At 47.7% G+C, this 141,621-nt stretch overlaps 6 protein-coding genes across 22 annotated transcripts in view; all 6 read right to left on the bottom strand.

The window, feature by feature from the left end:
* KMT2D (lysine methyltransferase 2D) overlaps positions 1-8,793 on the bottom strand; it is a 94,395-nt gene extending 85,602 nt beyond the window's left edge. For 8 of the 15 annotated variants that reach the window (XM_044449470.1, XM_044449478.1, XM_044449481.1 and 5 more), the window contains exons 1-3: positions 8,433-8,793; positions 7,976-8,040; positions 7,378-7,500 (exon numbers count right to left, since the gene is read on the bottom strand). The gene's annotated coding sequence lies outside the window, so the exon portion shown is untranslated. Of the gene's footprint in view, positions 1-7,377; positions 7,501-7,975; positions 8,041-8,343 lie in introns of all 15 variants that reach the window. The other 7 variants (XM_044449479.1, XM_044449473.1, XM_044449474.1 and 4 more) reach the window with 4 other exon arrangements.
* Positions 8,794-21,202: 12,409 nt separating this feature from the next.
* RHEBL1 (RHEB like 1) lies at positions 21,203-36,851 on the bottom strand. 2 transcript variants are annotated; one of them, XM_044449585.1, is made up of 8 exons: positions 36,800-36,851; positions 32,215-32,286; positions 28,687-28,754; positions 28,190-28,272; positions 27,642-27,698; positions 26,517-26,564; positions 25,468-25,552; positions 21,203-24,521 (listed from the first exon to the last, which is right to left on the bottom strand). In XM_044449585.1, exons 1-8 carry the CDS (start codon positions 36,849-36,851, stop codon positions 24,432-24,434), a joined length of 555 nt encoding a protein of 184 aa, XP_044305520.1. In that variant the 3' UTR covers positions 21,203-24,431. The 2 variants fall into 2 exon arrangements, with proteins under 2 accessions (XP_044305520.1, XP_044305519.1); XM_044449584.1 differs by lacking the exon at positions 36,800-36,851 and having other exon boundaries at positions 32,215-32,387.
* Positions 36,852-46,601: 9,750 nt separating this feature from the next.
* On the bottom strand, positions 46,602-67,391 carry DHH (desert hedgehog signaling molecule). 2 transcript variants are annotated; one of them, XM_044449542.1, is made up of 5 exons: positions 67,352-67,391; positions 65,915-65,928; positions 62,991-63,230; positions 48,336-48,597; positions 46,602-47,269 (listed from the first exon to the last, which is right to left on the bottom strand). In XM_044449542.1, the coding sequence occupies exons 1-5, from the start codon at positions 67,389-67,391 to the stop codon at positions 46,602-46,604; spliced, it is 1,224 nt and encodes a 407-aa protein (XP_044305477.1). The 2 variants fall into 2 exon arrangements, with proteins under 2 accessions (XP_044305477.1, XP_044305476.1); XM_044449541.1 differs by lacking the exons at positions 65,915-65,928; positions 67,352-67,391 and having other exon boundaries at positions 62,991-63,305.
* LMBR1L (limb development membrane protein 1 like) lies at positions 67,320-105,271 on the bottom strand. The gene is made up of 17 exons (XM_044449540.1): positions 104,897-105,271; positions 90,222-90,306; positions 85,981-86,011; positions 85,048-85,187; positions 83,905-84,008; positions 83,677-83,803; positions 82,076-82,144; positions 79,749-79,813; positions 78,733-78,808; positions 78,465-78,548; positions 77,642-77,718; positions 76,044-76,121; positions 72,716-72,789; positions 72,203-72,293; positions 71,168-71,234; positions 70,112-70,273; positions 67,320-69,638 (listed from the first exon to the last, which is right to left on the bottom strand). The coding sequence occupies exons 1-17, from the start codon at positions 104,966-104,968 to the stop codon at positions 69,580-69,582; spliced, it is 1,461 nt and encodes a 486-aa protein (XP_044305475.1). The 5' UTR covers positions 104,969-105,271; the 3' UTR covers positions 67,320-69,579.
* Positions 105,272-112,892: 7,621 nt separating this feature from the next.
* On the bottom strand, positions 112,893-119,232 carry LOC123033156 (tubulin alpha-1A chain). Its single transcript, XM_044449588.1, has 4 exons — positions 119,086-119,232; positions 115,219-115,441; positions 114,492-114,640; positions 112,893-114,070 (listed from the first exon to the last, which is right to left on the bottom strand). The coding sequence occupies exons 1-4, from the start codon at positions 119,086-119,088 to the stop codon at positions 113,090-113,092; spliced, it is 1,356 nt and encodes a 451-aa protein (XP_044305523.1). The 5' UTR covers positions 119,089-119,232; the 3' UTR covers positions 112,893-113,089.
* Positions 119,233-132,018: 12,786 nt separating this feature from the next.
* On the bottom strand, positions 132,019-139,885 carry LOC123033154 (tubulin alpha-1B chain). The gene is made up of 4 exons (XM_044449587.1): positions 139,775-139,885; positions 136,777-136,999; positions 136,538-136,686; positions 132,019-133,222 (listed from the first exon to the last, which is right to left on the bottom strand). Exons 1-4 carry the CDS (start codon positions 139,775-139,777, stop codon positions 132,242-132,244), a joined length of 1,356 nt encoding a protein of 451 aa, XP_044305522.1. The 5' UTR covers positions 139,778-139,885; the 3' UTR covers positions 132,019-132,241.
* Positions 139,886-141,621: the final 1,736 nt, after the last annotated feature.

Raw genomic sequence — 141,621 nt, forward strand, 5'->3', positions numbered from 1 at the left:
CTACTTCTCACCAGTTTCCTTAAACCTCACCCCAAATAATCCCTCACAAATAGGGACAGATGCCATATATTCATCTTCCACCACACCTTCAGCTCTTTCTGCTTCTCATGGCTTCTAGGATTACCCATCTGCTTCAGGGACTACTTCTTCAAGTTTTCCTTGATCAGAAATAAAACAGAAACCTAAAGTATATTCTATATTCATTTGCTCATAAAATTATCGTGTTCAGTATGACAAATTTCACAGTTTATTCAGACAATTATTATGAATTTACTGAGTTTTCAAATGTTTTCCATTTTAATAATTTAATGAGCAAACTAATTTACATATAATACATTTATATTTCTAAAGTAACCAAGTATGCCTTAAAAAGCAATATTCTATCATTTTCAATTTTCCCCCAAATATTCATTTTCCCCAGGGTAAAAAAAGGTTGGGGGAATCTTTTCCTCATACTGTGAAATTTCCAGAAATTTTACATCTCTCTGTGTTAATAAATGAACAGAACTGCACAGCAGGGTCACAGAGTGCAAATCTATATACGTTTAGACAGACAGCAATCCTATGCACTGGCTGACTGGAGAATACTGGTGAAGATTACTCTTGCTCCTAATATACAGGTTCAGCCATGCCTTTAAAGAAGGTAGACCCCACCATCTACAAAAGAAAAAAACTGTCAGTCATGAGAAGAAGATGCTCATGAAGGTTGCCTTTGGATTCGCCCACCATAGAGGAGGTCCATACCCACATGGAGGAGACCAGCTCCCTAACGCCAGGTGTTCTCCCTGTTCAGCTGCAACAACAATAGGCAGACTTCAGACCTGTAGCTCTGTTTTGGCTTTCACTGGAACCCCAAGGTCCACTAACCAGAGTCCAGGCACAAAGGACATATACTCCGAATTAAAGAACTGAACTCAGCACAAAAATCCATTCTTGGTTATCCCAACCTGTATTCACTCCAACAGTCCAATTTGGTCTGCTGAGGGACAGCGATTTTATTGTGAAACAACAGAACCACTTACCAATCTACTGCAAATCACCCAAAGATCTACCAGAGGATTCAGACAGACCTTCTGTACACTCTTGAGCTATATACCCACTTCCACAAGCACCCTATTTCCTTTCAGATCTCAAAGCTAAGGTTTGTGGCATTTGTTTGTCCAAAATTCAAAAGTTATTTCAAGAAGCCTGTACCTGTCACTTTTTTCACACTCCTTCAGCCTTTCACGGGTCCACAAAAACTGCTGAACTGATCTTTTTGGTTTTTGTGATGTCTTTTGGCCCTCAGCTTCTTCCATTCTTTCCAGCTAGACTGTCATCCAGTTCAAGGAAGTTTCGCCTGCTAATCATATGAGTTTAACCAAATATACCTGCCTAAACTGTCATAGCTGTACTGAAGAAAAATAATCATTCTTTTGCTATTTTAGGTCTCTCTCTCACCCACATATCTGTATACAGCTAACATGAGTTCGAATAATGTGATAATCGATTTAGCGAGAACTGTACAATGATGCCAGGTTACATTTAATGCAAAATTCAGTTAATGTAAAGATGGCACATGCACTGTTGAGGTAACTGGGTTATCATTAGGTTATTAGATGCTGTTACTTCACTCTGCACTTGTTTATCTTTGCATGTGCTGCTGCTTGCCATAATATACGTCATTTTTTGTCATTTGCTTTAATTGTTTTAAGAAGTGCCCTTAATAAAATGGAAAAAAGGAAGATTCCTTCCGATAACAATGCTATGAGCACAAAAAAGAGAGGCTTGTTAGTACATTAGAGCAAAAATTTGATGTGACTGAATGACATGAACGTGGTCATAGCAACTCTAAAATAGGACGAGATGTCAGAATGCCTGAATTTACAGTACAGAATATTACAAAACACACAGAGGAATTTTTTTTAAAAAGGTAAAGTTGTATCAGCTTTTGCTGGCTTGCAAACTTCTACAAGGAACAGAAGTGTTACAATGACAGAAATAAAGAGTCTTTTTTGTTAATAAACACGTAAAACTTAGCTTTTAAAATTTTCATTGCCTATTTCTGTTGAGCTGGAACCAATTACCATATTTTACGTATAATTATAACTTCAACTAGTGCAAATTTGAATAATACAACCACATCGTGGGATTCATTATCCACACTAATCAAGACCTAGCTGTGTATGCGTGTAGCAGGAGATGCCATCTGCAAAGAGCCATCCTCCCCTTTGAGAGAGAGAAATGTGCTTCCTTCCAAGGCAGCCTACCAAACCTTGGTGCCCTCTAGATATTTTGGGATTATTTTATATTTTATTAAGTTTTTCTATGCAATCCATTACTAAAAAAAAGTCTCTGGATAGCTTACAAGGAAGAAAAAAAACTGAAGAACGAAAACCAAAACCGCAACAACACACAGCACACTGCATCTAAAAATAGTGATATAAACAAGGATAAAGCCAATTAATAGTTTAAATACCAGGAAAATAAAAAGGTTTTCACCTGATGCCGAAAATAGAGCGACAGCGCCAGGTGAACCTCCCTGGGGAATGTATTCCACATTTGGGGCGCTACCACTGAAAAGGCCCTTCTCCGAGTAACTACCCTCCTGATTTCCTTCAAAGAGGGTTCCTGGAGAAGGGCCTCTGCCTCCAAATCTCAAGGGGTTGGCCAACAAAAGGGGTGGGCAGGGATTAATAGCTAGAGTGTTGGCCTGGGAGTCAGGAAATCAGTGTTCTAGTCCCCACGCAGACACGAAGCTCAGTGGGTAACTTTAAGCCAGTCACTGATTCTCTGCCTAGCCTACCTCATAGGTTTGCTGTTGTGAGGACAAAATGATGAAATTTGTAAGCTGCCTTTGGTTCTTTGCAAAGGGAAGAAAGACATGGTATAATTGTGCTGATGATGCCCAGCCAGTTTGGCAAAAGCTGTAGTCTAATATATAATGCTTGGAAAGGCTGTTCTAAGATAATGCCTGCCACAGTTTAAAAAAACGTTTTATTAAAATTAATTAAACTATTCTGAATGTTCTGCTTCCTAGATGAAGGCCTTTTTACAGATCAAAAGCATCAAATTAGATGAACCTAGCCAATTAATTAACTAAATGTTATAACAATCTTATTTATTAACTTGGGGCTATAGCTGGCTTTTAAGTATATCAAGGGTATACAGGCAGAAAAAGTCTGATTAATTAACATTCAGAATTGTAGGATGTATTTCTGTCTAAAAGTACATAGGGTTGTGACTTAAAGTTGGAGCTAGTTCACATATTTTGGTTATGGATCTACTACAAAAAACCAATTTCCTCCAAATGTGAAACAACCCTTGTAGATCATGACTTGAATGTTTTATTGGTTAAATGTGTTTTACAAATGTACAGTTTTTTCACACAATCCATAGGTGTTGTATCAATGGTAGTCGTGCTTTCTTAACACATGGCAGAATAATGTGCATATTTTACTAGATATCTACATTTCAACTGTGACAACTGCCACATATGAGACATTTTAAGTCTTGTATGGCAATATGGTTGTTTCCTCAGCTACCCCCATTCAATGCCCCTCGTTCTGGTGATCCCTGCATGTCCATTACCAATGTGTATACTGAGGCATTAGAGCTCTCTTCAGGCAACAAATGTTCATGGAGACACTAGGCATCAAGTTCTGCCATTGGCAGACAGTCTGAAACCTCTAGATTGGTTAGGTTTAGCATATGTAGAAGCAGAGCTAGCCCAAGATACTTTGCTGACTGAGGCAAAAATCAAAATGGTGCCCACCCCCTTCCACGTACAAAAGCTGACAAGAAGGCAATTGAATCCTTTTGCAACATTGGTGATGGGAGAAATCTAACAGCTGAAGGAAGCAGGCTGGTTCAGAGGGCACAGGACAGACTGTGTAGCATACAGCTCCCTCCTCCAAGCTTTTGCAGCCCTTGACCTTCAGCATCTGCTGCCTGAGACAACTGCCTCACTCTGCTTAACAGTAGGGCTGGCCTTGAATAGGATTCTGGCCATCTGTTCTTGCTTGAGCAGGGCCCTTTTTGCCTACAGCACTTTAGGCTGCAGTTCAAGTCAGAGGCTCAGAAATGGAACTCAGGGGCCTTAGGTTGGAACACGGATGTTTACACACAGAATCTGAAGTCAAGAACAGCATCTTCCACCAAACCGGTGCTCTCCAAATATTTGGGAATTCAACTCCCACAAGCCCCAACCAACATTATCAATGATCAGGAATTCCAGGAAGTGTAATCTGAAGTATCTGGATGGCATCAGATTGAGGAAGGCTGAGCTACAGCCAATGGTCCTCTAAATAAAGACAACTGTTCAAAAAGTTATACTGTAGGGCAAACAATATTCTTGGCCACTTTACTAAGGCCATTTTTTAATTTTTATTTTCTTCAAGAATCAGTGGAAAGTTGGAAACATGGCAATAAAATGGAATCTAGATCTAAGCTCTTCCCTATATTATTTCAGTCTAAGAGTTACATCTTGGGCAATAAGGGTTAAAAGGAGCACAGAATCCCTTTCACAAGTGTCTCTGTTTATCTAACAGAAAGGTGAAAAATACCTCTGTAGCATGACTAGTGCCAGCAGAGCAGCTGTCTCAGTGCAAAAAAAGTGCTGGTTCTATCATTACCAAGTCTCATTTTGAAGCAACCACACACTGTAGATATACTGTAATTATCTGAGTAGCAAAATGAGTAACAGTCAAAATTTGCCCATGACTCTCTCTATATATATATGGTAAAGCACATGCTTTGCATTTACAAAATCTCAGGTTCAATACTCAGCACATCTCCAGGTAGAACAGAAAAACTCTTGCCTGAAATGCTGGAGCCACTACAAAGCTAGTTACATCAATGGTCTGACACCATGACAATGTCATAGTTTATGGGGGATTATTTCATCCACAACAAGCCATAATGCCCATGCGTACCAGGTTGCATATTCAAACCCCACTCAGGGTTGTCATGCTGTGCAAACCCTGCAAGTATGTGTGTGTTACTCAATGGTTAAACAGGCTATGAGTTATGTAAACATTGCCTAACCCTCATAGAACTCATGTTTGCTGGGTTCCCACAATACAACAACCTCCCAACAAGGATTGCATGTTTAAAACAGTGGCCACACACATTACAACCTCTCCTTCATATTACACAAACAGTCCCATTGCCCTCAGTTTGCACGATTAAACAATTCATAGCTTGTTAATCATGGTTTGCTCAGAAGAGCATAGTTTGTTTGAAAGCAAACTGGAGTAATTGTGCAGGATCCTGCTCCTTTCTATTTTGCTAAGCAACCTGGATGTCTGGGTTGTTCATGATACCTGAACCCAGAACTCTGAGTTGTTGAGGGAGAAAGAAGTGACCTGCAGTTTTAATCCAAGCTTTGCTCCAGATCTAGACATCACAGTTTGTTTAGCAAAGCAAGAATGTACATGTTTACTCTTGTATATTTATCAACAACCCAATGGTTATCAAACCATAGGTTGTTTAATCATGCAAACTTGGCCAGCATAAAGTACCTTCCTGTGTTCCTCTGAGTCTCCTGTAATAAAAAGGCTCTCTCTTTCTGGGGGTGAGGGACAAGTGGTAAACAACATGACAACCTTTCTCTATATGCACATATCTACATGCACAAACATCAAAGACCCAGCAATCCCTGGTTATATTTATGTGAGGAATGGGATTTTAAAACAGCATTTGGATCATCCAACACAGTCCCAGGTGAGCACTGTTCTCTGATGTGGACAACCTCACAAAAAAGAACATAGCTACACATACCATTGCCTTTGACAAAACCAGTTGCTGTTCAGCTGTTCTCCTTCCACTGTCAAGAAAAGTAAAAGGTCCCCTTTCTTCCAGGCACTTAACAGACCGAGGGCAACAGGTGTTGCCCTAAGTCCCCCTTGATAGCTAAAGGGGGTGAGAAAAGATGCATATTTCACTGACCCACCAAACTCACTGACACTACCATCCATAGAAATGGAAAAGGAAATTCTGCTTACTTTGGAAGAGGTCAATTCTTCCTTCCAGTACCCAGCTATGGAACTCCTTTTAAGCGTAATCTACACCAAAATCTGGATCCAGCAACTCAAAGAAGGTAATGAAAATCCCTTCTCCAAGCAGAGAACTACCTAAGCCGCTTTGCTCCACCCTGGTGCCTTCCAGACATTATGGGCAAAATAAGTCCAATTCAACACGGCTAATGGTCCGGAATGTCAGGATTTGTGGGAGGCTGACCTGGGAGAACACTGGCTCAGAGAAAAAGCAAAAATGCCTATGCAATTTCATTCGTCTCCTCTGGCCACCCATTTCAGGGAGCAAATTGCTTTGGAGCTCCTCCATAAGCCCAGGCAGGCTGCACAGCACTCAAGAGAACTTCAGGGCAAAGCAGGCTTTGCCACAGGATGGCTTTGCTTGGGAAAAGGTGCACTCAAAGAGGAGAAAGGCAATCAGCTAACTCTAAGTCAGGCTTGCCCAACCTGTTGCCATACCAGTGGGATGGACTGCAGCTCCCAGCATCTCCTAACCAAGGGGGATGCTGGGACTTGTTGTCCAGAACACAGAGAAAACCAGAATGAAGAGGACTAATGTCAGCTAATTCTAGAAACAGGATGCAAAAAGAGAGCCTTTTTTTTAAGGGGGTCTATGTTCGGTATATGCTCTCAAAACATCTGGCCACTTTAAGTCTTCCATTTATCTTACATTCATGGAAGCAGCTGTGTAGAGAAATTTGTAATAACGCCTTGTCCTTCTTTTCAAATTAAAGTCACTGTTTCAAATCCAAGCTCCAAATTAAAGCGAACAGAAATGTAATGGAGGGGAAACACTTGGGACAGAAATCTGGCTGTGGGAAGGAGTGGGGGGAATAACTTCAAACCTCTAATGAGTTGTTAAGGCTTCCTCTCCAACCCCATCCACCTTTATGAGAGGGAGATGGGAGAGGGAGAGGAAGAGAGAAACCTTGGCCCAAAACAAACAGTTCCCTAAAGATTCTATCAGTGTGCAAAACATACCAATAGATTTTGCATTTGTTAGGGCAAAGGGAAGAAATTAATTGGCCCTTCTCCTCCATAAGAAATTGCACAGCTGTAGTCTTTCAACAGGAAGAACACAAGGGAAGCCACCTCCATTAGTGATTTATAAAGGCATTAGCAACAGGGACCTAAAGTGTATTTTCAGTTCACTTACTATGATCAGTTATTTATCCCCCCACCCTCCGAATATCCTTTACACAACAGATTTCCCATGCACCAGTATTCTACATAAATGGACAAGGTTTAAACAACATAAATGCATCTTCAAGAAACAGTGAATAGTTACATCCAAACAAGTCTAGTAGATTAAGATAGGGTCTTGCTTGCTCTTGATCTAGAAAAAATGGGGAATCCTACCTACCTCTCTTCTACAAGATGTTCCAGAAATCCTCACCCGGCAAAATCCATCGGCAAGATACAGCAGAAATCATTATCCAAAAAATTGAGAAAGGATAAAAAAGAAAGGCTTTGCATTTGTTCCCTCCTTTAAAAAAAAAGAGCAATAATAATAAAAGGCAAAAATATGCTGGACTTTTATTTATAGCCACCCGAAGAAGGAGAGAAAAAAACCACAAGCAGCAAAAAAATAGGGTTGGAAAGGATGCTAAATGCAATATCCGAGGATCTCTCCACCCAGGAAAAAAATAGACCGCCCAACCCCCTTGCGAGAATAGGGGGAGGGGAGAGCTTTGCTTCCTTGCACCACGGTAGTTTAGGGTTCCAAAATAAGGCCAAAGAAAAAGCGAAGCAGCAAGGATCCCTAGGACGACACACAAAGGGAGCTCCGGGTTTGCCTTTGATCTTCAAGCAGCCGCATCCGACGAAGAAGGCCTCACTTTCTGCTTCCGTGCCCGTTCCCTTGCTACTTCTACCTCCGGACCCCCCCCCCCCCACTTTATACCTCCCGCTGCCCCTGTTCTAGCAGGGAGTACCCCAAACAGAAGGTTTTAAACACTCACTTTGAGGCCAGATAGAACGTTGCAGGTTCTTGGAGAATGGAACCCCTTCGGATGGAACGCAGAGGCTGGGGGGGGGGGAATGGGGGAGGGAAATAGAACGTTCAGAGTTTCTCTTCTGATGGAACGTCCATACTTTCCCTCCTCCTCCTCCCTTGTAAATTTCCTTGCCCAACGTTATACGCACAACTGAAACTAAACCGGAGCCTCAGCTCATCCTCATCTGCTACACTGAATCTTCCCGAAGACAGCTAAATGCACACATATACTGTGCCTCTCATAAAAGTGGCTGCACCAACCCTCTCTTTTTACTCCTTGTTCCAGCTTGGAAGGGGGTCCCCCTCTTATTCCCCTTTTAGCCTCCTCCCTACCTTCTGTTCCAGGCCTCCTCTCTTTCTTTTCCTGTTTCGGTCTCTCCTTCCCGTTTATTTATTTTTTGTTGTTGTTGTTAACTTCTCACCTTCTCCCCTCGCACCCTAATCCTCAGCTCCAGGAGAGGACAGGATTCAAAGAAGCATCGCTGGCTGGGTCTTTGCCCCCCTCCGCTTTTCCCCCCACAACGAAGGGCTTTAAGGAATTGAACAGAAAGTGTTCACCGAGGCAGCCATTTTCAGAGAGGAAAGTAGGTCCTGCTGGGCCAGCTCCGGGTTTGCTTAACCTCCCCCTCCCTCCTCCTCCCTCTATGCAAAGGGAGGGTGGGATCCCGGAGTTAGGGACTTGTCCCTCCTCTCTTTTTCCCTCTCTCGGCGCCTCTGCTCCCCGCGGGGCAGAAAGAGGGTCCCTTGGGCGTGATCCACGTTCAACCCCCGCCCGCTCGCCTTTTCCTCGAGATGGTTGGATGTATAGGGGAAACGAAGGGATCGAGTACTTATTTTATGTTGGAACCCGACAGCGGAAGGACACGCAGAAAGAGCGTTTGGGGAAGTGAGCGCGTTGTCCTTACGGAGCCTCAGTGCACGCTCGACTGCGGATCACTTCGCCAATATTAACCCTGCTGTGTCCGGGCCGGGTGGTTGCAAAGCACGTGGGATGGGTTCAGAGGGCTCTTCCTTCCTTCTCCACCCTTTCTACGACTGAGTAAGGGAACGTGGGACAGGTGCATTTCCCGCAAGAGGCGGGGGCGCAGCGTCTTCGCTCAGTACACAGACTAGGACCGCGCAGGTACCAAAAATAATAGAGGAGCAAGCGAATCCTTTTCCACCAGCGCATGCAGGGCATCGGCCGAGGGCTCTTGCTAAGCTCCAAGGGGGCGCTCGCGCACTCACCCGGGCACATGCCTCCGGGACTTTGTAACCTTAGCTAAAGGAGGTCCCACTACGCCCCCCAGCGGTGGTAGCTTTTAAGCTCTTTCGGGGAATATTTTCCCAGCGCAGGTTTTCTCCAGGCAGAACTGAATCTTCTTCAGCTTTGGTTAAAACACACTTTCGGAGTTTGGAATCACTGTGGCCCAAATGGTTTTCCCCGCTGAAGTTCATCCGTCGTGTTATGCAGATCAGGAATAGCGCATCTTCTGGGATGGGGCATTTGATGCCTTCTCCGTTTCTGATGGCAAGGTGCTTTGCAACCCTTTCCAGCTCTCTCCCCCCACGGGCCCCCATGCATGACCCCCAAGGATGACAAACTAGCACAGCTGGTTTAAGTAATCTCTTGAACCTTGCATAGAAAAGTGCTGTTTGTCTTCTCATTTCCATGTCAAGTTTTTCATCTCACTAGCTGAGTTTGTCAACATTTTGTGCCTTTCATAATGGTGAAGTAGCAGGAGGGAGTAAGTTAAGTGGGCAAAGGGGATTCATTTACCTGGCTTTTCCTAGAAATGCTCTGACCTGACTTTTGGTTATTAACCTTAACAAACAGAGCATTTTCCTATTTAAACCACAGAGCTGGGCAACTTACAGCCCCACAGATGTTTTGGCCTACAACTCCCACCATCCTTCACTGGTTATGCTGGCAAAAGCATCTGGAAGGGGTCAGGTGCCTGCCCTTGATTTAAGTAAATGCTGCAAGATGTTTAGGATATTCTTTATTTCAACTTTTGGCTGGCAACCCCAGCCAAAACAACCATCTAGAATAGCCCAAAAGAGATTAACAAATTTATGATGGTTTGTGCTCTTGTGAAGCTTGAGAAGCTGTATGTTGTCCTTACCAGATGTTTTCTCTGGGAGCAAGTGAGCACTCCTAGTAAGCCCAACAGAGTTCAGTGGGGCATACTCCATGTAAGTGGATAATGGGTTGCAGCCTTAAATCCCTCCTTCATCAAACATTTTTAGTGTTGCTATTAAGTATGTGCCTAAGAAAAGCCAGTGCCTCTCAGCATAGAGAAAGAGTACTTCCTTTGGAAGGAACTGGTAAGCAGGATTGACAGAATATTCAGAAAAGGATATTGACAGCTACTGATTTTGAGTGTGTGTTTCTGGCACACTCATGAGGCACATGTGAGTGTGCCCCAGCTCCAGCCCAACTGAGCTGTGTTGTGCCAGATATTGGAGACTCAAAGACTAACATTGCCAGGAGACTTGGGCATCCCTCTGGAGCACACCTCTTGTTCAGCTCAGAACCTCATGGTTCTCATGGCAAAATTGGGACTGATCCAGTGTTTGGAGGCCCCATGTTCAAGGGAATTTATTGGACCAGCTTTTCTGCCCAGGACAGGAATTCAGCAATTGGTGGTAGGATCCGTAAGTTAAGCCAAGGCTGGGAAGAAGGTAGACCTCCAAATGTTTTAGACATCAGTTCTCAGACGTCCCTGCCAACATAGCCGATGGTAAAGAATGCAGGGAGTGAAAGTGTATAATATCTGGAGATCTACTTTCTGCCCATTCCTGCTCTCTAAGACCACTGAGGAACTCTAAAACCTGATGTATTGGGTAAATGGTTTGAGTGCCTGGGCAAAAAAAGAGTTGTGCCATTTTTTATTTTTATTTTTTACCCTCATTGCTGCATGAAGGGCTTTTGGAGGAGGTTGCTGCTGGAGTGGAAAAAGCTAATCTTCCCCTCCCAAACACTGTGATACTTTACAGAAAATCAACGTCTTCCTACTGTATCATGACTGGTGGAGGCAAATTACAAGCCTGCTTGCAGTAGAAGAGGAGGAAGGGTGTGTGAGTGACTGGGGTCTGGGCATCACATTGGGGCCACATGTCCACAGCAAGTATGTTCCCAACCAGTGTAGGCATGTGGTTCTGACGTGCTTGCTCAAATCCAGTTCTTGGACCAAAAAGGGTTTCTACACCCTTGGTTCTGAAAACTATGAATTCAAGGCTGGATCTGTGCCTACCTTGGTTGGTTAAAGCTTGGGAACCTTTGGCCAAGATGGTGAATGTTTTATTAGAGCAGGGTGAACTTCCTTCAAGTTTACCCCCCACCCCCCACCATAAGTAAGAAAAAGAAAAAGAAACCATGATGAAGTGAAGCTGATTTGGTTAACTTTCAACCTGTGTGGTGTCCATATTCCATTTCTGGCTAAAGTTCTACAGTTTGTCACGGCTGAACAACTCAGTTTTCCTCTTTCCTTGACCCTATCCAGTTTGGTTTCTCTACTGGCCAAACTAAAGATGGAAATGGCTTTGGTTTGCCCTGACAGATAACATTTTGTTTGAGAATTTCCACCTTGTTGATTTTGCTGGACTTGTGGGTGGTTTGTGGTACTGTGAACCATGATATCTTGTTACATCAAACTAACAAAAGTGAGGAAGTGTATTCCAGTGGATTTGATCCTTTCTGTCCAGGGGAACACAGAGGACGATTGTTCCTGGATTGATGCCTTGTAATTGATGCCAATTGGTTTCCTTGGAAGGTGCTGTGTGGGATTCTGCTAGGCTCTCAGATGGTTTTCATGAGGGAAGTCTGCCACCTGTACAAAGTAACTAGCCGTTTCTGTTCTGAACCTATGTTGTGATGGTGTGGATGAGAGAAAGTAAAGCTGCATCTAGAGAAGCTGGGATGGTGGGTCGCTGACAGGCTATGCCATGGCTGTAAAGGGTACTGTTAGCCTGTTTGTGACGAATGTGGTTATGGAAACCTTTCTGGTTAGCCTGAGACTAGTCCTGGGTCCAGCTTTGTGATTTGAGAAGGTGGTGAGGAGGAGTGTCAGGAGTTCTTTCTCCCATTGTTGGATCCTTGAGAGGCTTCTCCTTTTCCGGACAGGTCAGAACTTACTCTGATCCATTCTTTCACCACTTCCAGGCTTGCTTACTGCAATGCACTGTTCAGGGGGCTGCCCTTGAAGACAGCTTCAGCTGCTGTGTACCTTCTGAAAGGTCTTGAAAGACAGGATCCTATTTTGCACTCAAGCCTAATTCGTGGTGCTCGTTGTTAACCTTTAAAGACTTACACAGCCTGGCTTGCCCATACCTCATGGACCATTTCTAACCATACTGATGCACTCTCCTGTAGTGTTCCAGTCTTCAGGATTACCGTATTTGTGGCAGGTAAGAATGTTGTCTGCTTGGATCAGGGCATTCACAGGGGATAATTCAAAGCTGCAGAAACTTCTCCCAATAGATCTGACTTCCACTGCCCTGGTGACCACCATATGTTTTGGACTTCAACTCCCATCAGCCCTAGCTAGCCCGGCTAATGGTCAGGGATGCTAGGACTGTCTTTAGGACACCAGGTTGGCAAAAACTGTGGCAGATATTTGGAAAGCTGCCTTTTTGCTTTCTTTTTGTAAGGGCTGCAAGGCCTGTTTCTTTAGGATGGCTTTCTGTAGCTGTTTCATTAGATTATTGGATTTTGTTAATGCTGTGTTTGCCTGGGTTTTTTTAGAATTAGCATTGGCTGCTATTAATTTTGAACATCCAGAAAACTAGTATATAATTATTTATATGAAATAAGAGGGGAAATACAAAACACAGAAACACCACATCTTTTCCATCAGGTTCCCCTTTTTACCCGGATCCTTGCTTAGAAGTAAGTCCAGGCCTTGAAGCCAGGTTCTTCCACAGCCATCCCACTGTAGACTGAGGTCTTAAGGAAGGTTCTGCTCCCCACCCCTCTGTTTTGAGATTAGATTGGCGAGGATGAGAAGCAAGGTCCTTCTGCGGCAGTCCCTTTCCAAGGATAGGCTGCCAGGTTAATACTCTTCTCAGCCTTCCAGCTGAAAATGAAAATATCTCTGTTCAGCAAGCACTGAGGGATGTGTGTTCTTGTATGTGGTTCTGGCTTATTTCTGCTACTGCTAGTGCTTTGTGGTTTTAATTTGTCTTTGAAGTTGTATTTGTGTTGTGTTATTTTTAGATTGGTTTTATATATTTTCAAGCTTTTTTTTTGCCTTGCTGAGGTTGGGTCTACATTAAAAGAAGAATACATAAAACTTTGATGGGGTTTAGTGTTTGCAATTCCAACCTGACCCCCCACTACAGTAAAGAATGCTGCCTTTAAAGCGAAGGAGCATTGCCAGAACTGTGTGTGCAAGGGTTAAAATGGATAAATTGGAGAGGAGGAAGATTACATGTAAACTGCCTTGGGTTCCTCACAGGAAACAAGCCAATAATTCATATAATTGAATGTATTTATGGCACAGTTCTTTGAGCTGCACCCTCGAAGACCCTGAATGCAGAGGGCTGTGGTAATCCTATGCAGAATGGGATGAACCACGGAGCCGATCTTTGCCTTCACATCCACACTCTGCACTTCTAGCCAGACTGGCTTCTGGGAGCCCAGAATTGAATATATAGCAAGAACTGTTTGGTAAACAGTCTGGTGGCAGTATTCAGGATCCAGTGGCATTTCCACATACTTTTAAACCATGGTCATATGTAGATTGCTAGACTAATCCAGCCTGGATTAGTCACAACAAGAGCAATCCTATGGCCACTAAACAGTGCCTCCCCGCACAACTGGGGCAAACCGAATTGTGACAGTTCTCCTCTAAGGCTGGGAAAATGACCTTAGAGATAAAAGGGGGCACTTTGGTGAGTGGGAAGGGGAGGGCACTGGAGAGGCCAAGATACCAGCTATAAAGAGAGCATTCCAGCCATCTTCTCCCCCTCCCCCCTGCAACAAGATTAGGGTCCCCTCCTACGAATCAGCAAAACTGAACTTTAAACCACTTTAGTCCCTTTCACTGTGGTGGGAGTGATCACCTGATGGCCGAGGATTGGCTTAAACAGCAGCAACCGGAACAGTATATGTACTGCCCCAACCTGGGCAGCAAACCTGTGTTCATCAGGGAATTATGTGGGTTACATTTGATGATTGATGCTGCAGCACGTATCCTCATTGCAATGACCTCTTTACCAGGAGAGCTGCAACTGCTTTGTGGGGAAACCTGAGGGGGAAATGATCGGATGAGGGCTTGCTAGTCCATAAGAAGGAACAGCCATGAAAGCAGGTGTTATCTGCTTATAGACAGGAAGTACAGTTCAGAACAGGAAGGCAGCCACGTACTACAGAGGCCATTGCGTTGCCTGAAGGGGGTATGTGCGGAGATGGCATCCATTCAGCCATGCCGCTGAACAGTCCAACAGACGGACAGCAGGATTAACAAATGGGATGAGTTTTCTCTCTTGCTCCTCTGCTTTCAGAGGAAAGGGATTAGCAAGACCTACATCTGCTATTCTTGCAGTGCTTTGGCTGAAAAATGTTTGAATAGCATTGGTTGGGGTCTGGCTGCTAAAACGAGCTGACCTGGAAAAAAAATTGTGGCCAAAAAAATCACTCCTAATTTTACAGGGAAGAAAGCATTTGGTGATTTTTAACATGTAAAGCACAATCCTGTGCACTTTCAGACCAAAAAAATCCTCTAGCTTCCAAAATGCTGGCAGCCAGCCCAGGATGGCTTGCTGCAGTGATTTTGGGAGCTGTGGGACATTTTCCTGTCTAAACGTGCATAGGATGGCACAATTAGAGTCATTTCATAAATATGGGATTTAGGACAAATTTTGTCACAATTCAGTCTGGCTTTTGTCATTCGCATTGCAGAAACTGGAGGACCCGTTGTAGAACAATGTTTAAAGCAAGTAAAGAACAACAGCAAAAACACACAGAAAGTGAAATTTGGATTCTTAAACAGCAATTACCATTTTGTGTCCAGCTATCTGATTCACTGCAGTTCAACTTTCATTTGCAAATCAGACTTTAACATGTATCTTGAAAATAGCCATCTGGCTATTCCTGTCATGCCCCATGAAGGTTAGAATTTGCCTAGGAAACGAAAAATCCCACAGTATGTTGTAGCTACACAAACACTCTCTGTCAAATTTTCCCTCTTTCATTTTGTAGGGAGGTCATCTGTGTGGGTGTTTTAGGTGCAATTCTACATTTCTTGTGTATTTTTATATAACTCTGGGTGTGATTTAATACTGTACTCAGTCCATTATGGCAACAATGATAAAAATGGTGGTCAATCCTTATGGCCTGATGCTTTTGTGTGACTTTTACCTAAGTCACACAGAGTCCTATGGGACTTACTCCCAACACACATTCAGTGGAACAGGCTGTTACTGGAATGGACAGAAAGGTTAGGATCTACTGGTACCAGGTGACTTGCAATAATCAAGGATTCTTGCTCCCATAGTGTAAAAAATGCAAGTAAAAAAAAGGAAAAATCCAGATCTCTGCCATTTATGATCTTGTTCTAATCACTTCCCTGTATCAGCTACTGCCTAGTTTAGGAAGATGGTGTTAGAATTCTTCATCTGTAGATGCACATTTGTTCTTGTCTATTCAGGGTCATGGAGGTAGTTGTGGTGGTGAGTTGTCCTTGCCTCCTACATCACTGGTTTGTAGCTGATCAACCCACCCCCACCCCCACCCCACACACCCCCTTGGCACTATTTTCCCCTTAGCTCTAGTTGGTGGTCCTCTGGAGTCTAATAAAAAGCAAAATAGATCCCAAAGCATGGAGTCTTTCCTCCAGCGTATTAAAACCTCCAAAGCGGATTTTGAAGGTGCAGAGCTCAGTACAGTTTAGCCACTAGAGGGCACCACTTTTATTTTCAGACTTGTGTTTCTCCCCTAAGACTGTCATTTGAAAGAAAGGCCTGTGGCAAGTGAACAGATGTCCTTTCTTGGCTCCCCTGCAACAGGAACTTTTCCCACCTAAGGTTGGCGGCATCCAGAGCCGTGCCCAAAGTCTTGTTCCTACCTTGTGAGTTGGATCAAAGCATTAGCTCTGGAATTCTCAAAGCCTTGTAAGGTATTGCAGCAGGAGTCTCACCCCTATTTAAGAGAGGAGAGAGCAGGAGCTGTTCCCTAAGGTCATCAAGTGAGTGTGTGGGTGAGATGGCGCTTAAACCTGGGGGATCTCACAGGTGTTGGTTGGCTATGTGGAAGTTGGGGACCAAGGCATCTGGAAGGCACCAGGTTGGGGAAGGCTTCTCAAAGCCAGCGAAGGTCTCAACAACCAGCACTTCCTCAATACCTTTCAGAGAAACATCCTGCAAAATTGTAGGAGTCAGTCAAACTCTTGAACGCTATCTTGGGCACTCTGCTTTCTTAAGTACAGGAAAGATCATTATGGAAAAGAGCATTCCCCATATAGCTCCTTTGCCTGCCCCCTAAAAAAAATAAAATAAAGAGGGACAATCATTCGTGCTTCAACCCGTTTTACTGATTTTTGCATGCTACAAAAACAGCTTACATGTATGAGGATGCATGGAGGCCTCAATTTAAAGTTCAAAAATTATGTAGGCCCTAACTATGTGTTTTGAAATCATGAGGGCTCTTGTGGTGGACCTTACTCCTAAAACTTGCTTAGATGTGAACCATGCAGTGTATGCTTTGTGGGAAATGGTCTGAATTTGTAGGAATTAGAGCAGACTTAGCCCACTGCTGGAATACTCCCCCCACTGACCCTTCCTAAATTAAAACTTGGTCTCTGGGCAAAAAAAGGGGGGTGGCATGGGATCAGCACTCCTAATTTAAAGTGATGGGTCAGGGTCAGGTCAACTGCTTTTTCACTTGTGTTGTATTCCTAGGGCTTTGTTTTGGTTCTCTGATCAATACTTTGTCCTAACTGTGAACTGAAACATTACAAGCAGTTTAGAATTTACTTCTGATAGACTCTCCCAGAAATGGACAGAGGTGGGCAGTAGAGAAGAGCAGTTTCATGTGACTCTCTGGATATCACATTTTGTAATGCAAATATCAATGGATTTAATCCCATAAATCTTAAGGGAATAGATGCTTGTTCAGGCCTGCACCACCTTAATAAATTGAAGTGCAGATTTTAAAGGTCTAGAGAAATCCAAAACTCACTGTTGTCTCCGTATTTGTGCTTTCTAAAAGCATCCCATCTTTCTTAGACATTCACGGATTGACAGCTGGCCCTTTTCACAAGGCATATTTAATGCTGAAATGTCAAAGTAGAACAGTATTTGCCTATTTCTGATGCCTCTTCAGCAGGGATAGGAAATGTGTGGTCTTCCAGATCCTGTTGGACTGAAACTCCCATCATCCATCAACCTGGCTGAGGTTGATGGAAAATGCAATCCACCAGCATCTAGAGGGCAACATGTTCCACACAACTGCTCTATAGGATAAAAATTGTAATTATTTCTCATACTTTAAATTTTTAACAAGCAGAAATTTATTTTGAACCCAGTGAGGTGTTTGTCCAAAGCTGTTGCCTGCCCACCCAAGATAAACTTGCTCCTGGCAGTCAGATTTGCAATTGCTGTTCAAAAGTTGAGGGAAATAGTTGCTGAGGTTAATCTGGAGTGAAATGTAAAGATGTTATGATACAGCATTTATCGATTATAGTCCACTCCTATAAATCCAAGAGAAAAGCATATTGATTTTACTCCTGTGAATTCCAGAGGTGCTACAGTATAGCGGTTTAAAAATCAACACCACACTGCTGACAGCACGTTTCTCTTGCTTTATTTACAGCATATGACTGTTCTAATGACAGCAGTTGAGACGAGAAATACAGAAGAGAAACACAATTCGAGTAGATCATTCCAGTGGGTGGGTCAAGAGATGCATGCCTTCATGGCAGAATCTTGTGGAAGATCATGCCTGGTTTCTACAACAACCAGTTCTTGGATACTTGGCTCCAGCTTCCCATCAGCAAGTCTGCTCAGCACTACTTTTTTAACAGCGGGAAGCACCATGATTTTTGTGCTGATCTTTCATCATCATCATCAAAGAGCATTTGTGCAGAGCTGAATTGGGGAGCTGAGAAAGGGATGCAGAGGGGCTATTTAACCATTCGCCCCCACCCATTGTTTACCTGCAAGCAGGATGGAGAGTTACAGGGACTCTTGCCCAGGGGTAATATGTTTTTACCACTAAAGCAAAGGCTGGCAACTTGGTGTCCTTCTGATCTCAGAGTGACCCTCCCCATCAGGCCCAGCCAGCATGGCCAACAGCAAGGGATTCTGCAAATTACAGTTCAGCACACCTGGAGGGTGCCAGGGTGGCTACCTCTGCATGAAAAGCACAGCCAGTCCTGGAGTTGCAACAGGTGTGTGGGTAACATGCTTCTCGAGGACAAAAAATTGTCTCCACTTTACATCTTGTAGAGTTGTTCACCCTGCATTTTTCAAATGTACATGAATATATACCAGATGAGCATATACACGAGTGTGAATTTATAATCAGCCCAGAGACTGTGCTTTACTGTATTATCCCCAGCTAGTCTCTATCTGCAGGTTTACAGTCTGCGGTCAAACACAACAAGGTGTGCTTTCTTACAGATATTTCCAGCCATGGTTTGAATGCTTATACTAAAGAGCACCCAAGCTTCCCCACCCACCCCTAAAGCACACACTTCTGTTTATACTTATTTACAAAGCACTCCTAAATAGAGGAAGAAGGAATAAATGTAAGTGGAGAGCACCTGGACATGTGATGGAGGAGGAGCTTGAATGCTAGAGTGGAGGTATGCTGGACACTTTCGGAAGCACCGGCTGTGCTTTTTTGATACCCTTCACATCTTGTTCGACTGCAGCTCCTGTAATCCTCAGCAGTGACTATGCCAGCTGGAGCTGATGGGAGCTGCAATCCAGCAAGATTTCAGAAGTGCTGTGCCTGCAGCCCGTGTTAGAATGACGCAGCCGGGGCTGCTGCTACGAGAGCAAGCCAGAGGCGGCTCCTAAGTGGTCAGCAGCTGTGTGGGCCAGTAGGGCGGCAGCAGAAAGCTGCTGAGGAGGAGGTCCGGCACGGCACTTCCATCCTTACCTAGATGAGGTTTTAAGCTGGCACTGCCGGAGCTGCGCCACAGCCCAGTTCACACATAATACACATCCACCGAGAGGGCATTTCCCCCCGAATCCTCGTGGCAGCAGTCGCCAGGGGAAATCCTCCGGGCTCACCCCAGCCAGCCAGTTCATGCCGGTCTGGTGAGGGCAGTTGCCGGGGTGGCTGGCAAGCCACCTGCAGCTTTACAACTCCCCACGGGCACTGGGTTCCCTGACCCGCACATTATGCTGGAGAGAATTGGGGTGGAGTCCCTAGCAGTGGCAAGTGCCCCCGGCTCTGAAGAGGTGCTGGTGGCTCCCACCTGCTCCCCCAAGGACTGCAAGAGCATCAGTGCTTTATTCTTCTGCAGTCCAGATGCACGAGTGGCAGCCAGATACTGGTGGAAGAGAAGGCAAGGGGGCCCAGCAGGGAGACATCGCCCGAGTTGGGCTGTGGACTTCTTTGTGAAGGCCACTTTTGTCCCCTTCGTATCCTAGATTATGGCAGCTCACTGCCAGGTGCTTCCTGGCTCTTTACTGCCTAATGTCTAGATAATGCCCTCTGCGCATACAGGAACCAACTAGACTGGCAGCGGACTCTTGCATCAGCTCTAGGACTGGAAAGGCATCACTGCACCTGGAGGAAGAAGGGCGGGGAGGGAGTGCAGGGCAGGCTGCCTGGTGCAGACACCAGGCTGGCCCTCCAGTGCCTTGCTGTTCCTCTCTGCTGTTCAAGGCCGCTGGTTCACGGTCTCTAATATCAGGACCATTCTGGTAGTTGTTGGCTAACATGTTGGCTAAAGGGTCTAACACTTTCTACATATCCCCCACATGAAAGTACAACCTAGTATTTCCACACAATTGGTTACATACACACACACACTCACTCACACCCATCCATCGGAAAGACACCCAAGTCCACTGGCAACAGGGTCTGGGTCTCCCCCCTTGTTCCCCAAAAGTAGGAAACCATTCTCAGGATCACAGAGAGTGTAGCGGGCTACCTGACCAAGATCTCGCCCTTATCTCATCAGAACTGGAGGAACCAGAACCATGAGATGCCTCCTGGTTTGCTGGCTGGGGAGGAAGGTCCCAGTCACAGGTATTGTCAATGTAGTTCAGCAGGGAGGGTGCTGGTTGAAGATCCTGCAGGAGCTCATGGCTGCAGGTTCTGAGGGCAGCGGATGAAGGAGATGCCCTGAGGCTCCCTTAGTTCCTCGTGAGCCTGAGCACCAGGAGGAGGGGCTGAGCAAGGTTCCATGGGGATTTCTGCACAGCTGTTTGTGCTTTCTGTCAGCCAGGACCACAACTCGGGATGGCAGTATCTCAATATTGCTGCTGTGTTGATAACAACATAATTGATGCAATTAGTAGCAAATTATCTCTATACTTGGCAGCAGCAGAAAGTGTGCCAAACACTGAAATACATCGAGCCCAAAGGCACCTCTGTAGTTCGTGCGTGGGAAGGCAGGCCGTGGAGCCACATCCCAGTAAGACAAACAGAGTTTCCATGCACGTGTCTCTTCCAGTGGGTGCTGGCCCGGCCCGCATGGGCAGAAGCAAGCAAAGGTCCAGCTAGCTGCTTGGTCACACACCATTAAGTTACAGACCCTGGCTGCAAAAACACGAGAGATGCTAGCTAGGATGGAACCCCTGAAATTTTGGTTCCAGCAGCCACTGTGGTGAAGGAAACTGCTCGAGCAACTCTGCAAAGATAACCAAAGGACAAGCTACACTTAAGTTGGAAGCCATCTGTAAGCCCCATGCTCAGCAGTCTCTCCCTCCTGTTCCTCTCCTTCAAAACAAAAAAGCCGAAGCTGCAGAGCAGTCCTGATCAGGAAAGAGGTGCTGAAACAGTTAAGAGGAGCTGTAAACCACCTCCTCCTGCCCCTTTCTCCAGCAAAGCCACACTGCCCCAAGGCTGCTTTGAGAAATGGACACCAGTGAGAGTGAGCCTCATTCTCCCATGCTGTGTTCCCAAACTGGATTGCCTGCAAAAAGGAGCGTGCGCATTGGCCACTGAGTGTCAAAGGCTGCAGGTCAAGCTTTGTTTCCACCTGTGTTCAGAGGCAGAATATCACTGGGCCCCAGGCAGTGGGGCAACAGTGGGACCCTTGCCTGTAAGCCAGTGGGAAGCTTGCCCATTTCTGCGCAGGGTCCTTCTTTAGCAGAAGTGACAGCTTGCATAGCCAAAGAGGGAGCCTTCCTTGCATACTTCTGAGAATTTGTGAGCTAGGCACTACGAAGGCCAGGTTTATCATGGAGGCCCTTCATCCTGTTTCTCCACCCTCTGCAGGAGAAATTGCATGATCAAGGTTTCCACGAGAAAAAATGGCACTGCTGTGCAGCCATCTCCCAGCTCACATATTCCGGTAGGAGAAACTGAAAAAAGAGCAGCCACACACCCAACAATGAAACCAAGACCCGTCCTTTGCATTCTCCATTCCCTCACTTGGAGGATCACTTGATCCTGATACATGTACCATGTGGGGCAAGGCGTCATCTTGACCTTTCTCCCTGCTCTCCATCAAGCAACGCTTTGAGCAAAAACGCAATGTTTGGCAAGCTGCCTCCCACTTCCAGCCTTCTCCTAGGCGAGAATTTGTAGCAAACTCATTTTTGAAATGTATTGCAACAAAAAGATCTGAGATGTTTCACCACAGGGAGCGCAAGTGCTGAATTTTGCATGCAGACACAGAGCAATGCACAATTCAGATGGTTTGCCAAGATGTTGCTTGGCTGCTGCACTGAATAGGGTGGGAATGCAGCAACAGTCTCTTTCGCATAAGGAGCACAAGTGGTTCTGTGGCTCACCTGCAACCAGGTGAGACAGAGGAGATGTGGGCAAATTTCTCATATCACTGCCTCCTGGCTAGGAATGACAGACATAACATCCCAGGGATGGTGGGGAAGGTTATGGGGAAGGGAGAACTTCCAGGGTCATATTTAAACTGGAGCTATAAGGTTCTCATAGCAAAATCTGGAAGGAAGAATCGAACTCTGCAGAGCAACTGTATGCAGGAACAACCCAGCTGTGCTGCTAAGCAAATGAAGTCCCTGGAGCTGGGGGAAATATGCCCTTTGGGGGAAATAACATGGGGACCTGGCTGGATTGCCAGGTGGACAGGTTAATCCATTTTGTGAAACAAACTTGTTAGCTTAACACGGTACCGTACCCAGCAGCCATGCTTAGCATGCACGCTTCCACTAGCCAAAACTGTTTAACCTCATTCTCCTAAGCCACAGTAACAACATTCCAAGCGATGCTCTGTAGCCTTCGGAGTCCAGTGCTACAAAGCCAAACTCTGCTTGGACTGCCACTATCAAGGTGGAGAAACAAATCTAGCAGTTTCAGGAAACAGAACTGCTTTTACGGCAGTCTTGAGCACCACAAATACCATCTCAGTATCATGTCCACCACCACAAAAGCCCTCTAAGCTTGTGAGACTTGGAAGCAGGCTCAGGATGTTAAGTTGGTGACGGCAATGCCAATCCCATCAACACCGTCTTGGGAACGGCAGTTCCCCAAGAGGCTGATCTATCACAGACATGATAACCAAAGACTGTGCACGTGAGCCACACCAGGATGTCTATCAAAGTAGCTTTAGATGCCTGTAAGTGATACTCCCTTTCCAGTGTGCAGCTTCAGTAGAAGCCGCTCCTGAAGTTTGTGTTGCCCAGCAGTGCCTTACGTTCTAGGGGTCCTGTGTCTCAGAGTGCGTTCCTTTCTTGCCCTTAGGTTGGTTGGTTGTTTGTGGATATATTCCCTCCGGCGCACAGAACTCCCTTGGATCCCAAACAACATCAAGTTAGGTGCCAAGTAGATGGTGCTTTTGTCCACCAGCCGTGCAAACAGGAGCAAAAGGAGCAGCGGTGCATTCACAGCTGTGCTGTTTCTGCCCAGACTAGGAAAATAATCCAGTGGGGAGGTGGCCTTGCCAGAGAAAAAGAAGTACTTCCCGTTCACCATGTCAAGAGCAGCCGCATGCACCTGATGCTGGCTGGAAGGCGGCTTGATCCTGCAGGGGAAGCCAGGCGTGGACAGCTTTGCAGAAAGCAAGGCGGTCAGCGCCCAGCCCTCCAAAGATGCCACTGCATTCCACACTGTAGCACAACAGGCACTTAAGCTGAACTACCTTCTCTCCACTTTGCTTCTCGCAACTTCAGCAGACCTACAGAGCACAGCAGGATATTTATGGAAGCACATCAGCAAATCCTCCTTTTTCAGCAGGCCCAGACTGTGTGCACATGTGTCCCCACTCCTCAAATGCAAGAGGGTCGACAACGAAGAGGGGAAAGAGCTTTCCCGACCGGTAAGAGAATACAAGAGCAGCAGGAATATTCCCACCCCACTTACAGTGTTGCATAGCAGTCAGTGCTATCGCTAGGTTTGTCCAGAAAAGACCTGTGTTGAAGAGCCTCCAAAAGGCACAACAGATATAAGCAAGCCCCAGGAACACTTAAGGGTTCAGATAACACCCCTCCGCAGTGTGCTTTTTTATTCCATTATGCTACTAAGCTAGACAGATTCTGTTATTTTATACAGAGACTTAGAAATGACATCATCCAATGAGTGGCTGACATACCTAAGACTATTGGGTAACATTTTCTCCATCTGGCTCATGAGAAGTTAGCTTTTCTTTGCATAACAAGGGGATGAAGGGGGAGTTTACCAGGCTACACTGAGCCATTAGACACTTCATCCCTTCCAGCATTAGAGTGGAAGCAAAAGAAAAACATCCATCTAGAACTCTCATCCCTCCAAAAATAAGGCAGTACATTGTAAGAGGCACAACTGAAAATACCTACTTCTCCAAGACAACTGTTCAGCTGCCACTGAAAAAAAACTATCGACCAAAGAACTGGCCCTCAATGGCTTCCACAAAGAACACACGACGCTGAGCTCCTCTGTTACGCCCAGTACTGGACAGCAGTCTGTATAAACACGTGCATATATGAATCATACTTTGTTATAAATATACAGAAGAGTCCATCCATACAAAAAAGACATAAATAGTTGCTGTTGTGCTCCCGCCCTCCCAGTTCTGTAAACATTTGGCAATACATGTATACACACACATACATATTTACACACACGCACACAGAGATGCACACACGCACACACAGAAAGATTGCTTTCAGCAAACTAATGTGCAAAACATAGCCGCCTCGTATAGGGAACGAGCCATGAGGTATAGTTGTGTTTGTGTGTGGATTACCCGTAAGCTACTTCGGACCTGCTGTTCGGGGCTCCAGCTAAGCTGCGATAGCTGTCCTGAGTTGGCTGGATTCTCCTGACACCCCCCTCCCACCCGCGGAGTGGTTCCAGGTGGGCATCACATCAGGATGCAGCTGCGCTGTTCTCCATATGAGTTGTCCACACGATCGATTTCCTCAATGACCTTGGTGAAGATACCGTGAGTCATCTGTGAGACAGAGGGAGGGAGACCATGAGAGCTCTGTGCAAACGAACGGTCGCCATTGCCTTCACGGCCAGGGTGGGGGGCCTGCAACCTCCAGAGGCTGCACCTCATCTCGGACGGCTGGCTGTGCTGGAAGAGCTGATGCCCAGCATGCGGACAGCCAGTTTCCCTACCCGTCTTTTACGGGCTTGGGGACTTCCTTCCCCAAACTGGTGCCCTCCTGACATTTTGGATCTCACTTCCCATCAGCCCCAGCCAGGCTGGCCAATGGGCATGAAGAACAGGAGTTGTAATCTGAGGCATCTAAGCACTGGTGCAGAACCTCAAGCCTGGGGGCCAGATCCAGGCACCTGGGCCCCTGGTTCAAGATGATGGTGCTTACTTCCCCTAGCCCTGGCCATTTCCACTGGCCATCAACTCTGGGTGGTCTCCCAGTTCCTGTGCAATTCCATGAGGAAGAGATGCCTCTCCTAAGGCTTAGTTATGGGCAGTAAGAGTTCTAAGCCACAACATACTGGTGTCCTGGTCCTGCCAATTTTTGTATCCACCTTGCCTTCCACTTCACCCATCACTGTAATGTAGCTCCCAAGGATGCCTCTGACATGGAATTTGGCCCCTGGAAGGAGCTCTGTACCCCAGGTGGGAGGATGCCAGGTGGGAAAGCTTTCCCTAGGAGGCAGCACATGAGTTTGTCAACACCTGCCATTGCACTGGCTTATGAAGGGCAGGAAAATGTATAGGAAAACCAAGAGTTAACAGAAAACACTCCTTAAGTTCTCTGGGATTCTGGGCAGTGACACCTAAGCAACACCCTTGTACCCATCAAGATTAAACCCACGGCAAATCTTCACGCCACCGTGGAAAGGATTTCCGTGGCATCCGCAAGTGTTGTTTAATGCCTTTTAGAGCACTCCTTTGCCCCAACCCAGGAGGAGATTCAGCACCAGACCTGGTTTTCTTTTGCTGAGGATTCCAAGAACACGGCGCCCCAGGAATCAGCAAGCTTTCTGCCCTCATCAGTCTTCACTTGACGGCTACAGACACAGAAAACAGGAAAGGGGTATAAAAGGAAAGTGGGGAGATGTCATGTCCCCACAATGCTTGACTTGGGCCCTGGCTAAAGAGCAGAGATGAAAAAGTAATACAGATAAATCAGATAGCACTTGGCATACTCTGCATGCCAATGCCTACAATAAAAAGAAGGCAACAATTTGGTGTAGGACAGGTCGCATTTTGGACAAAGACACCTTTCATTTCATAGCATAGCCACTACTTAGGCTGCAATATTTTGATCTTGACAGAGGACAAGGATAAACAGCAATGTGGCCTTGAAATACTGCTGGGCTCCCTGCAGAATATAGGATTCTCCTCTTATTATCTCTGGCAAAAGCATCCTTCATTTCTAATCTTCCAGCTAATGTAGATCACTTGTTTTCCACTTGCCACCTTGAGAACTGGAAGTCTACTTTAAAAAGAGAAACTACATTGAATTTTTCAGGAAGCTGTTCTCAAGAGTCCAAATTTGACATAGAAGTGCATTCCAGAAAAACACTATCCTGATCCTAGGAAAGGCGCCGACAGAATCTATTGTCACATACAACAGGGGCCTGTTCATTCTGTGGAATGTGAGGAATGTGGCAAGATCGGGACTGAACTAGGAGGTAGAGATTGGTACTCACAATGCACTATTAATGTGCACTGGAAAGACTCAAAACTTCTGCACCTGATGCAAGAAAATGCGCAAAAGTAGCTCCCTGTATATTACCAAGAGCTGCACAGAACTGTTCTTTATCAGAAGCTATGTGCGATCCTGGCAAAGCATAATGAAACAATGCTTGGTCAAATATCATTCTACAAGATCAAACAGTTGATCGGCAGTTTCCCACTGCTCCTGGTATAACTCGGATTATACCTAAAGGTTTAAGGAGAGACTGCAGCAATCTGTTCCTGTCCCTGCTCTTGGGCCATATTTCCAGGCCACATATAGTAAGTTCTTACCTTTCTAGTGACAGATCAGCTTTATTTCCAACAAGCACTACAGGCATCCTGCCAAAAAGGAAAGGAACAGTTGTGAAAGTGGCATCCTGCCAACTAAGTGTGGACTCATCCCACAATACATATCATGAGAACTCTGTGATCGGATGCAATGAGTTACCAGCTCCAGACCCAGAGGCGGCTTGGGCACAAGAGTTGGCACTTCGCTTCTCCTGGAAGGACCCACATTTCTGATGGGAGCTGCTCCTTCCCTTGTGTGACTGCAATATTGAAGTTATTTTGGATTATATCATTGCCTGTATCTATGAGATTCCAGGCTGTGAGGTTTTATTGTTATATTAATATCCTACATCTGCTCTCAGGCCTTCCTGGAATTCACACAGGACCTGAAAGCCCTGCTCATTAGTCCCCTTAGCGGTTCTGAAGCTACTCCCTAGGGAAGGAAGTGCACTCTGCACATGTTCAGTGTTGTAACTGTGACCCACCCAGAGTTTTGGCTGTTGGGAGACAGAAAAATGTAATGCCCAAATAAATGCCAGTCCTGCATAGGTTTTGGAAAGGAAAATGGTTCCTATCCTGCTTGACAGGGCAAAGCTCACCTTGTCTGAGGCCAACCCAGAGGAGAGAATGTGGGCCCCATTCCCCAGGCGTTTCCTTTGCAACTATAGGTTTAGGTGCAAAACTGTCCCCACATGAAGTATGTTCATGTACTTCCAACCATAAAGTGCTGTTTCAATTAAAATAATAGATTTACTTTGATAATGGAAAGCATGAGTTTTAAGGATCTGTGCCAGTTGATACAGAACTAGCAAGCTACTGACTGTTTCAGCAATTAAGTACTTAAAAATAATTGTTACCACAATGCAGATGATAGCTTTGTTTCACATATCCTCAAAAGGACTTGCCATCAACCATTAACTGTTTGGAGAAAATCATCAACCTTGTGTGAGTGGCTATTCTACAAGCAATGTTATCCATTCCAAAATCCTTTACTGGAAAAGCGCTGTTACTACACCCTGGGATAACACATACACCTCCCCGTTTTTGATAAGAGCTTTCTCATGCTCGCCTTCTCTAATACCTTCCCTTGGAATGTTCTTGTCCCCATCCCAGTAAATTAACATTTACCTTGTTTTCCCTCTGCTTTCATACAACTTGCTGTGTAGAGACTTTACCACCTGAAAACTGCAAAAGACAAGAGGAAGAATAACAGGGCAACAACTTGGATATGCACACACACCCAGAACAGATACTGCGCAGTGTCTGATCATGTTGACTTTGCACTGGGAGGGAAAGAACATAAAATGATCATTCAGTCTCTCTGAAAGCATTTATCCATTATAGCTGAATGTAAAATGCAACCGGCCAGAAAGGCTTGCACTAATTTGAATGGCTTCATTTAGAAAAGGAAACCGCTCCCCCTCTAAACTGGAAGGTTATGGGGCATTTTGGAAGTGACTGAAGGAACATAGTTCTACAAGCAGGGCTGAAATCAAGCCAAGCAGGACCAGGACCAGATGAACTGTCCCAGGTTCCTTTGCAAGTATTTGCAGTATGATTTTGTTCCCTTGGTCGCCTCCTGGGCCAGGGCAATCACCACTGTGTTTCCAAGGAACCTCACTGCGCAAGCGCTTCTGAGCTGCACTCTTAACCCGCCAGCCTCTGGGCTGCCTTACCTCTTGAGAGATGTGACGGAATACACCAGTACGTAGCCATGGATGCCAATGATAAAAGAGTGAGGCAAGATAGTGTATTCATCCTGGACGAAAACAAGAGGACAGGGAAGGACCTCCAGTCAAACACATGTCATGCCAGGGCATCTACGGGCCATTCTCAGGACACTCTGATGCAGGACGGGGCCCTTTCAAGGCCACAGGCAGGCAGGCATATGACCACGGTGTCCTTCGTCCACCGGGATGGAAGCAAACCGCAGCACCACACACACATATCCCATGCTCCACAAAGTGACTGCTGCCCAGGCCAGGTAACATTCAACTGGACCAGTGCATCCTAGAACGAGGTCCCTCTTTCATCACCTTTTACAGCTGTGCCTTACCCCCCAAAGCAGCAGCATAGAGGTGCAAGCTATTCATTTCCCAGGCCATGCTGAGTGGGGGGAGCACTTGCATCCCAAGGTGGACTATTGTAAGTAAAGAACAGTTCCTTCTCTTACCTGCCCTGCTGTGTCCACCAGCTGCAGGTGGAATTCATCTTTCCCCAGCATCAACATTTTGTTGTAAGCTAAAGAGGGGAGGCAAGGGGCAACAAGGTTACTGAGGTACCGCTGCACCCACTCCAAGTTATATCTTGGGCTCCACCACAAAGACCTGCCCTTGAAATACTCCCAGCCTTCTGGTTTCTCTTCCTTTCTTCCTGCCATTTCAGGCCTTCACCTGCCAATAGACCAGAACCCTTCCCTTCTTCCTTGCCCAATGTTTGTGCGTATTGGTCACCACTGCCACCCCCAGACAAGCAAGTGTTTCACTCCAACCTGGGACAAAACGGTAGGGAGTTATGGCAGTAGCCTGTCCTTCCAAATAAAGCCAGAAGTGAATTTCTCACCCAGCAGAGGAACTCAAGAGAACATGCATGTGCAGACAGGACTTGGTTTGTTGGGGCTTTATGAAGCACAAGCGCCACTGCCATGTGCATGATCTATATGCTTTGAAAACAGGGATGGACAGTCACAGGAGGGAAAGAATTAAAAAGCATGCTGCAATTATTGTGGGCAGGGGGTGGGGGTAGAGCACAGGCAAAGTTGCCCTGAACAAAACAATTCCACAACTGTACGCATGTTTTGAGAGAATTTGCTCCAAGAGAATGGGCTTCTCACAAAGCAGTTGAACAACAAGCTACCTGCAAGAAGCCCCAGAAAACTTCATGGAATAGTAGAGTTGGAATGGGACAAGAAGACCATCAAGTCCAACCCCCAGCTATTAGTTCTAGCATCCCTTAGGAAGCAGGCGACACATTAGCTATAAACCTAGTTTACATGTAACAACGACCCAGACTACAGGTTGCATATGGGTTGTCACTGAATCCCCAGGTTTTCATTAACCAAAAATAACCCAGAGTTGACAATCCAACAGCAAGCCATAGGTTCTCTTCCTGGGTAAAACCCATAGTTAAATCAAAGCTCAGCATTCACATGTAATGAGAATGCACAATTCAACAATAACTCATGATTTAACTGCAATCCATAGTCTGGATTATTATTACATGCGGGTTGTACATAGTTTTCCTCAAAACCACTTGTCAACACACCAATGGCAAGCACATTTTTGTCATGGTAAGACTGGCTGGTGGGGGTGGGGCAATGCAGAGGATTACGTGCAATCATGAATTACGCTTAATTATAGCAAGTTAGGCAACCCTAATTATTCTTACAATGCCTGAGCAGCAGATTTAGGAAGAGATGCACTGCTCAGCGGAAAGGCACATTTACTAGATTCCTACTGGCTGGCTGGTGGAAGTAATTACTGGTTCCCAAACTTGACCCAATATATTGACCCCTGGCTATTGTGACCTCTTGGTATAGAAGCCAAAGGAACAAAATCTAGCATGGATCATCAACAGACAGCTGCTGCCACCTCGGCCGCTCCTAGGCAAATGCGCAGGTAAATCTGCAAGGATTTCTTTCTGCACGAGTCTTAACCATTCTGGGCAAACAGGAGGCAAGCGCTCTGTTCTCACCCAGAAAGTGGGACAGATTTATAGGTGAACCTGCTCTCAAAATACAACCCCACACGCTCCTCGGTATGAAGTGTGTGTGAAGGGCACCCCCCCTTTGAAAACAGGAAGGGACTGCTGTGGTGGGGGAGGGTCTGTGGCAAGGCAGGAAATGAGTGCAGAGGTGCTGTCGAATCTGTTTCAGTCAAAAATGCTCCAACAAGCTGAGAGGAGATGCCTCACCCCGGCCAAACCGCTCTGGAGGACTGTTTGATTTTGACATCACCTGAAGCGCAAGGAACTGCTCCAGGAGAGGGTTGCTGCAGCTGGCCCCAGGGCTTGGGGGCACACAGTTGTGGCCAGCTTCTCCCTTTCCTGGCTTTTCAGTCACAACAGGCAGCAAGCAAGGTACTTCCTAATCTCATTCAAACGTGCTTTCCCGCTGTCAGATCACCAAGCAAACATACCTTTAAGTAAGGCTGAAAACACCTCCAGCATTGCTGGGCACGTGGCCATGAGGGTCAGGGTGGAGCAATGGCTCGAATAACGGACTGCGAACTCCCTGAAACTCACCACATGGCCTTAATTAAGCCCATCTTGGACTCTCAGCCTAAACTACTCCACAGAGTTGTTGTTAGGATACAGAGAAGGGTCATGGATGTAATGCTGGGCTCTTGGAAAAGGCAGGATAGACAGATGATCCAAGGCAACAATGGAAGCTGCGTGTCTGTAGCCCAGCAGCCCACACTGGAGATCCCCCGGACCAAATCTAGTCTACAAAGGGCTCTCAGCTGGTCCAGAGCCCTGCGCTGCTTCCACCCACCCAGCTGCCTGTGCCCCGTATCCATTTCTGTTCCTCTTGCTTGCATCCCACTCTGCACCCCCAACATGTCCTTTTTTGGAAAGGGCAGAAAGGAATGCACAGGCAGGCGTGCCCTTCTTTCACTGCCGATGCGACCATCGCATATGTTTTTCCACTTTGCTTTGCCCTTGGGTTGCTATGATGTAATGGTGATTGTGAGGAGGAGAGAGGGGACCTCCTTCCTGCATAGGGCAAGGACCCCAGGAGTGGGAGTGCAGATGGCGAGAGGGCATGCCGTGGTGGCAGCAGAGCGACAGGACAGGACGTGTCCCATTTCCTGCAGCAGCCAGTGCTGGCCTGAGCCCCTGGCCCGTCCTCATGAAGGTGGACCTGCATTTATCCCTTCGCAAAAGACTAGCTAGACTGGAGCTTCTCAGTCTCTCTGTCTCCAGCCACATCGTGAAGATGACATTGTCCAGCACACAAGGACCGCAATCTGATGCAGAGTTACTTCGGAGTAAGCCTGCTGAAGTAACCACAATGTACCTCAAGGAAATGGGCAGCAGCAAGGGCTTCCGGGCACAACAGCTTCTGAGCTGTGGAAACAAGGGGCGGCAGCCTGGAGCGTTCCAGTGGTTTTGGCATGCAGCCCCCATAATCCGTGATCACTGGCCATGATGGCTGTCACCGGGGCTGGGGGAGCTGTAGTCCAAGAATTCCAGAAGGTACCAGGTCACCTGTCCCTTCACTGGGGGATAGCTCACCATATACACATATACAAGCCACGTAACTATTCTCCCTTGTAGAGATAATTGCACAGTATTACTTTGTATATTGGCTTCTATACCAAGAGGTCACAATAGCCAGGGGTCAATATATTGGGTCAAGTTTGGGAACCATTATTGTTTAATTACTATAAGTTATCATGAACTTCTTGGGCAGAAGGGAAAAGATTAAAGAAATGCGCTAAAGAAGTAAATGCAGAATTCGCTCACAATATGTGCTCTCCAGATTAACTTCCCTAAAAAAAGACACACAGGAGTGACATGGCTGGAAATGCTTTTGGTAAAGGCAGGATCGAGCATTCTTGCAACGGCAACCAGATATTCACAGATATCTTCAGTTGTTTCCTTTGGCAAATACTTTAGGTTATTTTGTCCTGCCTATGGGCTTCTTTTTCTCTTGTTTTCACAATCCAGGGTCCAGTAAACACTTAAGTACAACACTTACTGCTTTCCACCGTGGGGTCATAGCACTCCAGAAATTCTCCGTCAATGAACTGATGAGCAAGTGAAGTTTTACCTGAAGAAGAAAGATGTGAAAGGAGCTGCAAATGTGCTCTTCTGATCTTAGCAGCCAACAAACACAGCATTTAAGGAAAACAGAAAAACCATCTTGCCATTTTTCCATTGAAAACTGCACAGGCAGTTTAGGGCCGTTCCACTTGGCAAGGGGATACTAAAGTATGAGCTCTGAGGTGAGAGGAAGAGAATGACAGTGACACTATTTTATTTTTAAACCACTAGTGTTCTTGGCACTTAATGTGGGAATGAGACAAAACTCCAGCATCAGGGGCTGGAGATAATCTTGAAATGGTTCTTCAAACTACTGCAAAATAAAATAGATTAATGCAATATTTTAGGAAAAATTAAATAATAAAACTACCTACATGTCATTGGCATGACAGAAGACATGGAAACAGTCAGTTGAGCTGAAACTCTATTATGAAAAGTAGTGGGAGTTAGGGTTTTGATTTCTGGAGGTTTCTAAAGGATTTCTTTTTAATCTTTGTGCAGAAATGTCAAAGACTGTAATGCTTTCATTTCATGACTTTTTGGGTCCAGGAGATGTCTTGTAAGTGGCTGCATATGAGGGGGATGTGTGTGCTTATATCAGCCAACTTTCATGCATATGATAAAGTGAGGTCTATTACACAAAAGTTTCTGCCACAATTATTCATCTAGTGTTTAAGACAAGTGAGTCAATCTGGTCCCTTCAGATGTTTTGAACTACAAATCCCATAAGTGTCAGCCATGTTCAATGGTCAGGAATTACAGGAACCGCAAACTAAATCATCTGGAACCTACCCCCAGTTTAAGATGTTACAAAACTCTTCATTGTTGCTAGCACAAGTAGAAAGTTAGTCTTAGCAACATCATTTGCTTCCTCTAATTTTTAATTTTAGCAGACCAATAACAAATGTGTCATTCATTTTATCAGTCCGAAAACCAGTAAGATCCAATTTGTCCTCTATTACCTTGAGGTTTTCTTTCTTTTCAAGAAATTAATCTTGTAAATTTACAGGATTTGTAATTTTGTAAGATTTGTACAAATGTACAAAACTTACAAATATAGAAAGCTTACAAATATACAAAACAAATCTACTCAGATACGCTGGGCGAAATAGGGTTTTCTCCCAGGCAATGGAGTGCAAGATTGCAGTGCTGCCATGTCTCAGCTCTCACAGCATCAATCCAATGAAAGTGGGCAAGCCCTCTTTGTTCAGAGAAAGACAATCAATATTTCAACAACTTATAGAATGGCTAGTACTATTTAGAAGTCCTCACCATTCACTTGTTGACTGAGAAAATCCAAGGCTGTTACAGAATCCTGGATTATGTTTCCTGTTTCTACCTATTCTGTGTACATATCAAAATGAATCCACAATATATGCTAAACACCTTACATTTCTATCACTGATTGTTCAGTCAATGTTATTTTATTTAACACCATGTGCTGTACTGTTCTTCCATACTATTTCTGGATATACATATGCAGTCTGTAGGATTCTCCTCTAAAATCTAGTGTGGGATCACTCTGTTCTTGGAAACACATAGAGCTGCTCATGGGATGCATCTAATTAGGCTTCAGCAGCTGGCTCCTAGGGGGTTCCTACCTTAGCAAGAATTGGGAAAAACAGAAATTTTAAGAACTTGGATTTTTGCTTTTTCTGGAACTTGCCAAGTGGAACACCTGCATATGGCTTCCCTGTGCCCAGTGGGTCATCCAGAGTGGAGAAAGAAACAAGCAAGCCCCAATATTGCACATTATAATGGAAAACAAAAAAAGATCAGGCTATAGTTTTGCTTGTCCCTACTTCCTGTGACAGAAGACTTAGATGCTTCCAGTTGTCGAAGGATTCAGTGAACTAGACAACTATGTAGTACTTAATGCTACCCAAGGAAGCACCAGAAGAAATAAGCAGATCTTCAAAGGTGTGTTACACTCAACCAAGATGGTTTTCAGGCTCCTGCTACTTTTCTACCACCACTTGAAGAGTTTTGGCTTATATATACACCTGTGTATGAAGTATGCACAAACTGAGTCAAACCAATTCATATTAACTCTCGAATATGAGGGGTTCTTCACACATCACTTGGTTTGCATGTTTTTATTTTAGCCTTGAGAAAAGAGATTTATACAGCACACCTACAGCAGGTAACATGTAGCCCTGCAGGTGATTTGACTAACAACTCCCATCATCCATTACCATTGGCTATGCTGGTTTAGGCAAATAGGAAATGTAGGTCAACATTTCTGGAGGACCACAAATTGTCCACCTCTATACTACACAGTTAAGATAGTTAAGTACATTTTCAGGTTCAGATTGACTAAGAATTGTTTAATGGGCAGAAAAGCTCTGGTTCTTACCCTTGAACCAGAAATTTAGTGTTTTATTCCTTACTGTCAAAGCTGGAATAAATATTCTCAGCTCCTTAGTACTAGTTTCAAATGTTCTGGAATGAAGGCAATCTGTGGATTCTTCCTACCCAGCTTTCTATAATTTTCTTCTCATTTTCACAAATCACTTAGCGAACAGCAGCACATTCTTCTTCTTTCTAACTGTCTGGGCTTTAGGTACCAAAAAAAGTAGGGGGATAACATGCCCAAGAAAAGGAAAATCAACAGAAATGTGAACTCACTGCCTTTCCCTATTCAAGAACAATTCCCCAAGGCAACATCGTTGTGTGTTCTCAACAGCTTCCTAATTTGCCAGTGACAGTATGGTCCAGAGGCAGTGATGCTAGGCTTGGTAAGCAAGATGATGTGCAATGCAAAACTCTGTTTTGCATTAACCAATATCAGCAGCTTTGCTAGGGCCCCTGTCTATTATAGACCTGTTCAAACAAGGCACAGATGGCTGTATTAGAAGGGCCAGCAACCAACACGTACAAATTGAAGCCCAACATACACAACTGTCCCTAAAACATCAAAATGTTAAACCCATATAGTCCAAGAAAAAATCCACCCAGCTCTTTAAACAGGTTCTCATGCACAGGACATCAAGGTGATTCTTCCACATGCTCCATTCCCTAGGAAAGGGCTGCTTGCTTGATTTAAGGAAATAAGCTATTTCACCATTTGCCATTCTGGGTATTACCTCTGACCTCTGGCCATTTCCTCCTGCTGCATGTGGATTAATAGAAAACAGCCCCTGGGCGCCCTCTTGCATTCATGTTCTGGGGCAGCGTGGGAGGGGAGGTCAGAGCAGCAGGGACTTGTACATGTGCAAATAGCTCCCAGAAGAGGAACTAGCAAAGGTCTGGCAAAAGATGCCCACTAGCTCCGCTTCGCCCCACAAGCCACTACGGTCTGAAAGAGCAAAAAGCACCATCTGCGCCGTTCCAGTTCACAAGAAATAGCTAAGCAGTTAGAAGGCATGCTCTGTTGTAACTACATCGGTGTTGGCCCCACCACACCCCAAACAATTTATAACCGAAGTATAAGAGCGTGCAGAGATTTGCTAGCGATGATTTTCTCAATAGCACTCTGTGCTCCCCTTGCACTTACCCCCACCCCAAACTGACCAGGGTTTATAACAGGCTGTGCAACAGGGCAATAGAACCAGCGAAGGGAGACAATGATCTGCCTCAGGATGCATAAACTTCAAGCCCAGGAAGCTCAGAGACAGGAAACCCGCAAGGCAGAGAGTAGCGCAACAACCCATCCCCACACACAGGCCACTCCGAGAGACAAAAGCCACCTTTTCAGCACTACCCCGTTTCGCCCCTGACTGGATCCAGCAAATTCACTTCCAAGGATACAAAGCAACGCGCGGCGGCGGCGGCGAGCGGAATATAAAGAACCATTGTGTTGTTACTCCTCTTGTTTCCGAAGTAACCGCTGCAGACCCAAACGTTTCCCAAGGCCCCTGCAAAGTCACTACATCCGATTCGCCTCACGATTTGAAACTTGCCTTAATCTTGACATCTCCGAAAAGCAGCTGCCACGCCTGGCTGGCTTCCTCCTAACCACCCCCAGAAAGCCAGCGCCCCCAGCCCTATCCCGTCCCACCCCGGGTAGAACCGCCTCCCGCGCAAGCATTCTGCCGCCGACCCTCCTCCCAGGCTGCGAGCGCGGGTCGCCTTGGCCGCAGCCCTCCTCGCACGGACAACTTCAACGCCCACGCACACCAGACCGGCGGGCGCACCTCGCCCAGGGATCCCGACCCAGATGCCGCCCTCGCACGGCTCACCAGCCGCCCAGCGCCTTGGCCGGGCTCCTTACCCCCTTTCCGGTTCCTCCGCCTCCACCCAGTCGCGGCCACCCTTCCACCCCCGCCGTCAGCCCGCTCCAAAGCCGCCTCGGGGCTCCACTGGCACAGTCCCCCGCCTCACTTTGTTCCACAGCCCCGACCACCCCACGTGGTCCCCACCCCAGCCTCTCCACGTGCCCTTCACCGCTCCCGCTACTCCGAGCGGTCCGCCCAGCCTTCGTGCGCCTCCCCGCGAAGACCCGTCGCCCCGGCACCCCCTGCCACGTGCCCCCCGCGGGCTGCACCCCTCCAGCCTTCCCCGGCGCGCGCGCGACTGACCCACAGAGCGATATCCCAGGATCACGACCTTCCGGTAGCGCACCAGCGGCATTGCACGGCAGCGACTCCAGCCTTGGCGTGGGGAGGGAGGGAGGGAGGGAGGGGCGGGCGGTGGGTTTGCGGGCGGTGGGTGCCGCAAGGCGGGCGGGCCGAGCGATAAAGAGCCCGCCGGAGTAGAGCCGCGGGCGCCGCAACTACAAACGCCCACGTGACCACAACACTGGCCTTAGAGCAGCCGCTCCTCATTGGCCTGGAGGAAAGAGGCGCGTGCGCGCTGCGGATGCCTACGGCTCCATTCATGAAAAAGCAAAGATTGGAGCGGCTCGCGTGGCTTGCACAAATACACAAGTGAGCGTAAAGCGCGCGGCGGCGGCCGTCACTCTTGCGAAGCGATGCTTCGCCGCGGCTATGTCTTTCCTACCATCCTGCGCGTGTATGCTCGGGAGTAAACGCCAAGCGAGGCTTCGATTCTAAATAAAACTGCGGAGTAAGTGTCTTTCGTCTAGGGTTGTGCCTTCCTTGGGAGACAGGGAATTGTCTTTAGAGGCTGGAATGAGCTTTTATCGTTTGTTTTGTACGTCGAACGCCGCGAGCTCTCTCGTGTCTTGCACAACGAAGAAACAGCCCCATCCAGACAAAGTTAAGCAATGATTGTCATGTCAAAGGGAAGCGTTTACTTAATATTTTCCTAAAGGAATTTATGCAGCTTAATGACTGCATAATTTCGACTGGATCGGGTGGCCAAGATAAAGAAGCTCAAAAGCGCCCTCCCCCGATCTCAAGCACTGCCGGCCAAAAAGGTCAGCAAAACACACAGGCTGATGCTTGAGCAGACTTGGCCGCGGTTTGGGGAATTCTCCCCACAAATGCTTGCTTGTGCCCCTTTCCCGGGCTGTGGGGCTTGCCTCATTTCTTTCTCTTGCAGTGTAAATAATAGAATGGCTTCCACTTTGCACTCACAGAGGAAGCAGTCTTATATCAAGGTAGACCATTAATCCATCCAGCTCAGGGTGACGTCATACTACACATCCCATCATCCCTAACCTGGTTGGGGCTGATGGTGCTTGAGCCTTAATATCTGGAGGACCACAGGTTTTCCAAAGCTGATCTAGCTCTACACCAGGGAAAGGCAAGTCCATACCTTCCAGATGTGTTGAAGGATAGGTCCCATCAACCCCTGCCAGCATAGCCAATGGTCAGGGGTGATTGGTGTCATACACCAATATTATCTGGAGGTCACCAGGCTTCCTGCAGCTTTACTGAATGGCAGCAACTCTCCATGTTTCAGACTGGCTCCTTCCCAGCCATACCTACCTTGGGACCTGTATACACAAAGCAGGCACTCTCCATGCCTCCAAGAATCAGTGCATCTTAGATGTTTCTAAGCAATACCCCTGCATTGTAGCAAATATGTGACATGCATAATAATCCAATGAATGCAGCTTTTCCTAGCATCAACATGCATTCATGGGGAAAGATTCTCCTGTTGAATTTCTGCCATGAAATTTTTAAAGGCCAAGAACACTGCCAGAAAGGAAGAAGTGGCAATCCAAATTAAAGGGAGTATCTTTCAGTTGTGCACTGATCCATGGCTGGAATGTTGGAGAGAGAAATTGTGAATGGGCAACCCTCAATTTTCATTCCTAGAAACTTCACTGACTGTGCAGTCCCTTGCATTTCTACTCAAAAACAAATCCCACTGAATTCAGTGGGATTTTCTCTCAGGTAAGTGTTTATAATTTCATTACATATTTTGTGTTTGCAGGCTACCTTTTTGGTATGCAAACAAATATGCAGTCAGAAATGTGTTGGTCTCCACCCAGCTTCGCAAGTTGATGACCATGCACTGTCCTTTTGGATGCATTTGACTGGTTTTGGTTTTGACAGACAGATAAGATCTCTATTTCCTCTAATAACTGAAGAGGCCAATCTTAGTTTGACAGAGCCTGTCATCAGAGTTGCATCTATGATCTCTTATGCCCAAGACATTTGGGTGCCTAAGGCAGAAAATCTAAAAACTAAATCTGCTGCTGACTCATTTTTATTTTAAAGTAATTTTAACCTATATAAGCAAAAAATTGCTCTCTTCGATATTTATTTATTAAAAGCTTTGGTATGCCGTCCTATTATACAAGATCTCAGGACGGCTTACAATATTTAAAAGAATTAAAACATGGCTTCTTCAGGACAATTCACTCTGCTCATTGGTAGGCTGAGCACTCTTGTAAATCATGTCATAATTTAGTTCTAGGTATTTTCATGTGCTCAGGTAAATAATACTTTAAGGCTGTTCTATCCTTTGTGCAATATCCCCACAGAGGCCACAATATTCTCCCTCCAGTAATGGATAGGAGTGATAGATTTAGTCTTGGTCTCCCCTTCTCAGCAAACTTGGTCAGGATTGTTAAGTGGGTGGGAGGTTTTCAGTTGTATATACCCTGGGCCCAGTGATTCTGCTGAAGATTGCCGAGATGGGGGGAAATTGCACATATTTGTATGTGGCCCTGACCCAGCCCCTGACATTGCATATTGCATGTGGCTTTTGAAGCCAAAAGGACTGTCCGAGGCATAATTTTGTTGCATTTTTTTTTAAACATTGTCTTACCAATTTGAATGGGAAAGGTTCAGTATATATCCTTCCAAAAACGGGTAGGGGAATTGTTTAAATCACAGTTGCACATTTGATAACTAGTGATTCCTAAATGTTTTTAATGAAAAATAAGAAGCAGGGCAATTATTTTAACTACAAGCTTCGAAAAGCCATTTTCTTGCATTCTTTTGTTGGAGCACCAGAGGGCAGCCAAAACCACACAACCAAAGTGCCCAGTAGCCTCTGGTCTCTTCTCTAGTAAATAAGATCCAAGAAGCTACTTTAAAGCAACAGTGTAGACCTGTGGCCCTCCGGTTGTTGTTGGACTGCAACTCCCATCAGCCTCAATCAGCATAGTCAATTGTAAGGAATATTTAGAAACCAACAAGATCTGGAGGACCGTATGTTCACCATCCCAAGCTGAAAGTCAGTGTTAAGCATATTTCTATCGTCATCTCTTTCAAGAGAACTAAAAGTGTATGCTTAACTTTTCAGTTAAACTCAGGGTGCCTCGAAGCAGTTTCACATCACACCTTGCCTGTATACAAAGGAATGTCTCCATTTGTAGTTTGATTTTCTTTGATTCATTGCTCATTAGGATGCACGTGCTCCATCCCTTGTGGCATTCTAGCATTCTCGACGCAACAGAATAATGGCAGTCTCTGCCTTTTCTCTCCATGGTCAAGGTGTGAGTTCATCCAGCTCCTCCGCATCAAACATTGGTTGAATGTACCTTTATTGGTTTTCAGTTACAACAGATATAACATGGATACGACCATCTCTGGCATGAAACAAAGAATATACTGATATTCATTCCAGTGCCAACACGCTTCTGCTCAGCTCATGTGAACTATGAAAAATGTACCATCTATTCCTGCAAAAAGTCTATAATGTGAACATCTTGGCAGGGCCGGAAAACAGAATGGCTTCTCCTGTGTTCCAGTGAGGATCATGAAAGGCCCAACACAGATTCCTCCACTGCCCTCACTGGATGACTTGACTGGGCTCTGCAGTGCAGCACATAAAATTGAACCAACCTTCCTTTGGGGGTCCTGCCTTCTCCTCTTAATTTTGAAACTCAGTCTATGAATATTGGTTGACCAGTGTGTCTGAGTGGAACTAATCTAAAAAGAGCCCTAAATTTGGGGGGGAAAGCAGCTTTTGTGTGTGGGGGACCCCTTTCCCCTGATTTTTTCTGGGTCTTCACATCTCTAGTAGAACTTAATACCTGGTAAGCATCTTAGGACTTCGGCCTCCTTGACCTACTTGCCTCTAGGTTAGCTGGCTGGGGCTGATGGGAGGTGACATTCAAAGCATCTGGAGGACCCCAGGATGGGAAGCCTGTTCTAGGCTAAGGCAGGACTATTTGCATACCTGCCATTAAGGACCACCACGTACAAAATTAGCAGACCCACTGATCCCTACTGCCTCTACTGACTTATTCTATCCTGTCTGTTTTCCAGTGTGGAACCCAAGGGCGCTTACATAATTCTCCTTCTCTCCAGCTGATCCTCACAGCAACTCTGTGAGATGGGCTATGCTGAGAGTTAGTGACTGGCCCAAAGTCCCCAGTGAACTTCATGGTCAAGTGGGGACTAGAACCCCAATATGCTCTAACCACTGTGCCAAACTGGTGCTTGCATCCCACAGAATACAAGAGCGGAATCTACCCTTTTTAGCCTATTTTGAGTTCTTTGCTATTGGTCCTCGGGGCCACCCATTTAAACAGGGGGGCATTTCTATAGGTTTAGGTGCACTGAACACTGTGCTGAATTGTTTTACAGGTAGTGATTTCAGCCTGCCTGATGTTTTTTAAACTCTGTTGTCCTGGAAGGCACCGGTAGCTGTTCTCTCGGCTTGGCAGTGCTCTGTATAAGAGCCTCAGAACTAAGCAGCCTCCCACTTAGACTGGCTAGAGATGGAATCCAAAGCGTACTGACCAAGGAGTGCATCCCACGAGAAGATCATTGCAGTCCTCTACACACAGCTGGCCTTCAGCTGCCATCATCTACCGCCATTTCCTTTGCTGGCCAGAGCTGACGGGAGGTGCAGTGCAACAGCCTTAGGAAAGCCTCCATATCCAGTCTAAGCAAAGATGCTTAGAACTCCCTGCACTAAAGAACCACACCCTGGGGCATTTAACTTAAATCTTGTCTTCAGTTAAGTTGGACTCAAAACTTGGCATCCAATCTCCATATTTTATTTGCATTTAGATAAAAGACTTTTCCCCAAGACCCCAAATGAATTGCCCTACAATGATTCTGTGGCTTTTTTATAATGTCCAAAGCTGGATGTACCGCTGCTTTGATACAATTCAGTGATTACTTTGGAGGAGGAGAGTCTATTGGGAAGGCAGTCATCCAAGTTTAAAGGAGCTGGTGAAGCTCTTCTGATGCTCCACATTGTCAGCACTTTCAGTCTCCTGTCCTGTGCAGTGGCAACACCTAAAGCCTTCGGGGCAATCCAAAGGAAGCCAAGCCAGCCGCAGTACAAGATCCCACCACCAGCACCACCAAATGCTGTGCTCCAAAGGCGCAAGCGTGGATAAAGTTCTTCCCTCCCACCCGTCTCTCTGCAGACAGGGTGTGGGTGCAGCATTCTCCAAATAAATAAGGCCCTTTCAGGATTACGACTTTGGTATTTGGATGTGATACAGATTCCCTGAAGGCTTGGCACCCACCCATCTTTGCAAGATAATGCAACCAGCAGTATCTGCAATGTTGGTCTATCAATGCATTCATCGTAATTCGATGCCAATGTAGTATACATCTGACCTATAAGGTTGTGCATGAGATTCAGTTTTAAATCTATCCAGCTGTGAGCGAACTTAATATATGCCAGAAAACACATTGATATCACTGTTACCATGTGAGGAGTCCATCCTATCCTTGTGCTGTTCGTTGCCTAGCTCACACAATACCTTTCTTGTGTGCTTGTTTGTTGTATAATCTTAATGTTCCATGAGCAAGGAAGAGAGCTGTTTTTCAAGAAGCAACAGCTTCTATGAACTTTCCTCCATGAATAAATGCCTCCTCCACTTCTCTAGGGCAAGGATGAACAGAAAGGAAGTCTCCAGATGTTTTGGACTTCAGCTCCCAGCTTTCTTGACCATTGGTTATTCTGGCAGAAGCTTCTGGGAGGAGAGTTCCATCGCATCGGGAGATCTACTGTTTGCCTGACCTAGGATGTACTTCATAATTCTGGTCAGGATCCACATGACTGATGTTCTTCTCTATATAGCATATAAGGATGTCTTTGAGACAGCTTAGGGCACTGCTTTCTCTCAGTCACAATTCTTTTCTATATGCAGTGAATGTTCTTAAGATCAATTAAATTTTTTAATGAGAAACATTCAGTTTGGCAAGCTTTCACTCACTTTCAGGTACAGTCCTGAATGAGGCCTTCCTTCTCAGTGAGACTAGGCCTTAGGTCAGGGAAGAGCAATTTGTGGCCCTCAAGATGTTTTGGCCTACAATTTCCATCAGCCACAGACTGCACAGCAATGGGGGTGGATGATGAAGGTGTAGGCCAAATCATCTGGATGCGTCATAAGTTGCTCACCCCTGCCTTCAGTAAAATTTTGGGGACTATTAAAATAACAGAATAGGGACACTTCTGCATCCTAACATGTAATATTCTTTCACATTGCGTCCACTCCAAATACTGTAATTCAATCTTACTAAATACAAAGTTCAAGCATTTCATGCGTTTTTTTTCCCTCTGAATTACTCTTTTGGATTTTGGTTGCTCCAGATTTTTTAACGGGCATAGCAGGTGATGCAAACACCCGGCAATTCTCTGATAATGAGATAAAGAATTGTACAGTGCTGTGTTTGTGGGAAAGTCCTGCAGGAACTGGTAATATAAAGGAAATGTGACATTGTTGCTTAAGTTTGGCTAGAAGCCAGACACCTTTTCCTGTGCAAATCCTGCCTGCTCTATACCCCATCCTGAGATAACCAGGGATGTTACCCACCAAATGGTGTCCTGAGCCACCACCTTTTCTCCCCACTTCCACCTCGGTCTCCAGGCAAAGAGGAAGCGTGGCACACTAAAGATGAGGATTCTGCATGTTATTCTTATTTGAATGCTAAAGGCAGCCCTCCAGTTGAAGTTAGGAAACGACACTATAGTTGAGAAGGAAATCGCTCAAATGTACTTTGGTAATCAACCTGCAGCAAGATGTCCTAGTATATGTTCCTATTTGATACGGGTAAGAACGCTAGCTCCTGATGGGAAATGGCGTTTCTTTAATCCAAGACGGGCTGATTCTTGATCTAATAAATCTTCGCCCTAAAAATGATCGTAGGCTCACCACTGTACAAAGCACTCCCTTCTTACCATGCCTCACAGGCACCTGTCAAAGGCAGAACAAAAATGTCCCCTCATAGCAGAGCCTGGTGTGCAACGGCCGGGGGGAGGGGAGGGAAGCAGGACCAGACGGAGCAAGAGAGGACAAAGAATCAGCCAGACTTCACGCCCACACACCCCGGTGTAAGCGGTGGCCTCTCTCAGCTCCCAGCTCCCTCTTGACCTTCATTATACAAATGCCAGAGGCAGGAATGCGAAACAGGATCAGAAAAGTATGACATGGTGGCACAAAGTCAAGCTGCCCCGCAGGAGGTGCACTGCACCCTCCTGGGCGTGACAAGGCGGGCCCGGGAGGCAGGGAGGCTCGGAGCCAGGGGGCGAGGGGCCACCTGCGCAGGGTGCAACCAGCACCTTCTCCCCGGGCAGCGTCTGTTCCCAGCAGGCCGAGCAGGGCGGCTCCCCTCCTCTTGCCACCCCACAGCTTTTAAGCTGGGGATGAGAGGGGCTGTGCCTGAGCTATATTCCCCTGCAGGCTGTGGGTTCACAGGTGGAGGGTGCATGTTGAAGGAGCTCCAGGTGTCGGTAGTGAGGGGCGCACAAATATGGAGAGTCCACAGGCATTGTGGGGCCACAGTCCTAGATGAGCTGCTGAAGTTGCAGGAGTGCCCAGAATTCCAATATTTACTCATTCACATTTGTATCCCACCTTTCCTCCCTGGAGCACAGTGTATGTCCTTCCTTGCTGTTTTATCCTCACAACAACCCTGTGAAGTAGGGTAGGCTATGTGCCAGCGACTGGTCCAAAGGCACTCGGCAAGCTTCATGGCAGAAGGGGGGGCGGGGGCAGATCCCAGGTACCTAGTCCAGCCCTAATCACTGCACCATGCTGGCTTTGCAATGGAGGCAGCAGATCCATGTATCCCAAAGGACATGCATGCAAATCTGCTGCTTCAGTTGAAATTGATGGGGCGGCTAAGGTGAGGCAAGGCTGTTCCGTGTGTATTTGATGGGTTCCCTGCCCAGAGAATATTGCTGGACTGGGACAAACATGATGTATAAAATCTCACTTTCTGTCTCCCAATGTGAACGGAACGGTGCAGAGCAGATCCTTTTCGGCATACCCGGATGTGTGACCCGAAATGCTCTGGTGAAAACAACCAACCCATAAGCAGCAGAAAGGAATTCCTGGCCCAGACAGATTTTACAGGCACCCAGCAGGTCTTCTCTGGAGCAGGGTGTTTTCCCCTCTCGCGTCAGTCTTCCCTTCTCCAATATCCAAGCAAGGAGGCTTCCCTTTAAGAAACATCTCATGCAACAGGAACCAGAAAAGTTATCTTTAGTTAAACACACCCAAAAATAGTATTGTAAAAAAAAGAAAGAAAGAAAAAGGAAACAAATGAAAAGAGATTAGAGCAGCTTACAAAAATAACCTGCCCCTCCCCTACCTTTCCTTGGCAAAATGTCCATACACAAGTCAAGAGGTGGCGTTAGACCACACATAAATTACTACTTATATAAATATAAAAATAAAAACTCTGAAGTGGCAGTTAAGAGTTAATCCTGTTATAGCAGATTTCTTCGGGGAGCGGCATGGATGTTACGCTTCCTCAGGCAGTGCCAAGGTGCCAGGTGAGCCTGTTCAGCCTCCGGCAGCAAGAGAAAAGTGCACTCGGGGCAGAGGAGAGCGTGCAGGTGTCCCAGCTTGCTCCCGCGCAGCTCCAGCCTAGGCAAGAGCGTCTCTTCCTCGCCAGAGACTGGCCTCTTCCCGCTGGCACCCTTCCTTCTCTTCCCAGTGGATCCAGTGTTAGAACTCAGGTAGGAAAAGGGTGCCGGGTTAAAGTGACACTGTGCACACCGTGCTGCAAAGCACCCTTGTTGCGATCGAGTCTCAGGCGCATTGCCTGGCCCTTCAGGAGACATCGACTCTGCCCCGGGTCATGGGCACGTCCGATGCTGCATCATTACTCAAATCAATGGGCTGCCCAAGTAACTCCCAGGTTATTTTTCACGCAATGCCCATCTAAAATCAGGAGTGTAGAGCCACTTCCATCCCTCTGAGGGCTGAGAAACCCAGGGGTGGGCGGGAGCAAAGGCAAAAGGATTTGGAGCAAAAGCAAGCGGGGCCAGGAGAAATACCAGCCTATTTTAGCTTGAAAGCCAGAACTTAAGCCTTAGGAAAGGCATTTCAGCCTTTCAAAACAGAGCGTGCAGGAGGGAGAACATGTATGTGCCAGGAAGCTGCCAAGGGACTGGTGGTTGGGGAAGAGGGGTGGGGTGATCCAGGACACCCCGGAGAGCCACACGGAGACCCATGTCAGGTGGATTTGGCCTGTGAGCTAGCGGTGGCCCAAAGTCACCCACGGGGGAGGCGAGGGAAGCCCACCAGCTCTTTGCTGCCTGAAGCCCCCAGTTCCCACTTCTGCTTCCCCCCTCTGTGTTCCTGCTCCCCTTACCCAGTTAAGCAGCTGCAGGGGGAGAAGAGCCCCACCTGGCTTTGCAACCATGTCAAGCAGAGATCAGGGCCTTGATGGGAAATGAAGGTAATCCATCCCACCTCTAAGCAGAAGACCGTGGCTTTACTGACTTTGGTGTTCCTCGCCTAAATTTAGCGCAGAGTGCCTTGGATGCTTGCAAGCTCTGTAGGCACAGCTGTAGAGAGCTCGGTGTTTTTCTCTGCAGCCCACAGTGGAGCATTCATACCCGTTAAGCCACTCATGCAGTCCAACTCCTGCATACGCTACGCACAGGTCAGAGTCTCCCCCGTGACCTCTTTCCCCCTGCCTGTGCTCTCTTTCAGCTGCCACTGCTGTTTTATGGAGGCATCAGGTCTGGGACAAGCCCCCACCATCGGCTTTGGGCACGAGTGAAGTCCGTCTCACAAGTGACTGCTCGAGCGAGGCTCTAGGGGTGAAGGGTGCCCTGGCCCAGCATGCCCCATGCCAGCCGGTACAGAAAGCGCGAGTACCAGTGCATTCCCGTCTCCTGGGCGCTGCAGTTCCTGGCCTCTCCCTTAAGAGGCCACCGTGAGAAGAGGCCGTGGACAAGCCGCAGGGGGGTGAAGGCCCGATGGGCCCAGCAGTGGCTCTCGAGTACGGCATAGCAGGACGCCAGCACCCCGTTCACGAGGATGGTGCCGTGGGAAGTCAAGGGGGCGTACACCCCGATGGCCTCCCGCCGCCAGACACGGACGACCCGGGCAGGGTGCAGCCAAGGGCTGCCCGCCCGGTGTGCCAGCACCGAGTCCCCCACGCGCACACGGCTGGCGAACACCGGAGAGAAGTCCGCCGTGCTGTTGGCCGGCTCCTGCGCGGCAAAGATGAGGTGCGAGGGGGTGAGGAGCAGCTGGTGGACGGGGCTGTCCGTCTCAATGGCCACGAAGGTGGTCCGCTGGTGCTGGTCCCGGTCGAGGAACAGCAGGACCTCACTGGGCGTCACCTGCCCACTCTGGTCCACGCTGAGCACGTAGTCCCCACGGCGAAGCTCCGAAAGATCTTTCCGTTCGCCGCTTGGTAATGTCACTGCTGCGTCCCCAGGAAAACAGCCGCCGGCATGGATGGCCATGGAGTTATCTGGGGGGCACAAGGGGGCATCGTGACAGCGATGGCCTCGGGGTCCTCCTGCCAAGTCGCCTGAGGCTCAGAGGCCCGTCCTCCAGGCCTCCGGGAGAGAAATGCCCAGATCCCCTTGCCATGTTTTGACTCCCGTGCCTAGCAGAGCCATCCATGGAAGGCAGGGGCTTCCTCTCCTGTTCAAATACAGCCCCATTGCAGGACGGCCCTCGGCGGCCTCCAGGGCAACGCCTGGGCAGCATTTGTGTGGGGAGCAGCATTTGTTCTGAAGCAGCGGGTGGAAAAAGCTTGTCCTTCTGCAGTGCCCTCTTACACGCAGGACTCCCACTCTTTGTTGTTAACAGGGGCAAAACGCAAAAGGCCCCGGTGCTGAAGACTGAAGGGAGCCAAGCGGCGCAAGGGGCCTCTTGGGTAATAGGGACGCCGGTGGGCTTACAGCCAAGCGTGCGGTGGGTTGGCAGGAAGGAGGTGGCAGGTGTAGGATGAGGGGGCTACAGCCCACTGCAGGTAGGAAGGGGGCTGAAACTGAAAGAATGGCAACCCTTGTGGGGGCTGAACCATCCCATGGACTGAAGAGGGGGAGGGACGTTATGCCCCAGCACCCCCCCCCCCCCGGTACACGAAGGATGGCGTTGTTCATGTTGTGTCAAAGAGCAAACAACTCTGCTTCTCTTCCAAGTTGGGTTCTGCTGCTGTGCCTGAAAGCAGCACTGTCTAACTCAGGGGTGGACAACTTGTAAGCAAAAACCTCTGTAGGGCCACAACTCCCATCATCCTTAGGCAGTACAGCCAACTGTGACAAATGATGGAAGTTGTAGGCTAAAGCACCCAGAGAGGCAATAACCCTCTCCTTTTCTAGTGCTGGAAAAGGTGCCCACAATTTCTAATCTGCATGGGAGCTGGACTCAATGGCCTTATGGGCCCTTCAGCTCTACTATTCTATGTTTTGTATGTAAACTACTTAGAGATTTTATTGTATTAAGCAGAGCAACGAAACAACCAAAAGCCACCTAGCGCAAACTGCACTGTCCCCACCTCCCTTTTCCACAGCTCCACTCCCGTTTACCTGCTTTCACTGACACATGGATATGGGCCTTGGACTCGTAGTAAACCCAGTCAAAGCCAGCCTCAACTGCTAGGCGGGCCAGCATCCCGTACTTCTCCCTGTCACGGTCAGATGTCGTGATGTCCAGGGCCCGGCCCTCATAGTGCAGGGAGTCCGGCAGGTGGTGCCCATCTTCATCCCAGCCCTCTGTCACTCTCAGCCGGGTGCCCGGCCACATGTTCATCACCGCAATAGCCAAGGCGTTCACTCTGTCCTTGCAACGCTGCAAGAAGCAAAGGTGGGGGAGATGAAAATGAGTGCTCCCCACATGGGGAGGCTCTAAGAGAGACTCTGCAAGAGCACCTTCGCACCACCATCTGGGCCAACCCTCCCTCCAAGATGTGAGGAAGCCCGTGGGTTTTTTAAGGAGTTCATCAGGTTAAAGCATGTTTGTTCCACATGTACCATAGCAGGAGCAACATGGCAACGGCGCACTACAGAATCCAGAGCTCCTTGGGATGATCTTTCCTGAATCCCGCCTTCCAAAACTTCCTTATCATCTCCTTTCCAACCATACTGGTCCTCTAGAGAACCACCGGGGTTTAAAAGCCTGTCATGTCCCCTGGAATGCGGGAGAAATCAGCCAGTTCACAACCTGCTCTACAAGTGGAGCTCCACAGAAGCTATCAATCCAAGATGTTCACATAGCCAAGGCACCTGGAACTCCGGCATCTCAGATGGTTGCGTAGTATCCAGGACTATTCTCAGGCACAATGCAGTGTTTGGGCTATGGATTTTTTTAACAACATTGCAAACTGTCCCCAAGAGTCTTCCTTCTCCCACATGTCCATCACAAGGACAAGCCCTTAGCAGCTTTGCCACACAGCTGGAGAGGCATCATGCATGTTGATTGGCATTCTTAAACACACCATCACCCCCCCCCCCAAATACTTGGGCTGCTCCCAATCAAAAGTTAAATCTATCCACCTGTGCATCAATCCATCAGGTACACAGAGAGAGAGCATTTTCCTGGCTGACCACTCCCCTGTAGGACTTCTTTCATAGACTTGTCCAAGCAATACCATTAGCTTCATCCATGCCTTATAGGATAATCACATGGTCTCATGATGCCTGGAGCCCTGCACTATGCCTTACGCCCCTGTTTTATATCAGTATCACACAGTCTCACATTCACACACACCTAGCAGAGAACTAAAAAAAAGTTAAATAATACCGGAAGCAGCAAAAGAAATAGTCGCAGAAACACTGGCAGCCACTTCCACAGTGTTCCTGCCAACTCTGCTGACACCTGCTGATTATTATGTTGAGCCCCGCACTGCCCCTTAAAGGTAGGTGTCCATCGGCCTGTGCCAACAGCGGCAGTAAAATGTTGATGGCACAGAACCCCACCCAGACCTCCTCCCAATCACCGGACACCATCAGCATGTTCCGAAGAAGTTGTGCGTTAGAGTGCCTTGAGCGTTACAGCGTCCTGTGGCCCTCGTCAGGCCTGACGGACAGCTCTGGTCAAATCCATCCCTTCAGGTTTCCCCAGAAGGCCATGCCCTTTCTTCGGCCCCAGGGCTGCCCGAGGCATTTTGCTCCCTGAGCAGCAGGCACCCTGCATTCCAGTGCAGAAGCGCACCAGACTGAAGCTGAGCCTCACTTCGACACTGGCACGGGGCAGCATCCTCCACTGTGCCCAAGGCCAATAAACTGGCTCACGGGGTGCAAGTGGCACACTCTGCTCTGTCCCCCCAGGCTGCTCGAGGCAGTCACTTCACTGTGCTTCCCACGGGTGCTGGTCCTACCCTGCCCCATTTCCCCGAGCAACCCATTCTAAAAGGCTGAAGGGCTCAAGTGTAGGAGAGGAACGCTTTAAGCTTAGCCCAGCTCCTTGCACCTTCGCCTTTCTCTCTTTTCCCTTCAGCCCCACCTCCTTGGGAAAACAGCCCCCCGAGCAACTTGGCCCTTGTTTCTGCATCCCTGAGATCAGAGGTCAGTATACGAACCTGCTGCGGTAACTTCCAAGCAGGGGTCTGACAACTCTGGCTGCCCGAGCACAGCCAATGACTGCCTGCAAACAGCCATTTAGACAGGAAAGGGACCGCCTTTCCTTCCAGGCCCAACAGCCAGCCCACCCTGTAGTCCTCCCCATGCAGAAACTACGGCAATGGCTCTGAATCCCACTGTCCCGACAAGGATTCCGTACACAAACCGCATTCACAGTACAGCATGCAACATGAATCCCTCCATGTGGGGTCAGTGGGGTGGAAACAAGCCTTTTGCAAAGGAGAAAGGAGCCAAGGGACATGGAAGAATGCACTCCACCACTTTCAGAATGTCACAGGGGGCACCACGTCAGAAAGATGTGCCTATTTACACACATAGAAAGAGCCAGACATTGGAAACGCAGCTTTGAACCATCCCAAGGAGAGGTGAGTGCGGCTTCTACAAAAAAATGCATACCTTTTGCATGTTTTACTAGCAGCAATCAATTTAGACGAGAGAGACACTGAGAATAGAGCAGAGTCTTTCATCCAGAAGGAAGCCCATTCACTGCATGTTCTCGGGAGCAGACTGGAAAAAGGCTTGTGAAGGGGCCTTCACGGTGTGCTGCAGCCTGGGCTTAGGACATGCTCCTCTTGTGGCACCACCCTGGCCTGTGAGCCTCGCCCACGGAGGCCACACCAGCTCTGCACCAGCAGCACAGATGCCTCAGACACCAAGTTAGAAGTTCGTTCCCTCCTTATGGGCTCTCCCAGATAACAAGCTAAGACAGGCAACATCCACTGGTGTGGGCAGAAGGTAGATTTGGATCTAGCAGTAGCTATCTAGAAGTTTTGAAGTAGATGAGCAAGGATTTCTGCTTTCTAGCTGTTTAGCAGCAGCAGCAGCAGCAGCAGCAAAACATCTCTTCTCCCTGCCTCCTTTCTAAAGGACTGAAGTTATCTGTAATGAACTTGTGTTCAGAATGAAGGACTGTGAATTCTGTTTGCATCTGGTCCTCAAATGAATTCCTTGGCTCAGGATAATTTAATTCTATTTGCACCAAGGTTCCAGCTGGTAGATTTTGGGGTTCTGGTAACAAAACAAGGCAGATCTTTCAAGCTTGGCTACCTCTGACATGTGCAAAGCAGGGCAACCAACCTATGGGTCAATGTCTCAAATGTTCATGCCCAGGACTGGGAAATACAAATTGATAATTTGTCAAATCCTGATGTACTGGACAGGTTTCAATCTTATAGTGATTTAGGTGTGTGTAAGATAGATGCAGGCTTGCGTTTGCTAGTAGGGGTTAAATTGAGGGTGTGCAACTTAGCCAACTCAAATAAACACTCTAGTATGTAGACTTCCCACTCCCTATCTTAGGTATGTAAATACATTGCTAGTTGTACAGAACTTGGACCAGCTGGAAATCTAAACAAATAAGAGATGACATTACCAGCCCTATCACAGTCCTTTCTCACATTTCAAATGCTTTTGTTCCCACTTTATTTACATTTCTTTATCAGACACCATGCTGGTAGTAAGCTGAAAAGGGGAAAACAAACTATCAATACACATCCCGAACTCAAGAAACAAACACACAAATGCAGAAAACTTCCAGAAGCCCAAAAAGTGTGTGCCTATCTGTTTAAAAAAATACCCTGCTCTGCAAGTATGCGTTTATTTCCTCAAGCACCCTTATGCTTTCCCTTCAACTAATCCATTTGCTGCACGGTCTGTTTATAAAAACAACCCCTAAAGCACACTTTTAAAAGCAGGGGGTGGGGAGGGGTGGACTTGCGCTTGGTCATTGACAATTAACCATTAACTCCTTGGGATTAGCCCACCACCTCCCACCTGAAGCAGCCATGTGGAAAAAGCACCGGCCATTGGTTCCTAGCTGCCCAGAGAAAAACACACTTTGATTCAGGACCTGGTTTTTAATTAACCCGCTTAAGTCTGTGTAGGGTGAAGGTGGGCAGATGCAAAGATTATCTGATTGAGAAACATCTGCTATGCGTTCCTTCCCATAAGTGTTCCTACCCACTACCTCCTACAGCATCTTCCTCCTGGGCTCAGCTGAACCAGGAACTTGTCTTGCCCAGTCACGCCTTGCCAAATTCCTAACACACAGCAAGGAGGAGGAAGAGAAGAAGTAGAGCAGCTTGCCCTCGCATCCCTTGTCTTGCCATCACAATGTACCATTTTCTCACGCTGTATCTCACATCTGCTCACTTCCTATAGTGTCCCCTGGGGACTGAAGGAATTGAAGTAGAAATTGAAGGAGATCAACTTGTGACAGGAATACTAGGTGCTCCAGTCTCAGCTGATAGCGCTCCGGAGGAAGCCATGGCCATTAAACTGGATTCCAGGCAACAAGAACGAAAGCAAGTTTAATCACCACATTGGCACTAACTCTGGCCTAGTGCAAATAATCTGATATCCACATAGCATGGTGGAGTTGCAGCCTTGCTGGGCTAGGAATCACTATGCTGGTGTTCACAGCTTGCGAGGGAGGAGGAAGGAAGGGTCGAAAGTGGTGGTGGATGCAGAGCCCGGCACTGGCCTTATATATTTTTCTTTGACAGGAAGTTTCCTTCCATGGCAAAAACTATGGAAAGGAATGGGTGCTGCTTTTTCAACTTGTTATTTTGTACTGTTGTTGTTTTCAACTAGTGCTAGGCTGTGTTTCCAGGGTAGTGATAGCACAGGAGGGGAATCACAGCAACCGATGACATCTAAACAATAATAACAATCACAAAAAAGGCACAGGCAAGTCTGTAGGGGCTACCCAACAGGTGCCTCCAAGACTTGTGAAACCACATTCCACAGTGCACTCGCAGCGACAGTGGGTGCTGCTGGCCAAGGGAAGTTCAGCGTTTTCTCAGTTCAAAAGTGAGATGTCTGAGCACTAGCAAAATGTGGTATGTCTGCAACAGAAGGGTTTGATGGGATACTGGATCTTGGACTCCACACAGGAAAGTGTGGCTGTGGTGCATTTACTGTGGTGCACCAATGTTTGCTCAGAAGGACCCATAGTAGGCCCATCTTCAGTTTCATTTGGAAAGGTTTACAAGGGATGACAAGGAACTGGGGCATATTCTGTATACAAATGGGAGACTAGGACACCCTAAATACTTACTATCCAACAGTTCTGTGCCATGCCACTGTCTCTAAAAATGGAAATCATATAGAAACAGCCACATGTTAACCATGCTGTGCATGATATAACATCATGCATTGTTTTCAAGGATCTGGATAGCCTGTGAATTCACATAAGCAAAAAACAAGCACAATCATTTTATAATGAATCTGAATTCCATGTCCTTGGAGACTTGGCTATCCATGCTAAACAATAATTGATATGTGAGCCAGTGTGGTGTAGTGGTTAAGAGTACGGTACTGGGACTCAGGCAAGCTGGGTTCTAGTCCCTGTATAGCCATGGGGCTAACTGGGTGACTTTGGGCCAGTCAAGGACTCTCAGCTCAATCTACTTCACAGGGTTGTTGTTTTGAGGATAGGACTGACAGCAGGAAGAAGAGAATGATGCAGGCTACTCTGAGTTCTTAAGAAAAAGAAAAAGAAAAAGGAATATCTAATAAATAGGTTTCTAGGCCCTGCAACCACAAAGATAAGCTTGAAAGAAGTTTGGCAATGCCTAGTACTTCTTTGGGGCCGGGAGGAGGACTCTACAACATTTATGACAGTCAGGAAGCTGTCATAAAATGCACCTCCCTATTACTTACAGAATTGGAATTAGGCATAATGTACAAATACAGTATATGCGCAAATTTAAGCTGGACACAAAATCCACCTTTTCTTTCTGATGTTTTACTTTCTTGTGTTGAATACACCTGGTCCTAAATATGTTACAGATGTAATACACTTGTGAACCTCACTTTGTTTTACCTGTACATCTAAAAAGTATTAATATGCATAATAAACATGTTTGCAAAACTCATGTTTCATAGCAGTACAAATGTTAGGGAGCCATTATTGGCATAGACTCCCTGGAACACCTGAGTTTTCCTCTGTAAATATTTGAAATGGTCCTATACTTTTCATAATCTGTCATCATTTTTGTCATGAGCATGTACATAAATTCCTATGACTCACAAAACTGCTGTACATGTTTGCATAAAGTTATTTTCCTGCAGTGCTGACATACACCTAGTTTTGCAAATGAAGTAACTGGACATGTACAGATGCCTCCCTCAGCATTAAGATTCAGTTGTATCTGGAGTGCCTGCATAACAAGAAGAAAAGTGCAGCGGAGCGATTAAACGTTTAAAAAATACGAAAAAAGCACCGTGAATACAACTCCCTGATTTTCTCATGATGCAAAATTCCAGCAATTTGAAACAAGGGCCAGGTGCAAGCTCTATGGGAAGGCGATAAAAGCTGTGCCAGCCAGCATTGGATTGATGTGAGGAATATGCTGTTTGCTCGTTGTCTTTCCCATAAGCCCTCTAGGCCTCAGAGCCTGAAAGGTCAACCCTGTCCTATAGAACGGTCAGGTTGGGACATTCATCTATTCGGTTCTTTGAGAGTCCTCTCACATATATCTTAGTCCTCAAACATCTGGACAAGCAATACCGCCACCTCTTTGACAGCGCCAGGAGGTGGGATGGGAGCATGGCAGGCTGGGGGTGGGAGAAGATGGCATTTAATGAAAAGCGCACATAGGCTTATCTATAGTGAAAGGAACATGCTGGAAGCCCAAAGAGGAATGCGAGCCACTTCCCATCGCTCCTGGGCCTGAGGACAATAGCTGTTTTCCAGGCCCAGAATTACTTAACTCGGCGAGAATTCAAGCTCCTCGGGTAATAACAGCAAAATCATCAACTTTGCCACAAAGGACTCTTTCAGCAGCTCTGCACTCCTTGGACTGGTGTCAGCACAGGGGGAAAAGGGCACCGTAGGACGTGTCATAGATGGGACCTTGCTGGGCTGGCCAGCCCTCCCCTCTGCAACTCCCACTGGGGGTCCTCCAGCACCCGGCTAGCGGGGGCCAAGGTAGCAAGCCACACAAACCAAATGGCTGGTTTAGCCCTGCAGAGACGCACGAAGCCTGCTGGATACATGAGCTGGTGTCTTCCAGAGGTTTCAGCCTATGACTCCCATAAGCTCCAGCCAGTGGGAGTCATTTGTCAGGGATGATGGGAGGAGTAGTCCCAAACATCTGAAAGGCATCAGACTGGGGAATGATTTCTTTTGGTCAACCCCCTAAACTGGATTGGATTGATTCCTCTAGGCCACCTCTGACCATTTTATCAAAAGAGCAGATAACAAAAGGCTGGTTCCCAAATTTAGGGCTCAGCTCTCTCCTAATTAATAAATATGTAAGTTTTCATAGTCTGCCCGGAAGGGAGGGTACATTATGATGTCCATATAAACTTCAGTCCCTTGTTCACAACAAGGGGTTGTTCATATAGTTCTGGGGTAAAAAACAGGATCAGAACCTGGTCTCATCTGAGCAATGCAGTAAGCGTGGCAAGGAAAGACTGATGGGATCTACAAACCTCAACATGAAAGCAGCAACCAAGTCCATTTTTAATTACTTTCTTAAAAAGAGTGAAGTGCTTATTAACGGCCTTCTACACTTATTAGCCAAGAACGTGTGACACGGGAGCAAAAGTGGTTGTTGATTTGAGCAGAAAACTGATGAAAGATTCCCCTTTGTGCTTAACAAGGCTGAAAGTAAAAAGCCTAAAGACCTCACTCTCTCTTTCTCTCATGCACACATGGAAAGATTCAGGGGAAAAGTCCTGGGAAATCTTGGGGGGTGGGCTCCAGGGGGAGGCATCGACAGTGTCCCCCCCTCCCCGTGGCAGCCCTGGGCCTGCATGTGAAGAAAGGTCTCTTGCAGTAACGTTTGCTTGTCTTGGACATCTCTTCTGTGGGAGAGTGTTCTCTTAGTCCCTTTGAATTGTCCCTGCTCCATCTCTTCTAGGAAATATGCCCTCTGTTCAGGGCCAGCATCATGCGCGTGAGTAGCAGAACAGTGGACAAGGGAAGTTAAGGGTTCCCAGAGATGATTTCAGTGCCGCTGCTGGGGACCAGTATTAGTGCATGGGACCCAGTGCACATCTGAGGCGGAAAGAGGAGGAGCTGCTGTTTTTAATAAACCCATAAGTGGCAATTTGAAGAAGCACTGCAATTATTCTCTTATCAGAAGGGCAAGGCAAATAAAAGTAGGCAGACAACCTGAACCAGGAAGCAAAAAGGCTTTTCCCCAGTTTGTCAAAAAGAGGGTAGGAATGTTAAAAACTGAAATTTTCAGAAGAGACAACTTTGAGGCTAAACAGGATTCAGGATTCCCAAATCTATATATTCCTATTTAACAAAGAATTTTATATGCTTCAACTCCCTCTTAAATATATCCTCATTTGTTATCTCTCTTTTCCCCCTTCAATCCTTACCCTGAATTCTTTTTCTCCTTGAATACTTCCCACATCTTTTTTTCCTTCTTTCCTATATATGATTCACTTAAGTTGCAAATTCTACCATGCTGACCTTGGAAAGAGTCCTGTAGAACAATGCTAGCTTTTGGTTTGTTGTCCTATCTGGGGTATGCCTGACAGATGATCAAACAAAGCAGGATTTGTTTCCCAATCCCTGGCTTGTTTCTCTTCTCCTTCACCTGCTGCCTCCCTGTATCCAAAATGCCTTTATGATGTAGTAGTGCTGCCCTATTGGTAAGACAGTCCACGAACAACCCACAGTTCTGGGTTCACATCTAAAGACAGCCCCTTCTTTAACCAATCCTTTAGTCAAAACAATAAAACATTGACTCTTTCTGGATTGTTCTGAGATTACCAAACCCTAGATTGTTAACATGGCCAGGTTTGCACAATGACCTGCTCAGCATGTAATGACAGCCCATAGTTTAAACAATCCATAGTCTGTCATGCACAAGTGGAGAGAACAGGTATGTTCCCTTTATGCATTTATAAACTTCAACTTTTAATCAGAAACCTACAATCACCTGGATTTGTAAGTGGTTCAGTGTAATCTGCAAGCCATGAAATTTTTGAACTCATGTTCATTGTAAATTTCTGGTTTGTTTAGCCCCTGTACAACCCATCAGTCTAGGTTCACACATCATACTCAGGTACCTATGAAAGTTGACCATAGGCCGTTACTTAAAAGTGGCAAGCCAGCTCTCTCCCACTTGTCCTTGACAGTACACGGGTTGTCTAAACCATGAGCTGTCATTATGTGTGAAGTGGTCTAACATGACAACCCCAAATCCAGCAACACATGGTTTATATAGACCACAGGAAAGTGTTGTGTGTGAACCAGGTGAGTGGAATTTCTGAACAAATGTATAGGATTGAATTGTCAATTCAGTGTAGTGTGATGCTTGTGATAGCTGGAACCATTGTGTCTTTGTTCAGAATCATACGGGAAGGAAATTTAACATTGCCCTGTAAACAAAAAACTAACAGGAGCTTATATTTAAAAAGCTGAACCAGGTGGATAGCAATATAGGATGAAATCTACAAAAAAGAGAAGGACACTCAGCATTCAGATCTTAGATACATAGATAAATATAAACAGTCCATGTATCTGTATATCCAGACGTAGGATATATAAACTATAGAATATACATTCAAAGACTGAGAAAATGCTATTGTGAACTGATGCTGTTCTGTCTTGCTATTTCTTTTTCTTTATTAAAAATAAACAATGTAGGAGAAAATAGGGAGAGCACAAGATGGACCAGGGATGATTTCAGTAGCTTTTACTAAGACACTTTTATGCCACAAGGATAATGCAAGGAGAGCCTCTCAGTTAAGATCCCTGAGTAGATGAGGCACTTTATTGGGAATGAGACCCATTAGAAATGGACCACTGATCATTTAAAAAATCATGGCCTCCAACAGGAATGACATCCCCATCCGCTCAGCTCCTTCCCTGCAGGAAAGGCCATCCAAGAGTGGCAAAATCCAGAACGCAGCAAGCCTCAAGAAGAGGGCAAGTAGATCAAAGTGCGACGGGCTAGTAATGACAGGCAGGGAGACTGAACTGCATGCTGCAGGGAAGGCAAGAAACACACTGGTCCAGCGGGCCATTGTGAGGATAAGTCCACTCCTGAGCATGAACAAAATGCATCTGTGGCATCATCGCAAGGAATATTGAATGGCGCTTAAGCCCACGCTCCAGCTTCCTGTCTCCATTCAGAGCAGTCTCTCATGTCCCAGGGCAGCCAGCGAACCTTCCTGCAATTCTTCTTTGTTCCCCACACGCCCCCGTAGCTATTCAGAGCCAAATGGCTGCTGCCAGCCCTCTCCCACCCGGCCTTCAGATGGCATGCTGTGACTCAGCAGCAGGAAACTGGAACGAAGTCAGCCTTCTGCCCACAAGAGGCGAAATGCCATCGTCCCGCAAGGAGAGAATCCCCTCTCCTCCCACTGTGCCCCTTTCCCTAACCATTTGTTACCCAGCAAGGAGGACCTCGCCACCTCTGTACTGGCATGTCCTACTCCTGCTTGTGTATAGTCCAGGGTTTGCAAGCAAATATTACAGGCGTGTGTCAGGTGCCTGTAGGACTTAGGCGACCAGGTCGCCCCTGCTGGTGTGATGGTAGCAACTCAGTCAGGAACTAGGGTAGCACACCTTACCCCAGGAAGGAGCCTGTCAGCTCGCAGCACACACCTGACCTCTGCTCCGCTGGGTTCCTCACTTCCCTGGTTACACCAGCCTTCCCCAACCTGGTGTCCTCCAGATTTTTTTGGAGGCTCCCAGGATTCTTGACCATGTTGCCTGGGGCTGATGGGAGCTGGAGCCCAAAGCAAATGGAGAGCAATGTTATCATCCTGTTTGGGGCCAAGAAGCCAAACAGAACCACATCATGGGTGCAGCTTTACTTCGATGTTCAAAAAGGAACTGGACAGCCATCTGAGTGGGAGGGTGTAAACTGAGTCCTGCAACAGCAGGTGGTTGGAGCTGATGGCCTTCACGGCCCTTTCCAACTCTACCATTCCATGAAAACCTTCCTTGTAAGGATATAAAAAGTTCTGTTCGAGCAGACCAAAGGTCCATCTAGCCTTGATCTTGGCTCCCAGAATGACCGATCAAACTGTCCTAATCTGTGACCTCCAGCAATAGGTATTCAGTGGCACAACTGCTTCTGAACACAGAGGTTTCAATTCACTATGATAACTATTCTCACTGACATACCAAGCCTTCAAAAACCTGCCGAAGCCCCTTTTAAAGCCATCTAAGTAATTGGCCATCATTGCATTTTGCGACAATGAATTTTGTAAGCTGATTATGCACCGCTGGGACAAGATCAGACATGATGTTTCTGCCTCCATTTCCCTGCAAGGCAAACTGGGAGATAAATAGAAGTATTCGGAGCATGGAGATCTTCAAACAATTCCTTTCAGTAAACATAGAAACACAGAAACAGAGTGAGTCAGAAGGGGTCTCCCAGGCCATCTAGACTGACCCCCAGCTCCAGCCAGCTCCGTTCATGACATGCCTACCACGTGCATGTCCAGCCTATCTTTGAACACCCGCACCGATGGGGCCTCAACCACCTCCTGTGGAAGCCCATTCCATACCCAGTAGGAAGTATCTACTTCCTTTCAGCAGATACTTTAAAGATGCCAGTAGTAATCTATGCTGAGCTCTGTCCCATTCCTCTTTACTATCACATTGTGTGAGGCATTCATACCTGACCAGGTTCAGCCCATCCTCCTAGACCTGAGAAGCCAAAAGTCACCCTTCACCAAGAGGTGTCACAATGGGACACGGGGTTGTTTGGAAGGACTTCCATTGTTCCCCAAGAAAAATACGAAGATGCATCTCAGTGAATGAGTTTTGCGTCATATTCAGAGCAGTAAGCCATCTACATATTTGAGGTTAGGGTTGGGGAATCCTGCCCCAGTCCCCCAATCAGGTTGTTTACTGGGACTCTTAGTTCTGCTTTTCCTGCAGAAGAAATTCCTCAAACCTTTCAGAGCTCAGCCTCGCCCTGGTCTAAAATATACTCTGCCTTTTGAGCCCCTTGACCTGGCACTGACCATGCTCTGCTGGTGAGCATGTGGTGATCTGTGCGGACTATGACTGAGCGGCAAGTGGGTTGGGGATACAAGCACAACACTGACATTAGACAGGATATCTAAAGGCAACCTTTCCTGAAACTACCCACAGAGCAATGCTGAGCCACTCTCCTTCCCAGTGCTGACTGGGGCGAGGGTCTAAATAAAGGAACACATCTGCTGTGGATCAAGGAAGATCCTCTGTGCGGGGCGTTCGATCCTCTTGCCTGCTGCTGGTGGAGGCTCCATTTCCCTCAGGTTCCTCTGTGACTTGGAACCGTGCCTTCCACCTCAGATGCTCTGTCCCACACATGGGATCTGAGAACTCCTGCTGCGGAATTAGCCTTGGTTTTGTTCACGTCTTTTTAGCTAGCTCTTGCAAAGGTACTTTGTTTTGCTCCTTGTACTATGAGAGCAGGATTCTTCAGTGATCTTGATTTTGGCAGATGCTATGTGAAGATGAGTTTGGATTTGATTATTTTCTTGTTAAGTTATCTTAGGAAAATAGAAAGCTGCCTCATTCGGAGTTAGACCATTGGTCCCTTTATTACTGATTGGCAGCAGCTCTTTTGAATTTCAGCAAGGAGTCTTTCCCAGTCTTGTGCCAGGCAGTGATGCAACTGGAGCTGAACCTTGAGGCCAAAATCCAGGAGCCCCATAAAATGACCAGCAGGTGACGGGGGAGTCACAAAAGCAAACCACACTGTATTATTGTGATTATGATGGTGCCATGATTTAAGTAAGCATACGATGCAAAACTGCATGTACTCAGAATATTTTTAATAGAAAGAAATCAGGATTGGCAAAAATTTCAACGTATCAAGAATGCCAATGTAGTTATTACACCTGGAATGATGACTGGACAGGCAGAATGAAGTTTTAGTGGTATGCTTCGTAACTTAAGTATTACCCCTGGCCATTTAAAGAAGTCCCCCCCAAAACCATCCATTTCAAGATCTAAAACCACCAGGGACTGAACCAGGGACCCTCTGCATCCAGTACACATGCTGTCACTAAGGTGCAGCCCCCACTTGCCTCTCAGGCAGGGCATCATAAAACCTAAGAGGAAAAGCAGGGATTTGTTAAAGGAAGGAAATAACAATCCAAGAACAGGACATATTTAACAACTAAGAAGTCTGAGGGATGATGGGAAATTCTTTCCACTTAGAAATAGACCAGGATCCTTAAATTGCATTTGGCCAAAATGCACCTCTCTGAAGCTTGTGTTCTGCCTTACTTTGGCGTTTGGCAAAAGCAATTACCTTTGTCGGCATGCAACAGTGCTTAACTAACCACAGTGTCCAGTAGTTATGATGTCCTGTCCTAGGAAAGTTCTACAGGGGCTTGAGGCAGTCTTGCAAGGGAACGGTGCCAGTCCTGGAGAAGGGCACCCACAATTATGCCTAGTTTTAAACACACAAGCACTTCCCTTGTCTTTCCCCACGGGCCTAAAGAGTCAGTAAGGGTTGCCTCACACATTACACTTTTTCTCCACAGAATGTTCCACATTTTCCCCTACACAAGTATAATAGGTTTACATCACATTTCTCAATAAAATGTTCAACAGGACTCAGTACCATAGCATTCTAACACAATACACACTAACAACTTAAGATCCAGAATATTAAGCTGAATTTCAAAAAGAAAGTGACCCAAGAAAAGCAGAGTAGATAGACAACTTGCACAACAAATCAGAAAACAATCTATAAAGGGTATTTTAAAATGCCCTTAACAAAAAGCCACACTGGACGATTCACCATTGCTGGTAACAGCGTAGACAATATGGTTTCCCAACCTAACCACACATGTATGGTAGATAAAGTGATATTGCATAGCCTGCCTCAGAAACAAATGTCTCAATTATTCTTTTTTTACCATATTTCAAAGGGCAAGAAAGAGGTTCCGGGGGCCATTAAAAGCTTGGAGTGGGCAGGTGAAGGTGGGGAGGGCTCAGCATTAGCTCTTCCTTACCTAGCAGGGACATGTGTAATTTTCAGTTAGCCAAGTGTTCTGATGCTCCGCAGGTTCAGCCGATGAAAGCACCTGCCCTTGTGAATGTGGCACTCTCCCGAATGGCGAACCTTAGCTGTGCCTTTGCCGCTCTGAGAAACGATCCAGGCACCCAAACTTCTCTTGTTAGTCCCTCTTTCTTTTCAAGATTCCCCCAATAAAAAGGGCAAGGAGCTGGTTTGTCAAAGTTCTCCACAGAGTGACCCTGCAGTCAGCAAGCTGCAGCTCCTTCAGCTTTCTCTGTGCTCTGCCCAACACAAAGATTTCTCTGAATGAAAGAGAGCCGAATTAGAGAACCTGCAGTACAGGCTCATCTCACAGCTAGGCACTACTTGCAGCAAATTAACCAGAAGCAAAGGCCAGGTTTGGATTCAAGCGCAAGTCCAGCTGCATTTCCTGCCACTGAATTTTGGGGCAGCAGGGTGGCCCTGGGGCTGAGGGGAAGCCACATCCTTACACCTGGAAGATCTGGCCACATGTGCTGAGGTTTGCTCTAGCTAATAATTTATGAGGGGAAAAACAACTGTCATATGCTGACAGATGCTCTCTTTATTACAACTTCTGATCTGCCAGGACGGAGCCCTGGAAATCCGGGTTCCACACCTGCCCACAAGCAGCACCCACCTCAGTCATCAACCGGTCTGCACCAGTGTTCTCTTCATCCTTAAAGATGATGTCAGGATTGTAATTGGGCACCAGATCCTTGAAGCGTTCGGAGTGGCGGCTGATTTTGCCCTCCGCTTTCCCGCTGGCACCCAAGGTCTGCTCCACAACGTTGGGCACAAACTGCTTGTACTGCAGTGGGGTCAGGTTCTTGCGGGCGTAGGGCTTCCGTCCCACCGGCCCCCGGCCTGGGCCACAGCCCTGCGCAGGAGGCAGGAGGCAGCTGGCCAAGCAGAGCCCGAGCAGGCCCAGCAAGGCGAGCCTGTGCCAGGCCATGGCAGGCAGGCAGGCAAGCAGGCAGGCAGGCAGGCAGGCAGGGGCAGCCCTCTTCCCCGTTTGCACGGCTCCACTAGTCCCCAGGAGCGCCGCCAGCGGCGGGGGGCATGACCGAGGCGAGGCTGGCCGGGCAGGGTGCTCAGGGGTGGCTTTGCCTTCCCATGCGTGCAAGTGCCCAGCGCGGGCGGGCAGGCAGAGCCCCGGCTCCGCTCGGCGACTCAGGCAATGCCACCCACCGGACCCCGTGGAGGAGCCTGGCCCCTCCCCATGCCCGCACGCAGCGCCCCTTCCAAGCGGCCGTCACGGCTCCCGCAGCCCAGCCCCGCTGCTCCGGCCCGCGGCGCCCCTTCTTGCGAAGAGCCGCCGCGCTGCCAAGCGGCGCCCGCGTCGACGGGCGGCTAAAGCGGCGAGAGCGGGAGGCGAGCGGGCGGGCTCCCTCAGGCTGTCGCTCCCGCGGTGGCAGGCGCGGGGCAACGCAGCCGGGTCCCACGGCTGCTCCTGCTGCCCGGCTCCGCCTTGAGGTCCGGCCCCCACGAGGAGCGGTGCCGGCCACATCCCTCCGGGTGCCGCCCCTGCATGCAGCGGCATGGGCCGCCTAGGGCGTGCGCGGAGCCGCGGCGCTGGCATATGCTGCGCACCGGCCGCCCGGCCGACCCCCGGCGAGCGCCCGCCGCCCCTCGCGCCCCCTTTCAGGCACCGCCGTCCGAGCTCCAGAAGCGAGTGCCGCCGCGACGGCGCCCCTTCCCGCCTCGTCTCCGGGGCGCCCTCTGCTGGTGAGGCCGCGTTCGTGCAGGCCAGTGCATCGCCCCGTGTCCTGGTCAGGTGCTTGGAGACGGCACTGTGGCGAGTGCAAGCGTGGCCGCGCATCCCCTATTTCAGGAGCCGTGCTCTCTTTTCTTGGCCACGTACGCGCGAGGTTGGCGAAGCTTCGCCCCCCCCTCCGCAACCTGTACCCCTTTCCCTAAGAGAGTGGGGGCAGTCACCGGGGAGAGGGCATGGCACAGAACAGCGGCTCTGGAAAACTCCGTTTGGCCCAAAGGACTCGCTCGCTCGCTCGCTGGCGGCAGAGCGAGCAAAGGCAGCTGGGCGCGGCTCCTGGCCCTGCATTCTGGTACACAAGAAGAGGAGTAGAAAGCCAAGAGGCAGAACTGGGCAGCTCACCTCTCCGGGCCTTTAGACAGCTCCTCTCCTTGTTGCAGCCCCTTTGCCTGATTAATCACCAAGCCCTGACAGGCGCTGAGAAAGAGGCAGGGCAAGACAGACGTGGCTCTTCTTTGTCCTGACCGTTCACAGTAATAGCAGCTGTGCCCAAAACGGTTGCCTATTAAACAGGATGTTGTGACTCAGGGCCCAGAAGCCAAACAGAACCACATCATGGGTGCAGCTTTACTTCGATGTTCAAAAAGGAACTGGACAGCCATCTGAGTGGGAGGGTGTAAACTGAGTCCTGCAACAGCAGGGGGTTGCACCCGATGGCCTTCCTGGCCCTTTCCAGCTCTACCATCCTATATATTCTATGATGCAAGTTGGTTCCTTGAAAAACTCTTCTGGCACTACCACTAAACGACTGCTGTCAGAGTCACAGGTAGTCAGAAAGGACAACTAATCTGCTAAAAGATGGAGCATAAGGCACAGGTAGGGTTTGAGCCCCAAATCACTGCACAGCTGCTTTAAATCCATATTTTTCAGGGGCCCCCCAATATTTTAATGGGTTGGGCAGCTTAGGTGTGACAAGAAAGGGGGTTCACTGATATCCAAAGACAATGTGCTGCCTACACTTAGGGAAGTCCATCTCATTAGCCCACCTTCCCTCTGAAGTGTAGAGGACCAGAAACTGTGAATTACCCCACCCCCTGCAGAACTGGTATAAAATATGGGGTTGTCTTGCGTACAAAAGCAGCAAAACATATTAAAATCAAAGGCCGCCCTTTACTGAAGGAGGGAGAACTCCCCCAAACTCCCCCTTTTCCCTACTCACTACAGGAGGAAAAGAACCCAGAGCTTCCCTTTCAAAGTTAATAATGTGGCACCGCACAGAGGAGAACGAGGAAAAGGCCTTCAGTGCAGCCTAGAACACCAAGCCACGGTCACACCAGTTTTATGAATTGTATTGTATTCCAACGTAGTTGTGGGACATTCATAAGGTTGGGCACAATGATCGCTGCTTCCTTTCTCAGTCCAGCGATTAGCAATCTGTAAGAGGCAATGACCATCATGCCCCCTCCATTTCAGTACAGAAATGAACCAAGTCTTCTTGTTGTCTGTAGTGCTAGTGCAATAGGAAACGCTCTTTAACTTCTTCTCCAAAGTCAGCTCTCTCTTCCCCTAAAACCCCCTAGCGAAGTCATTAAGGTTAACAGTGGCATACATGCAGCACTAGGGCATGTTGTGAGAGGAACAAGAGGACAGATGCTTCATCACAGATGGTGCCGCATGGCAAAAGCTCTCTCTTCGGTGGAGTGCGCTGGCCATGCCCATGGAGTGAGCATTAAGCAGTCAGTTCACCTTGGGAAATATAGGTCACTTCAAGGAATAAACACAACTAGTTTAGTAAGCTGAGGATGCTTTAAACGGAGGCTTTCATTGTTTGCAGCATTTTAGGGCAAGACCCAGGCAGCTGGCACTTTTAACCCCCCCCCCCCGCTTTTTTTTCCTTCATGTTCTTCCAAGAAAAAATAAGAAAAGTTGGAACTGCTGTGCCAGGCCTTTTGATGGTTAATGATATGAACCCTCCAGCTAGAAACACCAGTGCAAGTTAGTGAGAAAGTGTGCAAAGGACCACCTTTAATTCCAACCTGCAGCATGGGACTCAGTTTAAAATTAACTTCTGCAATTTCCCCTTTTCCTTTTACCTCTAGCAGACAGACAGGCAACTTGCAGCTTGCCTGTACTTTACAATCAGTAAGAGGGGGCCTTCTCATTTGTAGGGATATGTATCTGCGCGAAAGGGTCTTTTCCACAGTGGCCCCACACCTCTGAAACAAGTTGCAGTTAGGAGCCTGCCAGGTTTTTAAGGAAGGCCCTGAAAATCTTTCATCTGGCTTTCCTCCTTTGCACTGGTTTTTCCAATTATATTTTAATTGGGTTTTAGCTACCATTGTATGTTGGTTTCATTTACAAGCTGATGTTCACTGTTTTCAGTATGCTTTCCACTGTTGTGTTTTCATCACCGTTATGAGAGCTGTTTTGTGGCATGCTGCCTTGGGAGGGCTGTGGTGGTGAAAGGCGGCCGAAGAAGAGTCCCCGCTCTTTGGTTCTGCGGGTTGCCCCTTCCTGGTCCAGAATGAGCAGACAGCAAGGAAGCGAGGGTGCGTCTGGCATCGCTCGCTCTAGTGCAGAAGGGATTTGGGCCGGAAGTCGGGTGAGGCAGCTGCACCTCTGCCCACTCCCTCGTTTGCACTGGGCTCTTCCTGCTGCTCACGCTGACCCACCTTCTAAGCAACAAGAGAAAATGGTGAGCTGGGAATGATGGCCATTTGCAGTCTAATATATCTGGACGGTACCAGGGTAAGGAAGGGTGTCCTAGAGGAAGGGGCTTAGTTCCCCTTTCCAGCATACTTGTCTGCTGCAAGGCAAGATTATAGCATCTCCAAAAAAAAAAAAAAAAAAAAGAGTGAAATATAGTGTTAAGTGGTAGTAAAGTATTTGCTTCCCTTTTAATGGCTTTAAGTGCCATCTGCAATAGGAGTAACTCACTACTCTGTTATAAATCCACACTATGGACCCTGCCCCCAAACCATCTGTGCCAAAGCAGTTCTTACCTCATCAGGTTTGCAGTACAGCTACGAAGTGCTGGATGCACATGCCTCACTTCATTAAATGATGACCAACATTTGCATGAGGTCCAGAATTAAGATTAAGATTCTGAGTAGCACCCAAATCTGGATTAAGACTCTGAGTAGCACCCAAAAGCAACATTCAGTCCATGGTGGCTAGTCTAGTTTCTTTATCGACCAACCTAAAGGATATTATTTTATCATTTTCCTAGGCAACAAACGAGCAGCAGGAAAGGAATAAAGAAACCAGGCAATTTATTGCTAATATGCCCAGAAGATCCATTAACAGTACAGTACTGAGACCAGACATTCAGTGAAGCAGAAAATGCAGGCAGGGTTCAGACCTCCATGGAGGTTGGTCCTCTCTCGGCTGGGCTTACAATGCCACAATAAGTTCTTGCAGCAGAATGAATATTCCGCACAGCTCTCCTGCTAGCCAAGTTTAGGCTATGCCGAGGATGCAGAAACTGAACACTTACTTCTTTTCAGTCCTGTGGTGTTTGTGCGGATGCAGTTGCCACTGGGTGGAGAACGTGTGGCGCTCCACGTGTGGGTTAATGGGACACCAGGGCAAAACATCTGGAGGGCCACAAGTTTCCCATCCCTGAGCAATAAGAGCTCAGCAATCTGTAGTTCTCCAAGTTACCCACACCTGGCACACAAACATCTAGAAGATAAATTATGCATGCCTTCCAATTTTGGAGAGAGCTGTTTCAGTCCGGTCCGGCCCAGCCCCACAACACACAAAGAAAAGAACGAACCATTTACATTCTTTCATGTACAGAAGAAGCACCCCAACCTGCACTGGCCAAACGGACACCCACCCCCTGCCTCTACCCCCCTCGTCGTATTCTTGATCTGCAACGGCTGTGCAAGAGGCTCAGGCGAGCGGAAGAATTCCACCCAGTATCGAGGACTGAGAAAAGCCCAAAGGAAGGATTCCTGTTTCTCACAGTCCATGACACCAACGATGGCACAGGAGTGTATGATCACTGGCTGTGATGAGGGAAAGTGGCAGGAAAGGGGAAAAGACCTGGAGCTGCCGTGGCAAACAGGGAGGCTCCCTCCCCCTTCCCACCATTCGCCCAGACTAACCACATTTCCAAGCATTCTGTTCCATCCAAGGATGATATACCGGAATCACGCGCAGATACACGTTCCACCTTGTTTCCTCTGCTCACCCACAGGCTCTAGAAGGGGAGACTACCTGTTGCTCTCCAGATGTTGCTGGACTCCAACTCCCATCAGCCTTAGGCAGCATGACCAACAGTTGGGGTGCTGTGAGTCAGGTGTCCACCAATATCTGGGGGGGCACCAGTTGCCCTTTGTCTGCTCCGGACAGAGTATGAAAGGGACGGGGAGCAAAGTGGGTGAGAAGTTCCGCCTTGCGGGGACCAGCGTGCTCTCGCACGGGAGGAGGGCATGGCTGAGAGGAAAGCACATGCGGTGCACCCACAGTCTCGAGGTCTGTGAGTCCTGACCATTTCCTTGGAACAATGGAAGACTGAAAGGCAGGCCATGGTGGCAAGCAATCCACTCTGTACCACCTGGCCACCCCCCCCCCCCCCCCGACAGCTACCATTTAGGAAGAAATTAAAAGAAAAACAACCCTTAACTCTCAGGAAGGATACACAGATTAGATGTGACTCTCTTTCTAGGATGCCCATCACTGTGCGAGAAAGCACACACAACACATGACACATTTTAAACACACAACTAAAAAACATCCTCAAAACAATACACACAGGCACACACACACACAGATAGCTGCTGAAAGGAATGCCAATGAAATATGGCCCAATAGCGTGGGCTTATATTGCACTTGAGTGAGGTATGTAAACATGGATCAGAGTTCAAACTACTACTCAGAACTGGCTCAAAACTTAAACCTGGCTTGTTTGGGCCCTCGGATCTAGTAAAGGAAAGGAGGGCTGTGTAGCGAATGAGATATAAGGCAATGTGATACTGTAAACATGGAGGGGAAGAAAGAGCAGAGAACCTCGGTGCATCCTGTTGGGATGAGAGGCACAAGGAACTTTGCCTGAACACCTGTACCCAAGGATTGCTCTGTAAAATGCCCCAAGGTACATCTCCGAGAGAGTTGCTCCACTTCTCCGTGAGAGTCCGGGGGCTCGTCCTCCACACACTCCTCCTTCGTTCTTAGTTCTGCTGTCTGCACATGAACGTCAAGATGCTCCTCCAGCTGACAGGAAAGGAGCCTTAGGGGAGACTTGTGGAGTCTCGATCATGATTTGAGCCTTCTGTCGCCTCAGGCATCTGGGACACAGGAAGAGAAGCCATAACGTCACTTTCCCCTCCTCCGTCTGTCCAGTCCTTGGTCCAAATCAGGCAGAGCATGGAGGGCTCCCTGCCCTCCTCAGCTACAGTGCGAGTCTCAGAACTCAAGCACAACCAAGACGTCAAGGGCAGGATGTCCCAGCAGCAGGGGGTAGGCAAGGCTGCCTTGACAAATTTGATCCAGGCGCCAACATCTCTCTCTAGCTGAGCTTGCTTGGCTCGTGGGACCGTGTCACAGGTAGAGGGAGCTTGTGGAGGCCTGAAATGGGGAGAGAGAGAGAGAGATGCATTGGAGGCCAAAGTCTACCAAGTTTCTCATCCTGCTACATGGACAAAAGGAAAAAGCTCAACTCATCAGCTGCAGTTCTATTAGTTACTAGCCATTCCAAAAGCACTGCTAAAGAATGGCCCATAAGCAGAGCAAAGAAGAAGAAATGGCCAGCAAGTCAGCATGGCCGGATTCAATACATTTGCTCAGAAGTAGGATGGATGTGAGATAGACAGGAAGACCTTCCCAGGTGGTGAACCGGCACCTTCGGTGGAGGACTCACACATCCTTGTGTCCGCCACACAGACTCCACTCCAATTCTTGTGGTTCTGATGTGACCCCCTTCTCTCTTCTTCCTTCTTCTGCCCAGGATATATTCCCCTCACCAGCTCCCCTCCCCTGTACCTGTGATGAGAAAAGCGGGGCAGAAGAGATTGGGGGAAAATGACAGTGACACCACTTACCAAAGGCCTGAATGAGTTCAGCTTGTACAGCCCAAGTAAATTTCTTCACCAGGCAAAGAGTTGTGAGGCCAGCAAAGAGCATGTTGTAAAGAAAGACAATGTAGAAGTTCCCCAGCCAGTTAAACCTCCCGAAGTCACCCAGCAGGTCGAACCGCGTTATCCCTATAATGGAGAAAAAATATGATCATATCTACAGGCCCCCAAGTCCCTTCCCTCTATTTCGTGAGATGATGGACTCGTTATTTTGTTTATTCTCCCTTCCTGAACATTGTCACAGAAAGAGAGAGAAAGATTCTCTCAGAACCTATAAAAATCCACTTTCCAAGCACTGCTTCCTTCCATTTAATCCTTATCCAGGTGTCAGCAGCACAAACGCAATCCACCCAAAATTCAGTTGCCCGGAATTTACACTATCCCCTGTAACATGGTGTGATTCTGTAAGAACAGCACGGCTGTTTTCTCATTTTTCCATGAAAAACGTTTTTCATTTTCCATTACCCCAAGCAATGAGAAATTACAGAGTTCTATACCTGCACGGTGCACCCTACAACCAGTGGCTGATGTCCCTCCTCCTAACTCTGAGCCCATATTCATCGAAAGCTAAACTGCAGACAGGCCAAATATGCCTCTGTGTGCTTCCTGTTTTCACATACTTATACGAAAAGCGAAGAATCTGAAATCAGATGCAGATTGCAGCTTCCTAACAATTTTCATTTTTGTTTATTTTCTAAAAAGCGCATTTCTAGCCTATATGGTTCCAAAAAGACATATGGGGGGCAGTGCTTAGCCAAAAAGAAGGGATCAAGTATTTCAGGGATAGCGCTTCAGTGCCCAACCTCTGCAAGATCAGGGGAACTACATAAACAGATTAAACCGCTATACTTAGCTTGTACTATTTATGCAAGTCACAGAAATTAGGCTTAGTATGTGCAGTTTTTATTTTTTTAAGCCATACAGCCCTGGCTATACAATTTCCACGGCATGACAAAAGCAGCTGCTTCATGGAAGCAATCTCCGGAAATTGTGGAGAACGGTGCAAATGAAGATGAGACTCACCCAATGTACGGGACAAAACAGGGAGGGCTGAACTCAGCACTAACAGGGAGACACAGTTCCCAATTATCTGCAGAGAAACACAGCCAAAAATAAGTGTGTGAGCTTGTTGCTAGCTGCCCCTTCACAACACTGGAGAGTAGTTCCTCCTTCACCCTTAGATCCGCTCTCCCACCCAGATGTCAAAATGGGCAGAGCCTTCCCTTCAACTGTCCACTAGCAAAAGCAAAATGAGAAACACTGATCAAATGTGGCTACTTGGACTCTTAGAGGCTGCCAGATTCAGGACATCCCCTCCTTGATGACAGGGCAGGAGGCAATTCGGGCCGCTCACAGCTCTCCTAGGAGTGGGGACCTTCACTGGATCATGGGTCTCCACTTGGTGGGCGAGGCTCCAGAGGCACAAAGAGTTAGATGGTGGCACTGCACACCTTCTACTGCCAAATGCAGGTAGAGCCTCAGTGTCGTGGAATGAGTATACACCGGCAGCTGCCTTGGCTGGCCACCCACTTCGTCCCTTCTGCACAAGAAGCATGAGGTTGTTTGGACTCCATGAGGACCTGCACAGGAGAGGCGGCTCCTCCTGATCCCCTCCCAGCACTCTTTCCAATGAGCCTGAAAACTCAGGTGGCTTTTGATGGAGACGGTCTATGGGACAGCAGCATGATCAGCCATGGTCACGAGCCTCCTTCCAGTTAAGAAGCTGCGTGCTGCAATTCTTTCAGACCCTACCGTCAAACCTTGCCTCCCCGTCCCTTGCCGTTCCCAAGCCCCACTCACAATCCCCCGCCCCACGTCCACTGACTGCGCGTGAAGTTTCCCCACAGTCCTGCGTCCAGATTAAAGGCTCCCGAACCATGAAGATGCAGCGGCCGATTCTGCTTCCTCTAGTTAAGATGCTCAAAGTGGTCCCCACTGCCCTGCTTTCTGTTGCAATTCTAGCACTCATGGCATCATGAAACGGCATCCAGTGGGTTTGCGGGTTGTTGTCCCCAGTGACAGCAGCCAGGCTTCGAATCCGTCACGCAGCGTACCTACCTTGGTCATGGCAGTGTCGTGTCTCTCAGGCAGCAGTTTGGTGAACAGAGGGGAGCTGTAGAAGCCCACAAGAGAGGAGACCATGAGATAGCTAAGCCAGGAGAGCATTAAGGAAGAACTCTGGAGGGGTAGTTGTCAACGGGGAGCGCCAGCCAGCAGTACACTGAGCAAATAACACACAAGCCAACATACACGTGACAGTATTTTTGATCAACGCTTTGGGCCTCCCTTTCTTCCCATAGAAAAGGAATGTGGTTAACCGGCTTGCTCTCCTGCCCATGTTTCATGACTGGGGCAAGCAGTGAAGATGCAGCGGTGGCGCAATGACACTGCGAGTGAGTTGGTGCACATGAAGGCTATGGGAGAGTCCAATCATTTGGCCGGGGAGCCGGCAAGAGGAAAGGCACCCAGACTCTTAAGCAGCAGGGATTGTGAGCGAAAACCTGCCTGGCAATATTCGCAGCAAAAAAGGTCGTGGAGAAGATGCCAAAAAGGCACACTTGCAAAGGATACAATATGAGGACCACCTGCAAAGCTGCCCCAAAAGAGCCAAAGATGGAGAAGGACACTTTTCCTAGTGGTGCATCCTGTGAAAGAAGAGATGAAAGAGGCATATAATCAGGTTATTTTGGAAAGAAGGAACTGAATACATCAAGTCTCAGGATTTGTTAGGGGTTTGTCCTGTGTTCAGACTCTTACCCTTGAAGATAGCTAGGCAAGCAGGTTGTGGGCAAAGCACAAATGTATGACCAAAATCAAATTTGTGTGTGGTACAACTGCAGTGTCTATTCTTTTCCCTTTCTCAAATGTCTGTCCCTTACAGCAGGGGGACGCAGCCCGTATCCACCCAGACCTTCACTGCAGCCTCCCGGCAATACCCTGATGCCCCCAGCACTGAATTTCTCCTCCTCCAATCTCCCTGCCACCCGCATTCTCTTCTCCTTCCACCAGAGATCTGTACTCAGATTGCTCTCTCTGTACTTCTGCCAGCAGCTGAGAAAGAGCCATCTGCATCAAGACTGCCAGGCACACATCCCTTACCTGCAGCCTGGGATCATGCATGACTTTTGGGATGCCCTACCTTCCAGTCCTCCTTCATGGACCACTGCCTTGTCGTGCTGAAGGGGCTTGTGTCACTCAACGAATCTATGAGCTATGCCATGCAGGGCCACCCAAGACGGACAGGTCATAGCAGAGGGCTCTGACAAAACATGATCCATTGGAGAAGGAATGGCAACCCACTCCAGTTGACCGGTTCTATGAAGGCCTACAACACCTTCTAGAATTAACTCCAAAAAATGATGTCCTTATCATCTTCATAGAACCGGTCAACTTCAGCCTCTTCAGCACCAGTGGTTGGGGCATAGAATTGGACTACTGTGATGAGCCTTTGATTGTGTGGATCACAACAAATTGTGGCAAGTTCTTAAAGAGATGGGATTACCAGACCATCTTATATTTGTCCCTTGAGAAACCTATATGCGAGTCAAGAAGCAACAGTGAGAACTGGACACGGAACCACTGATTGGTTCAAAATTGAGAAAGGAGTTCAGCAAGGCTGTATACTGTCGACCTGCCTATTTAACTTCTATGCAGAGCACATCATGAGAAAGGCGGGGCTAGATGAATCACCAGTTGGAATTAAGATTGCTGGGAGAAATATCAACAACTTCAGATATGCAGATGATACCTCTCTCATGGCAGAAAGTGAAGAGGAACTAAAGAGCCTCTTGATGTGGGTGAAGGAGGAGAGCGCAAAAGTTGGCTTGAAACTCAACATTAAGAAAACTAAGAACATGGCATCTGGTCCTCTCACTTCCTGGCAAATAGATGGGGAAGAAATGGAGGTAGTGACAGATTTTATTTTCCCGGGCTTCAAGATCACCGCAGACAGGGACTGCAGCCAAGAAATTAAAAGACGCTTGCTCCTGGGGAGGAAAGCTATGGCAAATCTAGACAGCCTACTAAAAAGCAGAGACATCACCCTGCCAGCAAAAGTGCATATAGTCAAGGCTATAGTTTTCCCAGTTGCAATGTATGGCTGTGAAAGCTGGACCGTAAGGAAGGCTGAGCGCAAAAGGATTAAGGCCTTTGAATTGTGGTGCTGGAGGAGAATCCTACGAGTCCCTTGGACCGCAAGGCGATCAAACTGGTCAGTCCTAGAGGAGATCAACCCTGACTGCTCTTTAGAAGGCCAGATCCTGAAGATGAAACTCCAATATTTTGGCCACCTAATGAAAAGGAAGGACTCCCTGGAGAGGAGCCTAATGCTGGGAACAATAGATGGCAAAAGAAGAAGGGGACGGCAGAGGATGAGGTGGCCAGATGGAATCACTGAAGCAGTTGGTATGAGCTTAAGTGGACTCTGAAGGATGGTGGAAGACAGGAAGGCCTGGAGGAATGTTGTCCATGAGGTCGCGATGGGTCGGACACAACTTTGCAATTAACAACAACCACCTTCCTGCCACAGAGGTGTCAAAATTCTTTCAGCCCAAGGGCCAAATTGCATGTTGGAGCAGCTCTTGGACGGACCACATTCTGGTGGCAGGTAGGGCCAAGGCAAAAGGGGCAGGGCCAAAATGCAATCCCATTTTAGCATGAAGCTCTTATGGCCAATAACTAAATGCCTAGACAAGCATTTCCACCTTTTAGACTGGAACAGGGAAGCAGAAAAGCAGGGAGCCCAGGTGACAGGAATGAGCGCAGGGCCGTCTACATGGCCTGCTTAGCACCCCAGGCAACCTGGATTCGGCCCTGGGGCTTAAGGCTCAAAATATTAGCTTTAGGAACATTGGAAGCAGCCGTAGACTGAGCCAGATCCATGATCCCCTGGTCCAGGCCTGGCAACATTGCCTGGCCGTGGCTCTGCAGGGGTTCAGGCAGTTCTTCCAGCCTCCTGGAACAGTCGGGAAGCGAACCTGGGGCCTTCTGTTACTGAGCCATGCCCCTCCCTTGGAGTGTGCAGAGAAGTACCCGGGGAAAACCCAGCAGAAGAAAAGCAGAGGAGGGCCAGGGCTGTGGACACTCTTCATTTTCTTTTATCATCATGAGGGTGGACATGCGCTGTTCCTTTTCTTCTAAGAGAGCTGCAACTTGCAACTCTTGCATGTGTAGGACACGATTGCTCTCGGTAATAAAGCCAAACATGCACAGTTGTTGCAGGCCGCTGCCACCATGGAGTCTCCTTGGTCCGTTGTTTGTGCAACTTTAGTGATTCTGTCTTGGGTGGCTGTAGCGACAAGCGGCGGTTCCTCCTGTCTCCATGTTAGGTTAGCACCTGTCTCACTAGTAAACTGGAATGTGTTACAAGCTCCAGCGCTTGCTTATCTTTTTGCACTTCTATAGTCAGTAGAAGCAAAATATGTGAATAGGATCCCATTAGCCCCTCCAACACTTTAAATCCTCCACAGCAGATACGGGGGTCGCAGGGAGAAGAAGGGGAAAGTCTGCTTATGGGATATGGGGAGGTCCACCCCAAAGCAAATCTTGGCGAACCACCCTGAAGATTAATTAGCAAAATTTCTACAAGTCACAAATTCAGCTTTTCTTGTTTCTCTTAGTGCAGATTCTGCGCAGAATCACAAATTCAGCTTTTCTGGAGCACAAGTTTAGTTTTCTAAACTTTCTAAACACAAGACAGGGAGAAGGCCATTCCTGCTGTTGATTCTAACAACTAAGCCTCTTGAACTTTTGAATTTAGCTCGGCTTTGTGTGTGAAAGAAAAAGAAAAGCATACTAAAATTAAGCCACTCCGTAGGGACAGAAAGAAGGCAGCAAGTCTGAGCAGTAAAGAATCATGGTCTGGAGGAAGATCTAGCAGGAGTAACAACTCTTCTCTCACCTGGATTCCTCGTGGCATTGCAGCATCATCCAGCAGCAGCTCCAAGACGTGGAAGCAGACAACAAGGACAGAAATGGCCTAGAAAAGCCAAGGAGGGTGAACACGACAGCTCAGCACAGCATTCTCAAGTCTTAAATAGCATCCCCTTCAAAAATATACTGGTGCTCTTTTAGGCATCTGATAAAGGTTGAGAATCCTGCTTAACTCTCAAAAAACACTGGAGGTGCAGAGAAAGGAGGACCCCTGACCGAGTCAGAGAACTCAACTTGGCTGTCAGGTTGTCGTCTTCTTCCAAGCAAGGACACTGCACAGGGGACCAATCCAGAAAGCTGTTCTGAAGGTTCCTCTAGAGCAGCTCTTTGCTGCCCCTTAGAGGTTTCCTGGCCAAAAGGCCCGAGATGTTTTTCCTGATGGGGCAGCAATTTAAGCCTCACTAGACTTCTGCAGCATCACCCCAAGCCCACCAGCACCCCTCTTCCTGCGCTAATCCAGGAGTCACACAGAACTCCTCTTCGATCAGAGTGGCACAGTTGCTCATTTTCATTTCTGTCGCCAGGCAGAACATTTAAAGGTGCGGCTGTTCAGGAACGAGTGCTCTTCATTCTTCGCTGCAGAACAGGATTGGTGCCTGCAAGGCTTATATGTTCTTAGAAAAGGGAGGATTATCAACAGGTAACGTTGGAATCCCGAGGCTTGGCTCCTAGCAGCAGGAACTCCAAGCTACGATGTGCTGCTATTTTTGGTAATTTTTGCCGTTCCCCACTCCCCGCTGGCATGCAGCCCCAAACACTTCTCCAAAGCATTAGTTGACCCTCGGGCTGGAAGAGGTTCGACACCCCTGCTTTAGGATATGCCTCCAGTATTTTTGCTCACCGCAGCAAGAGAGTTCTCTTCCCTGTTCTGGAGCCAGAGAGGTGGGGAGGGATGGGCTCAGCAGCTGCACAGCCTGCTTGGAGGTTCCAGCAGGACAGCCCAACTATTGTATCCCCTTGACCAAAGAACGGTACTCTTCCATCTGAGATGGTGGTCCTCTCCCACCGAGCACACAGCTCCAGGAGGGATGTGGGTGGGTGGAGCAGTGAGGGAGGAAGGGGATGCCCACCCAGCCAGCCAGATCAGCCGAATCAACGTTTCTGAGCGGTCTCGCAGCCAGATCACCCTCACACCCAACAACTGCACAACAGTTCCTTCGGCAGTCCCAAGGCCAGGAGCGGTTTGGCTGCTGCATTGCTAAGACATCAGAGCACTCTGGAAGCACCAAGGGGCAAGCATCAGCAGCACCTTTCCCTGCTCTGGAGCAGAGAAGGGAAATGGGGCTGGCAGGAGAAGGCTCTCTTGGGCCCTCCTCAGACACAGCACCTAATCCAGCCAGGGCACATGAGCACAGCGTTCGGCTTGGTGGAAAGAGCAGGCCCTTCGTATGCCAGCGAATCCTTGGCCTCGTGCAATGGGGTACCCAGTAGGAAGGCTGATGCAGAGGAAGCTTCCGGCGGGCATTTATTTAGCTGCTACTTCTCTCAACACAGAGAGGTCAGCCAGCTCTAAGAGATACTTTAAAGATCAACATATACCAAAGTGGGTTTCAGGCCAGACATTACCGTCAAAGATAGCAAGGACAACATGGCCAGCGGGTAGCCCAGGTTTCTTTGCCAAGCTGAAGCTTTGCGACGGGTTTCTGCCAAAAAGGAAGAACACACACAACACACAGGAGCTGAATAATTGGAGGCTTAACAGCTCCCCAGATACACTTTTTGTGATGATTCCTCAGCTCTACAATCCGTGTTCATTCTGCCTCCTCTGCCAGGCCTGGGAGACACCTGGTCGGCCTGGGAATGCAAGCCGGCCTTCATTTCCCCAGGTGGTCTTCCCTCTCCTTTGGCCTCACCCACTTCCCCCAATCATAAATCCCTGGGTGGCTTCCCAGCTTTGGTGTAGTTTTCCTCCTGTTCCAAAAGCCCAAAATGCCTCTTCTCAGACCTCACTGTGGGCAGGGAGAGCCTGCAGTCAAAAGAGGCTTTTTATGGTCTCATCTCTTTGCCTTTGGCCCTGTCCCCTTTGCTGCCAAGCCCACCCAAAATTGGAGTGTGACACCATGCCATACCATGCACAGAAGCTGATACTAGATGCCAAATGTGGCCCTCTGATGAACTGTCATGAAAACGAAAGGCAAGTTCATCCAGACAACTCATTATGGCACAAAAACAAAACAAAAACACAAAAAAACACAAAAGCAAAAACCCGAGCTCTGTCTGGTGAGCTCTTGAAGATGCAAGTCTTGCAGGGGGGCATAATTTCAGTACTTCCTATCACCCTAAAGAAATCGCTAACAAAACTAAACAGCCATGCTGGCTGGGGATAATGGGGGCTATAATACAACATTGGGACTTCCAGCCTCATCTCCCCTCCCTGCTTTATTCTTACCCAGTGTTATCCTGTTCATGTGAATGGCGAGATATTGTTGTCTCAGCACTTCCATATCAAAATTGAGCCAGCAGAAGGTTTTCCCTGAGCAAGTAAAGAATGGAAAAAGGTTGCAAGGAAGGACAATCTGAATCGGCAGTGCTGGCCACACCTGACCACCTCCCTTCCAAGGCCTTAGAGCTTGGCCTTGCACACCAAATGCAGGCACCGAATTCCAGGATGGGAGCAGCCAAGTCCCCACCCCATTCAGGCTCCGCTGGGCACTTACCCGAACTGATCTTGCGAGAAATGGCGGCTTCCTCGAACCCTGTGCAGTTGAGCTGCTCATCTAAATCCTCCAGGAGCTGCAGAGAGGGGGATGCTCTCGTGTGAGGTTGCCGCCACTTGCACCCATCCCACCCACCCTGCAACAAATTCACTGGGAGCAGATCCGTTTGCTTCGCTTCCTTCAAGGAAATTATCCCAACACCAGACCGGTGAAAGCATCGTTCCCTCCACTCTTCCACAGGCTCCCCTGGCCAGGCACTCTCGCTCCATCCCCTCCTCTTGCTCCCTGCCCCGCCCCACCTGGCAGGGCTCTGAGCCATCCTCCCATGTGCCACATGCTTTTGCCCTTAAAGACAGCACAGTCTTCCAGAGGCAGAATATGCACAGTGTGGCGGCAGCTGCCATGATGGTGGCACCCTCTGACGTGCAGCACACAGATTCAGGCCTGCCCATGGGTGGCATTTGGGAGAGGCAGCTCTGGCTGGCCCTGGGCCCTCTTGCATACCCAGTGCTGTGCTGAACAAGAAGCTTCTTCCCCAGTTCTCACAGAGCTCAGCCTGACAGCAGAGGCGGCAGCCACTTTGCTGAAGCCAAGCAGTGCTTGCTCTGGTCAGTGCCTGAAAGGGAGATGGCCTGGGAACCACATGTATATCCCGATTTCCATCGCAGAAGGAAGGCAGACTTGAAAAAGCAAGACGGCTCCAAGATTGAGCTGCCGCTTTAGGGACTTCTCCCACAGCCTCAGTCCCTTCCACCTCCCCAGCCAACATGTAGACCAGCCTTCCCCAATCTGATGCCCTTTAATTGCTTTGGACCACAGCTCTCATAATTCCAGATCATGGGCCATGCTGGCTGGGAATGATAGGAGCTGAACTCCAGAAGATCTGGGAGGTGTCATTCCCACCTCCTCCCCAGCCAAATGTATCTTGGTAGCAAGCAGCTAGGTCACTTTCCCAACTGTTTCCCCATCCCCACATTCGTAAGCATGACAAGTGCTGGAGCCAGCTCAGAACTTACCCTGGGCTTCACCAGCAGCGTCCCTGTGACGGTGAACATACGTGACAGGCCGAAGGGTGTGCACACTGCAGAGGCCCGGGGGGAGAGAGAAATCCACCGTGAACTTATCTGCCAGGAGGTGGCGCTATTCTACACACTCTCCAATTGGCACAGGCCAGCCGCTGCCTCCACTTTGTTTTGCCAGATGGACAAAGCTGCAAGGCCATCTTGCTTGGGCAGTGTCAGACACAGAATCTGGCTAACCCAGATTACCAGGTTAACCTTGTGTTGCTTTGCAGGAAACCTCTGCTCTGGGACTCTTCAAAGAGATGTCTTTAGCCCTCCCACCTCCTTTCCACACAGCATTTTCCAAACTCCAACTTAATACATTCAAGGCTGCCTCAAAACAAAAAACAAACAATTCTCCTCTGCAAGGACAAAGGGGAAAAGTCAGAGAAACGAAGCCGGTTCAGCCAAGGTTGTTCAGGGCACCTTTAGTCTAAACACCTGAGGAATACATGGAAGGATGTCATAACAGCTAAGCAAGATGGTAAGTAGGAGGAGATTACGTGTTGGTTCATTCGTAATTCAAGCCAAGCATGCCTGAAAAATCTCTAGATAAAAAAGGAATTTAATCAGCAGGGCCAGCCCTAGTGTTATGAAGGCCGGTGGCTACCTCCAGTAGCGTGTGGGCTGGGTGGGAGGGAAAGCGGCAACCAGGTGCTGGAGCACAGCGCTGCGTTTGTCCCACGGCCTCCCTGAGTCTCCAGCTAGGCAGCTGCCCTCTCGGATGCAGTGGAAGTTGCTGCACTGTGATCGGCACTGAAGCACAATCCCACAGCCCTCTCACTGGAATGTGAGGAACAGCAATCCTGTCCGTTGCCGGAGGCAACAAAATGTCTTGGGCCACTCCTGTCATTCAGATCATTCACAACTATGTAGAAAAATAACAGTGCTGGCACTGCAGTGCTACCAAGCACTAACTCGTGAAATGGTGACATGACTTTCTTTTAAACAATCTCTTTATTTTACCCCATTATTTCCAAGTAGGCTTCATTTTCAAAGCACTTCTGAACTGGCGAAGCAGCAAAGATCCTGCAAAGAGCTTTTTGCAAAAAAAAAAAATAAAAAAAAAAAAAACCCCAAAAACAAAAAACCAGGACTTCCCCCATGTCACTTAGGAAACATCAAGTGAAAGAGCAAACTCTTCAATGAGGCTCAGCACAAAAGAAAGACCAGGAGAAGAAACATATGTGGGAAACCCCAACATTAAGAAGGGAGATATGTCTCAATCTCATTCAGGCTGCTTCATGCGTGAGAGGATTACTACAGGCAAAACACCTCTGCTGTGCAAACACACAGGTCTGAAACAGCCCTTGGTGTGTCAAGAGCAGTGGCCTTCCAATTTGTCATACCTTTAGACAAAACAGACATGTTTGGACCAACTTAGTTTTATAATGGAAGATCACAGAAGGAATTGTAGAGATCATCTAGTCCACCCCCCTTGCTCAATGCAGGCTGTAGATACGGTGTACATCATATGTATCTGTAAGAGCAGAATGTTGCTGGTATGACCCATCTTAGGTCAGGCTATGACCCAGCAGAAGGCCCTGATCCAAGAGCTGGACACCAATGGGCTAAAGCAGCCTTGCCCAACTTGGTGCCCATCAAGTGTGTTGGACTGGGTGGAAGTGATGGGAGTTGCCATCCAACGTGTCTGCACCAGGTTGGAGAAGACTGCCGCAGAGCTGGAGCCGCAGAGCTGGAGTGCAGCAGTAGAACACGTGTTTGGCCTCAAAGGGGGAAAATTCAGTCCCAGGCGTATCCCGTTGTGTCCAACTCTTTGAACCAGGTGCAGCTGATGGGGAGGATGCTTGTTTGCCCGCGACCCCAGAGAGCTGCTACCTATCCCAGGAGAAAAGGCTGGGCTGGGCGGACACATAAAAGAAGACCACCCCCTACGCTAGCGGTGAGCTTAGCAGGTGTATTTAACAGAACACCAAAGTACACACAGGGTTAGGAAGGGTTTATCACTCATCCCACTCTCATTTTAAAAGGGAGGAAGGACTGGTTATCCACCAAAGCCACAAACTACACATTAGCAACCAAACTCAGACATTTAAAGCCTCTGAGCTCTCTGTTTAGATGAGTGGTCTGGCATGGGGTTCTCCCCCCACAGCATCCCAAGAAAATAGGATTAGGCAACATGGTATTTTCGGGATGCTGTGGATTACAACCCCTGTCAGCCCCAGCCAATGTTCAGGGAGCATGGGGTATATAGTCCAAAGCATCTGGAGGGCGCCATATTGTGTTCTTTTGCAACAAAGCATGAAAATGGCAAGACTTACACAAGAGCAGTAGCACTCCAAACAAGGAGATGCATGAGTAGAGGTAGGGGAGGTAGTATTCCCAGAGGTCTGCAGGGAAAAGACAGTGGAAAGAAATATGTTATAGCGCAGACAAAGTGAGGTGAGACCATAAGAACAGAGACAATTCCAAGGCCTTTCAGAGGAGCCCAGAATAATCTTCCTAAAGCTTCCAACTCACAAGAACATATCCACATTCCAAAGCTGGGGGCTTTCCAAGGCTTAGGCTATCAATGGCCCTCATTCCTCTCTGTTTCTTCTAGAGCAGGCATGGGGAGGAAATAAGATCTCCAGATGTTTTGGGTGGCAGTTCTCAGCATTCCTGATAATTGGCTTTGTTGGTAGGGGCTTCTGGAAGTTGGTCCAAAACATCTTGAGAGCCATCTTCTGTCCATCCCAGCTGCAGAACAGTTTTAGCTCAGTGTTGGGGCATACTTGATCTTCCTACTCCTGGGGTTCTTTGTACACCTGGGACCCCAAAACTATCCCTTTAGTGCTTGGCCCAAGTTCACAGCTGTAAGATTTTGAGCCATAATCCAAGAAGCTTTTTCTGATCTGGATCTGGATCCAGGCCCAACCTGTGGCTGAGTCCATTCGTAATAATAGTGCCTTGTCAAGACAGGGCAATATTGAATGTGAAGGCAACAGCCACTCCCCAAATATTCAGGCCCCTGCATTTTTGGTGCCCAGATATGGGGAAGTCTGCCCACCTCGCATGATCCTCATCACTGACATACCAAGAACAACCTCAGACATTACGCAAAGCAGGAGTGGGCAGACTTTTAGGCTTGTGAGATCTACCTTGCTTTTTGCCTGAACCCCAAGGTCCCACTGGAGCCAGATGCAAAGCTGCAGCTCAGGCAGACAGACACAGAATGGCAGAAAAAGGCACCTCTGAACATGCCTAATTTCTGCCCTTTCCTCCTCTCTCCACCTCCTCAAGCTGCCTGGATTTCAGGAATATTATTTAAGCGAGAACAAGGCTATTTGTTGTTCCCAATCATTAAACCATTGGCAACTGGATACCCTGCTGATCTCCTGCAAATCATCCTGAGATTGACAAGTGGATCTCATCTACATTATCTAGACCCAGCTTTAGCTCCATTTTCTAGTGCTCTGTCCTGCATACAAGTGCTTAAAAAAAGCAAGTACCAGCTTGCCCATTTGAACCTGCAGCTAGACAGGCAGCATTTCAACTGTAACACACAGTTTTCACCTTGTGCCCAGAGAGCACAAATTTATTTCCATCTTGTGCACCCCCTGGAGAATGTTTTGCCTACATTTGGAGTTCGGTCACCTCATTTGATTAATACACTCGCTACATGCCTCACTAAAAATGAAAGCACATTGGCCCAGTGCTGGGCCAGACTCCTCCCGGTTACCACTGGCAGTGGGAAAGTCTGGCAATTTACAGCCAAATCTTAAGCAGGCTTACTCAGATTCAAGTTCAGCAATATTCAGGGGATCTCACTTGCATGGAAAGTGTGCCCTGCATCTCAAGCTTCCAGTCTGGCCTGTATTTTGGGACACGTCTGCCTCCGGGCAATGGGGAAAAAGCAGGAAGAGTGACGAGGGCTACTCACCATAGAGAGACTCTCTGCTGGCTGCATCGTTGTCCACAATGGCCGAGGCGACCCAGACCATTCCCAGGATCAAGAGTGTCAGCAACAGGAGGACCACGAAGGTCTCGTACACACGGGCCATGATCCCCTGGAGGGACAGTGAGGAGGTGACACAAAGGCATGACTGAACTCAGATTCAAAGCTGGGGCAGAGTAAGGGAAGCATGGAGGTCAGGGGGACCGCTGGTACCTTCTTTGATCCTGCAAACCCTTCAGACTCGGTGAAGAAGTAGGCAAAGGGCATGAGGAAGACGAGCGAGAGGTTGGAGAAGAGAAAGACCAGGTTCCAGAGGCCTAAGGAGAAGGAGAGAAGGACCAGTTAAGCAGAGGATCCAGTTCAAGTTTTCCTGCCACTGCACGCTGCCTCCTTGCCCCCATAAGGCCCCAAACGCCATCCTCTTTCACAACCCAGGATAACATCCACAACGCCCAACAGTCCTCCTTACCCCCTGTACAATGATGAGTTACCCGAGTCCCCTCTTTTTCGATTACAACACCTATTAACCCTAGCCAACTGTGAAGGATCATGGGAGCAGTAGGCCAAAACATCTGGAGGGCCACAAGTTGCCCACCTCTGAGGCAGAAAAACTCGAGCTCAGAAAATGCGCTGCTTTCCAGTTGGTTACAGGCTTGCGCATTTGATCTGCAGAACACCATCTCCCTCCTGCGCCCCACCACAGGCCGAGGGTCTCGCCTCTGTGGCGGAAACCTTACGCACGTTGCAGCAGGCCCCCTCGTGCGTTGGCTGGGAGAGACTGCCAGTGTGCCCGTCTCCAAGGGGACAGGGCCGGCCTCACACAGGCCCACTGGCTCTCACACATCCAGTTCCAAGTGCCTGGAGAGGCCCACGGTGGCATTTTGAAAGGGACAAGCAAAGCCAGGGCTGGGGACGGGCAGAGAGCTCTGCGAACCAAGATACCACCCTTGCTGCCACTTCAGGTGGTGTCTGCTTTAACAGGCTTGCCCGAACAGCCGGGGACGAGACCAGGTCAAGGGAAGGGGTGGCCCTCCAGACACTGTTGGCCTGCAACTTCCATCAACCCTTGCTGCTGGCTGCTTGGCCAGGGCTGATGGGAACTGGGAGCCAACAACAGCTGGTGGGGTACAAGTTCCCACTCCTAGATTCCTCTTGAAGCTGTCCTAAAGGGAGAGCCTCGGGAGCCCAATGGATGTACTGGAGGCCGGGTCATTCCACAATCAACATCCTGCCCATTGTCCCCCAGCTACGCTCTGCAACCCCACGAGCAAAGCAAGCATCCCTCCTCCCACCCAGCACCACCGAGGGCCCCCGGCAAAGGGCGACTGGCACAGGGAGCTGCGGCGTGGCACTTGCCATGGATGAGGGAGCCGTTCAGCCACTGGATGTAGTAGTTCTGCGGGAAGGAGAGCAGCACCTCGTTGCTGATGATGGAGAAGGGCAGCAGGAGCACAGCGCCTAGGGACACCGCCAAGGTGAAGGTGCACAGGCACAGCCTGGAGAAGCATGGAAGCAAAGGTCAGCGAGGCCTCCGTCTCCTCAAAACAGATGGAGTTTCCAGAACAGAACTCACATGGTCTGTGGCACGGCCAGGGAAGCCAAAGACCTTCTCCTTGCTGGAGACTCTCCCCAGTCCTGGATTAGTCAACCACCCAGTCCTGGATTAGTCAACAAGGCATGCCTGGGCGTAACATTCAGCCATCACTCAGCACACAGTACCGACTGAAACAAGCCATCATGGCTTATTTAAGCCATGGTGGGTTATTCGATTATGCAAATCAGCTCACAGAGTATGTGGACATATATAAATGTCGGACTACCTCTCCCAGTATCCTTCAGGCATCCATACTGGTAGATGATGCTACCAGTTGGAGTATGACACACCAGAAAGGCACCAGTGTGGGGAAGGCTGGTCTGAAGAATCTGGGAAGTGTTCCTTGACTGCTTTGGGGATGGTTCACTTCTTCCCTCACACCTGCCATTACTTTCTCTACTCCTGATGCCTGGATGTAAAGAAGAAATACCAATTTCTGCCTCATTTATTCCCTTAAAAGAACTATTCTAAGGATCTCTTCTCAATGGTCCCCCAAAATGCGCAACAGAGGCACGGGGGAAATGTTGGATTTCTTTTCAGTTCGATTCTCTTTTTATTCCAAACTCTTTTTTTCTATTTGTCTGTGGCTTTTTAAGCAGAAAGGTACACTCATGGGGAGAAAGCAGGTAGGGAAGCAGAGAATGGGGGATGTCAAGGTCAGTACCAGGAACAAGGAGGAAAAAGGAGGAACTTACGCAATCCTGTTGACAGCAGCATCTTCATCAACTAAGAAACAGAAACCATTATTACATTATTATAACATCTGGATCATCACGACATGCTTCCCCCAAGCAGTGCAAAGCAGCAGGCCATGGCCTCTGCCTCCGCCCCTTTTGATCTTCAGAAGCCAGGTGTGCCTCCTGGATGCGTGGGGACCGGAACTTAGCTCTGCCCAGTCCTCTTCCCACAAATGTTTCTGTTAGGTGCAGCAAGTACAGCACACAGATGTGCAACTCACACAGGAGGAAAAAAACCCCAGAGAGGCCTATTAATTGAACGGCTTCAGAGCCGAGTTGGGGAGCCCTACGGAGGCGCCCCGTTGTCCATTCTGCAGCACAAGCCTGACCCTGGGTGCTCGCCACAGGCCCCTCTGGACCACCATACAGCAAGGAAAACCTTCCACCTTTGCGCCAGGCACTTCTGGACAACGTGAGCATGCTGCTCCTTGCTCGTCCAGCGCCTTCCCACAGGGACTGCATTATGCCAACTTGACCCACACTGCCTCATGTGGAAGAGCAGCGGCAGCAGGGTTGGAGAGGGGAAAGTTCAGACTGGCACCGACTCTGGCCAGACCTCAGACACCAGGCATGAGAGAAGTGGCGGTGAAGAGGGGAGCGCCTTTAGAACAGCTGGATTTCCTGGTGGGCAAGAACAACCCTCAAAGCTTTTGTATAGCCTGAAGTGCCTGATTCTGCCTAATCTTGGAAACTAAGCCTGGCTGAAATCTGGGTGGATGACTTAAAATGTTGTGAACCGCCCAGAGAGCTTCAGCAGCAGGCAAAATACATATGTAATGTAATGTAATGTAAAGAAGATTGTGCATTTTTTTAAAGGAACCCTATGCTGATGCCCCATGTATCTGGCTCTTGAATAAGGTAATGGTAAAGGTTTCCCCTTACGTTAAGTCCAGTCATGCCTGACTCTAGGGGGCGGTGCCCATCTCCGTTTCCTAGCCAGCGAGGGAGCCAGCGTTTGTCCACAGACAGTCTCCGTGGTCATGTGGCCACCATGACTAAACACCAAAGTGCACGGAACGCTGCTACCTTCCCACCGAAGTGGTACCTGTTTCTCTTCTTGCATTTGCATGCTTTCAAACTGCAAGGCTGGCAGGAGCTGGGATGGAGCAACGGGAACTCACCCCATTGTGCAGATTTGAACCGGCGACCTTTTGATCAACCTGCTCAGCACACAGCAGTTTAAACCACTGTGCCACCTGCATCCCTTGGCTCTTGAATAGTAGCCCTTTAAGCCAGAACAGGTGGGCACAGCATTCATGAAAACTAGGTCAGTGTAACAGGAGCATGGAGCTGCTCCACGCTGACTCGACCTGGCAGCCCAGCCCACGGGGTATGTTGCGGCCTGAGATCTTGCCGAAAACAAAACCATTCCGGCTGCTGGCAAAATGCCCAGTGAGAGAAGCCGACTAGCTTCTGGGGAAACTTGGGTGGGGGAGGCAGGACAACAAAGGGAGGGGGGTTCTCCATCCCTTGCCAAGCCACTCCTCCTCCTTCCTCAAGCACTGTTTTCTCAGCACTCAGCTAACTACTCCCCAGCCGGCCTTGCATAAATACAGATGGTTTCATATGGAGCACTCCGTTCTTGCTTTGCCATATGGGAGATGACAGCTGGCAGAAGGTGTGCCACCTGGAGCAGAAATTCTGTGTTGGCCCTGCAGATGTTCACAGCAGGGAGACATGACACAGGGAAAGCAATGATCATGCACTGCGTACAAGTCAATATGGCAGTTCAGGCGGGAAGCTCATGCAAACAGACGGCAGCAGAGTAGCGAAATCTCAGTGGCTGCAAGTCCAAGCACAATTCTGTGTCCTCAGTTAGTTTATTGTATTTTTAAATCTGCCTAATCTGCTCTCTCGGGAGATTAATGCTTAAAAGAACCAGATACAATAGAAAATGACAAACAGCGCAGGGGCAAATTACTCTAGGGTTGGAGAAAACAAGGGTATGGAGATAAAAAGGACTGATCCCTCAGCTGACTAATTAATAGGACAGCCACTGAAGAACCGGATGTGTGTCCCCAGCTCCCAAGTCACCGCAGTGCACAGAGAAGCTCCAGCCACATGGGAGCCCCACTCTGACCCACTTGTCCGTACCCAGACCAGATGCAGTAGAAAAATGTGGAAGAGGGGGAAGGGAGATCATTGCCACTGGAATGCATGACAAATGGAAAGATTCCTGCCCCGGCGCTAAGGAAAGCACCAAAGGAATCACACAAGCTGGTGGCAAAGGAAAGCTCCAAAGGGAACATGCAAGCTGGCCACAGGGAATCCATCACCACAGCTATCCATCGCCATCACCAGGTAATGTACAAACTGGGTCCCACATGCCTGCCTCCTGGCATCTGCTGGTAAACCCGCTGTGTGGCAACTGCAGCCAGAGAGCGAACCAGTCACCTGAAGCAGAGGTGGGCCAATGGCAGAGCACCAGACAGTTCGGCCTTCAACTCCTGTCGGCCCCTGCCAGCATGGCCAAAGATCAGGAACGCTGGGAGCTCAAAACACCAGGAGATCTGCTTTCGGTCCACTTTGGAACCTGTAGGATCCGGGGAGGAGCAAGGCAACGTTCCTTCTCCCTGGTTCCAGGCCTAATAAAAGCTTGCCTGGATACATGTGTGTCTGCATCAAACAGGCATTTAAGATGCAAGCATGTGTAACAAAGCGCATAGCAGAAATTGGCACGGCTAAGCAGCCTCTGCTGAAGCCTTCCCTGCACTAAGCTTTTAATCCTCTAGGCAAACAGGAATCTGCAGTGCTTGCAGCCCTGAAAAGCGCTTTGCGGGGGGCTGAAATACAAGGGAACAGCAACTATTTGACACAGATTTTAAAAGCAGAGAGTTTTAAAAACTAAATTACTCCACTGTCTTTACTTCTCAGGGCCAGCAGCCCTTGACTATTGCTGTGCCAGAAACCAAGCACTTTGAGAAGTAAACTTTGGCCTGGCATGGAGGCAAAGGGCAAGATCTCTGCAAGTGGGGTTGTGAAAGGGCTTTTTTCTTGCTCTCCCCCCATATTTTGTGCCCAAGATGTTGGCTCTAGGAAGCTCATTTTCAGAACCGGAAAACTTTCCAAGACTCTCCTGTTGCCCAGTCCTCATGTTGCCTAGGCCAACTGCTGCCAAAGCAACTAGGTTAACAACAGTGCCAACAAACTGCAATTTGAAGGGGAAAGTGCCTTCCACAGGGGCAGGCTACAAGCTGCACATAGGTGGGACCTTGGGGAATGTGGCTTCCCCTAAGGCCATCCAGTAGGAGAAGGCTTCTATTGTCTCTGGCAGCTCTGCTTACGAGGGAATACATTCTGCATGGAAGTCAGAGCAAAAGCCCAAAGGAGCTAGCTAGCTTCAACTTGGGGCCCTCTTTGTGTTTTGAGCTGCAATTTCTATCAGCCCTACCTAGCTCTGCCAATGGCCAGGGATTATGGAAGGTGTAGTCCAAAACAGCTGGATGGCACAAGGTTGGGGAAGACTAGCTTAACCATTGCAATTAAAGTCATAGAAGGACTGCTACGGATTGAACGCCAGTTCTGCTTGAAAGGGGATCAGTTTTGCCTGATGAGCCAAGGTAACACCAACGTAACAGGTTGTTCTGGAGGGGCAAGGGACCCAAAGGAAGGGAACAGTAAGAAAACAGAGCATCCTCAGACTTTGTATGGGGGACAGACAACCAAGTGAACCTGCAAGTTGTCCTTAGCTGGGGAGAAGAGAAGGGTTTCCCTGGGCTACAACAGAAGTGTTCAAAATGCTGGCAGGGCATCCTTTCCCACACTTGCACAGGGATCTCCTTGCATCAGGATTCATGCTTTACAGGGCAGAAAATACTCCACGCAGAAGCAACTCCAACTGGGGGCAGAGGAGGAAGCTGGCTTTTACAGACCCATAGAAAGTTTAATTGAGTGCAAAGAGAATTTATTTTATAAATAAAAAGGAGATCTAGGAGCATAAAGCTCGATCCACAAAATATTAGGTGGTGGGGAAGTCTTGCTGTGACAAAAATGTCCTCCATTACATGAACACGATGAGAAGTGCATCCCATGGCAACCATACCAGTTGAGTTGGTGCTATCTTCTAGTGGAATCCAGACATAACCAAAGGGGGAACAGCTACCTCCCCAGGGAATCCAAACTGAGACTTCAAAAGCCATGCGACTGGAGGGGCAAGATCCTTCCTATTCATCCAACCTCCAATGTTCCCAGTTAGTTACCTGTGGTGAAATCTGTGTGCCTTTTGAAGCAGGTTAAAATGAAGTAGCACAGGATGTACAGGCTGGCAAAGAGAAGAGCACAGATCTGCAGGAAGACAAGGAGACAGAGGTCAGAGATGGTATTCAGAAAGCAGAAACTCCCCCACCCTGGACCTTCCCCCACAGACATCGGAAGACATGGAGCCCACCTCATCCAAAGCAATTGCATCACATGAAATTCAACAGAGCATCAATGAGTCTTCCGTTCTGCAGGAACCACCTCACGACAGCAGCTCTGCCCCAACTTATCTGGACTGCAACTCATCTGTAAGCCCTGCCATAAATAGCATATTCTGGCTATCAACATTTAGAGGAAAAACTCTTTATAGAACTTTTTCAGACTGTAAACAACCCACACAGTTACAGCACCAACATTTCTTCTGCTGGTTTCATCAGAACTACCTCAAAATGACCTGTTCAGTGACAACCACGAAGTAAAACAAGGAGCGAACTGAAGACACTGTTTGACACACACCCCACAAGGGTACTGGAGAAGAAGTAGTGGTAGTCCAGCTCTGAGCCACACAAAGATTTCTGTTTGCAGCTACAATTCAGAAGCCATCCCCCATTAACCCTCCCTTATAAAGGAGATGAACGGGTTTAATTTCAATTTAGTTCCCCAACCAGATGTCAAGCCTTCCATTCCTCGCTTCTAATCTCAGCTAACCCTTCTCCTAAGCCACCCTCAGCACCAAGGTTTTCAGAGATGCAAGAGGAGAGAAATGCATTTTGATGTATTATTGGAGAGAAAATACTAGGGAAGAGATTACAGGTTGCTGCATAAACCCTACCAGAATATTCTTTCAATTGAGGTCATAGTCATTTGCAAGACAGCTCAGCCCTGGTGGCATAGCATCCACTACAGCAATCTTAGAAAATGTGTATCCCAACTATCCACTACGATTGCATTGCTGAGGGAAGCTTGACTCAATTAAAAATAATGCAACAATCTTAATCCAAAGATCGCAACTTCACATATCAGAGTGTCCATGTATCAAATAAGAGAATTATCGAAATAGCTCAACCTGACATCTCTTACCAACATTGCAAAATAATCTACTTTACCCTTCAGAATTTAATTCTCCTGTCGAACTCCGGATGTACATTAAAACTCATTGATGCAGAACTGTGCTGCCAAGACAGGAGCAAGCCACAAGTAAAGAAACATGCACTCATCAGCCACATGGTGCATCCGCTGAGCAGGGGGAGGGCCTTCTGGGTATGCTGATGAAATGCACCAGGAATGCCAGCCACTTCCCTCACCTGCTTTAAAAACTTCTTTGTGTAACACGCAGCGGCCAAGGGCCACCTGACAGGGAGGGGCACATTTAGAATCAGGGCACAGCTTTAGGATGTGACGTGTGGGAGGCACACATGGTACTGATCAGCTGGGATAAAGAGCTCTCTCTTGGCCTGCTTGGCCCATCATATAGCAATGGAGAATTCAATTCTCTGACTGCTGGTCTTCCTGTAGCAATGATATGCACCATCTTCACACAAGTGGAAGGTATCAACAGGCAAGGTGAAACCCGGAGTTGAAGAAGTATGTTTAGAAAAGCACATTCAGAAAACACCTGCAAGAGAGAAAGGCCCTCAAGGGCCTTCCCATGAGGATTGTGCAGGCTCAGCAGACCCAGAATGCAGGCTGTTGTTCAGAAATGTTTTGTCAAATTCCAGACTGACCAGGCTTCACTTTAAGGCACTAGCCCTACTGGCTCTAATCGGGTAGCAGTTTCAGGATACGATGCGGTGCTCATGGCAGCCACTTCCAATTACAATCCTAGTTCTTCTCTCCAGACGAAGCGAGATGATGGCAAAGATGACAGCCCAGTGAAACAGCCCTGCCCCTCCCAATGTTTTGGCTTCCCCAACATTCTGCAGTGAGCCAGCTAAAATCCCTCGCCCTCATCAGCAAAAATATAAAAGAAAGTTCTCTAGACTTGCATCAGACCTCAAGAGGACCGGAGTAATAAGCATGAGAGGGAAAAGCTTCAGAGAGCTCAACTGTTCACATAATCAGGCTTGTTAGTATACCGCATGCAAGTGCGATGGGCCATGTAATTCGGTGCCTCAGGTCTCTCCATGGTAATTTTTGTTAAAAGCAAGTTTCTAGGCCTCATTGGTGCAGAAGCTTGGAAGCATCTGCCTAATGCAGGCTTAGGGGAGAGATAACAAAGAAGTGGTTTCAGAGGCTAGAAGGTGGTGCTTTAGATCTGTGTCCAGGTCTGCACTACTATTAGCACCTACATTCTTGACTAGGAGCTCATGACACAGAATTACACCCCACCCCAAGCGTTGCTTCCAGCGAATGTAAAAGGGAAGCAAGCCGAAATGTAAAACAAAAGCAATCAGTCCAAGCCAACTGGCATCCTGTGCTTTGAAGGCTGGTCATTCCTGCCTGGGACGTGATGTGGCAGATTGCTATGCAGCAGGGCAGGTTAAGTTGCTGCCCAGAAGTTAGCTATTCAAACCAGAAAGAATGGGAACACCCTGCCACAAACAAAGGAACAGGATCAGCCCTCAAGTTGACCTTCTCAGTGGCCTCATCCACAAGACCTTACAAAGCTAGAAGCAGAGGAAAGCTATTTTAATAGCACACAGGGCTTGGTAGAGAAAATGGGTTCTCCTTCTGCAGCAGTGCTTTGAGTCTGGACGGTTATTTACCTCCAAACTTAAAAAGAGGAGAAACAAACCATTTAAGATGCTCACTATGAAACTTGGAAGGATTTGAGACATTGGATGATGAAAGATGACAAAGGATCGATACAGAAAGGAGAGGAGTGAGCATTACTGACTGAGCCTTCTCTTCCAATCCACCTACCCAAAGTACTCAGAGCACATAATGCTTTCAGGAATCCTTACAGCCACAATCCAAAGCATGGCAGTGCTATGATCTCTTCATTACTGAGAGAAGGCCTAAGAGTGAGAGCAGCTTGTTTAAGAACCAGTGTGGCGTGGAGGTTAGAATGTTGAACAAAGGCTTGCCAGACATGGGCTCTAGTCCCCGTGGGGCCACGCAGCTCACTGTGCGGCTTTGGGGGGGGGGGGGTTTCCTGGCAGTTGTGGCCAACATTTCCAGAAGGCACCAGGGCTGGGGAAACCTCAATTAGTGTGCCAACAGTTTTCAGTAGTTTTGTCTTTTTCTTATATATAAACAATTTATAAATAAGCCAGAGCATGCTAGTGGCTTATTTTTAAACAAATATTCCACTAAAAAAATCTATATAAAGTGTGCTTTGGTTCCCCCACCCTCAGATATTTCAGGTCAAGTACAAGCTTACTAGATAGCTTCAGGACAGTCATGGACTCTGAGCCTAATCCAACTCACAGGACTGAGGATAAAAATGGAATAAATAAAAAAGCAGGATATAAATATAATGTAATCACAATTATTGATTTGGTGTAAAATAAATTTGCTAAATTAGATCCCTTTCTAGTGATTTTGTGATGCAAACTGGAAATTCTGGTGCAAATGACCCTGATTAGCCTAATTTGCATAGCAAGGTTCTCTCCTCTCCTCTCCTCTTCAGAAAGTTTTCCAGAGAACCTATATCACTGAATCCTATGCAAGTTCCACTGTGTTAAATGAGGCTTACGCCTAGGTAAGTGCAGAGCAGAGGTGACCCATGGCCATTAGCAATTGTGGGGGATTCAGTCCTACAAGATAGAACTAATGGAATTACCTCATGCTTGAAAGGGGATAAAGCAGCATGGAATACCTGGAAAAATATGACTTAAGTCAATCGTACACAGGCAGGACTACCAGCACTGCTTGCACTTTCCTTGTCCAAATCAGCCAGAATCCTCCAGTGAGCAGAACTCTTATCCATCCAACAAATACAGAGAACCCGGTGGCTGTTGTTGACCTTTGCACAAGAGTCATGAACTTGTGCAAATTAAGGAGACGATAACAGCCGAGACAAACTCTGGAGCCGTATGCAGCGGGAGAGGCCCTGATGCAAGCACAAAGAAGTAATCAAAAGCTGAAAGTCCACATTTAGAGCTCCACGCTGTCTCTGCTGAGGCAAAGAGTATCTTTACCAGACCAGGTTGCTTTGGCTGGGTGGAGGCAGCCCAAGAGGAAGAATGTCCCATCAGCCAGTGTCCAACTGGGGAGGGACCATGGGTCCCAGCAACCCACTGCCTCTCCCACTTGGATTCGAGCAAGGCGCAGAACTTACAGAGCCACTTCCATACAAAAATCCACTAGTGCAAATTATTTGGATGCAGCTTGCTTCTTCACACCACATGCAAGTTTCACAAATTATTCACTGTGCTCATGTTGCCCAAGTGAAGTAAACCTAATATTCCAGGGTAGCACTGAAGGTGCAAGATGCTCACCCCTGTCTTTGTAACCACCTATTTATATGGTTGTATTTATATTGTGTTTTAATCTTGTGTTTTATGGGTTTTGCTTATTGCTATTTTTACCTGTATTTTAAAGATATTTATATTGCACTGTGAGTGCAGTGCCTTAGCTATGGGGCAGCATTCAAATATGATAAATAAATAACCCTCTAAGTCAGCCTTCCCAATCTGTCGTTCTTTAGAAGCTTCTGACTTTAAACCCCATCAGCCTCAGTCAGCATGGCCAGGAATGCTGGAAATGGTAGTTCACAATCCTGGAAGACAGCCAGTCAGGAAGTCTGCTCTAGGAGTAACTAGTCCATGCAGATTCCAAAGCCGCAAACAATGCAACTCGTCTCATTGGCAACCCATTCAGTAGCAGCTGCACTGGCAGAGTTCACTTCCACACCACGCAGGAGGTGCATTGTGATCCCTCAAGCCCTTTGCAACATATCTATACAGCAGGACTCCCGTATCTGCTGGTTTGGTTACCGCATTCTCAATTAACCATGGTTCACTTCAGTCCAAAGGAGAAGTTGTAAAATGCTAAAGGAAGTCTTTAAATGCCTCCTGTAGTGAAAATTCTTGATTTAATAGGGCAAGAAAAAAATGCAAAGGTAAGGATGAATTAAATTGGGAAGGATAGATGTGTACAGTTTAAGTTTACTTTGCAGCTCGCAGCTGGGCACCAGCTTGCAGCTCTCAAACATCTGACATTTAGTGTATGCGGCTCTTGGGTTGAGCAAGTCTGTCACCCTGGTATGTAGTATAGTGTTTGCCATGATCTGCAGTTTCAGGCATCCGCTGGGGGCTCAGAACCAATCTGAATGGATACAGGAGAGTCCTGCTATAAATGAAATCCTTTCTCCCTATGTGAGCCCCCAATCCTGGCCTGCCTGCCGAGATCCCCTGCAAAGGCCCTATGAAACAGGGATTGTGGCCTTAGGATTGTGGCCTTATGAAACAGGGATTGTGGCCTTAGGCTGCTTTGTGGCTCTGAGCTAACACTCAGAGGATGTTCACCGCTGTACATCTCCTGTGATAAGTTAAAAAGCAGCAAGGGTGAGCAACTTGCGGTCTTCCAGACTGTCTGGCCAACCACTCCCCCACACTCCACCACTGCCTGTGCTTGGGGAAGTCTCGAAGCCAGTGTGCCTGTGTGTACCAAGTGCAGGGGAACATGGGCAGGAAGGTCCCATTGCACTCCTGCCCTCGCGCAGCTGCCTGGCCACTGTCTGACCAGAATGCTGGTCTGGAGTAGGCAAAACCTTGGTCTGATCCGCATAAGTAATAGCAGCTGGAGGCCAGAACATCAGAAGGGCCACTAGCTGCCCACCCCTGCAGAGGGCAGAGCACCAGGTGTCAGAGGTGGGATGATCCTGTGGACATTTGGAACTGGACAGACAGTACTTAAAACTACAGAAGTGGGAACACCAATTGCTTTAACGAAGAATGGAATACGGGCACTTTACATATTCGTCTTTTACTTCTGCTAGCTCTGGGCAGAAGGAAAGGGCTACTCTCCTGCCCAGCAACACTCATGACCCACATGCATTATAAGACTTACAGGACATCACTGGCAGCCTTTCAGAACTTATTTCTATAACCATAAGGGAAAGAGAATTGCTTTTTTCAAATTGTGAGCTGGGATGGTTTTGAGAGGCTAATTCCACAATCAATACAAAATGTGTGCATTGATATGATGTCAGTGTGGACTCGTGCATGATGCTCAGCTCCCTCCTGTTGAAGATTTCCAAACAACTATGAAAAGGACCACAAAGATTTGGGCCAAGAAACCATTTGGATAATTTAGCCTTCTCCTGTAAGTGCAGCAGGGCACTGAAGGATAGAGAAGTATGAGTAACTTGTCAAAAGGTATTTCAAAGAATTCTGAGCTAGAAAAAAAGGTAGACAGGCTGTTCCTGCCACTCTGGGGATGAGACTTCGGCTTTTGAGGCTCTGGGAGGATGTTACAATTGACTGGAGACATGTGTTCCTACATCTCCTCTGCTAAGTGAAATCAGAGGGGTTGTTGAACATAACCCTTTTCTTTTCCTGCTGCCCTTCAGCTGCCTGCGGGACCAACTATTCTGGCAAACAGACTTGAAGAGCACCAGCAAGTGGTGGCGACTGGGGCACCACTGAGCGGAAACCCATCAGAATCAAAGGCCCCATTCTGTGCTGCAACCATGACCATGTCGGGAACGCTCAGCTCAACGCAAAGCCTCAGACAGCTGCAGACATCTCAAGTTTGAAGGACAGATGACACCAGAGGCCCGTGTGCAAAGTATCTGTGAGCCGAGGGGTCTGCACAGATGAATGCAAACCACAGTCTATTTTGTTTGAAGAATGCGCCAGGCAGCATCAACAAGCCCGCTAAAGGAAGGGTAACCTCAGAGCATACTAGTCTGGCTAACCATCATGGACGATCAGCATCAGTTTCAGCAGGCTAACAGAAAAGAAATGATTATGTTACTGCTGTACCTTAGATGAATTTCACAGTAGACGCCTAGTCGCGGGGGATGCAAGCCATCAAACACACCCAGCTCGTGATATGCATGACTATGACACCCAAATTCAGCAGTACCAACAGATGGTTTAGAGCAGCTTTCCCCAGGCTCCCGCCGTGCAGATCTGCTACCGCACAGCTCCTAAGCATCCTAGCAAGCAAAGCCTCTCTTAGTTACTTGGGCCACTGCAATAGTGCCTGGGGAGTGGATGGCTTTTGATCATGTGGCCTGCCAGGTCTTAACAAGAAAGATAAAGGTCTCCATGGTCTTAAATATAGGACAGGGTGACAGGGTGACTGAGTGATTAAAGGCACTGATACAAGATTGCAGTATCATTAATCCGTCCAATGTCTCTGTAATTCACATGACTAACATACATGGGAACAGTCAATGATGTGTGATCAAAGACGCAAGACATTGTTAGATCAGCCCCACTAGGAAAAACCTCATTAGAGGCTGGTGGAGCAACAGAGAGCATGCACACAAGGGAGAAGGCAAAAGAGGGGAATTCAGGAGTGTGGAGTTGGGCTATATTCAACAGAAAAGGCTTCATCACCCTTCATCCAACTGTCAAGCTTCTGGCTTCGACGGTGAAAAAGGTTTCTTGAAATCACCTGTCTAAATCTAAAAGTCAATCAATATTGGAGGATGCACCACAGATTCTGTCCAAGGAAAGGTTATTTTGATTGTTTCTGCAGAAGCTGCTGCCTGACACTGAAGGCAAATTCCTACTGGAAATCAGGGCTACAAGAGGAAAAGCTTGCATTTTAACTTTGAAACAGCGAGTTCGGTTGGTTATGCTGTGATGTTTCTCAAGAAAATGCTTAAAGGAAGGAGAAATAGAGGTTTCAAAACATACATCTCCCCAAGGATGATAAAGAATAGGTTAGGGGTTCAGTCACTGGGCAAATGTGTTTAGATGTGGGCGTGCATCCTACATCAATGAATTAAAAGCTGCTTATACCCATGGAGCTGTATGCGGGCATCTAGACCCCATCACAAATTACTAAGTTGCGGAGCGCAGGCCTGCACCACATATGAAAGGGGATGCAACAAAGATGTCCTCACACACCATCAGGGAGTGTTCAGCTATTATTCCTTCCACTGCAAGCACAGGCAGGAGTCCAGCACATCCACTGGGACTGACACAGCCACAGCTGAGACCCCCCAGCAAGCCTCTCTCAGCACAGGAATGTTAGTACCTGGAGGAGGAGGAACAACATCAGCCCGAGCCCCTGCATCTCTCACTTCTGCTGAGCTCCATCTACTCTGGATGCAGCTCATGCAGAAGGAGTAGCATAAGGATGATGGACACTGCAATGGCCAGAAACCTTCACCATGGACTCAAATGCCAAAGATCACACATCTGACATGGACAGTTGGAGGCAGTGTGGGTGTACTGCTTAGAGCACTGGCCTGCGACTTGGTTCTTTTTCCCTTGGCCATGAAGGTCACTTCTCAGTCTGATCCTCAGTCCGAGCCACCTCATACGGCTTTTGTCTTGAGGCTAAACGGGAGAGGAGGAGAGCCTCGCAAGCCATCTGGGATTCCTTCCAAGAGGTCAAAATGAAAATGCAGGGTGTCAATGTTCTCATCGCTGCATTATAAGAACTAGTCTTTTGGCAGAAGATCTGCAGGCAACTGCAGAACTGCAATGCATGTGCTTTTTGGTCAATGAATAGTCTCGGTAGGGAAGGGGTGGCGTGACTTGGTAGAAGATGAGAAGGCAAGTATTAAAGAGACAGGAACAAATGGTTGGTTTGTTTAGCCTAAAAGAAAATGGAGTACGAGGCAGGTGGGCCAATATGGCACTGTCATTTTGTTTCTTGATGTAAAATAACTGATATATGGAAGGCCCAGGCTTGGAAGAAGGAATTCTAGGAAACAGAGATGATAGAATACTGAATGGCCTGCCAGAATTATGCTCATCCTTACTTTGGATTTTCCTGAGATCATTCCCTCCTCAGAAAAAATAAGCTATTATGAATGCGACTGATTCCCCCAAAAAGCATTGCAATATGTAATATTTTATGCCTACACCTTTGCTCGGAAATAATTTCTGAACCAATACAAGCACAGCAACTGACCCCATGCGAGATCTGTCTGGATCACACTGGCTGTGAAGCCACACTGGACTCTGCGGAACCCTGCTGCAGCCACAAGCAGACTTCACCACAGCATCACAGAATAGAGCTGGAAGAAGCTAGTAAGGCCAAAAGCTCCAACCCCCTGCTCCGTGCAGGACTCCAAGCTGACGCCTCCCTACTGGCATCCTGAATGCCCCTATGTTGGGAGAAGCCACAACCTCCTCGGGTCACTGGTTCCGCTGTCATACTGCTCCAACGGTCAGAAAGTCCTTCCTGGTGTTCAGCCGGAATCTGGCTTTCTGTAACTCGAGTCCATTGTTCCATGTCCTGCACTCTGGGATGACTGAGAAGAGACCCTGGCATTCCTCTTTGACATCCTTTCAAGTTCTTGAAGAATGCCATCTCATCTCCCCTCCGTCTTCTCTTCTCCAGGCTAAACATGCCCAGGTCTTTCCATCTTTCCCTCACAGGGCTTGGCTTCCAGTCTTTGGATCATCCTTTTTGCCTGCCTCCCCGCCCCCACCACCCGAACCCTTTCCAGCATGTCTGCATCTTTCTTAAACTGGGATGCCCACAAATGGACACAGTCCTCCAGCTGAGGCCTAACCAGTGCTGAGTAGAGGGGAACTAGCACTTCACATGATTTGGAAGTGGCACACCTATTCATGCAGCCTAAAATTGCATTGCCTTTCTGGCAGCTGCATCACATTGTTGAGCTGAATTTCCAGACACTGTGCTGAGAAACAGCACCTGTGCCTTGTTTCCTAGCAGAGTTGTGCTGCCCCAGCCCACCAAACAGCAGTTCAGTGGCTGGTGGCGAGCACAACTCTGCAAAGAAGCCGGGCACATGATCCCCGTGTGCCCTGTTTCTCAGTGGAGGGTGCCCTACCCTGGAGGCCATGTGCCAAGTGTGGGGGACACATCTTTTGTTATTTTATTGCATTTCTATTCCACCTTTCTCCCATTCGGAACTTAAGATGGCTACATGTGGTTCCCAGGTGATTCTCTTCCAAACATTGACCAGACCCATGTGCCTTCAGTGAGATGCAGTCAGTGGGCTATGTGGGCTCCCCCTGGTCTAAGGGCATGAATTAGTCATGCCTTTCTGCACCTACTGGAATGCAAGCAGAGGAGTTAATGACATATGGGACATGTAGATAGCTGCAGCCAATAATTTAGCCATCCCCCACATGATCTCATGTTTCGCTATTACTGATAGCTATTATTTATTATATAACTTGTGAACCACCCAGAGAGCCTTCTGGCTATTAGGAGGTATATAAATTAAATAAATAATCTTCTGAAGCACCGTAACTTGAACCTTATACTTTCTCCTCAACTGTGTATGCACTAGATTCAGATTGGAAGACAGTGAAGAATTCATTTTTTGCATCCATCTTCACCAGGTAAGTAATTGGATAAATACATAAATTCAGGCACGGTTATCTGGAGACAAAATCTCACTTCACTTAGCTTATTTAAAGAGAAGTCTAACAAATCACCAGGTCTGGTGAGAATATACCTAAGCATTCTTAGAGTGGACAGTTTACAGATGGCACCAAATTATTCAGGATAGCAAAAAATGAAAGCACATTGCCAAAGGCTCCATAAAGGATCGTGTTAAACTGAGTGAACAGGCAACAAAGCGGCACATGTGTTACAAGGTAAGCAAGTATAAGGTGAGGCAAACATCACACCTTCATATGCACATTGCTGGGATCAAAACTGGCAGTGACTAACCATAAAAGTAGTCTCAGGTGCAAGGCAGACAGCTCAATCACATCAACACAGCATATAACAGCAGGGAAAGAGGCACATTCTGTATTGGGAGCCATCAGGAATGGCCCTGTAATGAAACTGCTGCTATGGCAGTGCCATTTTTCAAATACATCTAATATCATACTTGGAATACCAGGTACTTTTTCGCTGCCCCTCCTCAAAAGGATGCCACAGTGCTGGGAAAGGTGCAGAAAATTAACAGTAGGCTGGTATAACTTCTTTACAAGAAAAGACTAAAACATTTGTGTTCTTTTTGTCATTTCTTGTACTGTCTGTTTTTATCCTCTATTTTTAGTTGTTTGAAACCTTTTTTCCTGATTTTCCTGATGTTTTTATTGTACTTTTATCATTTGTTTTGATGGATTGTGTAAACTGCCCAGAGAGGTTCAGCTGTAGGGCAGTACAGAAAATAACAGAAAAAAACAATGACATGCGGGGCAGAAGTAGGTATGAAACAGTACTCTTCCCCAAGCTGAAGCTGCAGATGTTTTAGATGCCAACTCCCACTGACTCCAACCAGTGTGGCTAATTGTTAGATAGTCAAAAAGTTGTTGTCCAAAACATTTGGAGGGCACCAGATTGGAGAAAGTTATAATAGGGGTTTATTGAAATGTGTAGTGTAGAGAAAAGGGTTTCACTTCCCCCAAAACACAAGAGCTCAGGGTCCTAAAGAATACAGCTGGTAACAGATTAAAGAGAAAATATTTCTTCATGTAGTGCATATCTAATGTAATTCAATGCAACAAAATGCAGCGAGGGCCACTGGATAAAAGTATTTTTTAAGATAAATTCACGGAGGATTGGTCAGTTCACTGCAGTTCACTCCAGGCTCAGAACGCCACCAAGCAGCAGTTACGTGTTTGGGGGGGGAAGTATAGACAGAAGAGAGGGCTTGCACCCTGTGGGTTTCCCTTGTCGATCAGCCAGAAAGTCTTGGCGAGGTTGGACTAGATGGAGCAGACTTCTTTCACATTATGAAGGACTGAATGCTTTGTGCTTACCTGTTGCCATGGGCTTGATAGCATAACAGTCACCTCCCCAGGTGAACACACACATACACATTGAATCCCATTGCTAATGCCAGCTTGGCACTGCAGAGCCATTCGCTTGTCTTGCATAACTGTGAGCATTCCTCGGGCTAAGAGGATAACTGACTGTGATGGAACTCCAAATCCCTGCTAATACGCTCAAGTCCACAGATGGGACTCTGGACTAACCTTTGGCTCTCAAAGCCACACTGCGAAGGCTGAACTGCCTGCCCTTCTCCAGAGAGAGCGAGAGATGCCAAGAATCTCTCAGCTTTCCAATCCTCTCATATCATACATACTCAGCATAGGTACATGGCCACAGGCAGAGGCAGATGGGGAAATAAAGATGTGGCTTGTTATATCACCATCTCGTAACCCTTCCCAGCACTCTGAAAATGAGCTGCTTGGGAATCAGGTGTCAAAATGTGGCTTAGTACTCCCTGGGACACAACAGATTCTGCACTGAACTAGAAGGGCAGACCAGGGTAAGTCCCACAGCAGCTGGTGAGAGCAGCACAGCCTCTGCTAGAGTAGGTACAGCTACCACCTCTGAAAGTAGCTCAGGTGCCTGTACTACGATCAAACATGAGAGATGCCATACAGTTACACTTGCCTACTGAATGCTTCAATATTGTAATGGATTCAGTATCTTTGGCAAATCCCTCCTGACTTCCAAAAATTAAAAGATCCATGTAGGTGGATTTTGGCAAAACCACCAAGGACAAATACAATCTCCCTCCCTCCCACACACACAGAGTGAAATTTTAACAGGCTTGTCATCTAAGTCAAGAAACAACTATGTGGTTCATAAAATCCATCAGTATGGCATGGGGCAATGATTAGGGTGCTTGATAGGATGCTACGTAATTTTATATACTGTCATTATTCCCTGTCTCCAAGGACCTTGGAGTGGCATACGTGTTTCTCTCAACATTCCAGTCAGCTTCCTACCTGTCTAGCTTCAGAAATACAACAAGGTCACTCTAAAATTAAGGCTCAGGGGAAGGATTTATTTCAGAAGTGGAATCTAGTAAATGCATGAGCTTTGAGTATGAAGCAGCTCTTGATGTCAAGGATCAGTATGATTTAGAACAGTTACAAAGATAACTGTTACATGCCCAGTCTTTGCCACCACCTTCCGAATGTGCATCTTAACAGCAAAACAATCTGGTGCGTCTCCGTGTTCAGAACTGATTATATACCTGCATGCACTTAAAAAATGCACATGCAACATAGCTTGTCCTTAAAACAAGATCTTTGCAAGACCACATCCAAAAGATTCTCCCTTACTTTTGCACTGGCAGATGAAATGAGATATGACCTTCTACCAATCCATCCTCATCTGTTGGAGGAAGCAAACTTTAGATAGGCCATGCAGAGAGAGTAGCAGTGTAGGCAAAAGACAAAGGAAGGGCAGACAAGAAAAAGTCACAGTTACTTCCTTTCTCAATGTTATTTTGAATTATTTTAAACAGGAAAGAACAGCCTGTGACCCTTCAGATGTTTTGGCCTACAACTCCTACCATCTCTTACCATTGCCTAAACTGGCTAGGGCTGAATGGAGTTACAGGCCAAAGCATCTGGAAGGTCACAAGCAGCCATCCATGATTTTAAAGGTACAAAGTGAATCTTTGCGTACCAACCTGGAAATGTTATCTTTTAAAAGTCATGAGGATCAAACAGTTTACTCACTACAGAAAGCCATATCCAGTTCATTTGCAACCAATATAGATTGCAATAAAGCAAACTGGGATAGTTCTGACTTTAACATAGACAAGTTGTGCTAAAATATTTCCTGCTCACCAGACATGAGAGCAAACTACTATCAACCAGACCTAGCCTGGAATAAGTATTTGGACACCACAGACTCTGCTGGGACACAAAACTTCATAACCACAGGGCATGCCTATATCAGCTGTCTGGACACATACAACTCACCAAATGCCCAACTATTGTTAAATGCAAAACAAAGCTGAAAAGCAGCTACTAAATCATAGTGCCTCGAGGCAAAAGCTGGTCCATTTTAGCTTAAGTTTACCTGTAAAGCACCATGTATGTTGATGATGCTACAGGAATACTATTCAGAGTTTGGGCAAGATGACTCAGGCTCAAACCCCCACTTTTAGTCAAATCACTAGTTGTGAGTTACTTGACCTCACCAAGTCAGTTGGCTGCAATACTTAAAATACATCAAGCTTACCCACAGTTCTCAAAGCAGGTTGCAAATATAATAGAATGGTAACTGCTAAGATAAAACAAAGGCCTAACTCTGACGAGTAACGTCAAAATAAAATTACTCAGGCTTTTAACTACTAATACTGAGTAGCAAATATACTACTCAAAACTCTTTGAAGAAAGGGTGACATACAACACTTTTGGCTATTGGGCAGGATAAAAATTAATTAAATGAACAAACTATAAGCAGAATCCACAACCTCCAGATGCACTTGATATAAATAACTTGGTTACGCCTACTAGTAGCAACATCTCAAAATTATTTCTCAAGTTCTGTCTTACTGCTAAGGTTACTAGGGCACATCCTTGTGCAAGAGAGATTAATGCAATTTCCTCACCTAGTTTGTAATGCCAATGGGTGCAGGCATGACTTGCTGCTCTGTCCTATCCCGGTGGTTCTCCCTAATCCTTTCGCGTCCTTAACACAACTTCCTCACATGGTTGGCTAGGAGAATGCTAGTTGTTGTCCAGCACACCTGGAGGGCACACGGTTAGAGGAAGCTGCCCAACGACTCCTCTCTGAGGACAACCCACCCACCCAGAAAACCCATTCGTTAATCCGTTAACTGCTTCTTTAATGATTCCGAGGGAGCTCCCCGCCGCCCGTTCTCATTTTTTTCCTCTCCAGATCCCCGTCGCAGCGTACTCACAATGCACTCCCGGACTCTCTCGTGAAAGAGCTGCTCCCGCGCGGACAACACATCGTGTTCCACGGGGTCCATTCTCTGGTCCACATGGTTGAAGGTTAAAAGGGCTGGCAGAGGAGCTGGGGGAAGGAGGGAACGGGGCTCCCAAAACCCCACCGCAGGAGCCACCGTGAAAAGAAGCCCTCTCGCTGCTGCTGCTCTCGCTGCTTCTTCCTCCTCCTCTTCCGTGGGCGCAACTTTGAGAACGTTTCAACACTCGACTCACGTCACAATGTCTCCGCCGCTACGGGAACTCCGCGTTCCATCCTTAAAGGGACACGGCAGCCCACCGGCTAACCTACTTCGGTAGCCCGCGACGGGAAAAGGAAAGGGAAGAGCTCCCAGCTTCACTTACCTCCCCGTCAAGAAAGCGCCGATTGGCTGCAGCGGGACTTAATCCAGGGCTCGTTTTTCATTGGCTGTCTCGGGAGACTCAGGCTCAAACTGGTAGGCTGAGTACAACGCTTATTATTTCGCTATCAGCCAGCCCTTGTTGACAGAATAATGAGGGTTTGCGCGTTTTTCTTTCCAGGATGGATCCATGTTCTTGCTTCTGCTCTGCTCGAGCTGCAAGGAGTTGACTGCTCCGTACAAGTTTGGTGCTTGGAGGGAGGAGTTTAAATTGGGAACGCAGATCCTGCAGCTGCCTTAAAAAAAAAAAAAAATCGGGACATAACTGTAGTAATCATCTGCTATAGATCTGGTTTGATTGTTATAGCGAACATCAAGCTGTAGAATGATGGATACTGAGGTGGGCGTTCCCCTGGTGCAATTCTTTCTTTTTGGCACTAGAATTACACATACTGTCTGTAGACGAAATAGCGAAGATCTCATAGGGCCAGGACACTTAAAATTGTGTACCCTGGGCAAGAGATTGGTCCATTAGCCATCACGGATACCAGACATGTTTGCTTGTTTACACACAAACACTATCCCTAAAGGGGATGGCCTTGGGTGTCCTCCAAAGCTGTGACAAATCCTCCAAGCCAGTCTTGGATGGATACAGGTGCTAGCCAAGGAACACGTGCATTTCTTAGTGTGAACAAGCTATCCAAACTGGGCAACACCTCATACTTGTGTTTATTTGCTATGATGTATAATTTTATTGCATCCCTGCTCAAAAGCACACAAGATGGCATATATTAAAACAGTTTCAGTTAAATTAAAGCAATAAATTTCATGTAAAACCCAATCCATGAGCAAGAACAGTGCAAATAACACAGCACAAAACCTCATATTAAGAGGACAGGATGTACAAATTTACAAAATGCAGCATTAAAAGGAAGCAGCATGAGTAATATGGACATTAAAACAGTTAGACAACAGGAATAAAAAGTCCAATAACAGTCTCAGCTAACAAAAGGAGCAAATTTCTCCACTATGTTTGAAGTTCTGCATTTTGAAAATTCAAGCTGTGGCAGGTGTGCATTCCTGCTTGTTGATATATGTAAACCCTGTGTAGGTGGGTTGTTGGGTGCTTAACAAACCTCCCGGAAACACGGCCTGCTCCAGTATTATGTGGGGAAAGTCACCCATGATTACTTCTTGTGACAAGCAAGATCAATATTGACTATGTGAAAAAGCTCTGGGCAGAAAAGCACTAGCCGGCTTCTCTTGGCAAATAATTTGAGTGTGGGTGCCACAATGGAAAAAGGTCCCAATTTATCTGAGCCAATGACACAGCATTAAATTCCTGACTACTAATTTCCGCTTATTTGAGACAATGCAATCTTGCTCTGAAGTCTTTTGTTCTCTCTCTCTCTCTCTTGCAGGCTTGTGTGCACGCGCGTGTGTATATATAATGATTAGAAGTCTTACATAACTTTTGCTTCAGCAAAGAAATGGCTTGCTAGAATTTTCATGTATTTCGAAACAATGCATAAATGATTTTTGCTTTAATGTGTTCTTTGTGAGATTGCTTTTGCAAGTTCCTTTCTCAGATTCTGGAGTATACCTAATTTTTCCCAATTTCCACCTCTGTTTCGAAAAATACTAACCAACTTATATTTATTGAGGATTTGCCTTGGAAAACCTACTTGTGGTTAGGCAATCAGCTAATTACAATTTCATAACCCCAGATATTGACAATCTATTGCTAACCATTATTTTCTTCATCTGACTGGCTACATTTGTTATTGTGATTTTCTTATGGGAATACAGAGAAATAACTTTTCCATCCCTCCCCACGGAATTTTATCAGACCAGTGCTATAAACAAATTATGCTGTGCGGGTGTTGTACAGAAGAGAATTCCATTGACACTGTGGCAGTGTAGTGACTATTGCATACATCAGATGAGCAAGACGTAGCTTTGACCCCAGTGTGGCCTTTGCCATTGCTGGCCAAGAGATTGCTGGTTTGCCACCAATTAGAAGGTGAAAACAGACTGATTTCAACCACTTTCAGCCTAAAGCTGTCCATCTTAGCTTTCTGTTGCAGCTTTCCACCAAAAATTGCCAGCAAATCACTGATTTAGCAGCACAAGTGAGGCTTGCAGGGAGGTAGCAAAAATGGCTCTCCAAGGTGCATGTTCAGGTCAGGAGTGGAGGGAACTCAGGATAAGAAAACTCAGAAGAAAAATTGCATTAGAAAGTCACACCCACAACCTCTCTGGCACCACTGCCAATGGCCGCCATTCAGGGACTGTGTGGCCAGTTGCTCCTGCATGCACCCACATGCATGGGGAGAGCCAGTGGGCTCAGTATACCCTCTGCACGCACCCTTCCTCACTGCTCGTAACACTTTGCCGCGGTGCCCCAGCCCATCAGCCTTAGCGACACAGCCTGCAACAGCGCCCCCGCTGCCAGTGCCCAGACAGAGGGACTGCGGCTCGAATCCCATGATGCGCCTTGCAGCTGGTGACTTTGCAGGATCATCACCATCCTCTCCAGTAGTGAGCAGCTTCTTTTCTTATCTGCACTGCAAGCATGCATGAACACAGCTCTGCAAGTGCCTCTGTGGAAGCAATGTTTGTAATATCTAGCTTGAGAATGTGGTGGGTTCTGATGACCATTTGCAGCAAGAGGCGCAGACTTAGAGTAAGCAAGAGGAGCCTTTTCCTATGAAGAGCCTTTGACATGGAATACGATTCTTATTATGACATAATCATAGGGGTAGTCAGTTGAGGTAGGTGAGAACACTGGCGATAATTGCAAGGCCAACACTGGGAGAAGTCTAGAGGATTCCACAGCGTTCTGCTACCCATTGTGAAATTGCAAGATCCTATCTGTGAATTTCATCCTGTGCAGAGCTGGCAAGCGTTCCCACCACACCTTCTGACACAATGTGTGGATTAGTTCACTATATGCCAGGGTGACCAGACTTGCTGAACAGAAGAGACACAATGCAGTAAATGCCAGGTGTTTGAGAGCTGCAAGCAGGTGCCCACAGGTGGTAGCGAGCAGCAGGTGGGTGCCCGTGGGTGCCCACAATGGCCAGCAGCAAGCCGCAAAATAAATCCAAAGAGCCACATGTGGCCCCCAAGCCTCACCTCTGCTATATGCATTCCTGCCATCTATATAGAGCAGAAGTAGCTAAGGCCAAATCCAGCCCTCCAGGGTTTTTCCAGGCCCTCTTTCTCCTACGTATCTTTTGGTAATTCCCCAGCCTTTGTACAGTTTTGTTTGCTTTTCTCTCTTAAGGCTTTGTTACCACCGTAAAGGATTTAAGCTAAAGTATATTTTTATTTTTGGCCTTGCCTCTTTTGTCACTTTGGCCTTAGGCTCTGGGCATCACCGGAAACCTGGTTGCATGACCTTCTCCAAAACTAAATTCAGCCCCCAAGCTGAAAAAGGTGCAACATTCCTTAGACTCTGCAGGTGACCAGCTCACCATATTATTAAAACCATTAAATAGGGCTCTATTTTATGATTGTCACCTGCCAGTGACAGAGTGTTGGTTTTGTCGCACAGCAGAGCGTAGCTGCCCAGAGGCACCTCTCATAAACAGCAGCCGGTTTTCCTTATCTTCTGATGACATTACTTGGTGCTGACAGATTTTCCAGTTCCAGGCTTGTTCAGCACCCTCTCCCAGGAACAACCATATGTATGTAGTGCCATCTAGAGGCTTTGCAAGAATTAGAAACCTATGGGAGGGCTGAGAGAAGGAATTACGTTTGTTGCAGAGGTCACATCCCTTCAAAAGAGTGTTCATTTACACAGCTTACAGTTCAAATTCGTTGGAGTGCTCAGCTCCAGAAGCTGTTCTGTTCTGAATCCAAGCAGTCAGGCTTGCAATCTCTATGAGCAGATGACACTCCTCAAGCCCGTGTGATTACAGCCGGCTTCCACAAGTTGGAAAGCAAATGCGGACCAGAGGGCAATGGCTTTCCTGTCTACTTGATCGCTGGCATCTCTCCTGTTTGGTAGTAACCACTGGCTTGAGTTTAATGTATCACTTAGTCAAGCAATGGCACTGGTACAGCTGGCTCTCAGGGCTGAAATGCAGGGGCTGCCCAGTCCGCAAGCGCACCCACCTACCCCATGGCAGCACGTGGTCTGGGAATAATAGGGCCCCCAGGTCCAGTGCTGCTCATGGCAATATCCTTCTGTTCTTCTGCCATGGGAAAGCATCTTAGGGTCAGGAGCCAGCTGGCTGGGCACACATCTGGCCTGCAGTGCTCATTGTACGAAATCATGGCATCCTCACGATGACAGGAATAAAACTTACAATGCATTTTGTTGTAGAAAGGGATTGTGTATATACTACCTTTTATACAACAAAATTTTATGCCTGTCATCATGAGGGTGCCATAATTTAACTGAGTTTAAAATGTGAAATGGCAGATACTAAAAAGTATTTAAATTATTTTTAAAAGTATAATTTGCAGGTGAGGTTCATGTTTGCTTTGTTTGCTATCACATGTAAGGAATGCAGAAGCAGTTGTAAAGGGTGGAAAGGCATTGTGTGGTGGTGGGAGAGAAGAGGAATGTTGATTCCTCTTTACATGTGTAAATAATACACATGGCAAAGGTTGGGGCCTAGTTGTTGTAAAACCGTTAAGTCCAGGGTCTAAAATTAGCTCTCTGCACTGCAGAGCTCAATCCTGCATGTTTCATAATCCATCAAGCTGAACACAACCCGAATATTGAGGCTAGCTGGGCATTTGACCCTGACGTGTCCCCTTTTTGCCACCTCGGACAGGAACAGTGCGGTATAGCAAGCTCCTTGGGAGCTACCCTACATACCAAGCCACCTCGCCTGTTTTTGACTTGGTAAGTTGCATGTCGAAAAGATGCATGTCAATAAGAATACCTTCAGCACAAAGACATCTTCTTTTGTCCTGCTGTCAGCTGGTAAGAAGTATTTTTCCACACAAGTAGGTTGGATATCTGAATTTTCTTACCCACACATAGGGTGGCCAGGTGCCAAGGAGGACAGGTCTCCTGCTGTTTTAATGGTTGGGCAAAGAGAATTTCAGTTGGTGTTGCTTGCCTGACAAGATATCTCTGCAGAAATGTCCTCCTCTGCACCATTATTTAAATGGCAGGAGACTGGTCCACTTCTGCATCTGGTCACCCTACAGTACACATTCCAGTTCCGTTATCATTCAGTTCTGCATAAGAACATAAGAAACACCATGGTGGATTAGACCAATGATCCATCCAGTCCTTCAATCCATTCACACAGTGGCGAACCAGCTGTTCACAGGATCCTTCAAGCAGAAGGGTACAAGAGTTCTGCCTGCCCAAACTCCTTAGCAAATGCTTCATGCAGCCACACTGCCTTGTACTGCTGCCAATTTGTTTAAAAAGTCTGCTCTCTCTTTAGACCTTCCCCCTTTCAGCTCTTGCTCTCTCTCATTTTGTCAGAGATGCACACAACACATAGATCTGGTGCAAACTTTCAGGATTTCTTGGTGTTAACATACTGCAGCTATGTTGTCAGGACATGACTAAACTGGAATGCAAAGCAAAACAAAGCCCTATTATCTTCTATATCCAGTCAGAAATCATGCTAAAAAATAAATGGAAAATCAGAGCCTAGGGAATTGCCGTAAATTTTGGGTAGATTAATTTCTGAATGAAAATGATAAACACATCTTTGATTGAGACTGTGATCCTATTCACACTTAGCTAGGAGCAAGCCTTGTAAGGTATAAATGGTCATAAAAGTAGACACATACAGGGTGAGAGCGGACTTCAGCTAGTGTAAACATTAAAGCCTCCTTACTTTAGGAAAATATATTTGGCATGGTCCCAAGATGGGATGGATACTTTCAGAGCAAACTGCAGATCACCACAAGATCTAGCAGGAACCCAGATTATGGCTGTATTCTCAGCAATGTTGTGCCTGTTTTTTCCTGGCATGAGCTACATCAGGACCATGCCCAGGGATTTGCAGCAACGGCCCTCTGGTGCATACAGTGCCCCCACTCCGACACTGGGCACATCTAAATCTCCTACAATCACTTGGGCTTCTCTGACATAGTATCACCCTGGGGAATCGTGGGAAATTAACGGTACCCTCTCCTTGGTCAACCTCCATCAGCAGTTGGTGAACCTACAAAATGGATTGAGCTCCTGATAGAGCACACCAGGTGCTGATATGTCCGAACCAATCCAACAATCCAGGCCATGTGTGAAACCTTCAACATGCCTAGAATGAGGACATCACCAAAGCCATGCTCTTTAGTGGTACAGTATTATATGGGTGTTGTAGATTGCAGCACATCTGGATGGAGCTCAGAGGTACGTAAATAAACACATCCAACACGCAAGGCAGAATGGCAGCTAAATGTAACCCAGTCTCCCTAAGGGGGAAGACACAAATGAAAACTTGCGTATTTCCATTTATTAAAACTAAGCCTAGCCATGGGGCAGTTTTTATGCGCATTACAGCAAGGAACCCAAGTTAAATAGCAATTGGGTAGCTCTGGCAGGTGGCCAATTTTTTTTTAAATCTATTGGATATGCAAGGCTGTGTCACACTAGCACTGCCTATGTAAGCAGGTCTTTTGTTGTCCACGCCAGCTCCAGAACAGGTGTACACACACTCACTTGCCCACGGCATCATTTACATTTGATACTGTATACTTCACTTCTCCAAGTAGTAGAACAAATATAGCCATGTGCAGTGCATTAGTGGAGAAAGTTGGCCACATGGACCTACATTATACCTTTGGCTTTCACTGTGGAAATTTTTAATCAGAATGGAGCGGCCCAGTTGGCCACCAGAAAAAGGATGGGATGTGCAGATATACTGTTGGCACTACCTTCAATGGGGGTTGTGGTAATGTACTCCTTTTATTTGGGAATTTATCAGCCTCAGCTGAGTAGAATTAAGCCTCTTGTTCTGGCCTTTTCTCAAATCCATCTTAGTAAGCTATTGGGACAGATTAAAAAAACACATCAAGTTCTTGCCAGGGTTACCTCAATAATTCTATTAACTAATGATTATAAACCCAGTTAATCTCACCGAGTGATAAACTTGTCTTTAAAAATGCCATAGGACTCATTTTACTGCCCTGCTGCAAGGAATCTTAATGAGCAAAGGGGTTTTTAAATCACAAGTAGCTTTTTTCCTCCTAAATTGGAATCATCCCAGTGCTTCAGTATATACAAGCTAAGTGTTTCAGCACCAATGAACAGTGTCTTAAGAAACTCATGGGGTTTCTCAGCTCAGCCTCTTCCAATTCACACTGCAAGGAAAACTCTGGCCTACTTTCAAGGGTTGTGGTAAGGACGAGATAAAGCAATGTGCTACGAGTTGCTTTGGAGGCGTAGTATGACGTGCTGGTGCAGAGGAAGTAGAAAATGTTGAATACTTTTGCACTTCCCTCGAAAGTGATCCAAGTTTTCAGAAGTGATTATATTAAGAGCATGTACCATGTAAGGTACAAAGTCTGACTTCAGACATCAGATGTAAACAGGAGGCATAAATAAACTAAGTGGATTTCTGGGCACAAGCACAAAGAGGATAATCCTGTTTATTAGGACATTTGGAGTGACACATACGCAATATGTTTTTAAAGCCTTTTATTTCACAGACATGGCGATACGTTTACAAAGACATGGAAAACTGACTTGATCACATAGCGGAATGGCAAGACATTCTAGTGAAGACTGCTGCACTCCTTCATGGGAACACTGCCCCAGTTACCAAGCAAGCTAAGTGTGTTGAGCTGAAAACCATGGAGATGAGATGCAGGGAAGCAGGCTTAATATTCCTCTCCTTCCTCTTCCCCCTCCCCTTCGATAGAATCCACACCCACTTCCTCATAATCCTTCTCTAGGGCAGCCATGTCCTCCCGAGCCTCCGAGAACTCGCCTTCCTCCATCCCCTCCCCAACATACCAGTGGACAAAGGCACGCTTGGCATACATCAGGTCGAACTTGTGGTCCAGGCGAGCCCAGGCCTCAGCAATGGCGGTGGTGTTGCTCAGCATGCAGACGGCACGCTGGACTTTGGCCAGGTCGCCCCCGGGGACCACCGTGGGGGGCTGGTAGTTGATACCAACCTTGAAGCCAGTGGGGCACCAGTCCACAAACTGGATGCTACGCTTGGTCTTGATGGTGGCAATAGCAGCATTGACATCTTTGGGAACAACGTCACCGCGGTACAACAGGCAGCAGGCCATGTATTTGCCGTGACGAGGGTCACATTTCACCATCTGGTTGGCTGGCTCAAAGCAGGCATTGGTGATCTCTGCTACAGAAAGCTGCTCGTGGTAAGCTTTCTCAGCAGAGATGACTGGAGCATAGGTGGCAAGAGGGAAATGGATTCGGGGATAGGGCACCAAGTTGGTCTGGAATTCTGTCAGATCTACATTCAGGGCACCATCAAATCGCAGGGAGGCTGTGATGGAGGACACAATCTGACCTATCAATCTATTCAGATTGGTGTAGGTGGGGCGCTCGATGTCGAGGTTCCTGCGGCAAATGTCATAGATGGCTTCATTGTCCACCATGAAGGCGCAGTCGGAGTGCTCCAGGGTGGTGTGGGTGGTCAGGATGGAGTTGTAGGGCTCGACTACCGCTGTGGAGACCTGAGGAGCTGGGTAGATGGAGAACTCCAGCTTGGACTTCTTGCCATAGTCGACAGACAGACGCTCCATCAGCAGGGAAGTAAAACCGGAGCCAGTGCCACCACCAAAACTGTGGAAGACCAGAAAACCCTGGAGACCTGTGCATTGGTCAGCCTGTGGAATAAATTGATATTGATGTAAAGAATTCAATTAAAAACCACCTAAACTTGGGTTAAATAAAAACCTCCCTACTCCCACTCACAATGGCAGCCTTCCTTTCTTGGAGATATATATGTATCAATCAACAATCTATTATATTCTGGGGTTCTCTCAATGCTGTGGACTGCTCAGAATGCTTTGGCTATTGGGTGCTACAGAAAAGTGATAAAGTGATTTTGTAATCACGAGTATCGGAAAGCCTGTAGTATGCCGCAATAAGTAGTACATATCGTCATAGTTCACTACTAATATAGTAGCTTCTGTATTTTCCTTCACTGTAAAACTTGAGATATGTTAATACTCTTTTCTGTAGAGGAGAGAAAGACAAACAACAGCAACCTATCTTGCTGTATTCTGGACAACATAATAGGTTTACCAGCTTCCTGATCCTGTCGAGGACCAGGTCAATGATCTCTTTGCCAATGGTGTAGTGGCCCCTGGCATAGTTGTTGGCAGCATCCTCCTTGCCAGTGATGAGCTGCTCGGGGTGGAAGAGCTGGCGGTAGGTTCCCGTGCGCACTTCATCTGTGGAGAAATGGTGATGCTGAACAAACTTCATTTTTTTCCTTAAAAAATGCCTTTGGAGTAACCATTCCTTTAAAGTTTTATCTGACAAAATAAGTTATCATTTGTCTTGTTATCATTGCCTCCTAATTATGACTAAATTCATATTCACATTATTAACTGGAGCTTGAACAAAGACTTCTTTTAGTTAAGTAGAAGTCATTTATTTGTTTTTTTAATGTACTTATTAGATGCCCAGTAGCCAAGACTCTGGGCATTTTTTGTGACACTTCATGGTTTTTTAGGGGCTTTACTATAGCAGATTCTTAAAGCATTTAACTTATAGCAGGGTATAGCTACTTCATATTTAGAAAACGGCCATACATTTGGGTTTAGAAATCTTTAGTCCACCCTTCCCCCATTTGGTGCTCTTTCAGTGTGTTGGACTACCATTCCCACCACCCTCATCCAATATAATCACTAGCCATTTTGGTACAGGATGATAGGTATTGTAATCCAACACATCTGGTGTGTACCCAGAATACAATTTTAGTTCTTTGGAAAAATTTCATGCTCAGTAAACTGGAGTTTGCACTCACCAATCACAGTTGGCTCCAAATCTACAAAGACAGCCCTGGGGACGTGCTTGCCAGCTCCCGTCTCGCTGAAGAACGTGTTGAAGGAGTCATCTCCTCCGCCAATGGTCTTGTCGCTGGGCATCTGCCCATCCGGCTGGATGCCGTGCTCAAGGCAGTAGAGCTCCCAGCAGGCATTGCCAATCTGGACACCGGCTTGGCCGACGTGGATGGAGATGCACTCACGCTGCAGCAAGCAAAGAGAGGGAGAAATAATTTAAAAATACATGTAATGCATTTGGCTTGCTAAGGCCACATTGCAGGTAGTTCTGTGCTTTAATCAACAAAATGCCCCAGGGAGAACATCTGCAGAATGTTCCAGGCTGAATGAGAATTCCCAGAGGAAGCCTGTGGCAAGCATTTATTACCCTGCTCACTAATTTCCTCATTCTCAGAAGCATCTATATCTTTAGATGCCTTTAAAAGATTAGATATCAATGCTTGTTAGTCCTGATACCTGTATAAAAACTCCAGGCAGCATACCAGTAAATAGGGAACAAGAAAGGCTATTATCAGTATGCCTCATTTGTGGGTTTTCCAGAATTCTCAGAGGAAAACAGAATGCTGCACTAAGTCGACCTCTGATTTGATCCCACAGGAATTTTCTTAAATATAGTTAGTGAGCAGGTAAGCAGGCATGATGCTGCTTATTTGGATACCTGTATTTTTTAACTTTTAAAATGGATTACCTTTTTTTCTGAAAGAAAATGGTGCTTATTTAAGACACCAGAAGCAATCTGAGTGTTATTGCTGTAGTCCTGATGGTGCTATAATTTAAGTGAGCTAGAGATGCAGGAATGTACACTCAGTGACCTTGTTCTACTTAGCACAAGCATGGTACTACTTATTATAGGTTATTTTAACCCATGATGAGCTGTAGATGCAACTTTGTATATCCAATTCCTGCTGGGGTGGGTTGATGTTTAGTGTGAATACAATGAGCACAGGTCATGCAATTGCACAGTATTGTCATGCACAGTTGACAATACAATTAACATCTGAAGAAATGTTCTTATTGACCTGTTAGCGCTCCACAGAAATAGTTACTAAGTTTTGGTGACTGCCTGCAGAGTGGTAGTGGTGAAGATACAACCTATTTGGTTCCCAATATATTTTGAGGGAACCCTTCACCAAGAGAAATGTGGTAAAGCCGTAGCAGAAAGGATGTTCCAAACAGTTTTTAAAGGAGAGGAAGAGGCTTTAAAGTTTTTATGAGATAAAGGTGTTCCCCTGAAGTGCCCTGGGAGCTATATATATTTTGAAGCTGACATTTTTTTCCTTAGAATTTGCCATGGCTCACCTCTTTTATACTAAATGTTATGTGCGCCCTCAGACTTTTATGAAGCACTTTGCTGAATGTAACAGGACAAAAAACTGAGCATAAGAACAGAACAGAACAGACTTTTACAAGTAATAAGATATTCTGCTCAAGCAGATCGCTAGTCAGGTACAGTTACAGTTTAAGGTCCTGGGCTGGATGAAGAGAACACTTTCAACATTCACTTGCCAGTCTAATGAAATTCCAGCACTAAAGAGGACTTTGTCACCAAAGGGAATTCTGTGGTCTGTAAAAACACCATGAATAAGCTACTCAGTACAAAGCAGCAAATGTGCTCTCAGCAGCCAACATCCTGAATGGCCTGCCAGCAGTCATACCACTCGCAAACCATCAGCTGACTCAGAAGGAAAGCGGATGCTGCCAGCGTCTCGCCCACGTCTGCAGGTCGGCGAAAGACCAATCAAACACTGGCTCCTTACCAGCATCAATTCACTTGCTGTGAGACATCTGCTTGCAGCTTGTCACTGGGATTATCTGAGGCCCAGATCTAAATTTTTTCAGATGCCTTGCCTGCTGCACACACAACCCGCTTGTGCTCATCCCGCGCAGGCCCCACCCTTCCCGCAGCATGTCCCCCCTGCCTCAACACATTCCACTTGGTTCTCCCAAGAATCTTCCCCTTGACAGATGGCATGAGGGGCGTCACATGCCACTGAGCCTTTCGGATACCCCTGCAGCCAAGCCAAGCCAAGCCAAGCCAGCAGATTCACAGCATACCGTAAGAATGCCAAATTCCAAATCTAGCCATTCATAGGCTCCCTCCACAACAAGCCACAAGGCTCCTTCCAGCGGCTTGTTTTAGCCATCTGCTTTGTTCAGGCTGGGATCATGTGGTAGGGCTAAGGAGGATTTTGCTCTTTGGTGCAGCCCCACTGGACAGTCATGAGAAAAGTCTGCAGTTCATCCTTCATTACGTATTTTTATATGCCTCCTTTGCTGTTTGCAAAGACAACCTCAAACAGCTGCTAGAAGAAGATGGGTAAAATATGGGGTAGGTAGGTTTTGAATGCGTCAGAACTACCAGGAGTCTCGATGGATGACAAGACGGTTTTGAAGAAGTTCTCGAAATGGAGGGGGCTGGGGAAAATGGAGAAGTGCGCCATGCAGAAAGCTCTGTTCCGTTGGAGTCGGAACAAAGTCGCCATGCAAGATCGGGCAATGCGCGGTGCGAGGGGAGGCACGCAGGCATGGTCTCCTCCCCGCCAGCGGAATAGCCGCAGCCCCCCCCCACCGGGGGTGGCTCTGCTACTGCAGCGGAAGCAGAAGCCCCCCCCCCACACACACACCCTCTTGCGCGCGCTTTCTGCCCCTGGCAAGGCGATCAGCCATCCGCTTCTCCGCCACCAGCGCGGGAAAGTGTAACGGCCGGGGCGGGGAGGAGCCACAAGCAGCTCCTTGCGCCTTCCCTGCTTCAAGCGGGGAGGGCGGCGGGGGCCCTCCGGTGCGCCCACCCCAGCAATCCAACCACCTCGCCCTCCTCCTCTTACAAGCCTATTATGCCATGCAACGGGGGGTAGCGGTCTGGGAGCTGGCCACGGCCGAGGAGAGGTGGGTTCGGATCCTCACCCAGTGGGTGACGCTGGCAGGGCACCGTCTCCCTCCGGCTAACCTACCGCACAGGGATGTTGTTAAGAAAATCGGGGACGGGGAAGAGAGAGCTGCTGAGCAGGGGTCACGGTTAGGCAGGACAGAGCATGCCATCAGCAATAAAACGCGCCCATTTGCACCTCGGTGCTTTCATAACGCTCAGTATCCCCCTCGATCGCCCTCTTCCAAGCCCGCCGTCGAAACTCCCACCTTCTAGAACCTTCTCCCTAAATTCCTGCCCCACCCATCGCTCTTCAACGCCACGGACGTTTCCCCTACCTTACCCACCCTGATACCAGGGGTGACCCGATTCCCGCCCTCCATTTCAAACCACCTCGAGTGAACTTTAGGAGCAACCCTCCCTTTCTCTCCTGTCGACGTTTTCCTTTGTGCCCCTTGCAAATGACCCCTTCCTGTAGGACTCCCAAGTCACCCTTTCTGCGACAGATCGCATTTCTTTCCATAATTGGCGGATTAAGAGCAACCAAAATGAAACAAAAGAGTGCAAGCTTTCGTTTTCTCCAGAAAGCTTCAGTAGTCTAGGCGGTGGTCTTGGGCCGATTTTCTCATGGCCCAGTAAGATACCTCTGCTTTTTTATCTTCCCTCTCATCATCCCTGAGGGCTTACAATTAAGGTGGCCTCACAGCGCCGCTTCCTCAAGTCATCAATTCTCTCTAGCTACAAGCTTTCCGCCCTCCCCGCCTTTTCTAGGATCCTTCCACTGAAAACAGCCATCTACGGGCTTGCTTTTCCAGCCGTCGCGGAACTCCACTCCAGCTCCGCGCTCTCCATTTTTTCTCCTCCATCCGCCCCACGCTCCTCTCTAGCATCGCCCCCTTTGAGTGTCCCTTGCACTACGGCCCTCCGCCTGCCACTTTCTCCTCCTTCACCTTGCCTCACTCACCATGATGCTGACGAGAAACGATTGCCGGAAACAGGAGAAGGAAGAGGGGGGAAGTTAGGAAACCTCTGATGTTACTTCTCCCGACAAGCTAAGAGTCGATGTAAGTAACAGAATGGAAAAGGAAGGGGCCGCCCCGCTGCTTTTATATCACATCTCCCTCTCCAAGCTGGGTGGGGAAGCTGGCCTTACATGTATTTAGGATAATGAAGCCATTGCGCAGCTTTTATTGGCCAGTCTCCCGTGTCTATCTGTGAGCTCACAATCACTGATTGGCTGAGATCAATAACCCCTTTTCTGCTATGGGAGACAACGATTTTCGATGGGAGGGAGAAAATAAAAGATGTGGGGATGGAATCGGTTCTTCCTCAGTAAAGAAGAACCACGGCAAATCCATTTTCGGGGAAGGGCTTCTGCGTATCAGCCTTCCAAATTTCTTGCTTCGAAAAGCCTGATAGGAGTTAGTTAGGCTTCCCGGCCACAGGGTACCGATTTAAAAACATATTAACATGTGTTTAATATTAAACAGTATCATAGAGAACAATAGAAACAGTTACCATTTTACCAGGGAGGTAAGGCTGTTCCTTGGAAATAGTGATTCTAACGTGGAATTCAGGAAGGATAATGTATCGTTTGGTTTTTGAGGGACTCAAAGAAACTGAAGGACTCGCTGAGGAAAATGCATTTGCAACAAAACGCGTCACAAGGGCACTCCTGTCGCAGTTCTTTCGTTCATATTGTCCCCCGGTGGAAGATAGTGGCGCATTTGTTTTAGACCATCTGCCTTGAAGACAAAAGCAGATCTCCAGTAAAATTTTGTGGGTAGAAAGTGTGTAAAATACATAGATTCATAACACGTGTACTCAAATCTTTTTTTATTATTCAAACCACGTTGAAAAACGGAGCAAATAAATTTTGCCCTGTCATTGGCCTCTTTAAAATAGCATGCAATTGCACAATACAAATTAGATTATTCATGGTGTTAAAAAAAACGGATTTCAGAATGCTCCAAGTCCTGGAGGAATTGGGTGGGTGGGTAAGAAAGACAAACGGCCAGCAGCTGCAAGGGCTTCTTCATATCTGATATGCAAATAACTCGCATGCTCTCTAGCTGAGTGCCAGCTTTATGTTCGTTCCCCACCTCTCTGAATTTCTGGGTGTATTGGTAAGACAACTGTGCAAACCAAAGGAAGAGAGTAAGGCTACACAATTGCATTTGGAAAAAGTTACTTTGTCACTAGTGAAGCCCGTGGGTCAATAGGCTTCATCTAACCAAACAGAAAGACTCAGCCAAAACCTTTGTGCTGGATATTGGATATATATGGTTTAAAACGGAACCACCCCATCCCCCAAGTTAGAGCCTCGCATAGGAAAGAGACTCCTTAGCAGGAGGACACGGGGACAAATCCAGCGCAGGCTCGAGGGAATGTCCCGGATGCCGTGCAGAAGAGCTGCAGAGCGGGGCGAAGCGAGGCCCGGCGGCGTGACTGCAGCGCCATCCTGCAGAGGAAAACTGCGGCAGCCGCGCCGGCGGCGAGTCGCCCTTGAGAGGCGCTGCGCGCCACGTTCCCGTGCAGGGCTCCAGCCGGCACGCCTGCCCAGCAGCAGCTCCTCGCCTGCCCCATCCACCCATCCCACGAGGCGGGAGGGATGCGTGGAAATGAACGCAGAGAAGGAAGGGCCCGGAGCGCGGCTTTCGCGGGACGCCGGTCGCGCTAAAGGCGGATCCACGTTGCTGCAAAGCTGAGGGGCGGAGGCGGAAGAGCAGGCGGCTGGGAGGAGAGCAGCCGCAGCCAGCAGCGCCTCTCCTGGGGCGCCATCTTCCTCGGCGCACGTGCTCCTTGCGCACCCCTCTTTGCCCGCACGGCTGCCGAGCGGAACAGGCCCGGCCTCGCTCGCACCCACGTGGCGTCTCCGGCTCCGCCCGCCTGCGCTGTGCTCGCCATCACGTACCAGCGCCTTTCTGTTCCGCTTCCATGAAAAATGTCCCCTAACGGCACGGCAGAGCACAGCGTTCAGCCAAGACCCCTTTAAACCTTCTCCTCTCTCTTTTCCTGCTTTCCCATCCACCCCCACCCCGCGCGCCCAATACTCTGCTTCGGAAGGATGCCGGTTTTGCTAGCCTCCCTGCATTGTGGTGTGGCGGGGCCGATGTCCCCAAAGCCGGCCGGATCACGCATTCTAGTCGGCCTGTGTGAAATCTGCAGTAAACATGCCGGGAAGGAAGCGCTGACCTGCTTTCCAGGGCTGCGTTCATAGAAACCGCTGGCAGAAAGGGAGGGGCGCCCGTCCCGCGTTCTTTTTCCTGCCTTAGCCCAGCTTGTGTGCTGGTCTTCAAATTTTGCCCGTCTTTTTTGTGTGCATACCACGTTAGAGCTCTTTCTTCCCCTTCAGATAGGAAAAAAAATTCATGAGGAAAGGAAATATTGGGCGTGTAATACCAGAACAGAACTGCAGTCTAAGGCAGGGCGACAGGTGTGCTTTAAGAGATGGACTGCCTGCCTGCCTTTCTTTTCTTCAGCCTTGCTTAGCTTGATCATCTGTCAAGGGAGTATTGGCACAGCCCCATAGTACTGATGATAAGAGTAACATAAATATGAATTTTCCCTTGACATGATCGTTGATAATACTGAGACAAATTGGAGGAGGAGTTAGCATAATTGCATATTAAGGATAGGATTGGTGCATGTGTGGGGTCTTTTTTCTGGTTTTGGACAGGGTACCTAGGGAACTGCAGTAAAGGCAGTGTAATTTATCATTGGTGCCAGTGCTATGCATTGCACAGAAGGAGGTGACATAGTGAGGATGCAGTCCTATGCATTTTTAGAAAGGGCAAACTGCATGAGTTTGCACTCTGAGGAAGACTTCTGGCCTCTCCCACTAAAGACTGCAGCTGTGATGTCCCATTTTGTCATTCCTCCTGCACCTTTAGAAAGCTACCTGATACAGTAAACGACGTCCGGGATGGGCAATTCTAATTCTCTGATGTGTTGCTCAGTTGAAACCTTCAGTCTCCTTCTTTTTAAAGGATCTGTCTTCACCTGCAGATTGAAGTGGCAACACTCACGATTCTACCATCTTTCTTTGCATAATAAGAATGGAGCATTCATACGACTGCCATAAATCGGAGACAGTTTGACAGCATGTAACAACAAAGCCTGCATCATGGGTAGTTTGTCTTGCAGTGTGGTTTTATATGACTGAAAGATAATGATGCCCACATCTGTTGTTCAAAGTGAAAGAATAGAATACTTTGGAATTGACATGAATGGATGAATATTCCTTCTGGGATCACACCAAAGTCCAGTGGATAGAATAACAAACCTGTGACAAGAAAGATTAGATATTAATTTGCTAAACAAATAAGTTCAGTCTGTGAATGTGCTATCAGGAAATCCCAACCTGTTTGCTCTTAGTTCTTTTCATGAGAAATCTTCCAATACAGTGTTCATTGCGTTTTATGTATTTGGAGCCTTGGTGTGCATACGTCTTTTTTTCTTCTAAGATACTTGATAGACATAAGATACTAACTTACTTGGGTTGTAAGTTACAAAGAAGGAATATTGAGCAAACACACTTTTATAGTCTCTCTCTGTGCACATAAACACAAAATCTAGAACAAATTGCCAATGACATTTAAGTTTCCAACCTTTTAGAGATATCTATTAAATGTGTGATTTTATATATGTTTATTAGCACATTCCACTGAATTCAATGGGTCTTACTCCTATATGTATGTCTAAAATTTCAGTCTTGGTTATTCTGAAATATTTTTACAAATGGACATAACAGTAGCTGCTAAAATTTTAAATGAATGGCATTTCCTTTTCATCTTATGTATGTCTAGAAATGCTTTGTCATTTTAATATAATTCATTAGTTGTAATGAAACATGACTGATAACTAAGTAAAGCATAGTACTTTCCTATAGTGCTGCTATTATCAGTAAAACATTAGAAGTTGTGAAATACATTTAGAAGCTGTAAAAATGTTTTTACTTTTGCAATGTAATCCTGTCCATATTTACCCAGAAGTAAAGGTGAGTGCAGCTTTTGAACATTTATTTAGGAGTAAGTTCCATTTCCTTCCAAGGAAATATGCATAGGATGCATAAGAAAGCTTGCAATATATAGGTGCAGAATCATGTGAAGCAATTTAGCTAGATACTAAAATTGTGCAAGTCTTTTCTCCAACACTTGGTTGCAAATGAATACCTATCTGGATTTAATTTTCTCATCTTCATATAACATACGACTGCTAAAGGCTTTAATGAATCGAGCCTTTTCTTTAAAAAAAAAAAAAAGTGACTCATCTTTCCCTTATTCTCTTCAGTACCTCTTATTTGACCTCTTGTCACAATTTTCTGATATATTTTAATATTTTAAAGTAACAGTGGCTGCATTCTGGAGAGCTTGAAAACTGAGCATCTTGTGTTACATTCTTGGAAACTGCCTAAGAATGATCTTATAGTATCATATCTTTATTAGATCAACTCAAATATCACAATATTGGTAATTACATCATACAGATTTTGGATAGTTTCTTATGGTGAATATAGTTGTCTTTGTTCTTGTTTACTTTTATTAATGACATACTTAACTATTTTTAAACATTGATAACATGGCCTGTTGCGGATTGCCTGCAGAGGAGGGACAGCAAGCCACAAACTTCCTCTGTGTGTGTGTGTGTGTGTGTGTGTGTGTAGACTATCTGTTAATTTGAAGATGTTATAGAAAGGTGCAGTCCAATAATTATTCAGCCCTATATGGGCAGGTGAATAGAGCTTTCACCAGCTTGGTTTTGGTTACTATACTATGTTCTGTCTCTAGTACCCTGAAGTTCAGGTTTGCAAATATGTAAAAGAACAGAAGTCGATTAGCAATAAATATACCATGGATTAATTTATCTTGCTATCACTGGTTATATTTGTAATTTTTAAAAATTACACATATGTAGCATTCATTTTCCTGATGAGTTATGAAACATAATGACAATGCGAAATACAGCCAGCTTTCTGTGGCTACATTGTTAGCGCCCAACACACAGCCTCAGAAGAGCTTCAATGCTCAATGCTTCAGTGTGCTGTCTACAGTCTTTTTTTATGGCAAGCTGGGATGCTATGCTAAGCTACAATACGCGACGCTGTTCTTCCAAATACTTTTCTCTTTCCTATATTGTTATCTGACTTCCCTGACTACAGAAGTTTGCTATTGCTTAATTTTAATTTAAATCATGTGTGTTAAAACATGCTTTCCTCTCTGTGAAGTGCCTTCTTTTTTTGATATATATATATATATATGCTGTGCTTTATTCTTGTACCACTGTCCTGAGACCCCAGTGAAGGACAGGATAGAAATGCTATTATTATTGTCCTTGTTGTTGTTTCAGTGTAGATACACCTTTGGGCATTTTTTGTGGCAAATGTAAGCTTGTCCTCTCAGAACATGCTCACTCTTCTCAGTTTTCTCATCTCAAATCTCCTTGCTTGCTTTTCATTATTGTATCCTTTATCTGAAATTCAGGAGAAACAGATGTATGCAGCACAAGGTAGAGATACAGGTGGGAGGAGATGCTACGTGGCACACAGCACAAGCATGTCCACTCAGAAGTAAGCTCCACAGAATTCAAGGATGTGTGTATAGGATGGCCATCTTAAGCTTAGTTGCTGCCTGCATCAGTCAGAGCCAAGAAGATTAACTTTCCACCCCAGGTGTGGTCTGGACAGCCAGCTGCACCTTGAGCACCACCTGCTGTTGCTGCTCGATCCGGTCCAGCCAGTCATTTCCTCCAACATCACAGGATGCCCATCCTACTCTCAGATCCTTGGCAGGTGGTGCACATCCTGCCACAGCCTTCTGTTGCCTCCTGTTGCAAGATGCCAGTGGACCCTGCGTAACAGCTTAGGCTGTCCTGGGGGAGGATACAGTGCCATCTACACCATCAGCTGGCTGGACCAGATGCACACCTGCCTGGCCAGGAGAGGGGGTCCAGGCTGCAAGGTAGAATAGAGGAGGATCCTTTGGGCTGGTAGGTCTCCTCCCTCCCCTGTGGCTCAGCCTTAGCCATGCCATAAGAGCAGGCCAAGGGCACGGGAATAAGAAGGACTAGCCTCAAGCAGGCAGACCAACTGTGCCATCGCCCTAGTGGGGCCATCACAGCCTGAGCACCTAATTCCATCCAGCGAGCACCAGGTGCTTCCTCCTGAGACCTGCTTCCATGAAATAGCCTCCCTCTGCAGCTACTCTTCCCCTGCAGAGGGAAGGAAAGGTGTCTTTCTCCTTGCAAGCTAAGCTGCGCCAGGAGGTGGCAGCAGCAAGTGCTGCACAGGCCTCTGCCATAGCCAGGCACGAGGGAAACCAGCCCTCCTCCCTGCATCCCTCTTGGCACTCACCGACTCCACTTGCTGTGGGCGTCAGGGGAAGTATTCTGCAAAAGTGGCAGGGCAAAGCCCTCCTGCAAGCCGAGGACGGGGAAAGCCAGGCCTGCCTGTGGTCTGTGGCAAGCAGCCACCGACACACATGGCCTCAAGCGGAGCAGTCCTGAAGAGAGGCAGAAAGAATGCGTAGTCCTGGGCCCTGAACGCTGTAAAGCTGAAGTGGGGGGCCTCTGTCTCCTCTGGGGACCCAGTGTGGAGCAGTGGCAGTGGCTGCTTGCTGGGACCTGGATCTCTGCTGCTGACCCTCCACCTGCCTCCAGCAGGATGTTCAGTGGTACCTGGCTCACGAACTTAACCCAGTCCAGGACTCTGGTCATGACCCAAATTGGTTGTGAGCCAAGTTAAGTTTCCCCATAAGGGTCAATGTAAATAAGGTTAATCTGTTCTGTAACGTTAAAAAAAAATCAGAAAAATGTGAAGTGACAAAGAACAACAATGATTGCGGCCATCTCCCCGCCCCCTCAGCACGACTGAGATCGTGCCCGTCATCCCAGCGCGCTGGGGGGGGCGGGGAGATGGGTGTGGGCGTGCTGGGGGGAGAGACGGGCACGAACGTGGGCACGCTCGGGGGAGTGGAGACGGGCATGATCATGCTGGGGGTGGGGGGAGATGGCCTTGATTGCAGTTGTACTGGTACAGGAAAGACGGGTGCAATCAAGGGCACGCTCGTGCGGGAAAGACGGGTGCAATCTTGGCCATCTCCCCCTTGCCCCCAGCATGATCACGGCCATCTCCCCACTCGGGGTGGGGGGGAGATGGCCACGATCGCGGTCACAACTCAATGCGGAGCTCGCAACTTGAGTAAAACATTTTATGACATTTTTGTTTGCAACCCAATTTGGTTGTGAACTGAGGCATTCATACGCCAAGGTACCACTGTATAATGAACCTGCCTGATATTCAAGCCCATGTGACCTTCCTTCTGGCCTCTCCTTCCTTGTCCTGGGAATTGGGCATGGCTCCCATCAGCGTGTATCACCCGAGGAGGTGCTGCTGCCTGACTGGCATCACTGGCGTAGCTGGAGGCTCCGGCTGCCTTGGGACTGCCAGCATCACCCTCTCCTTTCCCATGCCGCTCCCAGCCAGCCCTGGCACTGCACCAGTGCTGTGTCATGGGCTCTGGGGAGGGGCTGATCCTCTGAGGTGGGGGTGTGGAGCCCAGGACTCGTGGGCTGGGCCGGGTCCCCTGGGCCACATCTCCTCTTTAGTCTGCACTGTGGAAGCTGTTCCGGCTGTGCCATGTATTCACGCGTGTCAGGTGGATATGTACGTGCATATGGGTGTGCTGTGTACATGGAATGCGTGTGTGTACACCAATGCTGTGTGCATAGAGTGTGGGTACGTGTGGACAGGAGAGAGAGTAGGCATGGCCATGGCTCTACCACTTGTGTCCCCTGCATCCCTCCCAGTAGTGCAGGGGTCAGTTCTGAGTCGTGGTAGTCCCCGTAGCAGCCTCCACACGCACCAAGGATCATCCCCAGTTGTAGGCATGCAGCTGTGTTCGTCTATACCAACCAACAGTCCCAGGAGATGTCCTCTTCCACAAAAAGGTCCGCAGTAGACGGAATGGGCTGCCTTAAGGGTCTCCGAGCCCTGTGGCAGGCAATAGCCTTCCACTACCATAGTCATTGCCAGGCCTGTTCTGGGACCCTCTTGGGCAATGATGTGGCCAGCTTGGGCCCATAAAGGCACACTTGGTCACACCCCCTTGGTCAACCTAGAACCATGTTATGCTATGATTATCTGGGGCTGTGCTGTTCATTGGTGTTGCTGAGGAAGTGGACACAGGGAGCACCTCCCCAGAAACTCGCTCGAAGTCCCTGAACATATCATGCCATGTGTTCTGATAATCTTCTCTTGCATTGCAGGGTTCGGCAACAGATAAGATCTTAAATGGGGATCAGATTTCTTAAGACATTCCAAAGCAGTCAGCACCATGGAAAGCTCCAAGTGGTACTGGGGCTGGAAGTCAGGAAGAGTGGTTTGTAAATTTCACCAACTAAGAAAAGCAGAATAAACTTAAAAGGGAGTTACTGGCTTTGAGCTGGTTTCTTCCTTCTCTGCCCTTATGGGCTTTGACCCATATACGGGCCTCTTCTGCTTTACCAGCCTCAGGCTACAGTGATATGAGATTGATGGTGAAATGCTAGCATCTTCACGACCCCAATCCTCAGGGTCTGAGGGTGTTAATAGAGCACTCTATCTATAGAGTACAGTGTTTCCCATGAAGTTCTTCTGGAGAACTGGATCCTGTGGAGATAGAAGCCTGATGATGCCTTTCTTTGGATGCACCTGCTGACAACACCTTTTCTGGGGATGAGAGGTGAGAATCCTCTAAGGATAATGATTTGGAACACCAGTCCATGACAGTACCCTGGGCCAATCTCTTCTATGTTGCCTGGGCTATGAAAATAGTGCTTGGATCTTGCCCTTTGTCCAGTGGCTTGCTGGGAAATGTATTTTTAGAGGGATTCTTTCTGTGAGCTTGCTTTTGCACTCCATTTTCTTCACTGAGTTTCTATTCTTGGCACAGCCTGGACTCCTGTGGAATGGACTGGTTGGTGGCATGAGGCTGGGTGATGCTGTGGGATATGTAGGGCAGCCATGCCTTTAAAGGGATGCTGTCCCTGCCTCAGCCCCTGTAAATTATAGTAAACTTTGTACTTACTGTGGCCTCCAAAAAGCATCTTATTTGAGCAAAGGTTGCACATAAATTATTTTGTATGTGCCCTTTTTCATGCCAGATAGTTTTGACACTCCAGATCCCAGCCAGCTAATCTCTTAGCATCCTACATTTTTATATATGAAGTTAGCATTACTACCGCCCCTTTCTAACTTGCTCTTTTCCTAGCCCTACAGCAATTTTGCATTGAAAATTCCTCCACATAGGAATAAATCCAACATGTTCACTGTTCTGTGGAGTTCCGGAACATTCTGTAAAAAAAGATTTTTTAAAAAATTACAATAAAGATTTTTTAAACAATTACAGTAAAGATGTTGACGAGTTCTTGAAAGCTTGCAAATATTTTGTGATCCTTCAGTTGGCCTTATAAAGCTACCATACTAATATGGATTTTGGAATTATGTTTTAAAGTGGCTGCCAGCTATCGGCACCGTAGAAACCTTTACATTGTTGTTTTTTCAAATTTAAGCTGCAGAAAAATTCAGACAATCTGCTGACAAAAAGCTTCCAGTGAAACAGGACTTTTCGGAGAGAGGAAAAACAAAATGAGAGGCACCGTTTCATTCTGCTTTACTCCCGCCTGCCTCTGCATGCAGCAACCTCTAGACTTGCAGCCAACGAGAGCAGGAAGCATAATCACTCTGCTACAGCCTGAGGAAGACTAGTGCACCTGCAGGGCCCAGCGGTATCCCTCCCTGTTCTGCTGGCTGGCAACAAACAAGCATCATTCCTGCCCTATTTTTCTCTCTTGACTGCTCTCTAAGCCCCTGCCTCAATCATTCCCCTCAGTGCATAAATATACCTATTGGATTTTCCTGGATACTCAAGAGACAAAGGGCAAAGTTGCTCTCGGCACTGAAACGTTAGCATTTCTGCAGGCCAGAATGGGCAACCCACAGTCCTAGGGTCCTCAGCCTAATTTCAGAACCATCTTCAACTGATCAGACCAGAAGAAGGAGGGAGGGAGGGAGGGGGGAGGCAGAGATGAAGACAGAGACAAGTGAGAGAGAGATTGGTCTTGTAGGAAGACAAAGCTGTCCCCACCACCCAGCCCAGTTCTGGGTTTGCCTGTGTTGGGAAAATTTGGATAAATCCTGGCAGAAAATCATTGCTTCTGTGTGCTTTTGCATTGTGGAATCAATCCTGTACTCCTTCTCAAAAGCACCAGCTTTCCAAGCTAAGTCACTGTTTAAAATTGCATTCCTCCCCTGCTCCTTTCTCTCACCTTTAGCTGTTAGCTACAGTAGACAGGCCATTTAGTCCAAATATACATTATATATCTTCACAATGATTAAATAATCCTTGTTAGAATTCACAGTTTACCAGGAAGTATCTTTTGCTAGTCCAGAGGGCTCCATGTGCCCTGGCCATTCAGAATGGTGCGGATGCATTACTTAGGGTCTGAGTCTAGATGAGCTTATGAGTTCATGAATAGTTTCTCAGTAGCTTGAATTTACATGTCTAAGCAGACCTGGAAATGGGTTCAAGTTACTCAACTAAAGTGTCAATACACTGCAATTAGAAATATTGTAATGTCATTGTCACTGTATGATTGGTTGATCTTCCTTTATCTGGTCTGTATGTGATGACCTCAGAATCTTATTGTAATGTCTGCATTCTGTCATCAATTGCTCTGTACCTGTGTACGTGACTGGGAGGGTATAAAATACCCTGTAGTTGTATTGAAACTTTGCAGCGAGTTTACCTCTGCCTGCCCAGTAATGCATTATCGTGAGTCTACTGTGGGAACCTGGGCCAAACAATAAAGCCACAGATGGTCTGAACGCTTGATCTTTCCCACGAACCCGAGTTTTATTTCCTCCTCTCAAATTGAAATTCTGGGATTTCTGACACCTGCCATTGGCTTTGGCCCTAAGACGGTAGGTGCTCCTCAACAGAATACCGTCAACGGTTTCCATTAAATTGCACCTACAGCAGTTTACTCACATTTTGGAAAGCAAGGATAATTGGAGAGCTTGGCCTTAGATTTGCCAGTAAGGATTAACTGTATGATGGCTGAGTTCCAGCTCAAACTAGGTTTCCTGTAGCCTCCTGAATACTTAGCCATCCTGCTTTTCTGATACAGCGTGCACTTAATTTGGCCACCCCCCCATCAGTTTCTCTTTTGTTTCTGGTCTTTCTTCTTTCAATTTTTCTGCATAGTCAGCTCTTAGGTTTCTTCCTCATCACCATCTTAGTCAAATTGGTGGGTAATAGGGATTAGCGCAGATACACAGAATGATCCTACGTATAATACCTATATGTAGAAGTGAGGGCCACTGATTTCAGTCTAAGTACATATAGCATAGCACCCTCAGAAAGAGCAGGGGATAGAACAAATCAGGAGACAAGAATTGGATTAGCCATGTAAATGCTGAAAATCCTAATGGCTTCCCAGGTCAAGAAGGAGAATGCCAGCAGAAAAAGCCAATCCAAAGTTTGGCTGCCTTTGCTTACTTTGTCCCCCGCCCCACCTCCTTTCTCAGATGTAGGCTTATGGCCTATGCCCTGAATCTTGTAAGAATGCCGCAGCAGCCCACAACGCTGCAGGCATCAAGGGGCAGCGGCGGCTCTTTTCATTCCTGGCGGTCTCTGCAGTGAGGCCTTGCCTGGCAACAGCTCCAGTGCTGCCCTTACTAATTACCCTGGTATGCCCACTCTTGAACCCCTTCTACTGAGCTAGGCCACAGGTCCATCCAGCCTTGCACAGTCAACTCGGACCCGCAGTGGCTCCTTGGGGACGCCCTTTGAGCCTCACGTGGAGACAGGGGAGCTTGTGCCTGGGACCTTGCCGGCACTCTACCGCCGAACAAAGGCTCCCCGTTCGTTCAGTGGTGCGGCCTGAGCGCCCCAGCCCAACCTGTCCTCGCACCTTTGCCCTGCAACCTGATGCCCATGGCTGCTTCCCCTGGTCTCTGGTTACTGCAGACTTGCACTGCATGAATCCCCGGTGGTGCATTTCTGGACTGCAATGTCACATGGATTGTAGCTCGGGCGCAGTGCTGACTCCTCCTTAGAGGCTGGTGGGAGCGTCCTGTCCTGGATCTTCACTGATGGATTTGTGTGTGCTCAGTGTGTTTTCTCTGGGAGTATTTGAACCAAAGCACTGGGGCACATGCGTGCACGAATTCCTGTGTTTCCAGAGGTGTCCTGCCCATCCTGATTCCTGTGTTTCCAGAACCCATTCATTTTTAATGAAACAGAAGCAAACGAAAATCCCAAGTGGACTGAACAAGTAACCTCAGATGTGTGCTTGAGATACTTGTTTGCAGACTGCATTTCAGGATCCGCCTGTTTTCCTTATTGCCTGGTTTGGAGTCTTGCCTTTTTTGGAAATAGCGGTGGGATGCAATATTTTACCTGTGGATCTGAGCCTGCCACCTCCTAAACATGACTGTTTTCTTTTTAGCAGAGAACATTTCAGGGCTTGCTTGGTTTTGTACTGCCTCGCTTTCTAACTCTTTTGCCTTTTGGCAGCTTAGTGAGAAAATTGTCTTCCGGTCAGTCTATATGGCTTCCTCTGCAGCTGTATGGTTATTTATATAGGTGTTGTCAGCAACATTGTTCTTGATTGATGGGTTGACTTTCCAGGGGATGTCTGCCGCTTGCTCAGCATTTTGTATTTTGTCTTTATCTGTTCCCCTCCCCTTTGCTGGGCTGAGTACATATTATATATGACCAGCTCTCCCACCAGCATAATGGTGTCATATGGTTATTCCTAGCATAATGTGAGTATAGTTTTTTCTACTAGCTCCATATGAACACCCTAAAATATTAGGAACATAATTAATATTTTAAATAAAGACACAAGACATAAATCCTCTAGGACAGGGAATGCCTTTTATTCACAAACCCATAACATTACTGGACGGCTTGGGCCTGTAAAATGTTCATGTTTTAAAGCACAGATCAGTTATTGTAGGGCAAACAATGGTATCTGAATTCACACTGCTACATAAATTAACCGATCAGACTAAAACTTGATTGTTGTTAAATAGCTTAAAATTCCCTGTAAGAGCAGCACCATTGTGACAATTTCCTTTAGTATTCCTCTCCTTCCTCCTCCCCTTCTCCTTCCACTGAATCCACACCCACTTCCTCATAATCCTTCTCTAGGGCAGCCATGTCCTCCCGAGCCTCCGAGAATTCGCCTTCCTCCATCCCCTCCCCAACATACCAGTGGACAAAGGCACGCTTGGCATACATCAGGTCGAACTTGTGGTCCAGGCGAGCCCAGGCCTCAGCAATGGCGGTGGTGTTGCTCAGCATGCAGACGGCACGCTGGACTTTGGCCAGGTCGCCCCCGGGGACCACCGTGGGGGGCTGGTAGTTGATACCAACCTTGAAGCCAGTGGGGCACCAATCCACAAACTGGATGGTACGTTTGGTCTTGATGGTGGCAATAGCAGCATTGACATCTTTGGGAACAACGTCACCGCGGTACAACAGGCAGCAGGCCATGTATTTGCCGTGACGAGGGTCACATTTCACCATCTGGTTGGCTGGCTCAAAGCAGGCATTGGTGATCTCTGCTACAGAAAGCTGCTCATGGTAAGCTTTCTCAGCAGAGATGACTGGAGCATAGGTGGCAAGAGGGAAATGGATTCGGGGATAGGGCACCAAGTTGGTCTGGAATTCTGTCAGATCTACATTCAGGGCACCATCAAATCGCAGGGAGGCTGTGATGGAGGACACAATCTGGCTGATAAGGCGATTGAGGTTGGTGTAGGTGGGGCGCTCGATGTCGAGGTTCCTGCGGCAAATGTCATAGATGGCTTCATTGTCCACCATGAAGGCGCAGTCGGAGTGCTCCAGGGTGGTGTGGGTGGTCAGGATGGAGTTGTAGGGCTCGACTACCGCTGTGGAGACCTGAGGAGCTGGGTAGATGGAGAACTCCAGCTTGGACTTCTTGCCATAGTCGACAGACAGACGCTCCATCAGCAGGGAAGTAAAACCGGAGCCAGTGCCACCACCAAAACTGTGGAAGACCAGAAAACCCTGGAGACCTGTGCATTGGTCAGCCTGTTGGAAATGGGAACAGATCATGCATGGTTTAAACTTCTTCTGAAACAATTGTCATTTTTGCTGAAAACCTTAATCAGTCTCTTAACAGGGAAGACAAGTGTTTAACCAATGAATTTACTAAAGGCCTGTGGAACACCAGAGTTTTCTCAGAAGGGATGGGAAACCTCTCTCGACTTGAGGGCCAAATTGGTTTTTTTGGAGAAGCTCATGGGAGTTGCATTAGGGTGGTGAGCAGGGAAGCAATAGGAAAGAATAGTACCAACATATTACAGATTAAAGCTGTTTGTGCCAGTAACTAAGCCCTAGGAGAAGCATTTCTACCTTTCAGAATGAATAATTGATCAAAACAAAACTGAATGAAATTGATCAGGGGAAGGTAGGGCCTGGGGAACCATGGAAGGCTGGAGCTGCATCTTCTCAAGAAGGATTCTAGATACTATTTAAGTCAGACTAATAGCTTCAGTATCTTGCTAATGCACTGCAGCTGACAGCTATTTTGATAGATTTGTAAAGAGTCATGCTAATACTTTTCTTAACATTCAAACCCTCAATCAAAAGATTATTTATAGATTTTTATTGGTAAATCACATAATCGCTTGTGCATTTAGCCAGCCAATGTTCCTGTTGCAGGGAGTCCAGCTGCTTTTCAACTCACCTCTTCACCAAGCTTTTAGTTTCTCTAAATATAACACTGCCTAGAAAAAGTGGAATCACAGCAGAAAGAGGTTTCTACGTGTGTAGTGGGGGTGAGGGCAGTTCAACACTCAGGTTGAATGCTCCCTCTGGGAAACATCAGTTTTTAGCAGGCCCTTTTGCTTTTCCCAGTAAGGTTTTGAAAACTTCATCCCATTGGTATTGTTTCTGCAGATTTTACTCTACTTTTTATTTAGCTCACATGGCAATTGGCATAAGAACACCTGCCCTGAACTGCAAAAAGGAGGGAATCTTGCCCAGTACTTGGCAAAGTTCACAACTTTAGTGAAGTGTTGCTTTGAAGGGAGCATGCAATGCCCCACAAGGAGAACGGTGGTTAGTCAAAAAATGCTATTATCTTCTACAAACGAATCTGCCTTCTGCTGTTGCTTGCCACAGGATCTGCTTATCATATATGTGAATTTAACCACATGCTTTCCTACGGACACAGAAATCCAGATGTGCTGCTGCTTCCAAAGAGTCATGCCTAGCTTAATCAGGACCTAGTTTAACGAAGAGATCAGTGCTTCTGCTAATACCTGTTACAGCAATTGCTCCCTGCTAGCCTGCTTGCATCACAAATGCATTGCTGCAGGTTTCAACTAAGTCTCTCTGCCCTGCAGTTCTTCCCTATCCGAAGAAGCAAACCAGGATGATTGCAAGCTATGCAGCCCAACACTAGATTCACCCTGACATAAGATGGGAAGGAGGATAGAGCCTGTCCAATTCATGACTTCATTAGGACTCAGCAAGTTTTGACTAGTCTCACTGGCCAGCCAAGAATGTTGCTCTTGCCAGGAATCCCCATGGGCCATCATGTGTCCCTGAACTTGGGTTGTACTTCTGAAGTGAGCTGCTCCTCATTTCCATGCAAAATTTGGAAAGGGGCTTCTGCATGATGTGGAAATAGACAACTTAGAGCTGGGCTAGGAGGGCTGGCCTAGCAGGCGCCACAGTGCCAGGTTTCCAGACCACCTATCAGAGGGACAGACCTGGGTCTCATGATGGCAGCCCATCATGGGCTATTTTATCCACAATGAGGCTGTGGCAGATGCAGGAAGCAGGCAGTGGACGCAGAAAAGTATGCAAGGCATGGGGAGCGGAAGAAGAGGAGTAAGAAAGCAGGGCATGAGAGTGGAAGTAGGGATAAGGAAAGAGGCAGAACTGACAGTGCACAGGAAGGAAGGAGAGAATAAGAAAAAGCAAAATATGAGGTGAAGAAGCAGGAGCCAGAAATGCAGAGACGTTGGGAAAAGGGAAGTGAGAGAGAAGGGAAGAGTTGTGTGGGGTGCACTAGAGACATGGCTACATTTGTTGCAAGTTCTTGGTGTACATGTTTATAAAACTATTTTGTTCTGTGCCATCTTGGCTCTTCCACTGCTCCCTGCATAATGCCCTTCCTTCCAGCCAATTTAAGCATTAGGCTTTATTTTGTCCTGCCTATTTCAGGTCCTTTTAATCTGGACCAGCTGAAATAGCCTCCTTGCAGTGACATGCTTCTACTTCTGCTGCAGCATGACAGTGCCGGTCATCACAAAGACCTAGCTGACAGGATTAAAGCAAACTACCACTGTGATTTCCACCAGGTGTGATTCCTGTCATCACCATGCAGGCACATCTTGTCATGCTGGCTTGTCAGGTACAGTGGGGTGGAGAAAGAACCACCCCCCAATAACCTTGTAGTGCTGTTCCCCCTTTCTACAAGCCATGCTGCCCAGGCCCAGATGAAACAACAAAACACTCCCTCACGGTTCTTATGGAAATCATGTCCCACAAGTACTGCAAATTAAGCAAGTCACAGTGACTTATTCTGATCATATGAACTAGCTTTATGTCCCTATCCATATTGCATTTCTGATGACAGCTGCTAGGGACCATCTCCGTATCATGGTTAGCCATTGCTACACGAAGATCACCTCTAGAATAAGTCTTCACAAGGAGGCCATTTTAAATCAGTTGCTATATGGGAAACCATGTTTACAATAAAGCCTGAATTAAAAGGAAAACACTGAAGCCACCATCAGGCAGACGCTGTGGGAAATATGTTTAACATTCTACCAGTGTATAGTTAACTTGAGACAGAATGTTAGTGGTTAGTGTTGGTTCAGGACCTAATCTGGGTTCCAGTCCTCACTCAGCTGTGAAGCTCAGCGGATAGCTTTGGGCCAGTCAGGGACTTTCAGCATAGCCTGAAAGGCAGGGTTATTGTCTTCCTCCTCATTTTAACCTAACAGCTTTGTAAGCCATCCTTGATTCTTTGCAAGAGGAAGAAAGGAGGGTTATCATAGTTTAGTAGTCAGAAGGGACCGTGAAGACCATCAGTCCAACCCCCTGCTGTTGCAGGACACCAAGCTACACCATCCGATTCAGATGGCTGTCCAGTTTCTTTCTGAATGTCTCTAGTGTGGGAGAGCCCAGCACCTTTTAGGCAGCTGCTTCCACTGTCCTATAAATGAAAAGTAGTAATAATTTGTCAGTATTCAACTGGCCCTTCATTGGTTTTAAGCCATGCATGCAACTCTCTTCCTCTAGCATATTCTCCACTTTTGCACCCAGGGTGTTCATCTCCCACCAAGGTCATCCCATATCCTCATTCCAATCCAGCAGCAAATGATTTACCAGCTTCCTGATCCTGTCGAGGACCAGGTCAATGATCTCTTTGCCAATGGTGTAGTGGCCCCTGGCATAGTTGTTGGCAGCATCCTCCTTGCCAGTGATGAGCTGCTCGGGGTGGAAGAGCTGGCGGTAGGTTCCCGTGCGCACTTCATCTGTGGAGAAGGGATTCCGAGTGTTAAGGCATCTCGTATATACATGTATAGATAGAATGGCAAGCTATTGGAAGTGGGTTCATTACTCACCAATCACAGTTGGCTCCAAATCTACAAAGACAGCCCTGGGGACGTGCTTGCCAGCTCCCGTCTCGCTGAAGAACGTGTTGAAGGAGTCATCTCCTCCGCCAATGGTCTTGTCGCTGGGCATCTGCCCATCCGGCTGGATGCCGTGCTCAAGGCAGTAGAGCTCCCAGCAGGCATTGCCAATCTGGACACCGGCTTGGCCGACGTGGATGGAGATGCACTCACGCTAATAGCAATTAAATGGCAGAACATTTATTAATTAGGTTGTAGGAGGGGGCTATTTTAGTAACCCTAGTATTTTTATTAAATTAAAACACCATAAAGCGGTATTTCTAAGGTCCGTTTTTAAATTTGGAGACAGGCAACAGAATTCAAGTCTCCAAAATGTTGTAGTAGGTTCTCATGGGCTGAATAGCCTAGCTTGAGATGACAAAGAAAAAATAGAGGCATAATTGTTTCATTGTTCAAAAGCAAAAAGGAATTGGCAAAAAATGGGTGGAAAAGCCGCTGAACCCCTTTACTGCAGAGTAAGTCCGCCAATATAATGGAAAGGAATGAGCAGCATCACTAGTTTGAGAGTGTTTGGCTGCCACACCCACCCTATTGTTCCTTGAACACTACGAGGGATGTGTTCAGTCAGCTTCTTGCCCATCAGTTCTTTTACACTCCTGTTTACAGAGACCCAGAGACACCCTGGTACCCATGACTGCCCAACCTTAGGAGGCACAGCAGGGAGCTGCAATTTTCTAGGAGCCAAGTCCGACGAACCCTTCCTTAGCCCCACGCTCAATCCTTTTCTGCCTGCTTTGCAGACTGAGCGCATTCAGCCCCAGGTACTCCCACATTAAGTATGCCCCTCGTTCCAAGTAGCATTTTGCCATCTGACAAGTCTAAGCCATAAAGATGCCACGGGACGCCACACCCTGCCCAGGAACAATGGGATTCTGCAGCAGGAACGTACCCCTGGCCATTATTTGCTGTCTATACCTATGCCAACGGATGGTGCCTGTGATCTGTAATGGATTAATGCAGCTGAGTCTATTTCCAGCATGATCTCATTATGCTGTTTTGCCAATTTTCCCTCCTCTGACCTCAGCTCAGCTGAGAACATGCCTGAGAATGAAATAAATCAACGGAGTGACTGGATCAGGAGACACATCTTCTCTCTCGCATGCCAGAGAGGCATCATAGTAGGAGGTGCATGATCTTGGTAGACAGAATGAACAATGTCTGTTCCTTCCTTGAACTGCACAGTGCATTTTTACATACGATGGTATGTACTTTTTAAAGGTTCCCAACCCCTCTTAATGTCGTGTGAGCAGGTAAACACAGAAACATTGCAGTGCTGAGACCGCTTGAGTTTAACTGGGTGTGGAAAGCACTTGTTGAAACCGAAAGAGCAATATGGTGGGACAGCGGCATTGTCTCTCGCTCATTATTCTGGTCACATCTGCCCTCTTTGTCTGCCCTGTCAGCCATCACCTTCTGCCTTCTATTCATTGACAGACCAATCTGCTTCGGGGCATGTGGGCTGGAAAGGGGAGGAACTGCCACTTCATCCCAACGTGATACTCGGCAATCTCCAGCCCCTGCTTCTCCCCCATCTCGGCACAGATTCCTCTAACAATGCTGCTCTTTATGCAGTCTCCTAGAGCAAAGCCAGGGCGTGGCTTGCTCGGCAAAGATGATCCCCTCCACCACCCCTAAGACATCATCGCGGGGCAGCCCGAGCCACCTTTCCACGATAAAATATAAGAGCAGGAACAAGCCCTCGCCCACCCTTATCACCTCTGCCAGCCAGTGCTAACTTTCCTCACGCTCCCAGCCTGCCTTTTCTTCCAATCGCCCAGCGCTGCAACAACCACACTGAACAGAATCACACTTACGGTTTAAATCACTTTTCCACCCAACAGCTTCCTTTGTTTCAAACACCTTGAAGCATAAAGTTAATAGCTTTTTAACTAGCAGGGTTTAATTTAAAAATTCTCAGAAACATAACTCTTGTATCGTGCTGCAGCAGAAACAACAAAGAATCTTGTCACACTTTGAAGACCAGTACATTTATTATAACACGAGTTTCCATGATCCAGGTTCCCTTTATCAGATGCATGAGATGAGGGGTTTACAAAAGCTTATGCCCGAATAAATTTGTTAGGATCAGATCCAAATTTAGCAATACTGAAGAGCAGACCCACTGAAATCAATGGGATTAAGTTGGCCACGATTAACATTCCTCAGCGCCCTGAGTTAGAACTCTGGCAAGCCCCACTGGTTTCAGTGGATCGACTCTACGTGTTACTAAGTGTGGGTCCAACCCTTACAGGGTTTTTTTGTTGTTCGTTTTAAAGCCATCGACAAGCTCGATTCCAGTCAGGTTTACTTCGGAATAATTCCGACGAGGTTTTATTTCGAGTAGATGGGCAGCCTTCAACAGCAGGCGGCTCCCCGCCGCCCTCCCCTGTGTTCCAGCTGAAGCAGATCCTTCGGCTGCGGCTGTTACGTCCCTCCCGCCGCCTCTGTCCATCGGCGGCAGGGAAGGCACGGAGATGGAGACGCGGGCGGGCGGGCGGCGCAGGGAGGCAGGCAGCCACCCTCGCCTTTTCCCAGCCAGAAGCCTCTGCGTCAAGCTTCGCGGACGGGCCGCCGACTCTGCGCATGGCCCGCGGGGTGGGAAGGAAACAGCGGCGGCCCGCGGGGTCGGGAGGGCTCTCTGGGGCGCCTCTGCAGCTCGTGGGGAAAGAGCCGCCCTCGCGGCGCAGAGACGGAGCCCGTGGGCGGCTCCGACAAAGGCGCGGCTGGAGATGGCGAGGGGGAGAGCCCGGCAGGAGACACGTCCGCGGAGCGCGCGTCGGCGTGGCGCGGGCAGGAGCGCGCCTGCCTGCCTGCCAGCCTGCCACCAGGCTCCTCTCCTCGCTGCTGCACGGAGCGCGGCTTGGCTGTCGCCCCCGCCAGGGGAGGGGAGGGGAGGGGAGGGGAGAGGCGAGGCGCGCCGGGGGCTCACCATGGTTGCTGCTTGGTCGCCGAGCTTCGAGAAACCGAACCCGAGAGAGGCGGCGGCGCGGCGAAGGGTGCTTCCTTACAGCGCGACTCTTAGGAGGTCGATGTAAGAGAACCTGTAGCGCATCGTCCAACGCGGCTCCCCTATATACAATCCCGTCACCATGGGGACGGGCGAAGGCTTTTCGCGGTTGGTCGGAGCACCCCCAATCTGCCTGGAGAAGCCACGGGAGGAGAAAAGCGATTGGCTCCGGGCGCATAGGATGAGGTAATCTCCCCCCGCCCCGGCACACACCCCTCCTCTCCTCAGCATCCGAAGGCTCTCCGCACGCCCCAGACAAAGAAGACCAAACGGAACAGCGCCCCATCCATCATCTTGCTGGGCGCGCGAGCGGGCGCGCTGGGTGGGTAAGCAAGGAGAGGAAGCGCGGACCCTGCCGTTTGCAGCAACCTGAAACGGTGCCCTTGGCCTTCTTCCTCCAGGTCAATTGCCAAGACTATCCCAGTCCCGCACACGCGCAACACACCCCGCGAGGAACCGCAGGGCAATGATAATGCCCTCAGTCGAGGTTCGCCGCTCAGCGGAATCCAGGCGACAGGGAGGGCTCCGGTCCCCACAATGTCACGTCCCCCCACCCCCATGCCAACAAAAGTCAACGAAGAAAAGGAGCTTTGAGCAACTGGTGATGGCTGTCACGCTGAGCACAGAAAAATTAACATAGGTTTTAAAACAAAAGCAAAACCCAAGTTTTGTTAGCCACGGGGAAGCACACAAAGACAAGTCCAGGACTTATGGGCGCCCCGTGGTTTTGATCAGGAGGCGAGTCTCCCATAGCAGTGCAGACGTGTTGAGGTAAGACGCAGTAGGGCAGAACTATCCATCTGCGCGCCCTTGGGGAGCCTGTGGTGCTCGTCACACGCGCCCGCCGCTGTGCCCTGCACGCCTTGGCGCACCGTCTGCCCAGCGAACTGGGGAGCGGGACAGCGCCCGAGGAGGCCGAGGCGACGTGACCCTCAGCCAGGAACTGGGTCCCCGTCCGTCCCTCCCTTTCCCCTCCGCCCACATTGTGGGAAAACGGAGGCATCCCTAAAGAAAGGGAAGCGTGGCCGCGACTTCCTGAGGGGTTTTCCGCCCTCCTGCGACGCGCGGGTTATGCAGGGGGTTGTTTTGCACCTCAAAGCACTTCGAAAGGGGGATGCCGGGCAGAAGCGTGGGCGAGGAGAAAGAAAGGAGGCGCCCGGCGGGCATGCCTGGCCTCTGGGGGCAGCAGGGACGGGGGAGCCGAGGAGGAGGCGGGGAGACATTCCCCGACAGCCGCGCCACCGCTCCCGCCTCAGCTATCGCTTCCTGTCAAGAGGTCGCGGCTTCCTCCCCGTGGCCGGACGCGGCGCGCTTGGTGCGCGGGCGCAGCGGGCGCGGTGTTCTTCGCGGGAAGGCCCGCCGGGGCAAAGCACAAGCGGGTGCCGGATGGGGAGAAGTCGTGCGCCGGTCGCAAGCCAGCCCCGCCACCCGTGATAGACCCCCCGCCCCGGCTCTTCACGCTCCCTTTTGCGGAGTGGAGCAAGGCCGGCCGCCTGCAGGGGAGCCCTGAGCTTGACTGCTACTTTTCCCCAGAGCTCCAAATGCTTCTTCCTCTCTATCCCCGTTCTGAACTTCCTCATCCCCGACACACTTCCGTGTCATGGCAAAACACACGCTGTCTACACCATATCCAAGTACATCACCTTTGCCTTTGGGCTACCAGGTCCTTCTGTACGAAAAGCCAAGGTCTCTATTTCAGAATGCCACAATCCAAAACCTGTGCCTGCCAGCCCTGATTTCCTGACAGTGAGCTTTACCAGTTCACTCCC

The sequence above is a fragment of the Varanus komodoensis genome, unplaced genomic scaffold, assembly GCF_004798865.1.
Source record: "Varanus komodoensis strain SLA01 unplaced genomic scaffold, ASM479886v1 scaffold59_1, whole genome shotgun sequence".
NCBI classification, from domain to species: Eukaryota; Metazoa; Chordata; class Lepidosauria; order Squamata; family Varanidae; genus Varanus; species Varanus komodoensis.

Bases quoted from the DNA above. Each gene is read 5' to 3' on its own strand.
- LOC123033156 (XM_044449588.1), bottom strand. The intron at 114,641-115,218 runs GTGAGTGCAAAC...ATTTCTCCACAG, and splicing joins TTTGGAGCCAACTGTGATTG to ATGAAGTGCGCACGGGAACC. The intron at 114,071-114,491 runs GTAAACCTATTA...TTTATTCCACAG, and splicing joins TCGACAGGATCAGGAAGCTG to GCTGACCAATGCACAGGTCT.
- LMBR1L (XM_044449540.1), bottom strand. From the start codon at position 104,968: ATGGACCCCGTGGAACACGATGTGTTGTCCGCGCGGGAGCAGCTCTTT. The intron at 79,814-82,075 runs GTAAGTCTTGCC...GGGCCTCTGCAG, and splicing joins TGGAGTGCTACTGCTCTTGT to TGTGCACACCCTTCGGCCTG. The intron at 72,790-76,043 runs GTGAGAGAAGAG...CTTCTTTCACAG, and splicing joins CAATGCCACGAGGAATCCAG to GATGCACCACTAGGAAAAGT.
- LOC123033154 (XM_044449587.1), bottom strand. The intron at 136,687-136,776 runs GTGAGTAATGAA...CCTTCTCCACAG, and splicing joins TTTGGAGCCAACTGTGATTG to ATGAAGTGCGCACGGGAACC. The intron at 133,223-136,537 runs GTAAATCATTTG...CATTTCCAACAG, and splicing joins TCGACAGGATCAGGAAGCTG to GCTGACCAATGCACAGGTCT.
- RHEBL1 (XM_044449584.1), bottom strand. From the start codon at position 32,356: ATGCTGTGTTTGTTGGCTGCTAAGATCAGAAGAGCACATTTGCAGCTC. The intron at 28,755-32,214 runs GTAAGTGTTGTA...TCCCCTCTTTAG, and splicing joins TGACCCCACGGTGGAAAGCA to CTTACAACAAAATGTTGATG. The intron at 28,273-28,686 runs GTAAGAGAAGGA...GTTTTCGTCCAG, and splicing joins TGGTGGACACAGCAGGGCAG to GATGAATACACTATCTTGCC.
- DHH (XM_044449541.1), bottom strand. From the start codon at position 63,305: ATGGCCTGGCACAGGCTCGCCTTGCTGGGCCTGCTCGGGCTCTGCTTG. The intron at 48,598-62,990 runs GTGGGTGCTGCT...TGCTTCTTGCAG, and splicing joins CAGACCGGTTGATGACTGAG to CGTTGCAAGGACAGAGTGAA. The intron at 47,270-48,335 runs GTAAACGGGAGT...TGTGCCCCCCAG, and splicing joins CCATGTGTCAGTGAAAGCAG to ATAACTCCATGGCCATCCAT.